This window comes from Myiozetetes cayanensis, unplaced genomic scaffold (assembly GCF_022539395.1).
Source record: "Myiozetetes cayanensis isolate MyiCay16 unplaced genomic scaffold, myiCay2020 scf30, whole genome shotgun sequence".
Taxonomy (NCBI): Eukaryota; Metazoa; Chordata; class Aves; order Passeriformes; family Tyrannidae; genus Myiozetetes; species Myiozetetes cayanensis.
Window position 1 is genome coordinate 1,979,484 of NW_026087522.1, and position 102,219 is coordinate 2,081,702.

The 102,219-nt window shown below is 65.6% G+C and overlaps 16 protein-coding genes across 25 annotated transcripts in view; 5 read left to right on the forward strand and 11 right to left on the reverse strand.

The window, feature by feature from the left end:
• The window catches only part of SLC39A14 (solute carrier family 39 member 14), an 8,583-nt gene extending 7,592 nt beyond the window's left edge, over window positions 1-991 (reverse strand). For 2 of the 5 annotated variants that reach the window (XM_050325805.1, XM_050325804.1), the window contains exon 1: window positions 1-334. This exon is cut by the window's left edge. The gene's annotated coding sequence lies outside the window, so the exon portion shown is untranslated. Of the gene's footprint in view, window positions 338-901 lie in introns of those variants that run through there. The other 3 variants (XM_050325803.1, XM_050325802.1, XM_050325806.1) reach the window with 3 other exon arrangements.
• Window positions 992-2,162: 1,171 nt separating this feature from the next.
• On the reverse strand, window positions 2,163-9,074 carry PIWIL2 (piwi like RNA-mediated gene silencing 2). Its single transcript, XM_050325943.1, is given in 19 exon segments — window positions 2,163-3,151; window positions 3,656-3,763; window positions 3,992-4,245; window positions 4,922-5,027; window positions 5,284-5,372; window positions 5,579-5,698; window positions 5,785-5,886; window positions 6,037-6,225; window positions 6,691-6,804; window positions 6,886-7,026; window positions 7,146-7,232; window positions 7,331-7,415; window positions 7,611-7,799; window positions 7,913-8,026; window positions 8,236-8,316; window positions 8,426-8,547; window positions 8,637-8,689; window positions 8,692-8,753; window positions 8,979-9,074. Coding segments are annotated over 19 exon segments (2,241 nt in total). The 5' UTR covers window positions 9,047-9,074; the 3' UTR covers window positions 2,163-2,994.
• A 1,594-nt stretch (window positions 9,075-10,668) lies between these two features.
• Window positions 10,669-13,681, reverse strand: POLR3D (RNA polymerase III subunit D). Of its 2 annotated transcripts, none has more exons than XM_050325826.1 (9): window positions 13,639-13,681; window positions 12,893-13,058; window positions 12,699-12,742; window positions 12,380-12,525; window positions 12,173-12,297; window positions 11,923-12,094; window positions 11,580-11,827; window positions 11,315-11,467; window positions 10,669-11,118 (listed from the first exon to the last, which is right to left on the reverse strand). In XM_050325826.1, the coding sequence occupies exons 1-9, from the start codon at window positions 13,677-13,679 to the stop codon at window positions 10,996-10,998; spliced, it is 1,218 nt and encodes a 405-aa protein (XP_050181783.1). In that variant the 5' UTR covers window positions 13,680-13,681; the 3' UTR covers window positions 10,669-10,995. The 2 variants fall into 2 exon arrangements, with proteins under 2 accessions (XP_050181783.1, XP_050181782.1); XM_050325825.1 differs by having other exon boundaries at window positions 12,173-12,300; window positions 13,639-13,679.
• A 771-nt stretch (window positions 13,682-14,452) lies between these two features.
• PHYHIP (phytanoyl-CoA 2-hydroxylase interacting protein) lies at window positions 14,453-19,434 on the forward strand. 2 transcript variants are annotated; one of them, XM_050325823.1, is made up of 5 exons: window positions 14,453-14,711; window positions 15,830-16,013; window positions 16,745-16,919; window positions 17,791-17,908; window positions 18,031-19,434. In XM_050325823.1, exons 2-5 carry the CDS (start codon window positions 15,849-15,851, stop codon window positions 18,563-18,565), a joined length of 993 nt encoding a protein of 330 aa, XP_050181780.1. In that variant the 5' UTR covers window positions 14,453-14,711; window positions 15,830-15,848; the 3' UTR covers window positions 18,566-19,434. The 2 variants fall into 2 exon arrangements, with proteins under 2 accessions (XP_050181780.1, XP_050181781.1); XM_050325824.1 differs by having other exon boundaries at window positions 14,560-14,711; window positions 15,813-16,013.
• Window positions 19,435-20,495: 1,061 nt separating this feature from the next.
• On the reverse strand, window positions 20,496-39,542 carry BMP1 (bone morphogenetic protein 1). Its single transcript, XM_050325790.1, has 20 exons — window positions 39,281-39,542; window positions 31,266-31,379; window positions 31,035-31,175; window positions 30,820-30,937; window positions 30,045-30,223; window positions 29,817-29,922; window positions 29,454-29,578; window positions 27,691-27,806; window positions 27,402-27,504; window positions 26,759-26,875; window positions 26,536-26,681; window positions 26,129-26,324; window positions 25,923-26,048; window positions 25,648-25,808; window positions 25,349-25,529; window positions 22,101-22,226; window positions 21,896-22,023; window positions 21,598-21,811; window positions 21,267-21,517; window positions 20,496-21,007 (listed from the first exon to the last, which is right to left on the reverse strand). Exons 1-20 carry the CDS (start codon window positions 39,420-39,422, stop codon window positions 20,873-20,875), a joined length of 2,925 nt encoding a protein of 974 aa, XP_050181747.1. The 5' UTR covers window positions 39,423-39,542; the 3' UTR covers window positions 20,496-20,872.
• On the reverse strand, window positions 23,337-25,350 carry LOC126645409 (uncharacterized). Its single transcript, XM_050325791.1, has 2 exons — window positions 24,370-25,350; window positions 23,337-24,230 (listed from the first exon to the last, which is right to left on the reverse strand). The coding sequence occupies exons 1-2, from the start codon at window positions 24,763-24,765 to the stop codon at window positions 24,012-24,014; spliced, it is 615 nt and encodes a 204-aa protein (XP_050181748.1). The 5' UTR covers window positions 24,766-25,350; the 3' UTR covers window positions 23,337-24,011.
• A 3,587-nt stretch (window positions 39,543-43,129) lies between the features above and the next one.
• On the reverse strand, window positions 43,130-44,361 carry LOC126645316 (pulmonary surfactant-associated protein C-like). Its single transcript, XM_050325599.1, has 5 exons — window positions 44,320-44,361; window positions 43,730-44,047; window positions 43,525-43,635; window positions 43,331-43,441; window positions 43,130-43,225 (listed from the first exon to the last, which is right to left on the reverse strand). Exons 1-5 carry the CDS (start codon window positions 44,359-44,361, stop codon window positions 43,130-43,132), a joined length of 678 nt encoding a protein of 225 aa, XP_050181556.1.
• A 1,521-nt stretch (window positions 44,362-45,882) lies between these two features.
• On the reverse strand, window positions 45,883-47,333 carry SFTPC (surfactant protein C). Its single transcript, XM_050325787.1, has 5 exons — window positions 46,970-47,333; window positions 46,731-46,877; window positions 46,501-46,641; window positions 46,313-46,423; window positions 45,883-46,175 (listed from the first exon to the last, which is right to left on the reverse strand). The coding sequence occupies exons 1-5, from the start codon at window positions 47,231-47,233 to the stop codon at window positions 46,074-46,076; spliced, it is 765 nt and encodes a 254-aa protein (XP_050181744.1). The 5' UTR covers window positions 47,234-47,333; the 3' UTR covers window positions 45,883-46,073.
• Window positions 47,334-47,723: 390 nt separating this feature from the next.
• LGI3 (leucine rich repeat LGI family member 3) lies at window positions 47,724-51,666 on the forward strand. Its single transcript, XM_050325939.1, is given in 9 exon segments — window positions 47,724-48,153; window positions 48,826-48,897; window positions 48,985-49,056; window positions 49,154-49,177; window positions 49,179-49,223; window positions 49,308-49,379; window positions 49,551-49,720; window positions 49,794-49,958; window positions 50,056-51,666. Coding segments are annotated over 9 exon segments (1,653 nt in total). The 5' UTR covers window positions 47,724-47,938; the 3' UTR covers window positions 50,874-51,666.
• Window positions 51,667-53,092: 1,426 nt separating this feature from the next.
• On the forward strand, window positions 53,093-56,175 carry REEP4 (receptor accessory protein 4). 2 transcript variants are annotated; one of them, XM_050325757.1, is made up of 8 exons: window positions 53,093-53,208; window positions 54,383-54,455; window positions 54,657-54,733; window positions 54,872-54,992; window positions 55,296-55,409; window positions 55,568-55,694; window positions 55,788-55,951; window positions 56,030-56,175. In XM_050325757.1, the coding sequence occupies exons 1-8, from the start codon at window positions 53,177-53,179 to the stop codon at window positions 56,093-56,095; spliced, it is 774 nt and encodes a 257-aa protein (XP_050181714.1). In that variant the 5' UTR covers window positions 53,093-53,176; the 3' UTR covers window positions 56,096-56,175. The 2 variants fall into 2 exon arrangements, with proteins under 2 accessions (XP_050181714.1, XP_050181713.1); XM_050325756.1 differs by having other exon boundaries at window positions 55,568-55,951.
• Window positions 56,176-64,207: 8,032 nt separating this feature from the next.
• On the forward strand, window positions 64,208-72,773 carry HR (HR lysine demethylase and nuclear receptor corepressor). Its single transcript, XM_050325600.1, is given in 20 exon segments — window positions 64,208-64,585; window positions 65,735-66,595; window positions 67,088-67,913; window positions 68,502-68,667; window positions 69,074-69,297; window positions 69,375-69,524; window positions 69,619-69,705; window positions 69,795-69,913; window positions 69,980-70,118; window positions 70,275-70,438; window positions 70,529-70,597; window positions 70,600-70,746; window positions 70,832-71,003; window positions 71,118-71,193; window positions 71,317-71,447; window positions 71,542-71,640; window positions 71,724-71,949; window positions 72,033-72,246; window positions 72,350-72,475; window positions 72,559-72,773. Coding segments are annotated over 19 exon segments (4,008 nt in total). The 5' UTR covers window positions 64,208-64,585; window positions 65,735-65,785; the 3' UTR covers window positions 72,622-72,773.
• Window positions 72,774-73,448: 675 nt separating this feature from the next.
• NUDT18 (nudix hydrolase 18) lies at window positions 73,449-76,899 on the forward strand. Its single transcript, XM_050325765.1, has 4 exons — window positions 73,449-73,483; window positions 75,151-75,318; window positions 75,396-75,609; window positions 76,117-76,899. The coding sequence occupies exons 2-4, from the start codon at window positions 75,163-75,165 to the stop codon at window positions 76,707-76,709; spliced, it is 963 nt and encodes a 320-aa protein (XP_050181722.1). The 5' UTR covers window positions 73,449-73,483; window positions 75,151-75,162; the 3' UTR covers window positions 76,710-76,899.
• Window positions 76,900-76,985: 86 nt separating this feature from the next.
• FHIP2B (FHF complex subunit HOOK interacting protein 2B) lies at window positions 76,986-82,613 on the reverse strand. The gene is given in 18 exon segments (XM_050325761.1): window positions 76,986-77,618; window positions 77,710-77,810; window positions 77,899-78,039; window positions 78,170-78,270; window positions 78,273-78,312; window positions 78,403-78,493; window positions 78,574-78,693; window positions 78,793-78,962; window positions 79,051-79,240; window positions 79,353-79,429; window positions 79,726-79,834; window positions 79,928-80,124; window positions 80,210-80,380; window positions 80,536-80,658; window positions 80,762-80,866; window positions 81,325-81,494; window positions 82,333-82,411; window positions 82,519-82,613. Coding segments are annotated over 18 exon segments (2,136 nt in total). The 5' UTR covers window positions 82,564-82,613; the 3' UTR covers window positions 76,986-77,512.
• Window positions 82,614-83,399: 786 nt separating this feature from the next.
• Window positions 83,400-86,518, reverse strand: LOC126645318 (actin filament-associated protein 1-like 2). Its single transcript, XM_050325601.1, has 12 exons — window positions 86,511-86,518; window positions 86,220-86,424; window positions 85,939-86,118; window positions 85,665-85,748; window positions 85,410-85,509; window positions 85,112-85,332; window positions 84,904-85,034; window positions 84,495-84,811; window positions 84,118-84,267; window positions 83,842-84,002; window positions 83,654-83,764; window positions 83,400-83,559 (listed from the first exon to the last, which is right to left on the reverse strand). Exons 1-12 carry the CDS (start codon window positions 86,516-86,518, stop codon window positions 83,533-83,535), a joined length of 1,695 nt encoding a protein of 564 aa, XP_050181558.1. The 3' UTR covers window positions 83,400-83,532.
• Window positions 86,519-89,382: 2,864 nt separating this feature from the next.
• On the reverse strand, window positions 89,383-91,343 carry LOC126645392 (dematin-like). Its single transcript, XM_050325767.1, has 3 exons — window positions 91,176-91,343; window positions 90,978-91,058; window positions 89,383-90,898 (listed from the first exon to the last, which is right to left on the reverse strand). The coding sequence occupies exons 1-3, from the start codon at window positions 91,215-91,217 to the stop codon at window positions 90,785-90,787; spliced, it is 237 nt and encodes a 78-aa protein (XP_050181724.1). The 5' UTR covers window positions 91,218-91,343; the 3' UTR covers window positions 89,383-90,784.
• Window positions 91,344-91,406: 63 nt separating this feature from the next.
• DMTN (dematin actin binding protein) lies at window positions 91,407-100,411 on the reverse strand. Of its 3 annotated transcripts, none has more exons than XM_050325764.1 (14): window positions 100,299-100,411; window positions 94,557-94,620; window positions 94,241-94,297; window positions 93,687-93,758; window positions 93,360-93,515; window positions 93,175-93,219; window positions 92,967-93,075; window positions 92,782-92,838; window positions 92,540-92,692; window positions 92,346-92,455; window positions 92,153-92,258; window positions 91,923-91,984; window positions 91,770-91,818; window positions 91,407-91,483 (listed from the first exon to the last, which is right to left on the reverse strand). In XM_050325764.1, the coding sequence occupies exons 3-14, from the start codon at window positions 94,256-94,258 to the stop codon at window positions 91,422-91,424; spliced, it is 999 nt and encodes a 332-aa protein (XP_050181721.1). In that variant the 5' UTR covers window positions 94,259-94,297; window positions 94,557-94,620; window positions 100,299-100,411; the 3' UTR covers window positions 91,407-91,421. The 3 variants fall into 3 exon arrangements, with proteins under 3 accessions (XP_050181721.1, XP_050181719.1, XP_050181720.1); XM_050325762.1 differs by having other exon boundaries at window positions 93,687-93,761; XM_050325763.1 differs by lacking the exon at window positions 100,299-100,411 and adding an exon at window positions 98,320-98,410 and having other exon boundaries at window positions 93,687-93,761.
• Between the last annotated feature and the right edge of the window lie 1,808 nt (window positions 100,412-102,219).

Sequence of the window (102,219 nt, forward strand, 5' to 3'; positions counted from 1 at the left end):
CGCTGGCAAAGCCGTGACCCCGGCGACGTCAGCCCCGCGCCAGCTCTTCCCGAAATCCCGCTCGCCGGCGCAAGGCTGGAAGGGGAAGGGGGGCACCGGGGGCTCCCAAAAAACCGCACGGGCACGAATCCCGCTCCCGCTCCCGGCGGGGCCGAGCTCCTTCCGGAGCAAACGCCGCTCCACGTGTCCCGCGGGCAGCAGGGTTTCCAGGAGGGTTTCCATGCCCTGGGGCACGTCCCGGGGCCACGTTTCCCGGTTAGCGGACCCCACTCTGCCCCTCTGGAGCCTCCGGGCAGTGTCTCGTCCCTTCCTCTCCCCGTGACCTCTCCCCGCAGGCCCCCGGGCGGGCAGGCGGGCAGCAAACAGGGAAATATCCCGGCCATCCCACCCTACACGGACCCCCGGTCCAGCCCAGAGCCCCCCGTGCTGGAGTTGCTGCTGCTGCCCCCCAATCCCTGCCCCATCCCACCCCAGTCCCCATGCCCGGCCCTTCTGCCCCCCTGCCTGGCCCCAGAGCTTGCACTGGTGGTGCCAGATCCCACAGCAGCGTCCTGCGTCCCAAAACTGGGTCCTGCGTCCCAATAACAGCGTCCTGCGCCCCAGAGCCCACCTCCACCTGCCCCAGACCCCGCCGGCAGCCTCAAAGCGACCCCCCACGCTGCCTCGAGGCCTCAGGCCCGCTCCTACACCCCAAACCCGTTCTCCCGCATCCTTCCCCGCATCCTTCCCCGCATCCTGCAGGGATCCTGCTCTCCCCCCATCCCCATCGCCATCCGGGGCTCGGGGCCGGCCCCAGCGCGCTCCCCCGCGGGGCCGCGTCCCCCGCAGCCGGCCCCTCGTCCCGTGGCGTCGTTCCCCGGCCCATCCCGGCGCGGTCCACCCCGGCCCATCCCGGTTCTACCTCCGCTCCCGATCCCGATCCTGATCCCGATCCCGATCCCGGTCCCGCCGCCGCTCGCGCGGAGCCGCGCAGGGCGCACGCTCGGCGCGCGGGCACGGGGAGCGCCCCCATTGGCTGGCGGACACAAGGGACACGCCCCCTGAGGGCATGGCCACGCCCCCCCGCGGGGTTTGGGGAGCGGGACCCCCGAAACAACCCAAAAAAACACCCAAAAAACACCCAAAAACACCCCAAAACACACCCAAAAACACCACCAAAAAACACCCAAAAAACGCCCCAAAAAAGACCCAAAACCGCCCCAAAACCCACCCAAAAAACACACCCGGGACACCCCAAAAAACACCCCAAAACACACCTGGCACCCCCTAAACACCCAAACCCCAAAACCACCCAAACACCTGGGACCCCCAAAAAACACCCCAAAACACACCTGGCACCCCCCAAAACCCACCCAAAAACACACCTGGGACCCCCTCCAAAAACACATCTGGGGGCACAGGGACCCCCCCCAGAACCCTCTTAAAACGACACTTGGGGGCAACGGGGCCCCCCCCAAACCCACCCAAAACCAACACAAAACCCCACCCCGGGGGGCACAGGGCACCACATGGAACCCCCAAAATGTCCCTTGAGTGGCACAGGGCATCTCAAGGACCCTCCCCCCAACATCCCTCAGAGGCACGGGGGGGGCTCTGTAACCCTGGGGGTCATAGAACATCCCTCAGACTCCTCCCAAACACCCTTTGGGGGCACAGGACATCCCTCAGCCCCTTCCCCAGGGGACACAGCAGCGAACAGCCCCCACCCTGGGGGACAGGGCACTCCAGGGACCCCCTTGGAAGCGCTGGGGGGATTTGGGGGGGACAAATCCTGCCAGCCTGGCAGCCAGGGCTGGTCCTGGCTCCTCTCCCTGTGCCAGGGAGCAGGGACAAGGCAGTGCTGGGATATAAAAACTGCGTGATGGGAGGCCAGGAAGAGCAGGGACATCCCCCCATCCTACACCCCCACTTTGTCCCAGCACCCCCAGCCCTCCCCCGAGCCAAGTTTTGCTCCCAAATCCCAACCCAGGCCGCACCAGGGCTGCCAAAGTCCGCCAGGACCGGCAAATAAACAGGGATAAAGGGATCAATGATTAACCAGGGTGACAGCACTGCTGTGACCCCCCCCCCTTCTGTGTCCCCTCTCCATCCTGGGATCCCCTGGGAATGAGGGGGAATGACCCACCCCTGTCACCCACCCACCCACTCCAAGAAGGAGCAGCTGCCAGCAACAGTTTTATTGCAAAGAATCAAAAACCGGTTACAGCAAAGACAAAAATATTAAGGAATTCCAACTTTTATGGCATTTAAAAGGCAGGGGAGAGGCTGGGAGGAGGGTCCTGCTGGACCCCCATCCCTGCAGGGGATGCAGAAGGTGGGCTTTGAGGCAAAATCCATGTATTTTGGGGTGTTTTAGGGTGTTTTTTTTGTAGTCTCGCAGCCCTTCCACAGCCCCAGCCTCAAAGGTCCCAAACATCTGACTAAGGCAAAAAAAAACCCACCTGAAAAAGGTGGGAACTCGAAAACTTTCCTCTTGGAATAATGACCCGAATCCACAGTGGATTCTCCTTGAGAAACCAGTGACTCCTCAAGGACAGGAGAACCAGCCAAACCAGGGCTGGTTTGTTCAACAGCACCTTGGAAGGAAAAAAAAAGCACAAAACCACCCAGGAAAACTCGAAATCTCCGTGGGAACTCAAAAACCAGGGGGAGAAAACAAAAATCCCCCAAACCTTTGGGATTTACATCAGCACCTGCACAGGGATGAGCCGTGGGAGCAGCAGCACCTTTGGGGGCTCGTTAACTCAACCCCCTTTAACTGGGAGGACTGGAAAACTTGGTGGGGGGATATTCCTTTGGGTTCATCCCCGTGGAGATAAACCCAGCCCAGGGACGCTTCCCATCCCCCTTTAAACCAGCACTACAACCCTTTAAACCAATAAATAACGGGAATAAATTAGCAACAGAACAGGGGGATCGGGGAGGATTCCCCCAGGAGGGCGGCTGGGGAGCGGAATTCCGGGTGCAATCCCGGTTTTCCTGCGCCCAGCGGCCCTAGAGGAAGAAGAGCTGCTCGCTGAGGTGGGCGCTGGGCTCGTGGTGCAGCACCTGGCCCACCAGGAATGCCAGCTTGTGGGCGTATTTGCAGGGAGCTGGCACACGGATGGTGCCCGGCCAGTTCCAGTACAGGTGGCACAGCTTGAAGGTCAACCTGGGGACAGGGAAGGGGGGGAAAAGAGGGGGATTTGGTGATTCCCAGGGGCATGGATTCACTCCCAGAGGCTAAACCCGCTCCCACACAGGGGGTTTTCTTCCTGCTGGAAGGAGGCAAAGGTTGGGCCACCCCGGGGTGACACAGTGTGCCCTCTGTCACCTCTCTGCCATCGGGTATGATGGGAGGGGATCCGCCTCCTCTCCCTCATCCACCTCCTCCCAGTTCACCCAGTTCATCCAGCAGGTTCAGCCCAGTTGCCTGCACAGCCCCCTGCTGCACCCCCTGCCCGCTCCAGGGGGCTGATTGACCCAAAAAACCCCCACGAGTTTGGGGGGTCCTCACACTGAAACCAAACTGATCTTCCCTCTGCAGGATTTTGAGGGCCTGTAGGATATGGGGGGTCCAAACCCCCTCCCTTACCTCTGCAGATTTGGGGGGGAGCTCTGGGACCCCTGCCCTTCCCTCTGGAGGATTTTTGGGGGGTCTGGGCCCCCCCCTTACCTCTGGATGTGCTCGTGGCTCAGGTTGGCCGTGTTCCACATGCAGATGTAGCGCGTGGGAATGCTGCAGCCCTGCCGGGAGCTGTGGGACAGCAGGAAGAAATCCTCCCTGGTTTTGGAGGGGAGGAAAGGGCTTTTTACACCCCTATTTCTTTTTTTTTTTTTTTTTTTTGCTGAACCCCAGACCTGTGGGGTTTTTTTTGCACCCTGGGGTGATTTTTACCACCATTTTTTTCACATCCTGGATTTTTTCACACCCCGGGGTGGTTTTCTCTCCCCTCCCAGGGTGTTTTTCCCCCTCTTATTCACCTCCCCCAGCCCCAGAGGTGCCGCTCACCAGCCCGAGGTGGTGATGGTGTGGTCGAGGACGGTGCCGGGCGGGGGGGACGTGAACTCCTCTCCTGTCAGGCTGTAGAAGTTGGTGCTGATTTGCTTCTGCACCACCACGACCACCAGGCTGGGCTGGTAGTTCTCGAAGGTGTTGAAGCTCTTCTGCATCTGGGGCACCTCATATTTGAGCACCGTGTCGAGCTGGGAGTCGGACACCCCGTCCCGATACACCACGATCTTCATGGGCAGCGAGTGGTTCAACTGGGGGTGGGGGGAAACACACAAAAACGGGGAGAGTTTGCTGATTTATCACCCCCAATATACACAGGATTGGTGGGAAAACGTCCCCTGGCCAGGAGATGTTTGCTGATTGTCCAGGGATGGAGATCAGGACCCAACCCACCACCCGCGGAGCCCCTGACGATGCTCGGCATCCCCAAAATGCAGCTCAGAGTGGGTTTTGGGGAGGGCTGGCGGGGCACAGAGATGTGTTTGTGCTGATCACAGAATTCCAGAATGGTCTGGGTGGGAAGGGACCTTAAAATCACCCAGTTCCACGGGCAGGGTCACCTCCCACCATCCCAGGTTGCTCCAATCCAGTCTGGGACACTTCCAGGGATGGGGCAGCCACAGCTTCTCCGGGCAAACCCCAAGTGCTGGGATTTCTCCTGGCCCTCGTCCCAGGCTGTTTTTCTCACGCTGTGGGGACAAGGGCCAGGGCTGAGCCGTTCAGTGCTGACAGAGGTGGAACGTGGCACTTCCCTGTGTGCAAACTCATCCCCGAGGCCGGCTCGCACGTTCCCGAGATAAGGATGAGCCATCCCAGCCCCACATCCAGTCCAAAGGCTGCTGGGGAGCTTTGCCAGCTCCAGACGGGCAGTTTTGGGGTGTTTTCCCCTCGTTCTGAGGGGAATATCAAACTATTTGTTGGCCTCACCTCGTAGAAGCGCTTGAGGGCCTGGGAGAGGCAGAGCCGGAGGCTGTCAGCGATCTCCTGCTGGGGCATCTGGAAAACCACCTTGGAATACCACTTGGTGAGGATGCTGGGGATGGAACGGGAATGAGCACCAGGAAAAACCCCCCCACCCATCATCAGGCGAAGTCCACCGAGGCGTTACACAACCCTGGCTCAGCATTCCCAGCCCTCTTTCCCAGCCGTGGAAGACCTTGCAGGTCGGGAAAAGCATCGTCCTCCCACCCCCCTTCCCACCCAAGGAAGGGGATTTTGGGGTGGAATCCTGGGGGATTCCCAGGGCAGAGCAGGAGGAACACATTCCCTGCTCCTGGGGCTCCACATACTGGTTCATGCTGGCCACGAAGCCGATGACAGAGCGCATGCCTTGGCTGCGGCTGTGGTGGACATCCATGCCAACAACCATCAGCTGTTTCTGGGGAAAAAAAGGGGGGGAAAAACCAGCCAGGTGGGATTTGGGGATAACCCAAGACACCTCCAGGCTTGGACCCCTCCCATGCTCCAAAGAGAGTCCAACCCCCAATTCTGCAGCCGGCAAGGGAAGCCCACGACCACAATAATTTACCCCCTCAGAGCTTCCAAGCTCATCCCAGGCCTTTTCCAGGGGTTTTCCTGCCTTACCAGCGGGATGTCGACCCCCCAGAGCTGCCCGCCCAGCTTGCAGTTGATCTGCAGCAGAACTTTCTGCACCACGCTCCTGATCTTGGCCGGATGGCCCATGAGGGACTGCGCGTTGATGACCTACGGGGCGGAAAAACACAGGGAAAAGCGAGGCTGGAGGCACTCAGAGCTTCCCGGGAATGGCAGTCCCACCCTGCTGGGCCCACCTGGGAGGGCACAGGGTCCTGGACACAGCACAGCTTCTTGATGGCTCTGTACACGTCGTCCCGGTTGCGGGGGGTGATGCACACGAGCAGCTGCACCTTCTCCTGCCCGGAATCATGGAATTGTTGGGGTTGGAAAAGCCCTCCGAGACCACTGAGGCCGCCACCATTGTTCCCACGTGGTTTTTGGACACCTCCAGGGGTGATGTTCCCACCTGTCTGGTGATCCCCTGGGAACGTCCCCCCCTTCCTCACCTGGCTTCCCAAACCGCTCCGGATGCCCTTGACGTAGGACTCGATGCGCTCATCCCGCAGCTCCTGCACCGTGGGCTGTCCCACCTGCATTCCCACGGCTCCACAGGCGCTCCTCATGGCTACCAGCAGGTCCTTGGCCAGCTGCTGCAGCCGCCTGGGATACACCAGGAGCCAGGAATTCATAGAGATCTGGGAAGGGAAGCGAGGACGGGACGTGTTTTGGGGGCAGCCCCCGAGCCCTGTGGCACAATCCCATTTGGGAGAGGGGAAGTGGCCCGAGAGGGACATGGAGCACAGAGGGGAATTTGGGAAAGTGGCCCAAGAGGAACCTGAAGCACACAGGGGAATTCAGGAAACTGGAACCTGGGTGACAGGGGGAATTTGGGAGAGGGAAAGCAGCCCAGGGGAACCTCAGGAGCACACATCATGGAATTCCTGCATCTGAAAGCCTTCCTCCAGCCTGGGAGGAGGCGGGAAAGCAGGCACCACCCACCACATACCTCCAACTCAGTTTGGAAAAGCAGGCAGAAGCTCAAATCCAACATAAACAAGGGAAGGGTTTGAGCTGGAGGCAGCTCAGCCTGAAATGCCAGCGCTCAGGAAAACCCATCCCAGCTCCCGGACAAGGGCAGGCTGTTCCCGTGGTGGGCTCACCGCCGAGATAGACATCTCCTTCGTCACCTCCCTGTGCCAGCTCAGGTCCTCCTCGGGGAAGAAGGAGCGGTGCCGGAGGTTGATCCGCTCCAAGGGCAGGATGTGACCCTGGGTCTGGACAGAGCAGGAATCCAGAGCTGCCCCCATCCCCAGTGGGGAAGGCAGGGGAGCCTGGCACTCCCCTGGGAGTCTTACCCTGCAGATATCCGTGTCCAGGTGCAGCCCCCAGCATTCCAGCTCCCGGGAGGCCTCCGGGCTGTCCCGGATCTGCTGCAGGAGGCTGGTGAGGCGCGTGTAGTGCTTCCTGGGGCTCTGCATCATCTCCCACATCACCTCCTGCAGGGCCAGCCCCCAGCTGCAATGGGGGGGGCTTGGAGCAACCCCCCAGCAGCTCCCCAAACCGGGCACTGCCAGCTGGGCAAAAGCAGGGAGGGTGGGATGGGACAGGCTCTGACCTTCACCGTCCGGCTGTTCTTCTGCAGGTCAGAGAGCCCTGTCAGGAAGCTGAGCTCTGGCACCAGCACCACCATGTCCAGCTGACGCTGCAGAGGGGACAGGCACCGTCAGCATTCCAGGGGCTGGGAGTCCCTGCCCTTCCCAGGAGCCCAGGACAGAGTGTGGATCCCCATGCCCAGCTCACCTTCCCCTCTGCTGTCTGTTTTTCCTTGGGCCTGTGGACAAGCAGCGGCTGGTCCAGATCCCTGATGGTGATCCCATAAGCTTTGCTGGAAAAAAAAAACAAAAACCAGCATAATCATGGAATCCTGGAATGGTTTGGGTTGGAAGGGACCTTAAAAACCACCCATTTCCAACCCCCTACCATGGGCAGGGACACGGCATCGGGCGAGACCTTCCTGCTCCTGCAAGCCCTGTGCCGGGCATCGAGGCCTTCCCAATCCCAGGGGACGATCCCTCCTTACCTGTAGTACTCCACGAAGGTGATTTGCTCCCCACTGGCCAGGGTGAAAGTGTCCCTGGGGGTCCTGTCCCAGTCGATGTCGTCGACGCGGTAGGTGCGGTTGTTGTAGCGGGTGATGACCACGCTGCCCACCAGCTCCTTGGTGCACTCGTCCTGGAACATCTTCTGGCTCTGGGAGTGGATTTTCTGCCTGGGGAAGGAGGAGCACACGGCCCCTGGAATGCTGCCTGCCCGTGCCATCCCAAAAATAAGACACCCTCCCCGTCCCTGAAGCCTCCCGGGATTCTTTCCCGGTGCTCTTACATCACACTCAGGACAGACTCGTTGCGGATGATTTTGTGGATGGAATCCACCATGAGGAAGAGCCCGCCGTCCTTCTTCCGGATGCTGACGGCATATCCCGGCCAAATTTGGAGGCTGTGTCCACAGGGAAAGATGCCCAACAGCGCCTGGGTTAACCCGGAGCCACCCCAGGTGCCAAGGAACACCCAAAACACACAGGGATTTGTTTCCCGGCTCCCAGCTTCGGAAAACAGCCACTCCCAGGTCAGGCCAGCCAGAGCTGACCTGGGAAAACTTCCCAATTTCCAGGCTGCCGGGGAAACAGGGATGTCCCTGGCACCCACCCGTGTTTATGCAAGGTGGTGGCGTGGGCAGGCTCAAAGAAATGTCTCCCAACCAGGCTCATGTCTAAGATTTTCATCACCCTAAGGGAGGAAAAGCAGGGAAAGTAGGACTGGATCAGGCCTGGCAGGCAGGAGGAGGAGGAGGAGGACAAGGAGGAGGAGGAGGGGGAGGATCTCCTTGGTCTCTCACCGCCGGAAAACCACGTTGTAAAAGGGGATGCAGAGATCCGAGCTGGCCTCCAGGACCTTGGTCATCTGGATGGTGATGGAAACCTCCTCCCCGTCGCCCTTCCTCTGAGCCTTCACACTGACCTGTGGGGCAAGAGGGGAGGGAGTTCTCCCACCCAAAACAAGGGTTGGAGGCCTGGGGGGCAGGGGGGTTAAGACAAGAACCCCCTTACCTTGGAAATCTGGATGGGCAGGAAGAGGATGGAGCCATCGAAGGCCAGCACGTCCCCGTGACGGTGTGCTGCTCCTTCAGCATGGCAAAGCGTGCGCTCCTGCACTCCACCTCGGGGCTGGGGACACACAGGGCCTTCTCTCCCTCCCCTGTCCCCACCCCACACCCTGCTCAGCCCCCCTCAGAACCTCCACCAAGAGGGGAAAACCCGGAGATCTTTGCTTTGCTGTGCCGGCCGCCCCATCTCGCGGCACTCGGGTCACGGAGGGCTCTGCCTGGGGACACCCCCTTGTCGAGGGGCTGTGGGGGGCTGTGGGGGACCCCCACTGACACCCCCCAATACCTGAAGGTCACGTGGTACTGGTAGACAGCTTCGTTCTGGCAGTGGATCTTCACCAAGTTCAGCCCCATGGGGACAGCGGTTCCCTTCGCCGCCGGGGGGCCCTGGGAGGGATGTGGGGTCAGCGGCAGCCCAGTAGCACCTGTACCCCCCCAAAACGCGGGGCTGGGGCCACCACTCACGGCTGGGGGCTCCTAGGAGGGCGCAGGGGGCTGAGCAGGCTCGGGGTGGGCACGGCAGCGGCTCCTCCGGGGCGGGTGGGCAGCGCGTCCCCTCGGCCTTGCCACAGGATCCTGTGACAGGAGTAAGCCCTGACACTCTGGGGACACACTGGGGACACGCTGGGGGTGTCCAGGTGTCCCCCGAGATCCCCCCCTACTCCTGCCCTGCACCAGCCTGAGCCGGGGTGGGGGGTGGCTCAAAAGACACCGGTTTTGGGGACAAAACACAGAGGTGGCCCTGGCAATGTGGACCCGAGGGAGTGGGGCGGGAAGGGGGTGACCACACCAGGGGTGTCACTGCTAGAGGGTCCCCCTGCCCCTGTCACCAGCGTGGGTGATGGAGCCGCTGGAAGGGCTCAGGGAAAGGGTAGGAGGGGAAGACAGAAGAGGACAGAGGGGATCGGGAAGATGGAGGGGAACGAAGGGATGGAGGTAAGCGGAGTCCAGGACAAGGTGGGCGTTGAGGTTCTAGGGGGTTGGGGTGCCGGGGCGGGGACTCACTGCCCACGCGTGGGGAGCGCCACCAGCGCTGCCCCCTTCTCCTTGTCCTCCTCCTCCTCCTGCGCAGGGCCGGGCTGCGCCAGAGCCTTCCCATCGCCAGCGCCGCCGCGACCTGCGGGACGAGCGGCCACGGTGGGCTTGGAGGGGCAGCCCCTAAACCTCCCCCGCTCCGCACCTCCCTCACGCCCCTGCTCCCTACCCAGGGGCCGCTCGCGTGGCCGCTCGCCCAAGCCCAGCCCGCGGAACAGCGCGGTCAGCGGCGACGGCGCGGCGGGCGCGGAGGGGCGCTGGGCGAGGGCCGCGACGCCGCGGAGCCCCCGCGCCCGGCCGGGGAAGGCGGCGGGGGCCGGGCAGGGCCCGGGGGTCGGGCAGGGCCCGGGGCCGCGGGACGGGGGCGGGGGGCCATGGCCGCGTCCGCTCCTGCGGCCGCCCTGTCCGGGCGCGCCCCGCACGCGCGCCGCGCCGCGCCACGCCCCTCCGGAGCGGACGCGACGCTGATTGGGCAGCGTTGAGGGCGGGGCAGAGCGAGGGGGCGGGGTCATGTGCGGGTGGGCGGGGCGGAAGGGGAGGGCGGGGCCAGAGAGGCGGAGGGGCGGGCAGGATGGGAAAATTTGGAATGGGGGTAAAATGGGATGGGGTGGGATGGGATAATATGGAATTGGGAAGGGTAAAATGGGATGGGGTGGGATAATATGGAATTGGGGGGGCAAAATGGGATGGGGTGGGATGGGATAATATGGAATTGGAGGGGTAAAATGGGATGGGATAATATGGATTTGGGGAGGTAAAATGGGATGGGACAGAGGAGATGGGATGGGATGTAAAATGGATGGGGCAGGATAAGAGGGAACTGGGGGAGTAAAATGGGATGGGGATGTGGGGGTTAGGATGGGACAGGGTGGGAGCAGGAGAGTCCCACCCCCCCTGCCAAGCAGACGTCCAGAACAAACCCGAGCAGCTCCACACAGGGGGAAAAGACATTTTATTCCATGTTTTATTCCATGTTTTATTCCATGTTCCTCCCCCCTGACGTGTGTCCCGCCCCCACCAGTGCATCCACAGCCACCAGGGAGCTGAGGTGGGGGGACACCCCACAGTCCCACACACCCAAAAATCCCCCTTTGGCACAGGGAGGGGGAAAGCAGCAGCTTTGGGGGGGACACCCCGGACCCCCCGCGGGGCTGGGAGGGGGTCAGAGCTGCACAAGACCCCTCCCCACACCCCAAAGGCACATCTAGGGGGGGCTGAGGGCGCGCAGGGACTGTCCCCACGGGCTGGGGAGGCTGGGAATCCCTCGGCTACCGGTGCCTGTGCTCCAGGAGAGCCTCGAAATCCGGGGAACACACCAGCTTGTGCCTCACGTGGCCCAGGACGATCATCTCGCCCGTCCGGTTGTCCCCGATGCCGACGGACACCAGCTCCTGTTCCAGAGGGGAGAGACACCCCTGAGCGGCCCAATCCCATGGGAATCCCCTGGGATAAGGGTGGAGGGGGTCTCTGCTGAAGGGGGAAGAGCCTGGAGGAGCCCCCAGAGGGGACCAGCAGGACCCAGCACTGTCACAGGGACAGGCAGCACAACGCCCCTCCAGGGGGGTTATCTTGGGGTGCCCCCCATACCTGCAGGAAGGAGCAGGGGGTGCCCATGGTCACGTCCAGGGTCACCTTGCCCAGCACCAGCTGCACCTTCCCCGACTTTCGGATGAGCAGCTTCCCCACCTGCCCCTCGGGGAGGTCGGCCAGGGTGCACGTGTTCTCCGCCTGCTTCGCCTCCTGCCACGGCCCCCACGGGAAAGGACAGCGTGGGACACGGGGGAACGGCACCACAGGATGGGGGGGGCCTGAAATCACCCCCTACCCCACCCCTCCCTCTCCGAGCCCCCACCTGGCTCTTCTCCTGCTTCACCACCACCACCTGCCCGTCCTCGTTGTGCAGCTCGGATTTGATGGGTTTGGAGTCGTGGGTGGGGGGCTGCCCGGGCAGGGTGTCGGGCAGCTGCAGGAACAGCAGCTCCTCCTCGGCCTGCAGGCTCAGCCTCTGCAGCAGCTCCGCCACCGGCACGTCCCGGGGGAACCCGGGCGGGCCCTTGGGCTGGGACAGCTTGGGCTCGTCCTCACATGGCTCCTCTTTCACTGCACAGTGGGTGGGTGGGTGGTGGGCACACAGGGGAACAAGAAGGGGCTCCCCCAGCCCGTCCCCACTGTGTGTCCCCCCAGCCCCAGCCCACCTTTCACCGCTGGCGGGTCCAGCTCCATCCTCTCCTCCCTGGATCCCGGCAGCCACGGCTGGGAGTCCTCCTGCTCCGCCCCCTCCTCCTTGAAGAGCCACCCCGAGTGGGCCAGCGGGAGCTGCACTGGCTTGTTCCTGATGTCGTTCCTGAGCCCCGGGTCATCGAGGAACTGCGGGGACAGCAGTGGGGACGCTCAGTGCCAGCCTGGGGGCACCAGGGCCACCCCCCCACCCGAGAGCCCACGCACGTCATCCTTCTGCAGCATCCGCAGGATCTGCTTCGTCTCCTCGTCCGTCTCCCTCTTCTCCTTCTTGATGTTGATGATGTGGGAAGGGCCGAAGTCGGGCACGTCCACGGTCTTGTCCCAGGAGCCTGCTGGGAGAGGGGAGCAGCCCTGGGTGACCCCCTGGCACGCCCTCAAACCCCCCAAAAGAGCGGGGGCAGCCCCCCTTACCCTTCTTCTTCATCATCTCAGCGGGTCCCTGCTCGAAGATGGAGTGGGACTGGATGACCTCGGGCCGGCCCCGGCCCCGGCCGTGCCCGTCGCGCTGCCGGTCCCGCTCCTTCTTCTCCTTCTTGACAGAAACATCCTCCCGGGGCCTGTGGAGCAGGCAGGGGGCAGGTCACCCCCACCCCTGCCACCACGCCCCTCCCAGGGCACGGTTTTTCCCACAGTCTCTCATCAGGGAGACGCTCCAGACCCCAAACCACCCTTGTGCCCCCCAAATCCAACCCCACTTCCCCCCAAAAAAAACGCTTCCCACGCTACTCACTCCTCCTTGATCTTCCTGCTGATTATGTTGGGGGTGAAGGTTTTCTGCAGGCGAGAGAGCAGAGGGAGGGACAAGTCACACAAAACAGGCCCCCCCTGCACCCCAACCCCCCCACTCTGAGGGTCCCCAAACCCCCAACCAGGGAAGGGCACAAAGTGACCCAGATTTGGGGAGGTTTGGGGGATGGGACTCACCTTTTTGACACCCCCCAGGGTGAGGTCCCGGGAGCGGATGGAGGGCAGGCGGCCCGGGGTGAGGGGGGGGGCAGCGGGACGTCTGCCCAGCACCCCCCGGGCCCCCGGGACCCCCGGGTGGAGGCTGCCGGGGGAGCCGGAGCTGCCAGAGCTCCCCTCGGCCATCCTGTGGGGAAGGGGCACGGTCAGACCACCCTCCTGCACCCCTTTCAAGAGGGTTTGGGGGTCCTGCACCCCTCAACGGGGCTCAATCATATCCCCGCATCCCAACAATGCACCCCCCACTCCCCCCAGGACCCCCTTCCCAAAAGGCTCAGCCCCCCCCATACACCCTCAGACAGGGCCCACTTGTAGCCCCCTCCCCAAGGGTCTCAGACTCCCAAAATCCACTCGCACCCCCTCCCCAGGGTCTCAGCCCCCAAAATCCACTGGCAGCCCCTCCCGGGGGTCTCAGCTCCACCTCCCGCACCCCCAGGACTCCCTTGCTTGCCTTCCCCAGCACTCTCAGACACCCGTGACCCCCTGCACCCCCTCCCCAAAGCTCTCAGCCCCCACCCGCTCCCCCAGGACCCCTTTTTCCCTCCCCTGTGGTCTCAGTCCCCCATTACCCGCTATTACCCCCTCGATACACCCCCAACCAGGACCCCTCGCCCCGCTCTCCTCAGGGGTCTCATCCCTCCTCTCCCACCCCCCAGGACCCCCTCGACCCCCAAAACCGCCCCCCCTCCGGCCACGCCGCCCCTCACCCTGCCCGGGCAGCCACGGGCTCGCCGCCCCCACCGCGCATGCGCGGGGCGCAAAGCTCCCTTCCCCGGGGCGACGCCGCTGTCGCCATGTTCGTTAAGGGCAGCGGGACTTGCCCGTGAGGCGCCATCTTTGTGGTTGGCACTGCCCGGCCCCTCGGGACGCCGGCGGCGCCATCTTTGTGGCGGGCAGCGCCCGCTTCTCGGCACCGGGCACGGGGGGATGTGGGGTTTTTTTTGGGTGGGGGGGGTCACTCAACTGGTCATTTAACACTCCCACGGCTTCCTGGGAGGACTCCCTCAGAGTCCTCTACAGCCCTCCAGCCGCCTGCCACCCCTTCGGGGTGGGAGGGTCACGCGTGGGCACCCCCCCCTCTGAGAAATTCGGAGGGACAGTGAGTTTTTTGGGGCGCCCGCCCCCACTCCGAAAGAGAACGTGTCTCCCAAAAAGCGTGCTTGCTAAGTGCAAAACACCAAGTGCCCCCCCACCTCCACTCAGGCTTTGCACCCCCTTTCCCACGGTGGGGTCCTGAGCGGGTTCCAACCTCCCCAAGCGCCTCATCCATCACATTTTTGGGGATGGATTGCGGAGCGGGGGTGCAGCACAACCGGGACACTCTGCCCCCCAGCCCCAAAAGCAGGAGGGTACAGGCAGAACCTGCCCACCACCCACCCCCAGTGTGCACCCACATCCCGCTCTGCCTCCATCACCTGACGCCGCACGCGTCCCTCCATCCCATTGGCAGAACCGGGAGGTTTTTCCTTCCTCCCCCTTTTTTCTCCCAGCTCCTTGGATATCTATTTTTCCCTTTTTTTTTTTTTTTTTTTCTCCCCTCTTCTCTCCCTCCTCTGGAGGGTGTTTGCTATTTCCGAGCTGGCTGGGAGGATCCCAGTCGCATCAGCCGCAGGCAGCGACGCGGCAGCGCCGGGTACCACCGCGATCCCACCGGCATCCTCCGTCCTTCCCGCCTGGATCAGCCCCGCCGGGGCTCCCTGTCCTGCCGCCTCTACCCTCCTCCCACCCTGCCGCTCCACCGGCATCCCACCGCGTCCCGGCAGCCCCCCGGCACGGCCAGGTAAGGCCCTCACCGGCACCGGGACACCCGGAGCAGCCGCCGAATCCCGGTGGCGTCGGGACAACATCCCAGTGGCACCGCCGAGGGATGCCCGGGGGTAGCACAGGGATATGGGGGGAGGTGGGGTGTGGGGACATGGAGGGCTCGCTGAGGGCTTTTTGAGGGGCGCGGGGTGCTGGGGACACGGGGACGCGGTGACACGATCCGGCTGGAGCAATCCCGGTGCGGAATTTCCTGCGCCACCGGCGGGCACGGGAGTGGGGCAGCGAGGTGGCACCTTGTCCCCAGCGCGGTGACCTTCTGCCGTGCCCGAGGGTTTTTTTGGGGGGGGGAGAAGAATTTGTTGGGTGGCACCCTGCTTGGGGTGGCTGGGGGGTGCTGAGTGGGGCTGGGGGTGACCCCCGGCTCTGCGCAGATTGGGGGGGGGACACACTGGGTGGTCGTGGGTGGCCGTGGGTGGCCGAGTGACAGGGACACTCACGGATGAGCCCGGCGTGGGTGTCCGTGGGCACGCGGGGAGCGTGGGGAGGGGGGCTCCGGGTACATCGGGCACGGCTGCCCCCGCACAAATCCGGGGGTACCGGGGCGCAAGATGGGGGGCACCCACCCCACCTCACCCCCCCGATCCCCCCGGAGCATCACCCCCCTTCCCGCGTCACGGGTGTCACCGCGTGTCCCCCCACCCCCAGAGCGGCTCCCCGGGGGGGGCGCAGCGAAGAGGGGGAAACTGAGGCACGGGCCAGGGCGAAAAGGCGGATCCAGCTTTTCCAGTGCCCGCGCGTCCAACCCTCCCCTCTCTCCCAGCACTCCCTCGGCTCCCCTTGTTTTTCTTTCCCCACCCCGGGTGTTGAGCAAACCCCGAAACACCCGCTGGCGTCGCGCCGGGGCCCCGCGGCACCCGGGGGAGCGGCCGGGGCCCCCGCACCCGACCGGGCTTGTTCCCCGGCGTCCCGCTGCCTGCTCCTGCCTGCGCGCTGCCTATTCCTGGCTGCCGGCCGCTTTTCCACCCCCCCGGTGCCATCTGCTCCGCCGCGGGGGGAGCGGCCCCGGCAGCTGCCGACGTGGGCAGCTCGGGGGGCTGCTCGGCAACCCCCCCAAAAGCCGCGCCGTGCCCGCAGGAGCTCAGCCCCTCCGGCCATGGAGCTGCTCTCCACCCCCAAGAACATCGAGATCAACAACATCACCTGCGACTCCTTCCGCATCTCCTGGGCCATGGAGAAGGGGGACCTGGAGAGGGTCACCCACTACTTCATCGACCTCAACAAGAAGGAGAACAAGAATTCCAACAAGTTCAAGCACCGGGTGAGCCCGCGGGAGGGGGTGGTGGGAGGGGGATGTGGGACCCCCTGTCCAGGGTGAGGAGATGGGGTTGGCGAGAGGAAACTGGCTTTTAACCCACTCCCACGCTGATTTGGGTCATTCCCCACTCTGGACAAACTGGTGGAGGGCAGTGGGATGGGGATCAGGGGGCGGCGGACCCCCCCTCAAGGCCCCGCGGGGGAGCAGAGCCACAAACCTCTCCCACTCTCCCTCCCCGTGCTGCGAGTCACTAATTCGGGGCCGTTTTTAGCAGCGCCGTTGCCACGGTGATGCTATTTAATGTTTAACATTATTTTTTTTTTTCTCTCCTCCCCAATAATCAGGGGTGGGGGGGTGGGATATTTCTCCCCCCCTCTATCTCCCGACTTCAGCATCCGCCGTTGCCACAGAAACGGCTCTGCACTGCGGAGCTGCTCCGTGGCCTATTGACACCGCGAGATGCCACCGGGAGCTGGGGGTCCCCGAGCCCCCCGCCCTCCGTGGGGACCCTGCGCCCCCATCGCTGTCTGGGGACGGGGAGAGGGGGACAGAGCTGGGAGGGGGCAACAGGAGAAGTGTCCCCACCGTGTTTTGGGTGCCCCGAGGTGGATGTTTTTTGGGGGGTTCGGTACTTGGCACCACCCCCTGAGCGCGAGGCGGGGTTGGGGGGATTTTGGGGTGGTGGGATTGCTCTCCCGCCTGACCCTCGCCCCCCACCCCCACCCCGGGCACAGGATGTCCCCACCAAGCTGGTGGCCAAGGCGGTGCCGCTGCCCATGACGGTGCGGGGGCACTGGTTCCTGAGCCCCCGCACCGAGTACAGCGTGGCCGTGCAAACGGCCGTCAAACAGAGCGACGGCGAGTACCTGGTGTCCGGCTGGAGCGAAACTGTGGAGTTCTGCACCGGGGGTGAGCGGGACACGGGAGGCCCGGGGCCGGGAGGGGAGGATGGGGATCATCCCGGGAGCCAGGAGGAGAACAGGGACAGTGCTGGGAGCTGGGAGCTGGGAGGAGGAGGAGGAGGAGGACACAGGCAATGCCCGGAGCTGGGAGGAGGATGGGGGCCACCTGGGAGCCAGGAGGATGAGGGCGATCCCAGGAGCCGGGAGGGAAGATGGGGGCGATCCCAGAAGCCAGGAGGGAGGATGGGGGCGATCCCAGGAGCCGGGAGGGAAGATGGGGGCGATCCCAGAAGCCAGGAGGGAGGATGGGAGCGATCCCAGGAGCCGGGAGCTGGGAGGAGAATGGTGGCAATTCTGGGAGCCGGGAGACAGGAGGGAGGACAGAGGAGGCTCAGAATCGGGAAGATGGGGAGGACAGGGACGACGCTGGGAGCTGGGAGAAGTAAGGGGGCAGTGCTGGGAGCCAGGAGGGAGGAGGGGATTAATCCCTGGAGTTGGGAGCCAGGACAGAGGATGGAGGCCTTCCCAGGAACTGGGAGGTGGGAGGAGAACGAGGTCAACGCTGGGGGTCAGGAGCTGAGAGGGAGGACAGGGACGATCCTGGGTGCTGGGAGCAGAATGGGGTCAATACTGAGAGCCTGGAGCTAGGGAAGAGGATGGGGTTGATGCTGGGAGCTGGGAGGCAGGAGGAGGACGGGGGCAATGCCGGGATGCAGGAGCCCGGAGGAGGACGGGGGCGATGCCGGGAGCTGGCACAAGCCGGGCCGGTTGGAGCGGCAGCTGATGAGTGGGAGGCGGGAGGTGCGGGGAGCTGCGGGCAGGGAAGGGCTGCCGGAGGGGGATGGAGACGCCCTGATGTCCCCATCCCTGCCCCCCAGACTATGCCAAGGAGCACCTGGCCCAGCTGCAGGAGAAGGCAGAGCTGATCGCCGGCCGCATGCTGCGCTTCTCCGTCTTCTACCGCAACCAGCACAAGGAGTATTTCCAGCACGTCAGGTACCCCCAGCCCCCATTCCCCACTCCCCCCACCACTCCCAGGGCGTACCCCCTGACCCTGCCTGTGCCTGTCTGTGTGTCCCTCCTCCTCCTCCTCCTCCTCCTGCTGCTCCTCGCGCCAGGATGCACTGCGGGAACGTGATGAAGCCGTCGCTGAAGGACAACAGCGGGAGCCACGGCTCCCCCACCAGCGGGATGCTGCACGGCATCTTCTTCAGCTGCAACACCGAGTTCAACACCGGGCAGCCCCCCCAGGACTCGCCCTACGGCCGGTACCGCTTCCAAATCCCGGCCCAGCGCCTCTTCAACCCCAACACCAACCTCTACTTCGCGGACTTCTACTGCATGTACACCGCCTACCACTACGTCGTGCTGGTCCTGGCGCCCAAGGGCTCCTCCGGGGATCTCTTCTGCCGGGAGCGCCTCCCCCAGCTGGACATTTCCTCCAACAAGTTCCTGACGTGCTGCGTGGAGGAGGGCGAGCTGGTGTACCGCCACGCCCAGGACAGCATCCTGGAGGTCATTTACACGGAGCCCGTGGACCTCGCCCTGGGCGTGCTGGGGGAGATCAGCGGCCACCAGCTCATGAGCCTGTCCACCGCCAACGCCAAAAAGGACCCCAGCTGCAAGACGTGCAACATCAGCGTGGGGCGCTAAGGGCGGGAGGAGGAGGAGGAGGAGGAGGGCACGGCCGGGCAGAGGGACGGGCGCCCGCCCCTGGGGGCTTCTCCCACGGACACTGGTGGGCGGAGGGCGCGGGTGGGCGCGGGGGAGCCGCGTGGGGCCCCCCCGAGGAAGGAGCCGGCGGGATGCTCGCCCGGCAGGGAGGCAGAGCCCACCAGGCCGCTCTGCGCCCCGAGGGAAGAAGCCTTCATCTCCTGGACTGGCCGACCGGCATCATCCTCGCTGGCGTGAGCCCCGCGCTCTGCCCTTCTCCGCGCAGCCGCTGCGGGACCCCCTTCCCCTCCGGTGTCCCCTGCATCCCCCCCACCACCACCCCAGGTTTGTGCAGCTCCCAGAGAGCCCCGGTCCTGCCAACCGGGACTGGGGCTCCCTGGCCGCCCCAGGGGGGTTCAGTGGAGAGGCTGGAAGCACCCCTGTTTTTTTTGGACTGCTCCCGGGGACAGCGGGGTGCTCAGACAGGGACCCCTCCGCTCTCGGGGGGCCGCAGCGGTGCGGGGGACCCCTTGTGCTGTCCCTCTCTGCTCTGCCGCCCTGTGCTGCCCAAAGCGTGGCCCCGGAGGCAGCCGGAGGAGCTGGGGAATAGGGGAGTGGAGCTGAGCCCCCCCAACCCCATGTCTCTCCCACCCCAACCCCGCCGCCCCCGCATGAGCCGTCGGCAGCATGGCGCTTGCGTGCGGCCCCCGGGCGCCCACCCTCCCCTTCCCCGGGGTGCCCACCCACCCTCCCCACTTACTCCCATCTCTGTGTACCCCCTGCACGCTGTAGAACAACAACTCCCCCCCGTCCCCCGAGCATCCCTGTGCTGTGCTGGAGGTGTTTCAATAAACTCTGTGCGGTCGCCACCGGCCGTGTCACGCTCCTCTGTCCCCCACCGGCACCCTGGGGAGCGGCTCTGGACCCCCCTCCCCTGAAATTCCAGCTCAGGGAAAGGAGGGATGGGACTGGGAGGGGACAAGGTGCTGAGGTGGTCACGGGTAACCCTCCCGCCCTCACCAGCTCACAGGAAGGTTTGGGATGGAAGGAGATCATCCAGTCCAACCCCCCCTGTCCCGAGCAGGTGGGGACACATCCAGGCACGTGTGGAATGTCTCCGGAGAGGGAGACTCCACACCCTCCTTGGGCAGCTCTGCCACCCTCAAGGGAAAGAAGTTATTCCTCACGCTGTGGTTTAGTCTGTGGCCTTGTCCCGTCGCTGGGCACCACTGGGAAGAGTCTGGCACCATCCTCTGGCATCCCTTGGAGATATTTGTGGTTAAGTTTATGGGCCTTCACACCTTACCCAGTCACTGAAAAGCTGAAACGCTCCCTCGGTTCATTACCCTCTTTCCACCATCGGGACTGAAAACCCCTCTGGATGCAAAACCCCAGTGCCCATCGCCATTCCACCTGGAAACAACCACTCCAGAGCATCCCAGCCCTACCCTGACACCCTCACACACACGTTCTGCACCGGCAGAGAGCTTGGGATGGAGGGGAGGCACGAGGGAGCACGCGGTGGGCGCGGGGGCCGCGGCACAGCCCACCCGCCATCTGCCACCGGCACCGGGACGCGCCGGAGCGCGCGGTGGGCACGGCACGCGGTGGGCACGGCACGTGGCACCCACCCACCCACACTGGGGTGCTGCTGGGGGGTGAGATAAGTGGTGTGTGTGTATGTGGGGAGCACCCTCCTGCAGAATGCTGGGGGAGTGGGGGGCTCTGACAGACCCCATGTCCCGTCACGGGTCCCACCATCCCTGGGACATGGTCCGGCTGCTCCGTCAGGGTTGCTGGCTCTGCTCCATCAGATCCCTGAGGATGGAGGTCCGTGCAGGGTGCTAGGGGCTCTCCCCCTGCTATTCCAGCCCCGTTTTGGATGCCGTTTTTTCCCGGGGCGGAAGCAAAGAGGCCGGGGCTGCCCCGCTCCAAGTACAAGGGTATTTATTTCATGGGTACAAGAGAGAGACAGCACCTTGTGTGTGTTTTGGGCTCTTCCCGGTTACTGGTTTGTACATTCAGAGCTTCGGCCGGGGCAGGGAAGGGCAGCGGGTCCCGCTCAGCCCCCCCCAGCACCGGGGTGGGTGGTTTCCAGCAGGCTCCCCCCTCGTGCCCCCCATGCCGTGGGCGCCCGAGCCCCGGCGCCCCGTGCGAGCGTGTCTTGAGTGCTGAGGTTGGCTGTGTGCTCCTCCTCCGTGCAGTCTGTGCGGGGCAGCAGCGCTCCCCGCCTTCCTCCCTGCCCTCATCCTCCTCCTCCTCCTCCTCTTCCCCTGCCCGCGGGGGTGGGGCCGGGACCCCCGGCCCTCATTTCCTCGTGTGCAGCGTGTCCTGGAACTTGGTGCTGGTGTAGCGAAGGTGGAAACCCTTCTTGTTGATGGTGTCGTCCGAGTGGAAGCGGATCATCACCGAGTCTCCGGCCGAGTAGATCTCCTCGGGGGGCTGCAGGGGAGAGGGAGGGAATGCTCAGATCCATGGGCGTTCCCGGGATGTGTGTGCACGGTGGGAGGGAGGGGGGGATTTTTTCCAACAGGGAGGGTGCAAACCGTCTCACCACCACGAATTCCACAGGGATTTCTCCCTGCTGCTCTGGCTCGGGCTCACCCATCACCCTGCACCCTCACACCGCTCTAACCTTCCCTAACCCCAACCCTAACATTGTTCCAACCCCACACCCCATCCCAATTCCTCCCCAGCTCACCCCGGACCCGCAGAAGCGGCCGAGGCGCGGGGCCGTCCCGTCGTAGCCGTCAAAGAGCTCCATGTAGTCGTATCCGCAGTCGGCTTCCTCCTCGATCTCGAAGGTCTGGAAGATGAGCTCCACGCCGAACCCCTCCTCTGCCATGATCACCCACTCGCAGTCCGAGCCCCCCGGGTAGTTGTTGTCCCCGAATTGTGCGTGGGAATACAAGTCCTTGGTCTTCACCTCGGCGCGGACCTGGCCCCCGCACACTGGGGGACAACACGGCGTTTAGGGGCGTCCATGCTCTCCCCGCACCCCACGGCCCCATTTCCCAGCCCCGCGGTGCTACCTGTGGTGTGGGTGGCCTCGAACCCCTTCTTCTGGACGGAGTTGTCGGAGACAAACTTGAGGAACATCTTGTTGCCCGAGGAGACGATGGGCTCGGGCTCTTTGGCCCCGCAGAAGCGGCCGAGCGCCGGGGCCTTGGCGTCCTTCCCGTCATAGATCTCCAGGTGGTCGTAGGCACATTCCTGCTGCGCCTCCACATCCAGCTCCGAGAAGGTCTGCGGAGGAGACGGATGGAGTTGTTGACCCTCGGTGGGGCTCGGTGGAGGGCACCCCAGCGCTCCCCACCCCGCAGTCCCTACCAGCTTGATGCGGTGCCCCGGCGTGGTGCTGATGGCCCAGGTACACTCCTTCTTGCTGGGGTACTTGTCGGGCCAGTTGGGGCTGGTGATGGTCCCGGAGATGGACGTCACCTTGTGGTCACAGCCGGCTGCCGGGACAAGGGAGAGGGTCACGGATGCACGGAATGGGGGTGTCCCACAGGGCTGGGATGCGGGATGGGCCCACCTTCCTTGCAGTCGTGCTTGTTGTCGTGCAGCACGAAGCCGCTGCGGCACTGGCACTCGTAGCTGCCGAAGGAGTTGAGGCACTCGTGCTGGCAGCCCCCGTTGTTCTTCGAGCACTCGTCCTTGTCTGGGAGAGAGCAGAGGGATCACTGAGCGGGGTGGGAAAACCCTGGAGTGGGGTATTCCAGCCCGGCACGGCATCCCAGCCCCACCAGCCCCACGCCCTCCGCGGAGCACCCAGCCAAGCAAGCGCCCACGGCCAGCAGCAAGCAGAGCTCCAGCGTCCCGCTTCCAAATCCAGCCCCATCCAGGGGCGGGATGGGTCCTCCTCTCCCGTGGGCTCACCCATTGGTGCCACCATTACCTGCTGCCGGGACGGACGGGGTTGGGGAGGGGAGGCAGAAAAACACACAGTGACAACCAAAGGTGCACAAGAAAAGACCAGGACGCGGGAGGTCCCTCTTTACTCATCGATAGGAAATGTCACAGACACGGTAAAAATCGGGTTGGGTGGGGGGAGAAGGAAAAAAAAAAAAACAAGGTCAGCTGGTAAACGACAAAAAACAAAGGGATATGGGGTGCTTGGAACAACAAAAAAAAAAAAAAAAATTAAAAAATTTAAAAAAAATTTAAAAATAAGGTCAACAACCAGTTCTGTCAAGCAAAAGGCTGCCGGGGGGCCGGCGGCACGGCTCGGCTCGGTCCCGCCGTGCTCCCGCACAGCTCCGGGGCCGCGGCGTTCCTGAGAAAGGTGGAGAGGATGGAGCGGCTCAGGAGGGGCCCCGCAGCCGCTTCTGCAGGCGGAACTTCAGGCCGGGCGGGCGAGATTTCGGGGGCTGCAGCTGCTGCTTCTTCTCTGCAAAGAGAGAGGGAGAGAAGGGGGAGCGATGGGGGCGCGGGGGTGGCGGGGGCGGGGGGGCGCATGCGGAGCAGCAGCCGGGGAAGCAGCAGCGAGGGGGACACCCCGGGAGCCCCCTCTGCAGCCTGGGGAGAGCGGCTCTGAGGGGAGGAAGAGGAGGAAGAGGAGGCGCAGGGCTGGCTCCGGGAGGATGAGGGTGGGCTTTGCGTGGGCTCCTGTAGGTATCCAGTCTGGGAATGGCAGTGGACGGGTTAGGGAGCATCCCCTTGCTGGCCGAGCTGACCTCCCATCCCACCACCTTCCCGAGGGGCCTATCGCCGATGTCTCAGCACCCCCGAGCACCCCTCAAGAGATGCTCCACGTCCCATTTTTTTTCCCCCCTCTCCCCCTCCCCGCGAGGTGGTGTTCTGAGGAGTGGGCATTGTTGGAGGGGGAGGAAATCAGCAGCAATCAGCACCAGCCTCCCCAGCATCCCGCTGTGCCGGACAGGAGCATCCCTCCCGGAGCCAGCAGTGAGGGGGGCCCTGCCCCAGCCCCCCCTGCCTCTCAACCGGAGGCCGTAACCTGACAGTCTCCTACGTCTGAGGGAGGAAGCGAGGCGGGAAGGCCCGTTTGGGGATGGGAAGGGGCTTCTGGGCTCAGAGCAGCTCCAGCACCGGGGGAGGGAGGGAGCCTGGGCGGGCGAGACAAGAGCAGAGGAGAGTTGGCAGCGGAAAGAAGCCCACCGGGTCGGTGTCTTTAGCAATCCTTTATTCCAACCGGCTCGCTCGCCGCCACCCGGCATCGGCCGTGCGCTCACCACTGTTCTCCCCAGCGGGCATCCGAAGGGCTCCGGGGCAGCTCCCGCAGCCCCCGCCGGCGCCTCTTCCCCCCGCTGCGGAGACCCCCCTGCGCCGGGGCTCGGCCGAGAGCCGGGGGCACTCACCTGGGTGCCGACACCGTGGCGGATTCCCAGGCAGAATTGTCCCGCATCCTTACACGCGAGCTGATGGAGCCCCGGCCCGCAAGGACGAGGAGGAGGAGGAGGAGGAGGAAGAGGAAGGGGCCATGTCTTCACCGGGGAAAAATAGGTGCCCAGGTGGCCGGGCTGCCCTTGGCACCAAGGAACGGGGCTCGTCCGGAGCTCAGGGACCCTCCACGGCTAAAAAGGCGCCGCATGGGAGATGTTTTGCCCAGGCATGGCCGGGAGCGACCCCGGGGCAGGGACTGAAAGAGGGGCCCCGCTGTGGCCGAGTCCTCCGGGGTGGTCCTGCTGCCGGGAAAGCCCGAGACCTGGGTGCAGAGAGGTGGAGGAGAGGGTTTGGTGTGCTGGGGTTGGGACAGCCCCCACGGGATCACCGCACATCCCGGTGGGATGAGGAGAAGCAGGGAAAAGGGGAGAGGGAAGGAGCTGCGCAGGGGGGACACTCACCCGGCTGCCCCGTGGTCCCGCTCGGCCACCGGGGCTTCCCCGAGGATTCACTTTGTGGAGGGTGCCGGCTCCCGACGGCTGGGCCCCCTGGGCCGCCCTACTTGCCTTGGTTTTAATTAAACAAATAAAGCAAAGACACTCGACCCCTACTCCAGGGAACCCTGCGGGGCTCCGGGGGATGCCGGTCCTGCTGCTCCCGCAGCCAGGTGGCCACACTGCCCCACAAAAACGGCAGGAGGGATCCGAGAGGTGCTGCCAGTCGCTCACGGCCGGGATGGTGTCCAGGGCACTGTGCCACACCGAGGGGACTCTCTCTTGCACGAGGGTCCCGTGGCAGCCCCCAGTCAGGGGTCCAGCCCTGGGCGATGCTCGGCTGCATCCAGCGTTACATTCCATGTGCCCATCCCTACCACCCTGCAACCCATCCAAAGGTGGCACCACCTCCTGGAGGGGTGGCCCAGGAGAGGAGGGCGGACCGTGGAGCGGACAGGGATAGGCAGGTAATGGTTTTTGGAGGAGGGAGTCGCCCCAGAGAGCTGAGATGTGGACGGATGCTGATCCCGGGAAGCAGAGGAAGCCGATGCCGTGCAGCGTAGCAGGGAGCAGCAGCGCAGCAGAGCAGGGTGTCACCGTCCCCCCACCCGAGGGGTGCAGCACCCAGGGTCAAGCACATCCCTGTCCCCAGCTGGCCCCCAGCACCCCCTGGAAATCTGAGGGCCTCCCAAGAGCACTGAACTAGGACCCAACTATTCCTCTCAAAAGAGGGGAAAACCTCCCAGAATGTGCCGCCAGCCAGGCTGGCGGGGGCTGGGAGGGTTCAGACCCCACAGGGGTCACCCCATCACCACTGGGCTGGGACCAGGGGGCTGCACCCCCGGTGTGGGCGAGGGGAGCGTTAGCGGCGGTTTGGGGGGCGTGGGGAGGGCCCGAGGGGTGAGAGAGGGCAGGGGACGCTCGTGCCGGGCCCAGGCAGCTCTACCTGAGAAGAAATGGGCTTTGAAGCCCTTTTTGGAGACAGTGTTGTCGGACTTGAACTCGATCCTCATGTTGTTGTACTGCGAGGTGATCACGTCGGGCTTCTCGGCGCCGCAGAACTTGCCGTGCAGTTTGGAGTCGGCCGTCAGCCCGCTGCGCACCTCCACGAAGTCGTACTTGCACACCTGGGGGGCACAAAGCCGCCTTTGCACACCTTGTGGGGTGGCACGGGGTGTGGAACACGAGGACATGCGTGCCACCCCCTGGGGGGGAGGTTCCCAGCAGCGCCTGCCGCCCACTCACGTCGTTGCCCTCGGTCTCGAAGAAGTCAAACTGGAGGGAGATGCGGTACTGGGTGGGGGCCACCAGCTGCCAGATGCAGTTCTTGTTGGGGGGGTATTCCTTGGGCCACCCCGGGCTGGTGATGGAGCCGTTGAGCTTGGTGAGGAAACCTCCGCAGGCGGCTGCAGGGCGGGAGGCACCCGGCGCCCGTCACCTCCCCAGGCTCCACAGGGTCAGGGACGCTGCGAGGGGGCATCGTTTGGGGGGTAGTCAGGGAGTTGTGGGGGGGCACTCACCCTCGCAGCGGCGCTTGTCAGATGCCAGCTCGTAGCCAGGGTCACAGGCACACTTGTAGCTGCCCAGGGTGTTGACGCAGCGCTGCTCGCAGCCGCCGTTGTTGGGCCGGGAGCACTCGTCCATCTCTGGGCAGGGCAGGGTGGGATGAGCGGGAAGAGGGGGCCGTGACCCCTCCCAGCACCCCCTCAGGGAGCGTCCCCCACACCTTTGAAGAAGTTGACGGCGAAACCCGCCTTGTTGATGGAGCCGTCGGAGACGAATTTCATCCAGAGCTTGTTGGAGGTGCTCTTGATGTCGTCGGGCTTGTCGTAGCCACAGTAGCGGCCGATGAGGCTGCTCGACTCAGTGCTGCCATCCCGGATCTCCAGGTAGTCGTAGGCACAGCTGTCGTGCCGCTCGATCTGGTGGGAAGGGTGTTAGAACCGGGTCTGTCTCAGCCCCCTGCACCCCCCAAACCCTCCCTGCTGCCCACAGGCCGAGAGAAGGCGCAGCACAGGGAAACTGAGGCAGGGAGGCAGCACGGGGGGATGTGGAGTCAGGAAGGGCAGCCCCAGGCCTGTCCCTGGGTTGGGGAGACTTCCCCATCCCAGTCTGGGAGGAAGGCTGACTCACCTCGAAGGACTGGAAGGTCAGTCCCACGTGGAAGCCCTCGGAGACGGTGATTTTCCAGACGCACACCTTGCTGGGCCGGTAGTCATCGGGGTAGTTGGGGGACTGGATGTGCCCGTTGTCCTTCTTCACGTCCCCCCCACAGATGGCTGGAAGGGAGGAACAGCGGCCTGAGCCCCCCCCCAGCCCCTTAACTGACCTCCTGGCCCCCCTTGCTCCCCCCTACCTTCGTAGACAGCGAAGAATCCTTTGCCCACCCAGTTGCTGCTGCTCCGAAACTCGACCCAGAGGCGGCTGTCGGTGGAGATGATGGGCTCGGGCAGCTTGTTCCCGCAGAACCTGCCTGGGGAGGAAGGCGTGCTGGGCTCCTGCTGGCCAGGAACCCCTCCTCTTCCTCGCCACCCCATCCTCTTCCTCCCAGCCATCCCCTCCTGGTGCCCCCTGTGCCCCTTCCCAGCCTAAAGCCAAAGCGCTGCTTCTCTCCCCGCTCCCCTCCAGCTTTGCTGGCGGTTTCGGAACTTAAACTGGTTATTCCAGGGCCAGCTGGGATTTGGGGAACATCCAGCTCTTGGGGATGGGACCGGGATCCTGGAATCTCCCTGGGGAACATCCAGCTGGTAGGGGTGGGACTGGGACACTGGCACCTCCCTGTGCCAGCCAGCTGGGTCACCCAGACTGGTTTCACTGGCGTGGGGCCAAACTGGGAGCTCTGCTCACCCCAATAACCCCTCTGGGGGTTGGTTTCCCCCCCACCCCAGGACTTTGGAACACCAGCCAGGCAAGGATAGAGGCCGAGGGGAGCCCCTGGTCACACTGCTGGAGCGTTCCCGGTGGGCAGGAGGAGCGGGCAGGAGGCCCCGGGTTGTTACCTCGCAGCGTGGCCTTTCTCCAGAACCCGTCTCTCACCTCCACGTAGTCGTACCAGCACAGCCGGCTTCGGTACAGGTCCAGGGTGGTGAAATTCAGGATGATCTGAGGTTGGGAAGGAGCAGGAAGAGCGTGGGGTGAGCCCCCCCCTGCACCCCCTCTGCTGGGAGTCAGTGGGAGCCTCCAGCCCTGCTCTGCCCTCGGCCCACAAAGGGATGCTGGGATCAGGGACACCCCAAAAAAAGGGAGGGAGGAGGGAGAGTAGGGCTGGCAGGAGGTGGGAGCCAGTACCTTCTCTCCAGGGGTGACAGAGATCCTCCAGACGCAGTGCATGTGGGCAGAGTATCCATTGGGGAATTCCGGGGAGGAGAAGTTACCCTGGCTGTCCTGGAGTGTCTCCCCACAGGCTACAGAGGAGAAAACACAGAAGTCAGACCCCCGGGGAAGCCCCCCCAGACCCCGCTGTGCCCTTCTCCCATTCAAATTCCCAGCGCCAGAGTACTCCAAAAAATCCCCACATCACCACCTCGCTGGTGCATCCCCGAAATCTGAGGGGCTTCTGGCGTCGCTCCCACCCCCGTGTTCACCGCCCAGCCGCGGGGCAGGAGCCATCCCGGCCTCCCGCCGTGTCCCTCCCCGCCGCGGGGGCCCCGGCTCCACGCCCGGGCTCCGGGGCAGGTTTTCCGCAGCCGCGGCTGGAGCCGGCCCAGCGCTGCCATCTGGGAGCCACATGATGCCGTGGAAGCGGCACACACGGGGCTTTGCAGGGGCCAAGGCAGCCTCCTCCCCCTCCCGCTCGGGGTGGCGGAGGTGGGGGGGGGGGATACACGAGCTGAAAGGTGAAACGGTGCGAAAAAAGGGCCGTTTGAAACCCTTTCAAACCTTTCTTTCCCCATCCCCCTCCTTTCTTTACCGGTGGAAAACAAAAGAGATCCAGAGAGGCTTTTTGGGGGAGGCTTTCTTCCCCCTTTTTTTTTCTTCCCTTCTTTTCCTTGCTCCAAACTAATCACTTTTCCCGCTCCCCCGCAGCCCCCCGAGGGGGCGGCACGGCCTTGAGGGGGCCCCCCTCTCACAAAGGCGTCCCTCTTCCACGAGGCTGCTAATTAGCGGCTGGAATTAAAAGCGGGAGCGCGTGCGGGAGCCAAAACTCCTTGCAGATGTGTTTGCCAGCACAGCCTCCCGGAGCACGTGCCTGTTGCTGGGGTACTCGTGCCAGCCCCCTCCTCACCGTGCCTTGGGGCAACGCCACCGGTCCTTGATGCCCCTTCGAGGGTGCCAGCACTGTTGTCCTGCCCTGGGAGGGGGGGGCCAGGCTGTCCCATCCCACCAGGATCATCATCCCTGCACAGCACCCGGCTGTGCCTCATCCCGGCGCTGGGGTGGGATGGAGGAGGGTTTGCTCTCAGAGGGTGCTGTGTGCCCAGGGAGTGCTCTCTGGGGAGCGCTCTGCCCTTCAAGGATGCTCTTAGGGGATTTTTTTTAATGGGGGAGGAAGGATGCTCTTGGAGGATACTCCGGGGGAATGCTCTTCTCTTAGAGGATGCTCTTTGAGGGGGATGGTCCGGGGGGAGAAGCTCTTTGGAGGATTTTTTTGGGGAGGTGCTCTTGGGGAATGTTCTTGGAGGATTCTCTTTGGGGGATTTTTTTTTTAGGGGAACACTCTGAGGGGATTTTCTTTGGGGGGTGCTTTTGGAGGATGCTCTTTTGGGGGATGCTCTCAGAGGACAGTCCAGAGAGGATTTTTTGGAGTGTTGCTCTTTGAGGGATCCTCTTGGAGGATACTCTGGGGTGGACGCTCTTTTGAGGATTTTTTTGGGAGGGGGGATGCCCTCGGGGGGATTTTTTTAGGGGAATGCTCTTGGGGGTACCCTTTTCTTGGAGAAGCAGGAGGAGAGGAAGGGCAGCTCTCAAGAGCAGAGCCCCAGGGCTCACCCAGCTCCTGCATCCAAATTCTCCTCACTATTCCCCCCCCAAAAAACAGTGCCACGGACGGCAAAAGGCACCTTGTGAGCTCCTCCCAGCACGGGGAGGACCCCAAAAAGCACCTCCCTCACCTGGGCAGCGGTAGAGCTTGCGGGCCTGGGCGATGTCCCCCTTGCTGAGCCGCGTCCTCTGCCCGATGGCCGGCCGGACGCCGTTCACGTCATACTTGGGCAGGATGGTGTCCAGGAAGATGCCCCTGGGACAGGAGGAGGGTGAGCTGGGCGGGAATTCCCCGGCCCTGCGGCCGCTCCCCGAAGGGAAAAATGCTAAAAACAGCCCGGCTAATTAAAAGCAGCCTGGTTAATTGAAGCCCACGGGCCGGTGAGTCAGAGAGGACGTGAATTAACCCTGTGAGGGGCTGGGGATGCCGTGGCACTGTCCCCAGGACAGGAGGGGACACAAGGCCGAGCCACCCCCCCCCACAGGGCAGGTACCTGGAGAAGGTGTTCCTGGCGTAGTGCATGATGCTGTCGAAGTCGTAGGTCTCCCCCAGCGACTCCACCTCCTCCGGCTCCATCTTCAGGAAGTTGTATTCCTGCCCTGGGAAAACGGGATGGGGACACACTCAGAGGGGGGGACCCCAACTTCGCCAGCACCCCGTGGCAGGGATGATGATGATGATGAGGAGGAGGAGGAGGAGGAGGATGGAGGCTTGTCCCTACCTGGCTGGATGTTCTCCCGGATGATGGAGACGTGGTCATCCCGGTCAGGCCTCGTGTGCTCGTGCCAGAAGCCGATGACGTGGCCCAGCTCGTGCACCACGATGCCGAATTTGTCGCAGTTCTTGCCGATGGAGATGGCCTGGGGGCCCCCTCCCCGGCGGCCCACGTAGGAACAGCACCTGGGGAGGGGAGGGGACACCGGGTGAGTCCTGACCCTCCAGGGAGACCAGCCTGGGGGTGTGGGAATCCCTGCCAGGAGGGTCTGCCTGCTGGGAATCATCCCCGCTGCTGGAACTTCAGCCTTCCTGCCCAGGTGAGGAGCTCGAGCCTCCAACCTCAGCTCTGGCTGGGATCTGGGAGAGCTCAGCTCCTGCCCCCGGGCTGCCTGGCATGGGGTGGCATGGCATGGCAGCCCCAAATCCAGCCGCAAAGCCCAGGGTCCCATCCTACCCGTGCCCTGCAGCTGAGCTGGTCCAGCCCTGCATTCTGGACCCGGGCTCAGGGTTTGCACCCACGCAGGGGCTCCCATTCCAGGGGAAATCCTTCTCCTAACCACCATCTGCTTGGCCGGGGCTGTGCCCTGACGCGTGAAGACGCCGAGCTCGTCCAAACCCCTGTTTCCTTTGGCCCCAGCCCCGCTGCAAGCCCTGGCTGGTGCCTCGCCGCCAACCTCAGCCCCCGGCGGCGGCTCCAACACCTCCTGCACCCCAACCAGACCCAGAACCCACAGGGGCAGGTGGCCCTGGAGCACCCCCAGGGGCCCCCCCGGCTGTACCCGCAGGGCCTGTAGGTGAAGACGATGTAGCTGTCCTCGTCGTTGCGCTCCAGGAAGGTGACGCAGGTGTGCTTCTCCCAGTGCCGCATGGCCTGCCGGAATATGGCTCGCTGGCTGCCTGCGGAGGAGCGGCGGGGGCCGTCAGCCCGGCTGGGGGCGGGGGGAGCTGAGGAGCGTTGGGGGGGGTCAGAGCACCCCCCCCAGCCCGCACTCACCGCTGAAGTTGCCGCTGATGACGTAGGGGATGACCCCGTCCGGCCACACGCGCTCCGGCCGGGACGTGGCTGCCCGGCGGCTCCGCTGCCGGCCCCGGCTGCGCCGAGGGCGGCCCGGCCGGGGGTTGGTGGCGTTGCTGCCTGTGGGGAAGGGGGTTCAGCGTGGGCAGCGCCCCCTTCCCCATGGGTGGGTGGAGGTGGGCGGAGGGGGCTCTGGGGGAGCGGCGGTACCTGAGGAGTTGGAGGGCAGGCGGGTGACGGTGTGACGGGACAGGTCCACCACCCGGTCCACCTGGAAGAGCCGCAGGTCCTCCTCGTCCAGGGCGATGTCGCCCAGGAAGGCGGCTGGGAGGGGAGGAGGAGGAGGAGGAGGTGTGAACCCCGCCACGTCTCTGCCTCTCCCCGCCCTCCCTGCACATGGCAAGCCCTGAAGAGGAAGGCAAGCCCTGCCTCCCCCTCATCATCCTCCTCCCTCTCTCTCAACTGAGCATGCTGCAGGCCAGGCTCCCCCCTCTCCCCTGCAGCTGGAGCCAGCCCAGTGCTCACATCTGGATTGCATAAAGCCCATCCATCACTTTTTAGGGTTTCTATCATTATTTGTGTTGCAAAATCACCTCTTTTCTGCCCCCTTCCCCCCTGCTTTGGTGGGTTTAGGAACCTCCGTCCTGCCCAGCTCCTGCTCCCCCGGCCCGGTGCGAGCTCCAACAGCCCTGGGATGCTCCAACGACCTCTGAGTCATCTGCCAGCGAAGCCATATGGCCCGGGAAGCTCCTGCTGCGCCCAGCGCCTGCAGGAACGGAGCAGGAGCTGAGCAGGAATGAGGCAGGAATGGAGCAGGAACGGAGCCGGCCCTGTGCCAGGGCTGGGAGCCCCCGCTCCAGCACCAGGGTGGGGTGGGGAGCAGAGATGCTCCAGCACCACAGGGCTGAAGGGCATAACCCTGCACAGCCCTTCCTCCTCCTCCTCTTCCTCCTGCCCCCCCACCTCTGTGACTCAACGCCTCAGCTCCCAGCGTCAGCGCCTGGCCGGCCCTGATCCCTCGGGATCCGGCTCCTGCGGAAACGCCGTGGCCGGAGCGCGAGGGCTGGCGGAGGTCACACCGAGGCTCTGGAGGTGGCCATGGTGGGGTGGAGTGGGGTTCCTCACTGGGTTTTGGGGTGCCTGGGCTGAGCAGAGGGCCCGGGCACCCCCTGCCCTCTTCACCCCCTAGGAGGGGTGTTGGTGGGGAGGCGGGGGTGGCTGGAGCAGCTCAGGGCACGAGGGCGAGCGTTGCCAAGGTCTCGCTCCAAGCAATTAGCGAATGGATCCCAAAAGAGCCACTAATTATGAAGACAAGGCGGGACAATTAGGATAACGCTGAGAGGTCCAAAAAAAAACCGGCGCGGGGTGAGAGGAGCAGCCACGGGATCAGAGGAACACCCTGGACCCCATCCCTCAGCGTGGCACCAAGCCCAGACCCCACTCTGCTGGAAGAGCCACGTTTTGGGGCTGTCCCCAGCACTGACCAGGGGATGAATCCCACCAGGGGGGAAGCTCCAGGGCGGAGAGCAGACCTGCGGCAGAGCCGAGGGAAGAGCAAACAAGCCGGGGCCGGCACCTCCCCTGGCAGCGACCTGCAGCTGGCACGGCCAGGCTGCAATTTGAGGGCAGAGCAGAGGCAGGAGCCTGGCCCGGCCTCCCCGCACCCTCCCCGGGGCCAGGAGAGACGTGTCCGAACGGGCAGCGCGCGTGGGGGAGGACCAGGGCCAGGGAGAAGGACGAGCGGCCCGTGCCAAGAGCTGCATGGAAAGACAAGGGAAAGTAAGCTCGCTTACAGCCGAGCAAGCGCCGGCGGAGCCAAGTGATATAGAAACCATATGTGAGGGATTTGGGATACGTGAGAGAGCCGGGCAGGCCAGCCCGGGGACGTGGGGTTGGTTTTCCTGGTGGCTCGAGGCGGCTTGGTTTCCCTAAAAAAGAAACTAAAAAACCCCAGCCCACGGGGGAAGGTGTTTTGCTGCTCCTGGAGGGGCCAGAGAAGCTGTGTGGGGGACGGCGAGGGGGTGGCCCGGCAGCGATCCCTGTACGGACACGTCCGGGACAAGCCCGGAGTGCTGGATTGAGAAACTTCCAGGTTGGTTTGGGCTCTGGTCACGTCCTCCTCCCACTCACTCCCCGTGCACCCACGGCAGGAGGTGACACGTGGGTTGTTTGGGGGGGTTGGGGTGTCTCTGCCCGCCAAATCCCCCCCCAGATGCCTCTGCTTGGCAGAACACAGCTTGGAGCAGGGGGGAAACCTGTCACACCTCCTGCACCCATTCCCTGCATCCAGCACCCTCATCCCGCCGGCTCACGGTGCTCAGGAGACCCCAAACCACAGGACAAAGGTCTCTCCAGCCATTCCCAGAGGGATGCCGGTGTCCCTGAGGCGTTCCCAGCCTGGGAACCCGTGGGTCGTGCTGCGGGGGCTGCTCTCTGCTCGGCCACAGAGGTATCGGGGGCAAGGTCCGAGCTACGGCGGTGCCAGCGGGACAGACGCGATGCCAGCGGGGAGGATGCAGTGCCAGCGGGAGGGACGCAGTGCCAGCAGGACACCAGCTCCAAGGCCAGGCGTGGGGCACAGCGGCCCCGCCAGCACCCCCAGCGAGGAGTGGGATGAGCAGGGAGAGGGGGATCATCCCAGCTCCGTCCAGGCACATCTCTCCAGCTCCCCAGCACACAAGCAGCCGTGTGGGACCTGAGAGGAGGCTCCCACGGAGCTCTTCCCACACCTCCCCCCGCCGCAGCCGGGGGATAGCTCGGCCCTCCGCTGTTGTTTGACTTTTTGTGCTGTGTTTTCTTTCGGGTTCTTGGAACGGTGACGTAACCCCCGGGGCTGAAGCTTTAGACAAACAAGGTTTTTCAGCAGGACCTGGGCCAAGCCCCCTCGGCACCCCATCCCGATCCTACAGGCACCCCCTGGCTCGCTGGCTGTCCCTGGAGGGTCCCCCGTGCCCCCTGGCTGGGATGCAGGAGCTCAGCATCCTTTGTCCCACTGAGCGAGGCAGAGGGGCACCCACGGGCCTGACCTCTCCGGCATCGCTGGGATTTTGGGATGAGCCTGACCTCAGGCTCCACCAAGGTTGGGAATCGTGTATCAGGGAAAAAAAAACTCAGATAAAATGAGGGGTGGGAAAGGGCCGGGGTGCGAACACGATGTTCTGGTGAGCCAGGAAAAGCAAACAGAGCCGTGGGGGAGCCCTGGCAGGGCAGGAGGCAGATAAACAGGACAGGATCATATTCCAGGTCAGTCTGGGGCAAAGGAGGCTCCGGGCATGGCACTGAGCAGGAGGGACCCCCATCCCTGTGCAGGCACTGCCAGGCCTCGAAGGACACCGGGCAGGAGAGACCCTCATCCTTGAGTGGGTCCCACCGACCCTTAAAGAGCAGGATGGGAAGGATGGGAAGCATCCCCTCAGCCCGGCTCTCCCTCCCTGCCTCAGCAGCTCCATCCCAGCCACTCCGAGTCCTCGTGTGCCGCCAATCCACGAGCGTCGCTCCCGGCGCAGGCAGGATTTGGGGTGTGGAAGAGAGCAGGGAGAAAGCTGCTCTGCCCCGGCCGGGATCGGGGTTGAGGACAGCGGTTCCATAGGTGTATCCCGGCCCCCGCCGAGCTGCCGGGCTGTGGAGGCGCGGAGTCACGGGAGCAGCATCCCACTGGCTTGCAGAGCCGTTAAATATGTGAGGAATGCTCATCGCACCGCCCCTCGCCCCCGCACGGCCCAGCTGCGCCGCAAACACCCCGCGGCCGCGGCCAGACCGGCGGGGATCCCGCTCAGCCGGGACTGGGGGGGTCCCGCTGGCCCCTGGGGTCTGCCCTGCCCGCAGAGCCCCGCGGAGGGGTGTGGATGTGAGGGCAGGGGGATGTGGAGCATCCCCAGTTGTGGGGACGGGGAAGCAGCCAGGTCTCCCTCGGCGGCCCTGTGAGACCCCCGGGACAGCGGCGACAGGGTGGAGGTGAAGCAGTGCAGCCCCTCTCCCGGTGCCCCTCGCCGGAGAGAGGGAGCAGCCAGCCTGTAAACGCCGGGGCCAGGAATATTTGCTTTCCCAGAGCACCTTCCGACCGGCACAGCAGGCACAAAGCAGGAATTCAAGCCTTGGAGGCCAAGGCTGGGAGCCAGGCCAGATCACAGCCCCTCTGCAGCCTGTGGGGAAACTGAGGCAGGGGGGGATGGAGCTGGTCAGCACCGAGGGGCACCCCCAAAAGAGCCAGTCCTGCACTCAGCTGCGACCCCCTGCCTCCTGCTTCCTGGCTGGAGCATCCTCATCCCACCTGGGGCACATCCAGCAGCTGAGGGAGGCAGAGATGCTCAAGAACAGCATCCAAGGTGAAGGGATGATCCATACCTACCCCCAGTTCCCCTCTGTGCATCCCTGTGTGGCACAAGGCACATCCCACCTCTGCCAGTGCTTCCCTGCAGCCAAATTCCCTCCCCAGCCCTGGGATTTAGGCTCCAAATCCTCTTCCCTGCTCCAGGGGATGAAATAAGCACTGTGGAGCCTCCAGTAAACACATCCCAGGCCAGCAAAAGGCTTCCAGGGGCAGGAAAGGTCCACCTTGGGGCAGGTTGGGAGTGGGAGGGATGGTTTGATCACTCCAGGGGAGGATTTTCCTTCTGCTCCTCTTCCGTGACAGCAAATGCAGGAGAGAGCCTCCTCCAGGGCTCAGGGTGGAGGATGCCAAACCTAAGGCATGCTGGAGCCCAGGGATGCCAGCAGCCACGTGCAGGGAGCAGGATCTCCCTGTATCCCCTCTCCAAAGCCAGGTCACTGAGGAAAACACATCCCGGGCCAGCAGCACAGGTCCCTGTGAAAGGGAGAGCTGCTGGAATGGAGAATATTTGGGAATTACTTTGCCAAGGGGATGGGGGAAGGTTGGAGGGGAGCCCTGGTGGCAGCAGGAACCGGGGCCCACTGGGGACAAGGATGTGCCTCAGCACCTGGCTTCGGACACGTGGGGTATCCCGGGATCTCAGGGCACTGTGCCTGTCCCTGTGGCCAGCTCTGCCAAAGGACACCGGCTCCCCAGGGCTCCCAGACCCTGGGCATCATCCCCAGGGCTCTGGCTGCAAACATCGCCCTCCTTGTGCTTCCACTGTTCGATCCTGCCCCCACAGCCTCCCCCAGCACCCGTTAACTCTTTCCAAAGGCTGTTCCCGGCTCCGTGGTTGTGCCAATAAACCCTCCCGAGGCTCGGGATCTTCCCATTGCCTTTCCCACGTGCAGGGAGGGGGCGGTTTGCCAAGCAAGGCCCTTCTGGATCAACACCCCTCCTGCAGCCAGGTAATGGGATAGGACCCCCTCTTCCCACAGCTCCATGGGATGCAGTGGGATGCTCTTCTCTCCAGGGATCCTCAGCAAAGCCACGAGCGACCTGGAGGACACATTCCCGCCCCAAAAACCCCCCAGCCTGGCTCAGCCAAGATGAAAACACTTGGGGGCTCCCCCTCCCACCGAGAGCCACCCTCCCTCCTTTCCCTGCATCCCTCCCCACGGCTTTGTTCTCCCCTGGTTCTCTCCCCACCCATCCCGCCGGCCCGCGTGTTCCCGTGTGTTTTTCCATGTGTTTCCCAGCCCCGGATAAAGCCTCAGGAAAACGCCGTCTCCCCCCTCTCCACGACCCGCCGGCGGCGTGAATCAGCAGCCGGAGCGTTTCCCAGGAGCCGGGAAGGGAAGGCAGCGAGGAACGACCCCCCCCACCACCACCGCTCACCAACCCCGGCCTCGCCGTCTGCACCCCCCCCGGGCCCCCCGCCGGAGCGTGCGGGTGATTACACAAAGATAAAGCAGATCCCGGGATCGGCCTGAGATTCCCAAGGTTTCCCGGGCCCCGAACCGCAGGCCTCCCGCCGGCCCCGGCTCCGCGGGTGGATTTTTTTTGCCCTGCATGAATAAGTGACATATAACGGCTGGAAAATATTTTCGGGCAGCTTGACAAGTGTGACTCCAACCAGTAGCCCGGGCTGGCTACGCCTGGAAAGTGTAATCTAGGTGAAATCTTGGGAGGCTGGAGAACTCCAGGCACGGCTGGGAAGCTCATACAGATGGGAAAGGGGGGGCTCGGAGTCCCGTCCCTGCATCCCACAGTTCTGCCAGCTGGGTGATGCTGAGCCCCCCACGGGGGGGTGGGGGAGCAGATCCCCCCTAAAACACCCTCCCTGGGGGGGCTGTGTGAGCCCCCAAAGGGCTCTGCACCCCCACGTCCTCTCCTCATGGAGCAGGGTGATGGAATGACGGCAGAAGGGACATGCCATTCCCCCCCCCAGTTTAGCCAAGCACCCCAAAATGTGGATTTGGAGCTGCACTCGGGGAGAGGGGTGGGCTCCATCCATCCCTGGCTGCTGGGGGCACCCCAGGGGGCCCAGCTGCCGTCACCAAACTGCTCAGCAACCCCCTGGGATGAGCCACACCAAACCCCACGGCCACTCCCACAGCGCGGCCGGGGGTGGTGGGAGCGATTCCAGCTGCCTTTCCCAACCGGAGGCACGACCCGGATCCGACCCGGCGGCCGCTCCCGGGCACCGAGACCTGGATATCCTGCTGACCGGGTGAGGGGAAACCGGGGCCACGGCCGATTCCTCCCTCCCTGGCTGCCCGGGGGGCTGGTCCAAGGGCTGGATCTCCCAGCGGTCCCGTTTTGGCATCCTTGGAAGCGACGCGGCGGCACGGGCGGCTCTTCCCCTTCCGCTGGCACCGGTGCAGACGCGGTGGCATCACCGGGGTGGCTGGCGAGCCACGGGCAGCCGGCGGCCTCAGGACACCTCTGGCATGAGCTGTGCCAAGGAACCCGAATCCCTCTCTTGGTGCTTCCCTCCCTGGAGCCGCGGCGGTGACAAAGCCTCAATGACAGTGCCCGAAGCTCGGGGAGGGTCTCAACACCCCAAAACTAAAACAAACCCGCACGTGGGATGCCATGGGGGGATCAGGGGGATGCCAAGGCCATGCCAGGTGGGGTTTCAGCTCCAGCTCCCACCGCTGGACCTCACCACCCCCAACAGGGGTAAATCCGCGGCTCATGCGATGCGTGGCAGGGCCTGATCCCCTCACCCCCCTCCCTCCTCCAGGCTCCCAGGGAAGAGCTGCCGTAATTAAATTAGTCACATAAGGATCTCATAAAGGCCAGGAGGGGAATGGGGAGGGGGGAACAGCCGGCCCCAGGAGGTGAGCCCGGGGTGGGGGGGGTCCTGGGGCGCACAGGAGCGGGGCGAGGAGGGGCCACTGGGAAAGCCACCACTAATTAGTCCGGTTCGTCAGAGGGTGAAGCCTCGTCTCTCCCGCTCAGCTGGAGGAAGCGGGAGCCGAGGGAAGGCTCCAGCCGGCTCTGCCCGGACGGTTTTGCAAGCCTAGCTGTTTCAGCCCGGGAGGGCAGGAAGGGAAGGATTTTTGGCCAGAAAAAGCCCTCGTGTAGACAGAGTTATATCAACAACCGCCTTCCAGAGCAGACAATGCCAGTACAGAGAAACGTGATCCCCCGCCAGACCCCGGCCCTCGCGCCGAGCTCAGCCCTGCACGGCCCTCCCGTGCCTCAGTTTCCCCCCCCCCCAAAATCCCTCCATCCACTTTATCTCGCTCTGGAACACAAGGATTGTCCTCCCCCCCGCAGGGCCCAGTTTGTTCCCAGACCTTCCAAAATCCAGAGAACGGCCCGGAACCCCCTGTGCCGGCACTGAGGGACCCCAACCCTCGGGAGCACCTCCCGAGCTGAGCCCGGCCCTGGTGCCCCGGGGGGGACGAGCTTTGGCTGCGGGTCGGGAGAAAGGAGGAAAGGCAAAGGGTGCAGAGTATGGGTTCAGGGATGGGGTGGGATGGGGGCTGGGATTGAGCCGGAGATGGGTCCTGGGACGGGCTGGGATGGTGACGGGGGGTTGTGAAATGGGGGCTCCCCGCCGCCTTTGACAGCTGCCAGTAGAGCCACGACGAGGGAGAGAAAGCGGGGCGCCGGGCCAGCCCCCCCTGCTCCTCACCCTAAGTACAACCAGATGCATCTCGGAGCGGGACCGGCCGCTGCTCCCCCCGTTCCTCCCGTCCCGGGTAGCGGGGACCCCCCGGCCCCGAGGCCAGCGCGGGGCAGCGGTGCCAAGTTTCGCCGTGCAAAGCCCCGAAGTGTGTGCGGGGCACACTCACACTCGCGCTCACTCGCGCTCACTTCCACATTCTCTCCCATCAGGCCCCCCCCGCGCTCCCCTTTGTCCGCCCGCCCGCCCCCGCCGCGCATCCCCCGCTCCTACCGGCTTTGCAGGGGTCCTTGTAGTCCAGGGGCTCCTCGTCCTCCTCCTCCTCTTCCTCCAGCACGTAGGAATAGTCCGGGAAGCGCAGGGCCCGGGCCAGGAGCAGGCAGAGGAGCAGCCCGCAGCTCCGCAGCCCGGCCATGGCTCCGGCCGGGTTTTTTTTTTCCTCTCTTCTCTCTTTCCTTCCCTTCTTCGCTCCCTTTTTTTTTTTTTCTTTCCTTCCCTCGCTCTCTCTCTCCCTTTTTTTTTTTTTTTTTTTTAGGGAAATGAGATCTGGCGGGGGCGGGTTCAAGCGCGGAGCTCGGCCCCTGCAGCCCCGGGCGCAGGGCTGGGAGCGGGGCCAGCGCCGGGGGGGCGGCGGGGACGGGCTGTTGTGGGGACCCGGCCCGCAGCCCCCCCTCCTGCCCCTCTGCAGCCCCCGGGACCGCTCCTACCCTCCCCGGGCACGGGGCTGCCCCGTTCCGTCCCGTCCTGCACCCCCCGGGTCCCGTCTCGTATCTCCCGGTATCGACCCTGCGTCTCCCGGTCCCGTCCCGCACCCTTCGGTCTCGTCCCGCATGCCCCGGTCCCGATCCTGCTCTCCCCGTCCCATCCTCCAGCACCGATCCTGCCTCCCCCGGGTCCCATCCCGCGTCCCCCGGTCCCTTTCCTGCCACCCCTCGGTCCCATCCCGTATTCCCGGTACGGATCCAGGCCCCTCCCAGTCCCGTCCCGCACTCCCGGTATCCCGGGGACACGGTATTCCCACGTGCCCCAGCCCCGATCCTTCCCCCTCGGTGCCATCCCGTGGGATAAGGCTGCTGGCTCCTGCCTCCCCTGCTCCCGTTGTCCCTGTGCCACCCTATTCTGTCCCCTGACCCCGGGGTGGCTGTGTCCCCCCTCGGGTGGGTGTGGGTACCCCCATCCTGGGGAGGGAAGCGGGGTCCAGCTCCCCACTCACCACGAGATCTCCAAGTTCCACCTTGTTTTACCCTGTGTCCCAACACCCATGTGTCCCCCACGTCCCATTTCCGTGTCCCCACGTCCCCCAGCCCTTCCCAGTGTTGCTGTGTCCCCCCATCCCGGTGTCCCTGTGTGCCCCCAGCCCATTCCTTCTGCCTCGCCCCCCCTTGTCCCGTGTCATGTCCACTGTCCCTCCTGTGCATCCCAGGAATGCTGCAGTGGGGGTGAGGAGTGAGAGGTTATCCCCCTCCCACCCTCCCCCTGTGCCTGGCTCATCCCGTGGTGCTCCTGAACAAACCCATCCCTCTCCTCCTACAATCCTCCCAGAGCTCACATCATTTTTTCCCAGATTTTAAGTGCTCCTGCGTGCGATGACCCCCGCAGGGACAGGCTGCACGACATCAGCATCCGGGCTCTGCTCCCTCCCCTGCCTGCTAAACCCCCCCAAATCCTCTTTTCCTTTGCTTTCAGGGACTCCCCCATGTCCAGGGCCTGGCTGACTCCCACTGGGAATGACGGGAGTCTCCTTCCCCCCTTATCTCCGGCCGTTATTTTCCTCCCCCGCCAGCAGATCATCCCGGGATGTGTTTTCCTCCTTCTCCCTTATTGCAAAACCCACATCCAGCAAAACTTCCCTCTTGGAGCAAACAAATAAACCCCGGAAAACTGAGCCGGCTCTGTGTGTCCCCCCTCCCACCACCGCTACCCTCGGCCCACACGTCACACGGAGCATCCCAGGGACGGGAATTTGGGGAGCTGGTCTCCCAAGAAAACAAACAAGCCAGTCTCTGAAGTACTTTCTGTCTGCATGCCCTGCTCAGGCTGGGAAGGAGGTCTGCGGGCCGGGTCCCTGGATGATGTCAATCCGTGATGTCAGGATGCAGCCGCCGGTTTTCCACCCGGAGATGTCACCCCTTTCTCACGGAGCGCTCCGGGGAGCCGCGGCTCGTGGGGGAGGCTTTTCCCAGCCTGGGTTTCCCACGCCAAGCACTGGCTCCCGGGATCCAGCTCCTTTGCTGGCGGCCCTGGATGTCACTGGCTACCAGCATTCCAACCTGGAGCCTACCTGGACCAGGCCCTGGGGGAGCTGGGAATGCTGGACCAGCCCACCCGCGTCCCGCCTGGTAGGGATGGGGACACCCTCATCCCAGGGGCAGGAGCCCTGGGTGGATGGGCTGCACCACCTGGCACGGGCACACGGATTCCAGAGCTCCTACCTCAACCTGCCCGCCCTGCAGAGCTTCCTTGGCGTCCTGGCACGGCAGGTGGGCGACGCCGAGGTGTGGCACTGGCACAGCCAGCACCCTCCACGAGGGTGGGGGACACCGAGAGCTCTCACCCCCACTCCCAGCACCTCCTGAGGGCTTGGCTCTGATTTTCCCCCTCTCCCCAGGACCCCCGAGGTCCCACTGTTCCGCAAACCTCCCCGTGCAGGCTCCAGAAATGAGGACACTGGAGTTATTGCACAAGGACCTGGGGGTACTGCCAAGTTCCTGACAGCTCCTTCAGCTGCTCTGCCTCAGGGGGGAGGCTGAGGGGGTTTGGGGGTCAGTGAGGGGTGGGGGGTGGGCACCCCAGAGCTGCGGGAGGCCCTGGATGGGCGCCCCACATCCAGGCCAGCTGCATCTATGCTCTCCCTGCAGGAACAGCTTCCCTGGGTGCCAGCTGTGGGGAGTGGGGACCAGAGCCACGTGTGGGGGGCAGCTGGGTGCTGGTGCCCCCCACCCTGGGGCCAGCAGGAGGCAGCTGTGGGGCTGGTGGCCTCCCATTTCGGGGGATTGTGACTGGGCTGCTCTGTGTTCCCCTTCTTCGCCCCAAATGCTCAGCCCTGGGACCACCATTGATCCCAGTAGCACTGGGCCTGAGTAACATCAGCATCCTGGTCCTAATAACACCTGATCCTAACAGTGCCAGAATCCCATCCTAGTAAAGCGTGATCCTAACAGTACCAGCATCCCGGTCCTAATAAACCCTGATAACTCCTCATCCTAATAACAATAGCATCATTCTGGTCCTAAGGATGCCTGATTCCAGCACCAGCAATCCCAGCCCTAATACTACCTGATCCTAATTGCACCGGTATCCCAGTCCTAATAACGCCTGATCCTATTAATGCCTGATCCCAGGAACACCGGCATCCTGGTCCTAATAACGCCTGCTCCTCCCAGCACCGACATCCCTGTCCTCATCATCCCAGCCCTAACGATCCCGGTCCTCGGGCAGCTTCTGGTGGCCGTGGCCGCCTTCGGCACAGGCTGTCTCCAGGAATAGCTCCCAGACCTGATTCCTGCCCTTCTCCTTTATTCCAGCCTGGCAGAGGACAGACCCATTTTTCAGGCCGGGCTGGCTCTGGCAGCAGGACGGAGCAGCTCAGGTCAGGCAGCCACGCTCACAGAGCATGGGGGGCCCTCCCGTGAGCCCCCAGGGCCAGAAATCCCCCCCTCTCCCCCCAAAATCCCAGCTCAGAGCCCCGAAACGCGTTTCCAAGGCAAAAAGGAAGGCGGGAGCTGGCGGGAGCGAAGAACTGGAACGGGAGAATTGTGTTTTCTTTTAAATGTCATGTTTTTTTAAGCTCGTTTTTGCACTCGGGTTTTGGCGAAGAAGCTGAGAAGAGTTTAAGTGACAAACCAGCTGTCCCCCCACGGCGCGGCGCAGACACCCACCCGCCGCCCCCACCCCCCGGCACCGCGTGTGCATCCCCCCACCCCCACCCTCCTGACCTCCGCTACCCCTGCCCACACGCCCCCGCCCCAAAATCGGGGTGGGCGGGACCGGGTGGGGGCGGGCGTTGTCGTTGATGCTTCCGAAGGGGGTGCTGCAAGGCAAAGCCGGCGCTGTGAGGGTGCTGGTGGGTGGGTGCGGGTCCCCCAGCGCCCCCCACCCACCCATCACGCTCACCCAGCAGGGCTAAGCCCAGTAGACGGGCAGGGCGCTGCAGAGGATGCTCGCTGTGGTGCCCAGGAGGGAGAGATCAGCCAGGGGCAGGGAGATCCTCTGCTCGTTCTGCAGAGCGGGGAGAAGGGCAAAAAAAAGGGAGGCAGATGCTGCACCCCAAATCCTCGTCCCCACACACACACCCCAGCCTGCCCCAGGCAGGTCACCCCTCACCTGCCGGCGCTGGAAGGTCTCGGCCACCGCGTCCAGCCCTGGGATGTTGTCCTTGTCCACACGGGTGACGTAGCAGGCGCGGTGCAGACGGGACCTGTAGCTCACCAGCAGCTGTTGGAAAGTCAGGCCTGGGTCAGCTCCATCCCACCACCCCCATCACCCTGTGTTTCCCCACCCGGGTGCCCCCCACTCACATTCCTGTAGTCATAGACCACGGTGGCCGCGTCCCCATCCCCGCCGTCCAGGTAGAAAGTGGCCGCATCCTCTTCCCAGGCCGGCCCTCCCCACAGGCCCATCCGCAGCACCTGGAGAGGGGTTGAGGGGGGATCTCAGAGCCTGCAGCACCCCCCCTCCCTGTGGGCATCAGCGGGGGGGTCCCTGGTGGGGGTGGCCACTCACGGTGTCGGCGTGGCTCTGGTCGACGCGCAGCCACATGAGCAGGGCGCCGGCGATGATGACCACCAGCAGCACCACCACCACCACCACGATGAGGAGGCACCGGAGGTTGCGGCAGCCCAGCAGCTTGCGGGGCAGGTAGCACAGCAGGCGGGGGACGAAGCACAGGGACTTCTTGAGGCAGCCGGAGCAGCCGGAGCAGCCGGGACACTTGGGGCACTTGCAGCAGCACTTGGGCAGGCAGCAGCACCGGGCACACTTGGCACAGCACATGGTGCAGGGCATGCAGCAGCCTGGGCAGCAGCATCCCTGCTCCGAGTCCTGGGGGGTTTGGGGAAAATGGGGGGAGATGGGATGAGCAGGGTGGAGGTGGGGGAAGCAGGAGAGTTGGGGTTGTGGGGAGCAGCTCGAATCCCGCTGCCCCTGGGCACCCCACTGCCCCTCAGCATCCCGCTGCTCCCACCCCAGAGCCCCTGAGTGCTGGGAATGCAGCATCCCACGGGCTCTTCCCGTCACAGCTGCACCGGTGCCTGGCTGGGATAAACAGGGCAAAGCCCTGTGCTGTGGGGACGTGCCACTCTGCAGAGACTCACCTCTTCTTCCTCAACCACCACCTTCTTCATGTTGCTCTCCATGGCAGCCTCTTCCTCCTCCTCCTCCTCCTCCCAGCCCGGCCTGCCTGCAGGGACCGGGTGCTTTATACCAGGGCACTGGGGTGGGGGCAGGAGCGGCCCCTGTGAAGGGTTTGGTGTCCCCAGGGGGGGCAGTCGAGCTCTGGCATGTGACCCTCTCCACTGGTGTTTGCTGAACGCCCGCTCCGGGCCGGATCCCGCTGGGAACACGCAGGTCAAGAGGCTCCCAGGGCGCTGGGTCGAGGACACTCATCCCCGGGCACGAGGAGCTCTCTGCTGCCCAGGAGCGAGGGGTCAGGGCCAAAGCAAACCCTCCAGGGTGGAGCATCCGGCAGTGGCTGCAGCCAAGGGCAGACCTGGCTCGTGTCCCTTCGCCAGCCCGGCCACCTGGAGCTGCTTGAGGTGGACGAAAGAGCAAACAGGACATTAAAGCTTTCCCGTAATCCGCAGGGGTGGGGTGGGAACGGGATCACAGTAGGGTTGGGACATGTCCCTGGTCCTCATTCTTGGTCCTGAGGGTGCTTGGGCACCGCTGCCCATGGCTTTTGGGGCTGCACTGTGGATTTTTTTATGGTGAGAGGGGTCCCAGCTCTGGCATGTCACCCCAGCTGGTGGGGGACACTGCTGTGCCCTGGCTGTGCCCATCCATGAGGCTCTCCTGCAGCTGGGCTCAGGCTGGGACCTCTCCAACTCCCACCCTGAGACTCCCAAAGCTTGCAGCCAGGTGTGGGGGTTTGTGTGTGGCCTCCCCCAAACCCGTTTCACGCTGCCTCCTTTCCCAGGGGGACATAGGACCATGAGAGACCCTCCAGTGGCTCCTGCCTGTTTGCTCTCGGACACCACGGGGGCCCTTCTGGCCTTCCACAGCCCTGGGCACGCTCTTGGCCTGGATCCTTGCCAGGGCAACACAAGGTCGGGACATTTTGTGGGTCAGCACATGCAGTTTCCCTCCTGTTCCCAGCAAAGCCTCACCCTCCGGGAGCTCTGACCTCCCCCTCGCTGCCTGTGGCAGTGACTGCGGGGACAACACTGAGACTGCACCCCTGGAAAGGCCAAATCAACCTCCCAGGGTCTCTCTTCCCCCTCCCAGCTCCGCTAATCCTCAGTGCAGCACTTGGAGGTGTCCCCCAAAGTGGGGGGCTGAGGGACTGGGGTGGATGGGGATGGGAACTGGGTGGGGATGGAGGGGAGCTGGAGCAACTGGGTTGTGGTGTCTGTGGATAACCCAGGGCTTGGCTCTCACCAGGGGTGTGACACAGACCCTCTGCCCCCATCTGCATGAGCAGGGGACAGGGGCAGGGACTTTTCCAGGAGGGCTGGAAGTGCAGAGGTTGCTCCTGCCATCCCTGGAAACTGGGAGTTCACGGGTGGGGACACTGGGAGCCTGATCTCCAACAGGGGTAGTTGTGCCACTGCCCCTGACCCAAAGGCTTCACCACCCCTGGAAGGACGAGAGCAGCACTTGGAGGAGGGGGCAGAGCCTTCACTTTGCAGACAGAAGCAAATCCCAAAGCAAATCCCACTTTTTTTTTTTATTGTGAGTGCCAGGTGGGAAAGCTGAGTGACAGCGGATGGAGCACCCCCTCAGCGGGGTGGCTGCCCTCAGGATGGGCACAGGGAGGAGGGGAGATGCCCGGCCATCCCAGAGGGCAACAGGGACGGTGACACACTGGTGACATCCCCTTCTCCCCGTCCCATCCCACCGGGAACCGGTGCTACGCCCAGTACACGGGGACGGCGCTGCAGAGGATGTTGATGGTGGTGCCCAGGATGGAGCGGTCGGCCAGGGGCACGGCGTTGTCCCCAGCCTGCTCAGCCTGCAGGACAGAGAACGGGGCAGGGGCTGCCACCCTCGGCAGCCACAGCAAGCCCCCAGCCCCACGCACGCCCCCAGGACGCAGGGGCCGGGATGTGGATGAGCCCAGTGCGGCTCCATCCCCATCCCCATCCTCACCTGCCGGCGCTGGAAGGTGTCGGTGACGGCGTCCAGCCCCGGGAAGTTGTCCCTGGCCACGCGGGTGATGAAGCAGGCGCGGTGCCGCCAGGACCTGTAGCCGACCAGCAGCTGTTGGCAGACAGACCCCTGGTCAGCTCAGCACCACCCCGTGCCCCCCGTGTGTGTCCCCAGTCCCCCCCTCACACCTTGCTGTAGTCGTACACCACCGTGGCCGAGGCGTTGAGCCCGTCCCGCACCCAGAACGTCCCGGTCCTCTCCTTCTTGCTCATGGAGAGGTGCTGGGGGGTCCCTTCGCCATCCAGCCCGTGGATGGTCATTCGCAACACCTGCCGGGTGGAGAGGGGTCAGGGAGCTCCAAACTCCACCCCTGCAAGGCCCTGCTGACCATTCCCAAACCCACCCCTGTTGCCCTCACCGTCTCCGCGTGGGTCTCGGTGATGTGCAGCCCCAGGAGCAGGAAGGCGACCACCACCACCACGAGGACCACCATCATCCCCACCGCCGTCAGGAGGCCCCTGAGCTGGTGGGACACGCAGGGCAGGCGGGGGGACTCCGTGTACCTCTGGAGAGGGGAGCACCCGACTGAGCTGCCAGCGTGGGGCCGGGCACGGCAGTGGGTGCTCAGCCCCAGGACGGGCCATGGGTGCTCCTTACCGGGGGTGCCTCCTCCATCAGCGCCTCCTTGGAGCTGTCATCCATCTCGCCGGGTGCTCCTGTCCCTTTGCCAGCCGCAGCCTGGGGGGATTTATATGGCCACGGGTGGGTGGGGGGCGAGGCTGTGGCCGCCCCAGCTGCCAAGGTGCCACTTGGGCTGTTTGAAGAGCCAGGGAGGGGACACGAAACCTCCGAGGGCCTTTTCCTGGCACTAGCCCGGCCAAGGCAAACAGCGGGGCGGCAGAGCGTGCCCGCCCTCCACATCCCGGCCCGGGCCTGGCAGCGTCCCCAGAGCACCCTCAGCACGTCTCCGGGGGTGCTGCACCCCTGGCCGTGCACGGGCAGCTGCGGGTGCCCCCCCTCCCCGCCCCGGGCGAGGGCAAGGAGCTGGCTGGGCTCATTGTTCCCGCCGGCGCCGTGCCAGGGACAGGACAGATGGACGCCCGGGATGGGAGAGATGGGTGCCTGGGACGGGCGGGCGCCTGGGGCGGGGTGGGTGGGTGCCCAGTGCGCCAGAGCGGGCAGGGAGCTGGCGCGGGCAGCGCTGCAGCGCCGAGCCGGGAGAGCCCCCGCCGTGCCACCCGCCCTGAGGGTACCCCTGTCCCCCACCCCTGTGCACCCCGGGGGCACACAGTGGCCACCCCGCCTGCAGCGTGGAACCCCGTGTTTGCTCGCTGGTGAGGACACACGGACACGCGTGCCCGGGGATGCTGGCGCTGCCACTCAGCCGCATCCCTCCCTCCCTCCCTCCCTCTCTCCCTCCTTCCCTCCCTCCTCCCCGCAGCACAGGAGCATGGTGTGCTGCAGAGCCGCGGGTCAGGCGCCGGCAGCCTCTGCTGACACCATCGCTGCTCCTCCACGCTGACATCTCCGGGGGAAAGAGGAGAGGAAAAGGCTCTTCCACAGCCCCCGGGCACAGCAGGATTGGGAACAGCTCCCGGGATCAAACAGGGATAAGGCCAGGGCGTGATGGAGCTGCAGAGCGGGAGAGGGATGCTGAGGGACCGACTCCCCGCTCTCCTCCTCCTCCTCCTCGCCGCGGCCTGGCTCTGGCTGCCGGCAGAGGGGAGGCGGCCCCCCCGGCCCCCTCCTTGCCCCCCGACCTGCTCCTGCACCCGGGACACGGCTTTTTGCGTGGATTCCAAGGCTGTGCCCAAAAACCTGCCCCCCGAGGTCATCTCACTGTGAGTACCTGGGATGGGGACAGGGACAGGGATGGGGACAGGGAGCGGAACAGCCCCTCTGTGCCACACTGGGGGGGCAAACACGGGCAGGATGGGGTCCGGGCAGTGTGGAGAGGCTGTGGGGGGGGAGTATCAGGCTGGGGACAGCCCGGGACTGCTCCCGGTGTCCTGCGGTGGTGGCACACGCAGCCATCCATCAGTGACAGACAGAGCAGGGCTGCAGCCTGTCCCCAACGTGACCTTGGCGACATGAGCCCCGAGGGGACACGGCTGTGACCTTGGAGACCAGAGCCCCATGGCTGGGGGGGGTCCTCACGGGGGTCCCTGGGGACATGGAGGTTCCCCAGAGCCCGGTACAGGTGTGTGTGGCAGCTACGTGTGCGTGTACATGTGTGTACATGTGTGTGCACATGTGTGTGTGTGTTTACACCCGTGTCTGTGCACGTGGCCTCAGGCCAGGGGCTGCCGCAGGGCGTGGGCAGCGTGGGGTGGGTGCCAGCCCTTCTGTGCCCCCCCCAACAGGCAGAAGGGCTGCTGGGATCCCTCTCCCAGCACCCCTCCCTGCCCAGGGGGGCTGTGGTGGCACTCAGCAGGTGACTGGGAGGGGTCTGGGGGGGGCAGTGCCACCCTGCTGCCCCCGTCCCCTCTCCTGAAGCTCCATCTCTCCGGCAGGACGATGGTGAACGCAGCCTTCACGGAGATCCGGGAGGCAGCCTTTGCCCACATCCCTTCCCTGCAGTTCCTGTACGTCCCCCTGCTCCCCCAGCCGGGCGTCCCTGATGCCCTGGGTGCCCACCCAGCGCTGACACCTCCCCCCCTCTCTCTCGGCAGACTCCTCAACTCCAACAAGTTCACGCTGATCGGGGACAACGCCTTCGCCGGGCTCTCGCACCTGCAGTACCTGTGTGTGGGACGGGGATGGGGACACAGGGCTGGGGACAGCCCCTGGGAGGGCGGGGGGTCCTCGGGGCAGCCGTGCCACCTTCTCCTCCCACCGCAGGTTCATCGAGAACAACGACATCCAGGCTCTCGAAGGGCACCTTCCGCGGGCTCAAGTCCCTGACACACCTGTGAGCACGTGGGGGTCCTACAGGGGACACGGTAGGGGTGGCTTTGCCAGGGATGTGTCTCCGTGACCCTTTCTTGTCTCACAGGTCCTTGGCCAACAACAACCTGCAGACGCTGCCCCGGGACCTCTTCAAGCCGCTGGATATCCTGAGTGACCTGTGAGGCTGCCACGGCACCGGGGACCCCTGGGACACCGGGCTGGGGAGAGGGTGACATCCCGGGGCTTGGGAGGAGGGCCTGGGGCCTGGCAGGGACCCCTGGGGCACGAGGCTGGGGAGAGGGTGACATCCCAGTGGGTGCTGGGGGTGACTCGGTGCCATCCTCGGCAGGGACCTGCGTGGCAACACGCTGGCCTGCGACTGCAAGATCAAGTGGCTGGTGGAGTGGCTGGAGGGCACCAACACCACGGTCCCCGCCGTCTTCTGCAGCAGCCCCGGGCAGTTCGAGGGGCAGCGGATCCGGGACCTGGCGCTCGGTGACTTCCAGTGCATCACCACAGGCAAGGGGCTGCCACCACCCGTCACCCCGCTCCTGGGTGGCCAGGCCCTCACCGCCACCTCTCCCCTCCCCAGATTTCGTGATGCACCAGGTCCTGCCCTTCCAGGCGGTGTCAGCTGAGCCCTTCACCTACGCCAGCGACCTGTACGTGGCCCTGGCACAGCCCGGTGCCAGCAGCTGCTCCGTCCTCAAGTGGGACTACGTGGAGCGCAAGCTCCGTGACTTCGACCGCATCCCTGGTAAGGCAGCAGGGCTGGGGGGGGGGATGATGGGACCCTCATTTTGGGGTGGGATGGGGGAGGGCACAGCCCTGACGTGCCGCGGTCCTGCTGGCAGCTCACTCGGCCGTGCACTGCAAGCCCATCGTGGCGCAGGACCAGCTCTATGTGGTGGTGGCCCAGCTCTTCGGCGGCTCCTACATCTACCGCTGGGACACGGCCGTGGACAAGTTCATCAAGATCCAGGACATCGACAGCCAGAAGGTCCGCAAGCCCAACGACATCGAGGCCTTCCAGATCGAGGGGGACTGGTACTTCGTCATCGCCGACAGCTCCAAGGCGGGCTCCACCAGCCTCTACCGCCTCAACCAGAACGGCTTCTACTCCCACCAAGCGCTGCACGCCTGGCACCGCGACACCGACGTGGAGTACGTGGAGAACGACGGCAAACCCCGGCTGATCATCTCCAGCAGCTCCCAGGCGCCCGTGATCTACCAGTGGAGCCGGGCGCAGAAGCAGTTCGTGGCGCAGGGCGAGGTGGGGGAGATGCTGGACGTGCAGATGGTGAAGCACTTCAGGTCCAAGCGGGACCAGTTCCTCTGCCTCAGCCGCTACATCGGCGACTCCAAGGTGGTGCGCTGGGAAGGGCAGCGCTTCGTGGAGGTGCAGACGCTGCCGTCCCGCGGCTCCATGGTGATGCAGCCCTTCGCCGTGGGGCAGCGGCAGTACCTGGCGCTGGGCAGCGACTTCTCCTTCACCCACGTGTACCTGTGGGAGGAGGAGAAGCAGAAGTTCGCCAAGTTCCAGGAGCTGTCGGTGCAGGCGCCGCGGGCGTTCCGCTACGTGCCGGCCGCCGACGTGCAGCTCCTGCTGGCCCCCAGCTTCAAGGCCAACACGCTGGTGTACCGGCACGTGGTGGTGGACCTCAGCCTCTAGCCGGGGCTTGGAGTTCTGCCCCCGCCCCTGGAGGGACGCCACGTCCTGCCCGAGGACATGCATGTGCCCACCGTGCCCCACCCCACGGTCACAGCCCTCTCCCGGCCCCACTCCCGGCCCCCACGGCGTCACCCACCACCCAGGGCAGCTCCCACACCCACAGTGCCTCAGTTTAACCCCCAGTGCTCCCAGTTTCTCCATGTGCAGGTCCCACAGCCGTCCCGTGGGGTGCAGGGAAGGAGGGTGGGACAGCCCTCGCACCCCCGGGGGGCCAAGGGGGTAGGGGGTGGCAGGGGGGGTCTCTGCCCACTTGGGTGATGAGCTTGGGGGGGGCACAGAATGGGGGATTTGTATGGGAAGGGTGGGGGGCTCCCAGGAATTTGGGGTGTTCCCAGGTTAAGGAGGTGCTTCGGAGAGGATGGGATGGCTGAGGTGCAGGGGTGGGATGGGATGCCATGAGGACAATGGGATGGGATGCCATGAGGACAATGGGATGGGATGCCACGAGGACAATGGGATGCCACGGAGATGCTCCGAGGATGATGGGATGCTCCAAGCTGGATGCACCTGGAATGCCCGGAGGACAATGGGATGCTCTGAGGACAATGGGACCGTGAGGCCAGCAGATTCTCTGAGGTGGATGCCCTGAGGACAATGGGATGCCCCGAGGCAGCAGCAGGGCTGTGTCCCATCCCCCTCCGTGCACATCCAGCAGCTCCCTGTGCCCAGGCAGGGGTACCCGAGGTGTCTGTGCCCACCAAAACACCCCCCAATAAACACACTGTGACCCCCAGCCCTGCCTGTGTCTGCCAACACCTCCCAAGCGTCCTTCCAGACACTCCTGCTCCTTCCAGTCCTGCCCCGCCCAGCATCCCACAGCACCGGGAAGGGCGAATCCCTCATTTTAGGGTGCTCCAGGCCCCTCACGTGGCTTGCCCGGTGTTTTTATTTCCAGCAGATACCTTGGCCCGCGGTGGGGGTGGGAAGCAGGAGGTGTTTCCCCAGGGGAGGGGATTCTCCGCCGGACTGGTTTTCCAGGGGAGCTTTTTCCCTGTCTCCCGGGGGTTGTAAATATGCATGTGAAAAGCCGCCAATTAGGCTCACAAATAAAGATCCTCTCAAACCAGCGGGCGCCCCCGGGGCACAGATGGATTAGGGGAGCAGGATTAGACCTGGGCGGCTGCAGAGCCAGAACCTGGCGGCTCCCGGAGGATTTCCACACTTCCCTGCCTCAGTTTCCCTACCGGGAAAGGGCAGATTTTAAAGCCCAGGGAGCACTGCAGGGGAGTTCTGGCACCTCCACGGTGTCCCTGACTGGGATGGGGGAGCTGGGAAGCCCTGGAACGCTCCGGGGGCTGCAGAGCCAAGGGGAAGGTGGCCCAGAGAGGAGATTCCAGCAGTTCCTGGTTTCCCTGGAGCATCTCGCGGGGCTCTGCAGAGCCCTGGCCCTGGTTCAGCAGCACATTTGATAGAAAGGAAAAAAAAAATCCGCGTAAAAAAATTAATTTTCTTAATATTTTTAAAAATATTATTATATTAATTATTATACTAATATTTAGTATTTAAAAGCCATATTTGGATTTTTTAAAAGCGGGAATATTTAATACACTTTTTATATAATATCTTGCATATTAATACGTTAACGTTTACTATATTAGGAATAACGTATTATTGTCTGTAAAAAAGAAATATATGATATATTCCTTTTAAACATAAGTACATAATATTTTAATTAAATATATATTTATAAATATAAAGGTATTGATGTTTTTAATAAAATATTATTTATTAATATAGAAATATAGAAAGTCAATATCATATATGAATATAGAAATTATTTATAGATAGTTATAATAATTTAAAGTAATTAACATTTATATAAATATTAATGTACATATAAAATATCATATAAACATTAACCCATTATATATTAAAAATACGTTTTAACACTGATATATTGTATATCGTACATTAATATTTCACGTATTAGGGGAATTTTTAAACATAAAAATGCGATCTATTGAAGCTCCGGGAACCACAGCGACATTTTTAAGGGTCGCCGTTGCCCTTTTAAGGCGCGTTGCCCTTTTAAGACGCGTTGCCCTTTTAAGACGCGTTGCCCCTTTAAGAGCGGGCGGTGGGGCCCGCACGGCGGCTGCGCCGGTCGGTGCCTCCAACATTCAACTTTTGGGATTCGTTTCCCCGGGGGGGCGGCTTTGGGGGGATCTTTGGGAGCCCCCAGGGCGGGCACAGCGCCCACCCTCCCGCCCGGCACCATCCGAGGCTCCGGCCCCGCCCGCACCATGGTGTCCTGGATCCTCAGCCGGGTGATCGAGTGAGTGGGGTCCGGGGGGGTGTGATGGGGAGGGGTGCGAGGTGGGGGAGCCCCCGGGGGGCTCTCAAAGGATCCCCGATCCCCTGTCCCCCCGCCGGCTGTTCGGTTAACGGGAGGTCCCCGTGCCGGCCCCGCAGCGGGGACTTAACGGAGCAGCCCCAGGCGGGGATGGGGTGGGGCGGCCCCAGATCGCTTGTAGGGGGATAACCAGCCCCCTGCCGGCACCCCCAGTCCTGAAAATGCGTCCACGAGCTGCTGCCGACCCTCCCTGCCCGTCCCGGGGGGCGATCTCGGCCTGGGGTCCCCCTGCATCAACTATTGGGGGGTTCCCCTGTACTGCCCCGGAGGGGTCCCTGCATCGCCCTGGAGGAGGGGGGCGTGCTCAGAGGGTCCCCGCATTGCCTGGGAGGGGTCTCTGCGTCGCTTTGGAGGGGTTTCTTGCTCAGAGAGGTTCTTTGCATTGCCCGAGAGGAGTCCCCGCATCACCCAAAGGGTCCCTGCAGCATCTGAAGGGGTCCCTGCTGGGGGTCCTCACCTTGCCTGGAGGGGATCCCTGCTCGTAGGGTCTCCACATCACCCAGGAGGGTCCCTGCATCAACTGGGGGGGCCCCTGCATCATCCGGGGGGATCCCCTGCACCACCGGGAGGGTCCCCACATCCAGCCCTGACCCCCCACCCCATCCCCATTCGCCCCCCTGTCTCCCACGCCGCTGGCCAGCTGGGCTGGGTGCCCAGTGGCCCCCCGTGCCCGGGGAGCCCCCCGTGGGGCAGCAGGGAGCCGTGGGTGCCCCCAGCTCCCCCTGCCCACGTACGGGAGGGTGTTGGGGTGCCCGGCACACGAGGTGGGTGTTTTGGGGGCGGCACCCCGGGAGGGGGGCTGGCACCGGCGGGGACCGAGCCCGTGCCCTGCCACCGCCCCGACAGGTCCAGCCAGTCCCCGTGGGCGTGGGAGTGACTCGGTGCTCATGGCCGGCTCCCCACGGCGGCTGCCGGGTGGCTCCGACCCTTTTCCCGACCCTTTTCCCGACCCTTTTCCCGGCGGCTCCGGGATGGGGGCGGTTCTGGGGAGGGTCAAAGCCGGGCTTTGGCGCTGGGGCCGCCGGCTCTGCTGGTCCCTGTTCCTGCTGCTCTACGCGGGCTGGCCGGGCTGCCTCACCCCCCCTCTGCGTTACAGGCTGGTTTTTGGGATGCTCTACCCGGCCTACGCGTCCTACAAGGCTGTGAAGGCCAAAAACATCCGGGAATACGTGAGTAGCCCCTCACCTGGGCTCCAGCCCTGCTTCCCGGGCTCCAGTCCACTTTTCCTTGGCTCCAACCCCTCCTTTCCCTGGGCCCTTCCTGAGCTCCCCTTTTCCCTGAGCTCCAGTCCCCTTCTTTCTCTGGCCTCCAGTCCCCAGTCCCTTTTCCTGGGCTCCAGCCCTCCCTTGACGTGCTCCCTGCTCCCACAGGTCCGATGGATGATGTACTGGATCGTCTTCGCCCTCTTCATGGCCACAGAGACCTTCACTGACCTTCTCATCTCCTGGTGAGCTGGGGACGAGCTGGGAAGGAGCTCATTCCAAACCAGGCTCTGGGTGATCTGATGTGGAGTCCCCAGGGTCTGGGGGGAGCAGGACGTGCCTGTGTCCCCCACCCCACCCCATGGTGTCCCCCTGTGCCCCAGGTTCCCGTTCTACTACGAGGTGAAGATGGCCTTTGTGCTGTGGCTGCTGTCCCCGTACACGCGGGGGGCCAGCCTGCTCTACCGCCGCTTCGTGCACCCCACGCTGGCCCGCAAGGAGAAGGTGAGGCCTCCTGGCCTTTTTGGGGGACCCTCTGTGCCTGTCCTGGGCAGGGTCAGCCCCCCACCCTGAGCTGGGTGGGCTCCCAGCGAGGTGGCAACGCCCTGGGAGCTTGTGATGCCCTGGGAGGTGACAGTGCCCCAGGAGGTGATGATGCCCAGGGAGGTGGTGATTGCCCTGGGAGGTGACAACACCTGGGCAGATGGTGATGCCCAGGGATGTGACAATGCCCAGGGATGTGACAATGCCCCGGGACACGGACCCTGTGCACCCCCAGCACCGCCCACGGTTTGGTTTTCTCGGCAGGACATCGACACCTTCCTGGTGCGGACCCGGGAGCGGAGCTACGAGGCGATGCTGCACTTTGGCAAGAGGGGCCTCAACCTGGCGGCCACCGCCGCCGTCCAGGCGGCCACCAAGGTACCGGCACCGGGCAGGACCCTCCGCCCCAGGAGGATCCCTCCCCGGGATCAAACCCCTTTCTAGCAGGGCATCCAGGGAGGGGGCTATGGTGCAGATTGAGTAGTTTTTTCGCTGTTTGTCTCATGTCCTGCCCTCTGTGCCCCCCCCAAACCCAGAGCCAGGGCGCCCTGGCCGGGCGGCTGCGCAGCTTCAGCATGCAGGACCTGCGCTCCCTGCCCGACGAGGGCCCCGCCAGCTTCCAGGACCCGCTGTACCTGGAGGAGCAGGACAGCCGCCGGCTGGGTGAGCTGGGGAGGGGGGTCCCAGGGCTCAGCAAAGCCCAGGGGGGGGCCGTGGTGGCAGCTGCGGCGTCCCCTTTGTCCCCTCGGTCCCCAGGCTGTGTTGCAGCTTCGTCCAGCCGGCGCTACGAGAGCGAGACGGAGGACGAGGAGCCGTGGTCGGACTCGCAGGTGTCCCCTCAGCCTTCCCCGCGCCGGGATCACAAACCCCTGTCCCGCAGCCAGAGCCTGCGCTCCCTCAGGAAGGCCCCGGGAAAAGAGGTGCCCAACGGGAGGGGGACACGCCGTGGGGTTGGGGCCACGGTGGGGGGGTCCTGACCAGTCTCTACCCCTGCCCAGGGCTCTTCCCGGCTCCTGCGCATCCGGATCAGGAGGAAAACGACTCCCTCAGATCTGGACAGCTAAAAACCCCGGGAAACCTCTGCCAGGAGTCTTTACATGAGTTTGCTGCTGCGGCGTCGGGAAGGAGAGGCGGTTCCTGCATTCCCTGGGTGTGATGGGGGGAGGGTCCTGTATCCCTGGGATGGAGGGGGGTCCTGCATCCTGACACTGTAAATGCCTTCTGTGACCTCTGTGGCGCCTCGTGGAGGGGGCACCACCTCGCTGTGCCCACACACTGCTGCTCCCAGTGCCCCCTCCCAGACCCCCCAGCTTGGCGCTGGCGCCTCTCCCTGTGGGGTCTGTGTGTGTGTGTGTGTCCCCCTTTTCTGCCACCCCATGAACACTACACACGCTCTGGGGTCCCCTCCCATCCTGCCACCGTGCCTTGTTCCCCACATTCCCTTTCTCCCAGCAGCCAGGGCTGGGATGGGATGGGATGTGCCTTGTCCTTCTGAAGCCAAAGACTTTTGGGCCCCCCTCACCTCCAGACACAGACTGACACCCCCACACTTGAACCTGTTTTGGGGGGGGGGAACCTGGTGCTTCACCATTGCCTTGCTGGGCACCACATTCCCAGGCTTTTAACATTCCCCTCTCCCCCCAAAAAATAGGGGGTTTTGTACATGGAAAAATAAATAAATAAATAAATAAATAAATAAATAACTGCTGTTTCAGATTTTTGGAACCAGGAGTTGTCTCTGCTTTAGGCACGTGGGATCCCTCTGGCAGCCCCAGACTCTCCCAGGGAAACTTCCTGAGATTATTTTTCTCTTGGAGGATTGATCCTCCAGGATCAGTCTGAGATTCCTTCCAGGGCATCCTCCCAGGGTCTTTTCATCCATATTTCAGCTTCCAGGATGCCAGGTGGCAGCCCCAGACTCCTCCAGGGAAGCTTCCTGAGATGATTTTTCTCTTTTGGAGGACGATTTATCCTTCGGGATCCACCCGGAGTCTTTTACCACCCACTTGAGGACCCCCAGACCCCCAGGTCAGCCCTCAAACTTCCCAGGAAGGCAGCAGGGGGGTTGCTGGGCTGCTGGGATCCTGCAGTAGCCGCGTCCCCCACGGCGTGGCAGCAGCAACCCTGGCCCTGCTGGGACATCCCTGTCCCTCTGTCCCCGACCTGACATCCATCCCTCCTGGATTGTCCCTACGGCCCTGCCCACCCCCCCTGCCTCCAAACTCTCCCTGCTGGTGTTCCCACATCCCACCCGGGGGGTTCCCAACCCTGCCTGGGTGGGCACAAGTGGGTCGGGCAGGGTGGCACAAGGTGACCCGTGTGGCCTCCCCTGCCCCCCGGGCACCCGCCTGTCCCCCGGTGCCCCGTCCCTGGCACCAATCCCCTCGCTCCCAATCCCTCCTGCCCTCACCCCTCAGGTCAGCCTGTATTTTTAGCCCTTGGCTGCTTTCAGGGGGTCTTCCCAGGGCAGGGAGAGCGTCTGTCCCGGGCTGGAGCCCCTCCAGGGCAGGCTCCGAGGGGCGTCCCGGGGCAGGCAGGGGTGTTGGAGCAGCTTAGGTGGAGGTGGCTGGATTAGCCCCGTAAAACTGCCTGGGAGACGATTACTTAAAGCAGCGGAGAAGGAAGGCTGGGTGGGGACAGCAAGGGCCAGGGGGCTGCCTGTAATCCCCCTAAAGCCGCTTAGGGAGCGCGGTTCCTCCAAGGATACAGCCCAGGGAGGCTGCTGGGGCGACCTGGGGGTCAAGTGGGGGGTGTCTCCCAGGTTGGGGGACCCCAGGGTGTGCTGTCAGGGGCTGGCAGCGGCGTTGGAGCCCGAGCATTCCATCCCCAGGGTGGGGGTGGGATCGGTGATTCCCAGCTCAGCCAAAGTGAGACACACACACACACACACACACACACTGCTCCCAAGGTGTGTTCCTGGGAAGGGAACCAGGAGTTTTGGGCGCCCTGCTCTGGCAGGTCTGGTGTTCCCCGGGGGCTGGAACACAAGGAGGGGACAAGGCGGGGCGGCACAGCCTGTCCCCCATCCCAGGGCCGCGGCAGCCCCCGCGGGTGCCAGCGCCGATCCCAGCTGTGTCAGCGCACGGGCCTGTGCCAGGCTGCAGTCAGCAAAGCCCTAATCCCCTCCCGGCTCGCCTGGCACCGCCCCAGCACGGCAGTTTAAGCGCCTGACCTGAGCTCGCCCGCTGCCACAGTCCCCTCTGGGGAGGGGGTGCCAGGCTGAGCCCCGGTTGGCACCGCTGTGGGGACACCTCTGTCCCACCCCGGGGCAGGGTTGGTGCCCACTGGGGTGGGGTGAAATGGGGCTGGGGTGTCGCAGGAGGTCACGTAATCCGAGGTGGGGGCTCCTGGGCTGCATCCCCAGCAGGTTCAGGGAGGGGATTCTCCCGCTCTGCTCTGCTCTGGTGAGACCCCACCTGCAGCTCTGGGGGTCTCCAACACATCACAAGGTTGTGCAGCTGCTGGAGCGAGTCCAGAGGCCACAGAGATGCTCCAAAGGGCTGGAGCCCTTCTGCTCTGGAGCCAGGCTGGGAGAGCTGGAGAAGAGAAGGATCCAGGGAGACCTGAGAGCTCCTTCCAGGGCCTAAAGGGGCTCCAGGAGAGCTAGAGAGTGACAAGGGAGAGTGCCAGGACAAGGGGGAATGGCTCCCTGCCTGGATCCCTCGGAGCTGGCAGGGCCCGGGTGACCCGGGGCTGCTCCCTCTCCCAGCTGACAGGGACACGGCTGGTGCTCCAGGGAATTGTGATGCCAACCCCGCGCCGTCAGTGCCCCCGGGACAGGCACTGCCCGTTCCCGCAGGGCAGCAGCCTCATGATCCGGTGCTTTGGCACTGCCGAAGGTCAGTGCCCCGGGTGCCATGGCCGGGCACTGCGGGGGTGTCACCTTGGCCCTGCTCCCTCCCCCGGGCAGTGCTGGGTCAGGTTAAGTGGGTTCATTACTCATTAATGGGATTTACCCTCCAGACCTTCCCCGGGGAGCTGCAGGGTGCTTGGGGTGCCACCCCCAGAGCCCCCCTGCACCCCTTAGCATCCCCCCACTCCCCCACTGCTGGTGGGGCTGGGAGCCCCCTGAGCCCCCCCAGACCCACACTGGTGACACCAAGTGACACATCCACGCTCCTCCAGCCACTCCCCCCCACACTGCCCCATTCCCAGCTCGTTTCACCCCACTACAGCCAACTGGGGGTGGGTTCTGCCCTTCTGGGGAGGGTTGTGTGAGATGCTGATGCCATCCTTGGGTTGCCCTCATCACCCTTAAACCAGCTGTTGGAGGGGTCCCTGGCAGAGCAGCACCCTCCCACGGGCTAGGGAGTGCTGGGGAAGGTCTGGACCCCCCGATGCTCTCCGGGGTCCCCCCACCAGCCGTGTCCCAATCCCCCCACCACCACTCTCGGTGCCCACTGCCTGAGTCAGCTGTTCCGGGCGGGAGCCATGTGAGGCCGAGCACACATGGCTCCCCGCGCGGCACCGCGCTGTATTTTTAGCAGACGGTATCAAAAGCATAATTATGTCTGTTGTTTAAACGCAGCCTCTTTTCTGGCAGCCCCGGGAGCTCTCAGCTGCCTCCCGCCGCCGCAGAGGGCAGGGAGGCGGGATGTGGAGCTGCAGGCAGCAGAGGGCTGCCCGCGGGCGGGGGGCGCGGGGGCTCGGGTGGGCGGGGGCTGAGACCCTCCCCGCCGCTGCCGGGCAGGTAGGACCGTCCTCCCTCATTATGGGGGTCAGCCAGCACTTCTTGCACCCCCACATCGTGTCCTCAAGCGCGCACATGCCCCCAGGCTGCCGGTGAACCGCTGATGAGGGTGAGGAGGAGGAGGATGGAGAGGAAGAGGGACGGCGGGTGGGGAAGCGCGGTGGTGGCAGGAAGGGTCGGGGAAAGGGCGTTCGAGGTGACGGGAGTGTGGGAGGACACGGCTGAAGGAACGCTGCTGCATCCCCTCTCTCCTCCCCGCAGCCGCCTGTCCCCCCGGGGACCCGTCTGTCCCCAGCCAGCCCGCGCTGGCACCGAGCAAGATTCCGGCTCCGTGTCCCTGCCGTGACACCGGAGGCTTAGGGCGAGAGGCGGGGGGGGAGGTTTGGGGACCACAGTCCCCCAAGCTCGGGGGGAACCGGACTCCACGCTCAGGGTGGTGCTGGGGACCCTTCTCTGGGCACCGAGGGGAAACTGAGGCACAGCATCCCAAAGCACCGAGGGAAAACTGAGGCACAGCATCACCGGGCACCGAGAGAAACTGAGGCACAGCCTTGCCAGCCTGCCCAGCACTCCTGACTCTCCTTTCCCCACACCGGGAGCGGTGCCACCTCGTCACCTGCCCGTCACCGGCTCCGGGGGCACCAGAGGGGCCCGGGCTGAGGGCAGGAGCCCCCGGAGGCTGCCAGGTACGTGCTGCCAGGAGCGCGGGCAGCTGCCAGCCCTGCCTGTGCGGCACGCAGGTGGCAGCGGGCTGCCCGTGTCCCTGGCTGCCGTCCTAAGCCCTTGGCCCCGGGGTGAGCTTTTAATTACATCAAGGTATTTGAAGCTGGTTCCTGGCGCTGGGTAAACAGGAGTCCCGGGCACGTGGGGGGGACAGAGGGGGGAAACTGAAGGCGAAGGGGTGGCACAAGACGGGCACTGTGCCCCCGCACCCGGGGCTTGCCGGGACGGCTCGTCCCGCCTGTCCTCCCCCGGGGGTTAGGAAGGAAAGGGATGCGGGCAAGGCAGAATCCAGCAGCATCCGCCGCGTCCTGCGTCCCCCCCTGCACCCCCGCGCTGGCACACGGGCATGGGGGGCACCGGCAAAGGTGGGTGGCTGCGACATCATCATCATCACCCCGGGTCCCCTCTGACGGGGAGGAGCTGCTCCATCTCCTGGCTGCATCCCAACCTTCCCCCCGGGGGGAAAAGGGGCGACCTGGGGTGGGGAGGGCGGGGGCTGCCGGGGTGCAGCCCCCCGGCCCGGTGGGGGGGCATGGGGGGAGAGCGGCTCGTCTGTGCCCAGCAGCGAAGAGAGCGGGATTAGCGATGCTTACTCACCTCCCCGGGGAAAAGCGGGAGATTAGGGGCGGGAGACGCGTCCGACCCTGCGGCGGCGGGGCCGTGCGGGGCCGGGGAGGCTGATCCGGCACCGGGACCGGGACCGGGGAGGCTGCCCAGGTCCCGCCGTACCGGCAGCCAGGGCTGGAGGGGAGAGCGGGCTGCCAGAGCAGTTGGGCTGTGGCCCTAATTCCCAGAAAGCTGCTCGTGTGGGAGTGAGTGTCCTCCCGTGCCCTCCGCTCCGCCGCAGCCTCCAGACTCCTGAAGGTTTGACGTGGGTTTGTTTTTTTTTTTTTCCTCCTTTTTTTTTTTTTTTTTTTTTTTTTTTTTTTTTTTTCTTTTTAATTTAAGCGCCGGGTGCAGATTAACAAAAGCTCTCGCGGCCATCGCGTCCGGTGCTGGGCACGGTGTGGGGGGGGGATCGGGGCTGCTTCCTCTGCCTGCGCCCTCAGCTTCCTCACCTGCGCCGCGGTGGAGGCAGGTAGGTAGGTGCGTGCCGGGCTCAGCGCCGGGGCTGGGAGGAGGAGGAAGGAGGAGGAGGAGGAGGAGGAAGAGGAGGAGGAAGGGCTGGGACTCTGTGTGTGCAGAGTGAACTCCGGTCAAGCCGGAGGGAGGGTCCATTTTGCGTAAGGAAAAGGCCAGATTTCAGGTTCTTCCTCAGCCAGGGGTCCCTGCGGGTCTGGGGGGTTCTGGGCCCTTTCCTGGGGGTGGCCGGAGTAGCTCTGGCCCAGGCAGGTGCCATGGGCACCAGGGTAGGGCTGGCAGGATCCTGGGCTGCTGGAGCATCAGCAGAGAGGGGCTGTTGGGTGCCAGGACCCCCATTCATCCCCCTCCCCAGCGCTGGGACATCCTGGGAACTCACAGGGCCATGCATCCCCCCCAGGATCCCATGGGGACAGCGTGGGGACAGCATCCCTCCACCCTGTGTCCTCCCAGTGTGTCCCCTGTGCTCCAGCCTGGAGCAGGGCAGGGATGCCAAGGGTTCTAATTCAGGTGTTTCCGACCTCCCTCGGCATCGCTCCGGCCAGTGCTCAGCTCAGGGGTGTTGACGTCCCTCTGATTTAAGGGAAAAACCAGGGATTTTGGAGCTCTGTGCCAAGCCACCATGGCAGAACCTCCCTGGAGGGCAGGTGGGGGGGTGTTACCTCCCAGCAAAGCCCAGCCTGGACCTCCCCAGATCACCCTGGGGGACCCTCTGTGGGTCGTGCTGGGACAGGCAGGGAGTGGAGGGACCACGGCCAGAGGTTGTGGGTGTGGGAGGCAGGCAGGGATCCTGCTCCTGGGATTGGGGGGGCTGTGGCTGAGCCCCAACAGAGCTGCCCACAGCGTGGTTATCCCGTGGGGGCTGTGCTGGCCCCAAGGAGGCTTCACCAGGGCCTCGGGCTCTCCAGCGCACTGAGGGCATCGAGGCGTGGGGAGGGGACAGTGCCTGGGGATGCTGCCCCAGTGCATGATGGGAAATTCCCTGCTGTCCCTCCAGCATCACTCTCCCTCCCCCCTGGCTCCCTGCTCTTTGCCCCTTGGGGCTCCCCGGTTTCAGGGTGGTGTGTCCCTTCCTCTCCCTGCTTGTCCCCTCCCTCACAACATTCCCAACATCCACGGCACCCCCTGCCAAGACCCACTCGGGATGCTGCAGACCCCTCCCAGAGCCCCTCCTGGCTGCCAGCTCCCCCCCCTCCCAGCCCTTCCGGATCCATCACTCCCGTGGAGCAGAGGGAGGGAATGGGAAGAGTTCATCTTTCAGCACCTTCTCATCGCAGGCAGGCGCGGGCTCTCCCTCGCCCCGAGCCCTGTCTGGGTCCCCTCCCTGTTCCCTGGCACCCAGTGGGTGCAGCGAGCAGCACCCCCAAACCCTCCCCTCCACAGAGAGCAGGGCTCCAGGGGGTCCTGCTGTGGGTTGACCCATGCTGGTGGTGGGATGGGGGCACCCAAATGCCCGCTGGCACGGCCAAATGACCCCGGTGGTGCCCAGTGCCCCAAGCCACGTCCAGCAAGGGTTAACCCTGGCTCCTGGCTCCTGGGGACCACGAGGAAGCTGCTGCTGAGCCAGGAGGCCGCCCCGTGCTCTGCTGAGGGCCCTGGCCTGCCCTCACCCCACCCTGTGTGCACCCAGCCCACCAGCCCCCCGTGCCGAGCCCTGCCCAGCCATTCCAGGGGAGCCGTGAGCAGGGATGCAGTTTATGTAAGGAGTGCATGTCCCTGGGACACACGCACGTTACATAAACCTGCACGGCACTGCTGCCATCAGCACCACCTCAGCGGGAGCCCAGGAGAGGGGGATCCACCTGGGGGAGCCCCCTGGACCTGCTCCCCCCTCTCCAGGGCTGGAGCATCGCTTGGAAGGAGGGGGGTGTAGCAGCTGGTGGGTTTGGGGTCAGGGTGTCTTGGTGCTGGGGGGGGTCCCAGTGCTGGGAATGGTGCAGGGAGCACTCACGGGGTGCCAGTTCTTGCCTGGTGGGCTGCAGGGCATGGCTGGGATGGGTGTGATCCTGGTGGGCTGCAGGGCAGGGGTTTAAGTGGCCCCCCGGGTACTCCCTCCTCATCCCTGGGCAGGACAGCACCACGGGGATGCTGCCACAGCAGCCCAGTGCTCCACAAATCCCCTCTGCACCCCTTGGAGCACATCCTGCTCTTCCCACCTGGCTGCCACCGTGTCTGCAGGGAGGCAGAGGAGCTCTGCCTTCATCCCAGGCCACCAGAGCAGGGATGGACAAGGCTCTGGATGAAGGTGGCAGCACGGCTTGAGGCCAGATCCCTACCATTTGGGCAAAGGCAGAGGGGTCAGAGGTCCCAGGGGCTCCCATCCCATGGAGTGGGCCGCATGCTCCGTGCCGGACACGCCATCCCCACCCCCTCAGAGCCAGGACAGGGGGCGCTTGGCCCATCCCGGTGTTTCTCCCATTCCGGTTCCGCCCGGAGCGGGGCGGCTGGAGCCTTTCAGCGGTGACGGGGCGGCACCGCCGAACAAAGGGCGCTTTCTTCACCCGCACGGGGCAGAGCACACCTGCCCTGCCTTGGCACCGCCGCCAGTGCCCCCGGGGCTGGGCGGCACCGCCGGCACCGCGCCGATTCCCGGTTCCCGGGCGTCAGCAGCCCCAGCATCCCTCCCCCCCGCTCGCCCAGTCGCTGCCGGAGCCGGCGGAGGCTGCAGATCGCTGGGAGCGGAGCCACTGCCACCACCTCGTCCTGCTGTCATGCTCAGGGCTGCCTAGAGCCCGGGGAACGTCCCACTCGTGCTGCTCCCTGGATACCTCTCTCCCTGAATCCCGGTCCAGCGGGACCCCCCAGCTCTTAGGACAATAGGCAGGAGGAGCACGGAGCCCCCCAAGCCAATGGATCAAAAACTCCAGCTCCAGCACTCGGAGAAGAACATCCCCAGGGCTGCCCAGGCAGCTTTCTGCCTCCTCCAGATCCCGGAGCCGGACCCCTTCAGCCTGTGGGTCTAGGTGTTCCCACCCTCCCGGCCTTGCCTCTCCGGGATTTGGTGTCACCGGAGGAGACACCCGCTCGTCCTCGGCCGCGGGGTCCCTGATGGACCCTCCAGGTAGCTGTGGGGTGGAGGGGATGCTCGCCGAGCTGTGGGACCGGCTCCTTGTGCTCCCGATGGGGTGAAGGACAGGGGACAACGTCACCCTGGGGAGACCTCAGGGATGGGCTGTGGTGGGACAGCCTTGGGGCACCGGGGGGAAGGCTGGGAGCAGCGTCCTGGAGAGGAGGGGCTGGATGGGGGAGCCTGGCTGGGTCCTGCGCCTTGGAGGGGCGGGGTGGGTGTCCCCAGGGTGTCCCTGTGCTCCAGGGTGCCCCAGTTTGGACGGGGCACTCCAGGATGCTTCCCCAGCAGTGTGGGAATGGGGACTTTGCCCTCCCTGGGCACAGAGGATGTGACGGGGACAGGCGGCTCTGGGGACACAAACTTCTGTCCCCACCCTGCTCCTGTCCCCACCTTGTTCCTGTCCTCATCCCACTCTTGTCCCCATCCCGGCCATCAGGGCGGCTCCGCCCCACCCTGCGGCGGGACTGGGAGCTGGGTGACCTCGTGCCTGTCCCCCTTGGCTGTCCCGGCTGTCGCAAAGAGAGTGGGACAGGGGGAAGCGATGCCACCGCTGGCGCGGCGAGCCCTGGCTCTCGCACCCCGCGCCTGCGTGTGGCCCGGGTCCCGCAGGAGGGCTAATCCAGCAAAATCTCCGCAGGCATTTCTCCCAGGAGGGGCCCCCTGGGAGCGGGGAGCTCCCCCTTTTCTGGAAGCCCTCCTGGGAAGCGCAGCCCAGCCCTGGCCGGAGGCAAATACCTGCGCGGGGCACGGCCTCCCCACGCTGGGTGCCAGCGGCCGGGCGCGGGGCCAGGCTGGGTGCGGAGGGACGGGTGGGCACGAGGTGCGTCCCGGCCGCCAAAACCGCCGGGATTGGACGCAGGAGGGACCGGATGGGACGGCGAATACACACGCTGCAGACACGTGCCCTCCCTTCCCGGGTCGCGCTTCCCGAGGGATGCCGCCGGGACACACGGGAGTCAGGGATGCCCCCCCTCGCCATGCCGGAGGGATGCCCACCTAACACGGCGCGGGGGAGCTGGGGGCTTGAAAGCAACCCCCCCAGCGACACCCCCAGCCACCGCCGTGCCTCGGTTTGCCCGCGGCGCTGCCCGGGCAGGGCTCGGTGCTGTGTCCCGCTGATGCCCCTCTTCCTGCCCGCAGGGTCCGGCCAGCCCGGGACGGCGTTGAGCACTACATGAGTGTGGGAGCAGCATGGCCAGCGACGCGAGGATGGGGGAGACCCCGCCGCGGTGGAGAAGAGCCCCGGACGCAGCGCAGGACTCCCGGGGGATGGAGAGCAGCGGGATGGTCTTATCCCGAAGCGCTGCCGCCGAGCTGGGACTCCCGGGCTACGCGGAGCCCGGCAAGCTGAGCTACGGGATGGAGAAGGGGTGTCCCTGGAGGGGCTCCGAGGGATGTTTGGGACCCGTCCGGGAGCTCGCTGGGGGTCGGCTGGGTTGTCCCTACCCCCCGGCCCCGCCGTGCCTGCGGGACGCCCTGTGCCGCCCCAAGGACGGGGCCGAGCTGCCCCCGCTGCTGCCCCCCAGGAACGGGCAGCCCAAGGCGGGCTGGGGGGAGCCCTGCAAGGACCACCCTGGGCCGCGGTGGGCTGAGGCCGTGCTGGCCCCCCTGGCCCTCTACAGCCACGCGTACCACCGCTACCCCCTGCCCGTGCCGGGGTTGGACCCTCAGCGCCCCGGCACCGCCGGCAAGCCCCGAACGGCCGCGGGGGACACTGCCGGAGACCCCCCGGCTTTCCGCCACTGCCCCTTCCTCGTGGAGGCCAAGCACAGCCCCTTCCTCCTGTCCTCGCTGCTGCCCACCGGACCCCCGGCCGAGCCCCCGTTTGGCGGCGCGGGGGCGGAGGCGCCGGGGGCGATGGGGGACGGGCGGTTCGCCGGCGTGGACTGGCGCCTGGGCTCCTACGCGCCCGCCTGGGGACAGCCCCTCTACCTGGGGGTCCCGCCGAGGTGCAAGGCGGCCCTGCCCCCCTTCGACGACTGCTCCAGCTCAGGGAACAAGGTAGGACGCCCCGGAGAGCGTGGATGGTCGGGGGTCCCCGGGCGACAGCGGGCTCCAGCCCCCCACACCTCTCTCCAGCTCGTCAGGGGGGTCCCAGCTCCCCACGAGGGACGGGGTGACACGCCCCTGGGGTGATGCTGTGCTCCGCGGTGTCCCCGCGGGTGATGCCACCCCCGGGGCTGAGTCACGGCGGCAGGAGCCGGCGGGGGCGGCGGGAGGCAGCGCTGCCAGCCCTGGGTGCGCCCGTCGCACCCCGTGCCTCTGCGGCTCCCCATTCCTTTCCCACGCTGCCGCGGGGGGCGGGGGATGGACACACAGGCCCCCCCCCCCATCACTGGGAAGCGCCGGGGTTGCCGCCCCGCTCAGCAGCGTGGCGGGGAAACTGAGGTAGGGCCGCGGGATGCTCCCCATCATCCCCCCGGGGTGACAGGCAGTGACAGGGGACCCCCGCCACAGCCGGGGTGACACCAGCCCCCTCTGCTCCCTTGGCAGGACTTTTACCCGAAGAAAGAGCCCGGTTTCCACGCCCCCGCCAAGGACCACGCGGCGCCGCAGTTGCTGGGCAAGAGCCCGGCCGGCCAGGACAGGGACGGGGACGGGGAGCCGGTGGTGCCGGAGCCGCCGGGAGCCCCCTGGAGGGATGGTCGAGCGGGGGGGAGCTCGGCGGTGCCCCCTCCCCAGGCCCGCACGCCTCCCCCCAGCGCCAGCCACCCCCTCTTCCTCCTGCAGCCCGGCGCGGGGGGCTGCGGGGGTCCCTGGGTGAGCGCACGGCCCCACGGTGCAGATTTTTCCATGGAAACAGGGCCAGGACGGCCCTCGGAGCCCAAAGATGAGCGCCTGGGCTACCAAAGCCTCCAGCCCGGCTCGCCACCGGGATCCAGAGAGCCCAACCAGGACGGGCACTACCCCCAGACTCTGGCCAAGCCGGAGCCCCCCCCAGCCTGTCTGTGCCCCACCCCGGGCTGCGATGGATGCCCGGGGGTGGGCTGCAGGGTCCCCAACCCCTTCGAGCCCACCCTGGGCATGCCCGGGGGGCGCTTCCCGTGCCCCCCCAGCAACCACACCAAGCTGAAGAAGACGTGGCTGACGCGGCACTCGGAGCAGTCGCTGCCTCGCCTCAAGGCTGCCCGGCGGGACGGGGGTCCCGAGCCCCCCGGGGAGGGCAAACGCTCGGCCAAGAGGCCCCACGGCACCGCCGAGGGACCCCACGCTGCCAGCGAGGGCGCCGGGGCGGCCAAGAGGGGCACGAAGGCCACCGGGGATGGCCCAGAGAGCAGAGGGGACCCCGAGGAGAGGAGGATGGAGCTGGGAGAGGGAGGTAAGGAAGGAGGGTGCTCGGTGGGGCTGGAGACAGGGTGGTGGCATCACCCAATCCCAAGGGGAACTTTGTCATCCCTGCTCCTGGTACCCACAGCACGAGCTGGGCACACGTGAGGGCTGGGAAAGCCGCTGAGCTGGGGCTTTCCCTGGCATGACTGGAGTCTGGCAGCGATTCCCAGGGCAGGAATGGATGGAAACGCTCCTTTGGGGCAGCGTGGCACCCTCGGGTGGGATGCCTGGGGCGTGGAAGTGCCGTCACTGGGTCAGTGATTCCCCAGGGAGGTGTTGGCATCTCAGCCCTGACCTCTGCAGAGCTCCAGCCCTACTTTCCAGCCCTACTTTCTGGCCCAGTTTCCAGCCCCCGCCACAGCGTGCCAGTCATAGAATCCCATAATCCTGGAGCAGTTTGGGTTGGAAGGGACCTTAAAGACCACCTTGTTCCAACCCCTTGCCATGGTCAGGGATACCTTCCACCAGAGCAGGGTGCCCCCAGCCCCATCCAGCCCGGCCCTGGACACTCCCAGCCCCTCCTGGCTGGCGTGGATGGGGCTCCACGGTGTCCCCAAGCACTCCCCGTGTCCCCCAGAGCCGCTGAGCCGGCAGGAGCCGTGGTGCCTGCAGAGCCTGCCCTGCACTGCGCTGCCCCAGGGCATCCCTCGCTGCTGTGCCTGTGCCCCCCGGGTCACAGGGGACCCCCAGGATGAGGAGGAGGAGCCCCCCGAGAGCACCTGCAGGCTGCTGCACTTCCGCAGGTGAGCCCAGGGCTCCTGGGGAGCTCACAGGGTGGAGCATCCCCTCCCATCATCCCACTTTTTAACGTCTCCTCCTTGGAGCATCCCCTCCTTTCACCCCTCTTCGCAGCCACCTCTCCTGCCACCCCATTTTGGGGCACTCTCCCCGTCATCCCCATCCCTTGAGAGCGTCCTGTCCCTGCCCCATCACCCCACTTCAGAACACTCTCTCCCACCACCCTACTTCAGAGCATCCCCTCTTCACACCATCCCCCCTCACCTCTTCATACTGACCTCTCCCGTCACCCCACTTTAGAGAATCCCCTCCCACCTTTGAGGACCCTCTCCCATCACCCCGATTTTCAGCCTCCTTGTCTCATCACCCCGTTTCTGAGCCCCTCTCCTGCTCCCCTCTCTCTCTGCACAGGTTCGCCCTGGGGGACAACGGGGAGCTGAGCGTCGATGGTCTCTGCACCCTGGGGGAGGCCGAGGGCGAGCTGCTGGAGGAATCCGGCCCTGAACCGGGGGGCAGGAATGTGGGGAGCAGCCTCTGCCTGGCCAAGTACCTCCTGGGGGTCCTGGGGGACCCCTTCTGCGACGCCGTCCGCAGGGACAGGGACACGTGGCCGGGAGCCCCTGGTGGGCCCGAGGGTAAGGGGGCACCGGGATAAGGGGGACACTGGGGGACACTGGGCACACTGGGGAGGCTGAGGCTGTGCTTCCTGCAGGGGGCACGGCCTGGAGGAGGGGGGAAGGAGCCCCCCAGCTCTGCGACGCCTGCCAGCGTGGCTTCTTCAACTCCCACTGGAGCTGCGCCAGATGTGGCTTCCAGCTGTGCCCCGACTGCCACCGCAGCAGGAGGGAGGCTGACGGCCCCGGTACGTGGAAAGGGGTTGGGGGGGGATGAAAAGGGGGTGTCAGCCCTGGGGGTGGGGGCTCGGTGGGGACGAACACACCCTGTCTCTGATGCAGAGGGTCCAGCACAGCCGCCTGAGTGCACCCCCGGGCGAGACCACCCCGTCACAGCCCTGGTCCCCACGCAGTTTGTCCCCACCTGTGGTGAGTGTGTCCCCCAGCCCCGGGACCCCCTCACCCTGCCCCCATGCCCGCTGCTGGGGGGCTGACACCCTTGTCCCTGTTGTCCCCAGTCCTGACCAGGCTCTGGAAGCTTCTGCATGAGGTCAGGGCCAAGTTTGGCATCGAGTCCCACTGTCCCTGTGGGAGAGGGGCTGCGGAGCAGAGCCCGGCCGAGCCCCCGGGCAGGCAGGTACGGGAGGGAATTTGTGGATGGGGGGGGATAATGGGGTGCAGGTGCACCCCAACCCCTGCACAGAGTGTCTGTGGGGGGGTGTGTGGGATGTGGCTCCCCTCTGACACCCACATGGGTGTTCCAGGAGCCGCCGGGGCTGCGGTGCCCACCCTGCCACCTCCCAGCCGCGGCCAAGCCGACCCCTCCCGGCCCATCAAGGAAGGTAGGGCCGGCTGCGACCCCCCCGCCGTGGGCACAGCCCCACCCCGGGGGGGTCAGGGATGCTGCACCCCCTCCCTTTCTCGGGGTGCTGGGCAAGGGGGGTGAGATGCAGAGGGCGGCGTGGGCGACCCTGACCGTGTTCTCCCCCTCTGAGCAGAGAGCCCCGAGGTGGGGCCGCCGTCGCCGGGGCAGCCCCCGGCGCGGGGGGCCGTGCAGACCACCACGCTGTGCGACCTGCTGGCCTCCACCGCCGTGAAGCTGTGCCTGGGGCAGGACGGGGTGCGCATGGCCTTCGCCCCCGTGGTGCCCACCCTGCCCAGTGTGAGTCCCCGGGGGCAACCAGGGCACCCCTTCCCGTGCTATGGGGGGGTCAGGGTGGGCTGAGGGTCTCCCCATTGTCCTGCTCTCCAGGACAACCGCCTGACCAGCATCCTGGACAGCATCATCGCCCATGTGGTGGAGAGGAAGATCCAGGAGAGGCAGGCAGGGGGGGCGAGCTGAGCCCGCCCAGCCCCCCTGAGCCCCCCGCGTCCCACTGCGTGCTGGAACCCAGCGGGCTGCTCTGGCTGCACGACCCCGGCCACGCCAGCAACTACAAACTCTTCCAGGAGCACTGGCGGCAGGGCCAGGTGAGCCCCCCATCCCTTGGGAGGAGTGTGGGGACACCCGGGACCCCCCACCCCCAGCCCTGCTGAGCCCTGGCTGCCCCGGCAGCCCGTGCTGGTTTCAGGGCTGCAGAAGAGGCTGGAGGGGCGGCTCTGGGGGCCGGAGTCGTTCCGCCCAGCCCGGGGGGAGCAGGAGGTGGAGGCGGTGAACCTGCGGGCACCGGCGAGCCGCGTCCGCCTGAGCAGCCGGCGATTCTGGGATGGCTTCACCGCCAGCGCGGGTGAGCAGGGTGAGGAGTTTAGGGGGTGATTTTGGGGTGAGGTGTGAGGGGAGCCGGGCTGTGCCCCCCTCCGTCCCTCCATCCCTGTGCGTGATGCCGGGCTCCCTCCCACAGCATCCCCGGAGCAGGAACAGGGCGCTGGGGACCTGCTGAAGCTGGAGAGTAGCCTTGGGGACATGGAGCTGAGCCGGTAGGTGGGGGCAGAGGGTGGGTCCCCCTCTCCCTGACCTCCCCACGCCACTGCTGGGGGCTGCAGGGCGGCTCTGCCCTCGCCTTGGTGGCCAAATTGTCAAACACCCCCTCCATGCAACAGGGCCACCAACCTGCGTGCCAGCCTGCCCCTGCCCGAGTACTGCGGGGCCAGCGGCCGCCTCAACCTGGCCACCCACCTGCAGGGCCGGCGGGGCCGGCGCTGGCTGCGCCCCCGCGTCTGTGCAGCCTACGGTGAGTCTGCTGCGGGGGCTCTGGGGGGCACCTGGGCTCCTCCCTCACCGCAGGGACCCTCAGCACTCACCCAGCACCCCGCTCCCACTTCCAGGCGTGCGCCCGCGGGACCGGAACGTCGGGACTAAAAACCTGGCGGTGGAAGCGGCCGATTCCATCAACGTGCTGGTTCATGTGGAGGCGGCACCGCGGGGTACGGGGGGGGAGCACTGGGGGTCCCCCCACACCTCCCTCCCTGCCCGGCCTCCCCCCTGATCCCCCCCATCCCACCCACAGAGGCGCTCCCGCACAGTGACACGGGTGACACGGACGACATGGACGCGGCGCTGCGGGAGCGGCTCAAGGACACGGCGGGGGCCCGGCCCGGGGCACTGTGGCACATCTTCCGTGCTGAGGACGCCGTGCGGATCCGGCAATTCCTGCGCGGGGTGAGTCCCGGGGGGGACCAGGGCACCCCCTCCCGTGCTGCCCACGTGGTGCCTTTGGATCATCCCCGACCCTGGTGGGATGAAGGGAGACTCCCGAGATAAGTGCTTGTGGTGCCACTGGAGCATCCCTTGTCCTGTTCCGGCCCCCCTCTCCCAGCTCCACTCACCCCTGGCACCCTACAGGCATCCGAGGAGCCGGGGCAGGAGGAGGGGGAACGGGGGAGCCCCCTGGGTGCTCCCTGGCCCCCCCAGGGCGGTACCTGGACGCGGCGCTGCGGAGGAGGCTGCGGGAGGAGTGCGGGGTGAGCGGCTGGACCCTCCTGCAGTGCCTGGGGGATGCCGTGCTGGTCCCCGCGGGGGCTCCCCACCAGGTAGGAACCCCTGAACCCCCCCTCCCCCTGAGGGGAGGCAGCTGTGCCACCCCCACCCCCTCCCAGTGTGGAAACTGAGGCAGTGACCCCTCCACCGGTGCAGGTGCAGACCCTCACGGGCACCATCAGCGTGGAGCAGCGGTTCCTGTCCCCGGAGAGCTCCGCCCGCCTCCGCCAGCTCGGCCCCGATCCCGATCCCGCCGGGCCCACGTGCCAGCTCCCAGCCCAGGTGGGGGGTCTGGGGTGTGTGTGCAAGGGGGGTCCCGGTGCGGGGTGAGCTGTTCTGACCCCCGCTCTTTGCACTCCCTGCAGCTGGACGGGATGATCTTCTCGGCCGTGCGGGAGGCGCTGGGGGTCCTGCGGGGCTGCAAGTGAGCCCGTGGAACGCTGGAAGGATGCCCTGAGGAGTCTGGGATGGGGGCTGGACACAGGCCTGGAGCCCTGGGGAGTTGGGAGCGGGCGCCTCCAGCTCAGGGCTTCGCTCCAGGATCTCCCAGGAAGGCTCAGGGCGGGAGAAATAAAGTGTGCCGGGGGCACCGGCGCCACCAGTGCTGCCTCGGGGTCTGCCTTCATCCCCCTCCTTCCCATCGGGGTCAGGGATGCTCTGGGGGCACCGCCAGCACTGCCTTGGTGTCTGCTTTCATCCCCCATCCGTTCCATCACAGTCAGGGATGACCCAGTGGCACCACCAGCATTCCCCCTCCATCCCACTGGGGTCAGGCATGATCCAGTGGCATCACCAACACCTGCCCTGGTGTCTCCCACTATCCCATCAGGGTCAGGGATGATCCTATGGCATCACCAGCATTCACCTGGGGGTCTCCCTTTCATCCCCCTCCATCCCATTGGGGTCAGGGGTGATCCTATGGCATCACCAGCATCCCCTCTTCATCCCATTGGGCTCAGGGATGTTCCAGTGGCACCACCAGCATCCCTCCGCCCCGTCCCATCAGGGTCACGTTGGGACATCTCCCCTCGTCCCCCGCCATCCCACTGGAATCAGGGAGGCTGAAACAGCACCGGGCAACCAGCAGGGCGCAGTTAATCAGCACGAGGCTATGGGTAAAATTAATTCTCACGACGCCACGCGCTCCGCGCGGCCCCTTTAAGGCCAAGCCGCGCCCTGAGTGAGTGACAGCCGGGTCAGCCAATGGGAATGGAGGAGCCGCCGCGGCGCCGCCAATGGGCGGCGAGGGGGGTGGGCGGGCCGGCCCCGCGCGGCGGAGCCCCCGGCGCGGTGAGTGCGCGGCGCATGCGCGGGGCGGGGGGGGCTGCGGGGTCCCTGCGCCCTCCCCGCGACCCCGGACCCCCGCGACCCCGGACCGCCCCCGCAGCCCCCAGCCCCGCCCCGACTGCAGCCTGCAGCCCTCACAGCCTGCCCCTATTGCAGCCCGCCCTGAAACATCCCGCGCGTTGCACCCTGCAGCCCCCGGACCCTGATTGCGACCCCCGAAACCGTTCCCTTATTGCAGCTCCCCCAAAATATCCCCCTCGTTGCACCCTGCGGGCCCCCTCGACCCTGACTGCAACCCTCCCTCTTTTGTAGCCTCGCCTGCAGCCCCCCCCCAGAACATTCCCCCTACTTGCATCCTGCAGCTCCCCCCAACCCTTATTGCCGCCCCCCGACCCTGATTGCAACCCCCGAATCCTCCCTCTATTGCAGACCCCCAAAACATCCTCCCCATTGCAGCCTGCAGCCCCCGGCCCTTATTGCACCCCCAGCGCTTATTGCAGCCCCCCCAAAATCCTCCTCATTGCAGCCTGCAGCCCTCAAACCCTTCTCCTATTGCAGCCCCCCAACCATTATTGCAGCCCCCTAAATCTTCCCCCATAGCCCCCAACCCCCGGCCCTAGCACAGCCCCCAGCCCCTCCCGCCCCCACCATTGCACCCTGCAGCCCAGCTCGCCCCCCAGTCCCCCGCTGCCCCCACCCCATTCCCGTTCCCCCAGACTGGGACCAGCCCTTCCCCATCAGTGCCCTGCAGTCCCACCTGCCCTGGGACCCCAGTCCCCTCCCAGTTCCAGCCCCCGGGACCCCCAGCCCAGTGACCTCTTCTACCCCAGCCCAGGCATCCCCCAGTCCAGCAGGCCCTACCCCCCAGTATCCCCCAGTCCAGCCAGCCTTCTCCCCCCAGTATCCTCCAGTCAGGCCAACCCTTTCCTCCCAGTATCTTCCAGTCTAGCCAACCCCTTCCTCCCAGTACCCCCCAGTCAGGCCAACCCTTTCCCCCCAGTATCTTCCAGTCAGGCCAACCCTTTCCTCCCAGTATCTTCCAGTCAGGCCAGCCCTTTCCTCCCAGTATCTTCCAGTCCAGCCAACCCTTCACATCCTTCAGCTTCCCGTGCATCCTGCAGTCCAGCCAGCCCTTCTCCTACCGCAGCCCCCCGGCTCCCCAAATCCTGCAAACTCTTCCCGCCCAGCGCCCTGTGCCCCCTCTCCCAGTCCAGCCAGCCCTTCCCGTCCTGTGCCCCCCCATGCCTCCCCCAGTCCAGCCAGCCCTTCCCCTACCGCAGCCCCCCTCGGCTCCCCAGGCCTAGCGACCCCTTCCCCTTCTACCTGCCCCCCTACGGCCCCCTGGGGGTCCCCCAGTCCAGCAGACCCTTCCCCTTCTGCAGCCCGCCCTGCATCGCCAAGGCCACCGAGCTCTTCCCCTGCTACGTGCCCCCCCAGCCCAGCAGGCCCTTCCCCACCTACACCCCTCCCCATCCCGCAGTCCAGCAGGCCCTTCCCCTCCTCCAGGACCCCCCAGCCCACCCCACAATCGCCAGACCCCCTCCCTCACCAGCCCTTCCAGCCCACGCGCCGCCGGGGCTCTCCGTCCCCCCGCCTGCACGTCTGGGGGGTTCCCTCCCCTCCCCAAAACCCCACCACCCCCTGAGCGCGTGCTCCCCATCCCCATCCAGCCCCCTTTTCCCATGGGGGACGCCCCGACGGCGGAGCTGGACGCGGTGCTGGATGGGGGCGCTTGGGAAGTGGGGGCGACTTTCGAGGGGTCCCCCGCGCCCCCCGCGCCCGTGAGCCTGGGCAGGACCGTCTGCTACGTGGTGCTGGCCGTGCTGTTCAACGAGGAGGTGAGGCAGCCCCCCCTCCCCATCCCCGGTGCCCCCCGGAGCCCAGCAATGCCCAGCGAGCCCCTGGGTGCCCGCAGGGCGCGGTGCTGCTGGTGCAGGAGGCGAAGCCCGAGTGCCGCGGGAGGTGGTACCTGCCCGCGGGCAGGATGGAGCCCGGGGAGGGCGTCGTGGAGGCCCTGCAGAGGGAGGTGAAGGAGGAGTCGGGGCTGGAGTGTGAACCCGTCACGCTGCTGGCGCTGGAGGAGCGCGGCCCCGCCTGGATCCGCTTCGCCTTCCTGGCGTGCCCCGTGGGTGAGTACTGGGGGGCTGCGAGGGCACAGAGTGGGGACCCTGGTGTGACCCCTGCCAGCCCCATCATGGGCATCTGTGTCCCCTGCCACCCCTGTGGTGGGAATTGGCATCCCATACCAGCCCCGTGATGGATGTCCCTGTCCTGGGCCACAGCATTGGTGTCCCCTTCCAACCCCATGATGGGCATCCCTGTCCCTTGCCATCTCCATGATGGACATCCCTGTCCCCTGCCAGCCCTGTACCAGGTCACTGGTGTCCCCTGCCACCTTTGTGCCAGCCTGTGTCCCCCACCAGCCCTGTACCAGGGCATCACCATCCCCTGCCCCCACCAACCACCAGTCCTGGCATCCCCCTGACTCCAGTCTGGCCTATCAGTGTCCCACTACCAGCCCCACAACGGGGGTCTCACTCCCTCCCGCCCCATCCCCATCACTGGGCACTGCCACCCCTCTGCCTGTCCTGCCTCCCCCCACCCACCCCACCCCAGGCCCCTCCCTCTGCCCTCAGGTGGGACCCTGAAGACCCTGGAGGAGGCGGACGCCGAGTCGCTGCAGGCCCGCTGGTGGCCGGGGGACCCCCGCGCGCTGCCCCTGCGCTCCCTGGACATCCTGCCCGTGCTGGACCTGGCCGCCCGCTACCGCCGGAGCCCCCCGCACCCCCCGACCCTGCCCCGCGAGCTGCCCTGCGCCCCGCTCTGCCTGCGCCTGCTGCTGCCCTTCACCAGCGCCGCCGGCGACCTGTGGGTGCTGCTGGGCACCGCCGGGACCCCCCACCTGCCCGTGGTGGCCTGTGGCACGTCCCCCCCCGAGCTGCGGGCGGGGCTGTGCCGGCCCGCGCTGCGCCTGCTGCGGGACTGCCTGCCCTGGGACCCCTGCCCGGGGGTCCTGGGGCTGCTGGGGCTGCAGCACCGGCCTGGGGAACCAGGGGGGTCTGACGGCGTCTGCTTCAACGTGGTGCTGAGCGCCCCGCCCGCCGGCGCCCACGGGGACGTGCCCCCCGAGCCGAGTGACCCCGCGCTGCGCTGGTGGCACGTGGAGGACGAGGGGCTGAGGGGCCGCATCCTGCAGCGGCTCCGGGCCACGGTGCCCATCCGTAGTTAGTGCCAGGGGAAGCCTGGATTTGGGAATGGGGGATGAGGGGGGGGGACATGCATCCAGGGGTCACACTGAAGGTGGGAGCCCTGGGATGCGCTCGTGGATGCTTTGGGGGCAGGACACGGTTGTGGTTTCGGGGTGCTGAGGCCACAGGGAAAATAAACTTGGCTGCTGCTGCTGCTGCTGCTTCCACCCACCTGGCTGTGGTTCAAGGTGGGACACGGGGCGGGAGTGGGGGATTTTGGGGGGTTGTTCGGGAAGGGATGGCAGGGGGACAGCGTGTGGTGCTGAGCTCACAGCTTTATTAGAGCAGAGTCGCATCACCCAATGGGGCAGGTGCTGTGCGGGGGTTCAGGGGGCACTGAACCCCACCAGCACCAACACACACACACACACACACACATGTGTCACACGTGTCACCCCACCCTGTGCCACAGCACCGGGGGGGGGACGAGCAAGTCCTTGCAGCTGAGGGGGAAGGGGGGGGCACTGCCCCACATACCCTGTTATTGCCCCCCCAAAACAATCCCTGGTGGAGGTTTGGGGGGAGCAGGAACCCACCACCCAGGAGGACACGCAGCACCAGTCACCACGCCCCGGCAGGGCCACATCCTGCACGGGGAGGGGGCGTCACCCCCAAGGTGCTGCTGAAGGACTCGGTGGTTCCTCTTCCTCCCGCGAGGTCCTTCCTGGGGTGCCACGGCCGTTCCTGGCTCTTGGCAGTCAGAACAGGGCCACTGGAGGCTACCAGAGCGTGGGTTTGGCCACCCCCAGTGGCCACTGCAGCCCAGGTGAATTGGAGGGGGAGTTCAGGGTGGCCCCTCTGGTGGCCCCTTGACCAGGGCGATGGCAGCCAGCTCCTTGCAGAACTCCTCCAGCACCACCACGCCCTCGAAGAGCACTGTGTGATCCATCCTGGGGGCAGATGAGCAAAGGCAGGGGGTTCCCTGGGGCACGGAACCACCCCCCAAAAGGCACCTCCCCCCAAAGTCCCCCCAGCACTCACTGCTCGCCGGGCACCAGCCCCAGGAGCTGCCGGCGCACCAGGAGCAGCTTGGCCCTGGAGTGGGGCACCCGCTGGAGCCGCTGCATCAGGTCCCCAATCACCTTGGGGGGGGGAAGAAAAGAGTCAGAGCCCATCCCCAGTCACCTGGGGGGTGTCCCCATGTCCCCCCAGCGCGCTGGGTGACGTTACCCTGACGAGGACGGAGAAGAGCGAGCGGCAGCCGGGGGCCAGGCTGAGGTAGGGGTCCAGCAGGTACTCATGGAGGTGGGGGTGGGGGAAGGCGGCCAGGTGGGACAGCACCGAGGTCACCTGCAGGTTCAGGCTGTAGGGCTGGGGTGGAAGGGGGGGAGATGCTCAGGAGCTGGGGCAGGGGTGGGCCCCACCACCCAACATCCCCCTGCGGGGTGCTGAGCCCACCCCCACCGAGCACTCCTGATGCTCTTGGCCACACTTTGCGTACCTGGTCCAGGATCCGGCTCATCCTGTCAAACAGCACCTTGAGGAAGTGACCTTCATAAAATGCCCCTCCAGGGGGGCAGGACTCGAGGGGCCGGGGGCTGAGGGCCACCCCCACGGGGCCACGCTGGCACGGCACGTCTGGACCTGGCAGGGGGGTGACAGCAGGCGGGAGACAGAGTGAGGACCACCAGCAGCGGGATGGGGACCACCCTGGGGAGCCCCCCAGGCACCCACCATGCCCAGGGCATCGTGCACGTAGGTGTCGTAGCCGCCTTCCTCCATGCACGAGGAGGTCTTCGCCTCCTCAGGGACCAGGCAGAGGAAGCTGGAAGAGAGGGGAGAGAGAGGGATGGGGAGGGGGATACAGCACCCCCCAGAGCCAGGGCAGCCCCTCCAGACCCCTACCTGCTCACCACCTCGCTCACTTGCCCCTTCCCTGCCGGAGCTGATCCCTGGGGAGGGTTTGTTGTCCCAAAGCCGGTGTCTGGGAATCCATCGGTGAAATAGGGATCCTCCTCCAGGTCCCTGCAGGGCAATGCAGAGGTGTCAGTGGGGTGGGCACTGAGGGGTTGGCACTCCCCAACACACACACCCCCCCTGCCCCAGCTTCCCCCCTTCTCTCACAGCCCGTCCTCCTCGGGGTCCGCCTCGGGGGGCCCGCGCTCCTCGGGCGCGTGGGGGCTGCGCTGCAGGTACGCCCTGGCCTCCAGGTTCCTCAGCACCAGGTTGTGAGCCACGTGCTCGTGGGGCTTCCTCAGGAGCTCCTCGAAGAGCCGCAGGCTGGCCAGGCTGATCTGGGCAGGGTGGGCGGGGTGAGACCCCTCCCCTGGGGGCCGCCTCCCCTCCCTCATCCCCACCCACCCCGCCACGGGCGGGGCTCACCTCGTCGGACAGGTGGTCGCAGCGGTCGATGAGCTGCGCTCTCAGGGGGTGGGGGGTGTCCCCGGGGGTCTCGGGGTGCCGGTGAGGCCCCAGCAGGAAGAGCACGAGGCGGTGGAGCAGGGCAGGGGCGCGGATCTGCCGCACCATCCCCGCCAGCACGGCCGTGGCGCCGAGGACAGCGAGCTCCGACCTGCCGCGGTGGGGAAGGGGGAAGCTGTGAGGGGGGTCTGGGGAAAAAAGGAGGCCCCCTGTTCCTGGCTCCAAGGGAGGTCCAGGATAGCAGAACAGCCTCAGACACTCACATCTGCAGGAGCTGTGGCTGCAGGATGCCCTGGAAAAACTTCTCCTCCACGGCCTCGGTGATGGCGTCGGCCACGAGCTGGGGGGAGAGGGAGAGGATGAGCTTGGGAACCCCCGAGATGAGAGGGCACAGCCTCAAGCCGAGCCAGGGGAGGTTTAGGCGGGACATCAGGAAGAATTTCTTCACAGAAAGGCTGGTCAGACATTGGAAGGGGCTGCCCAGGAAGGTGGTGGGGTCCCCACCCCGGAGGTGCCCAAGGAAGGACTGGCTGTGGCACTCAGTGCCTTAGGCCAGGTGATGGGATGTCACAGGTTGGACCCGGTGATCTCAGAGGTCTTTTCCGAGCTAACTGACTCAGATTCTTTGACTCTTACCGAGTGGGCTCCCATCACCAGCTCATCCAGGTAGTCCAGCCAGCACAGGAAGGCAGCCAGGCTCTCCTTTCCTGGGAAAACCCCATCGCTGGCAGCATCTCCCTGAGACCTGCACGGGATGGAGGACACGGGGTGGGGTGGGGAGGGGCTGTGACCAAACCCCTGGTGACACCTGAGGTCCCCTTCCCAGCGCCCCCCTCACCTCCAGCTGGGCCTGTCCATGGCGAGGACGTCGGCAGGGTCGGTGCCGGGGGGCACGGCACTGTAGAGCTCACAGAGGTGCCCCGTGAGCAGCTGGCACAGGGCGCTGCTCCTCACCAGGCAGGCGGCAGCCGCGTCCTGGGCCAGCCCCGCCAGCACCAGCAAGTTCTCCCGAGCCTTCAGCGCCACCCGGCTCTTCTGCGAGGAAGAGGAGGAGGAGAGGGGGTTGTCACACGGCCGGCAGTGCCCGCTGTCCCCTCCTGCCACCCCTGTTTGCCCGTACCTTGCTCCTGCACAGCCCCACCAGGGAGGTGACGAGGTTGCTGTCCCTCTGCAGTGGGGAGGGCTGGGCTGGGGGGGAGCTGGCAGTGGTGCCCGGGGGTTGCTCCACACCCTCTTCCCTGGGGCTGTCCGGCAGCTCCTGGGCTCTCCTCCTGTCCAGGATGCTCTTTCCCTGGAGAGGAAGAGAAGCAGCAAAGGAGCCACCACCTTCCTCCTCCTCCTCCTCCTCACCCCAAGCTTTGCAGCGGGGATGGGGCTGCAAAAAGCTCAGTGAGGGGACCCCAAATTGTCCTACCTGCACGGGGTGGGGTTGGGGGGGCTGCTCACCTCCAGGATATACGGCAGCAGGCTGGGATCCTGCTGGATCTTGGAGCAGAGGACGGCAGCGAACTGCACCTCCTCCTTCTCCGTGCCCGAGCCCAGGCGGTCGCTGCTGAGCTGGAGCAGCTTCTGGGGAGGCAGGGAGAGGGATGGGGGAATTCTGGGGGCTCTCCCACCGCCCTCTCCACGGGCACCACTTCCCAGGGTGGGGTTTGGCAGGGGGGGACCTCACCTGTACCGGCCTGTGCACGTTGAGGTAGTGCAGGAGCGGGTGCTGCACCTGCCCCAGCACCCGGCTGAAGAACAGCAGGACCTGCTGCCTCATCCCGGGGGGATACTGGGAATGAGATGTGGGGAGGAATCAGACAGAGCCCAGTCACCTGATTTCCCTGTAACTGCCCCGAATCACCCGCTGGCTTAACCAGGGGGATGCCCCAAAACGATGTAGAAGGACCCACAGGACCCCTCCCCAGCACACCCCACCCGCCCCAGGCTCCCTTTAACAATTAGGGATTTAACTCAGTTCTCTGCACTGAAAAATCTGGGGGATTATTTCCCCTTTTCCCAGCCATGGGGAGTCCAACCCCAGCACCCCAAAACCCCAAATCCTCACAGTCACAGAAGGGTCAGCCCGTTTTCCCCACAAAAAAGCCAAGCCCCACCCCCCCGACCGTCTCACGCTTCACAAAGTCCTGCTTCCAGTAAAAACGCTCAAAAATCAAAATTACTGAGTGGCACCACATCGAGGAGCTGGAAAAGACTGCGGATGCTCCTTCCTGGTGCTGGGACACCCACCTCAGCCTTTCCCAGTGTGCCCAGTGTCTCCAGGAGCTTGTGCTGGAGCAGGTACTCGAGGCACGGCCCCGTCTCCCCCGCCGGGTGCTGCTTCTCCTCGTACACCAGGATGTCCAACATCTGCTTGAGGCGCCAGGGAATGTCCGTCTGCCTGGCCGGGATGCTCTCGTCTGGGGATACAGGGATGGGGGGGCTGCGGCGTGTCCCCCCCGCTCCCGCCCCCGCGCTCCCAGGGCAAAGGGAGCGATGCCCAGCCGGGACGCTCTCCCAGCGGCTCCCCGATCCTTGCCGGCCCGGAATCCCGCTCCTCCGGGGTGGGAATGACGCTAGATGGCAATGTGAGGATGGAGAGCCAGCAGCTGCTCCTTCCGCTCCCGGCCTAGGAAGGTGCCGGACATCCCGCTGCCCGTTCTCCCGGTGGGCGCTGCCAGCCCTGGAGACCCCCCGGCACAGCGGGAAGGGCCAAGATCCCGCTGGGAATTAGGGCTGAAGCCTCTCCAGGCCCTGCTTCAGCGCTCCCGGGGAGCGGCGTGTTCCCGACGGGGACGTGTCCCAGCCTGTCCGGCGCTCCCGGGAGTGTCCGCACCCACCCAAACCCCCCCGTGCTGACCCCGCCGGGGTGCCGGGGGGTTGGGGCCGGGCAGGGCAGGGCTCCTCGCACGGAGAAATCCTACCGGGGACTGGGAACGGGTGTCCCACGCCAAAGCCCCGCATACCAGGTCCGCCACGGGGCACTGGGGTCCCGTCCCAGGGCACGGGGTCCCATCCCGGGGCACAGGGATCTGTCCCAGGACACGGGGTCATGTCCCAGAGCACAGGGACCCCCCTCCCTGGGCACCTTATTCCCAGGCCAGGGACCCTATTTTAGGGCACGGGGACCCTCTCCCGGGACACGAGAACCCTGTTCCCACACCACAGGGACTTGATTCCTACACCTCAGAGACCCCAACCCGGGGCACGGTGACCCCATATCGGGGCACGGCGACCCTGTCCCCGCACGCCCCTCACCTGTGGCCTCCAGGTAGTAGCCGGTGATGCCCTTCCAGTGCTCGGTGAAGGCTTCCAGGAGGTCCACGCTGGGCTCCCGCTGCGCACACCGGGGCCGAGGTCAGAGGCGCACGGAACAACCCCCCCAGTTCCCGGTCCGGGTCCCGGTGCCGTTCCCATTCCCGGTCCCCCCCGTGTCCCCCTCACCGTCTCCACCGCCTGCTGCAGCAGCGCTCCCAGACGGCTCAGCATGGTTGGGACCCCCCGGGACCACCCCCAGGACCGGCCCCGACCCCGACCCCGCTCCCGGCCCCGCCCCGGCCCCTCCCCCGGCGGCTCCGCTCCGGCTCCCGGTGGGATGGGCGGGATTGGGGCGGGATTGGGGACACCGGGAGGGGGCGGGACTGGAGGAGGGTGGGGAGAGGAGGGGTTGGAGAGGTGTCATAGCTCTAGAACTGCCTCGCGGGGCAGCTCGCGGGAGGGATGGACCCAAACACACCTTGCACTGGGATAGGGATGGACAAGGACAGCCCTCCCTGCACTGGGGTGGGAATACCCCTCAGAACACACCTGGATAAGGACAAGCACAAGGACATCCCCCCTTCCCCAGCTCTCCCTTTCACACAGCACAACACACGTTTTACGACATAATTTTTTTAAAACCTTAAAAACCAACCAAACAAACAAACAAAACACCAAAAAACCCCACATTTCTCCAATGAAAACCAAGCCCTGAGGAGCGCAGCTGTTGGAAAACCACCCAGGGCCCAGCCTGGGTCCTGCCAGCTCCAGGGAATGGAGAATTGGATGCCCCTGAACTGTGTGTGCCCCGCCAGCTGCTCGATCCGGGGTGTACCCATACCCATCCCTGTAAATGGGGGTCCTGGGGGGGCTGGGGCGCTGCCAATGCACAATTTGTACCGGACCCACACTGGGGACAGAGCCAGCAGCTCGTGAGGTTGCACCTGGGAACTCTGTACCCCGAAAATGAGGTGCTGGGACGGGTGGGAATGCAGCGGGGAGAGGCTGGAAACCCACGGAGGGAGAGTCTGATATGTATATAGATCTATATATCTGTATATAAAAAATAGATGTGCGTAGTGGTAGCGTTGATACTGGACGGATAAAGATGAGATTCCAGGCTGAATCCAGGCTGGTCCTGCGCGATCCACGCGCAGCTGGGAGACTCCCGCTCCAGCAGGTCCATCTGCAGGCGGGCGGTCACATCGCAGACTTCATCTCCCACTCCTGCAGAGCAGCCCAGAAATGATCAACCCCTTCATCCTCCCTGTGCCATGGGATCACCCTGAGCCCTTCCCACCCCTCCTGGATCCCGGGGTACCTTCCTCTTCTGCCTCACGTTTCCCTTCTGCACGATGACGGGTGATGGGGGTGGCTTCAGGGCGCTCCTGGCCGACGTGGTGCGTTTCAGCAGCGGCCTGAGGAATGATCCCTGGTGGGAAAACAGCACAGAGAGGGTGAGGCCAGCCCTCCAAAGCCTTCAGCGTCCCTGCATCCTGCATCCCCCACCTCGGAGCCGGCCGAGCTGGCGGTGGCAGCGATGTGGCCCTTCAGCGACTTCCCGATGGCCAGGAGGTTCATCTCGGAGCCGGCTTTCAGCCTGCCCTTCACACGGCAGGCCCTCTCCAGCTGTCCCACCTTCTCCTCCAGCTTGGGAAAGGCTCTCTTCCCTGCAAGGACAGCAGGGGCACTGCCGAGCCAGGGCACACCTTGACCCTGCCAGTTGCTCCAACAAGGAGCAGGCAGGCCCTGGCACCGGGGCAGAGCCCCTGTGTGACCCCCTACCAATGAGGATGTCCAGCCCATCCCGAGTCCCCTTCCTCTCGGGCAGTGTCAGGGTGTGCTGGGAGTGGGAAAGATCCCTGCTCTGGAGTTTGGGCTTCTCCTTTGCCTGCTGTGGGCTGGGAGCCCTGGCCCGGAGAGCTGGTGGGGGTGCTGGGGAGGAAAGGAAGAGGAAGGATGCTCAGGAGGAAGAGAAGGGGAAGGATTCTGGGGAGGAAGAGCAGCAAAAAGATGTTGGGGAGGAAGGGAGGGGAAGGATGCATGAGGACAGAGAAATCATGGCACAACACCACGTTCATGGGCACCACAGCCCCCACCCCAGCCCCTGGGATGAGGGGGTGTGGAGGGGACCCCTGGAAGGAGCACCCAGCCCTTCTCACCTGCCTTTGAGGGCCGGGCACTGCCCGGGGCGTTGCTGCTGGTGCAGGTGGGCAGAGCAGACACGGGTCTCCTGCGCTGCCCTTGCACTGCCCGGTCCAAGCTCTGCTGCTGTGGGAGGAAATCCAGGAGAATCCCACGGGCAAGAGGACGGTGGGAACCCGTCCCCCCACCCCGGGGGTGCTGTGAGCAGGTTACCAGCTGCTGCAGCCGCTCTGCGTTGGAGTAGAGGTGCTTGGGGGTCTCAGCTGGTAGGGGCTGCCCAAAGGGGTCGTCCATGTAGGTGTTGGGGGTTGGGACGTGGCGCAGCATCAGCCCGCTGCGAGCAGGAGAGGGGGCCTGTGAATTCCCACACCCCACAGAGGAGCAGGAGGGCTGGGGGTGGCCCTGCCTCATCCAGAAGCTCCTTACCCGGCAGCAGGGCAGTTGCTGGCATCACCAGGCCTGGGGGGTTTGCTGTGGGGTCCGTCACCCGCCGGCTCCCCTCCTCCCCTGGCCCGCAGGGTCTTCAGCCAGGCTTCCCTCTCCTCATCAGACCGGGCCTGGTGTGGGGCAGGGGATCCAAGCTCAGCGTGTGGCCCCACTGGAGGGACACGAGAGCACCGCGGCGGCCCCTCACCTGCAGCAGGGCGAGCTCCCGGCCCCGCTGGGCGATGCGGATGCGGAGGTTTCGGGGGGATCCGGCGGCCGCCCCGCCGGGGGAGACGTCGCAGCCGTCGAGGCGCAGGGCGCAGACGGGGCGCTGGGCAGCGCCGGGCTCCGGGAACATCCGCAGGGCTCCCCGGCGCACGGCGCACCAGAGCTGCTGCCAGCGGCCCCGCAGCCGCACTGCCAGGAACCCTGTGGACCGCCAGCCCCCCGTCAGAGGAGGTGTTTGGGGAGGAGGACCCCCCTCACCCCCTCCCCACGCACCCCACCTCCTTTGGCATCCTCGCCGGGCCGTGGGCTGCAGGCAGGGCTCTGCTCCTCCTCCTCCTCCTCTTCCTCCCTGCCAAGCTGGGGGCCAGCAGGCTGAGACTGGGGGTGCAGAGAGCCCTGACTCTAGGGGTTTAACCACCCCCAACACCCTGATCCCTCCCCAAGCCAACCCTTCCCCAGCAAGGCTGCCAGCACATGGGACTGGGTGTGCTCCTGGCCCTTTCCCATGCCTGGGTCTCCCTGGACAAGCTCACCCTGCTGAGCCTCGAGGAAGGGGATGCTGGGGCGCTGAGGGCTGCCAGCCCTCCAGGGGCATCGCTGCTGACCTCCTCGATCACCTGCCGAGGGAAACGGCAAACGCTGCACCCAGGGCTCCTGCTCCCTGTCTAACAGGGCTCCAACACCCCTGGGATGGGAGCTGGGAGCAGATAGGACCCCCCAGCATCCCCCCAGGGAGCACCCCAGCAGGGCCATGCCCCCGTTTCTCCCTGCCCACCCCACTCCTGCCCGGCTGCGACACCTCCAAACCTTCCTCCAGTCCTCAGCCTGCTGCCGGCTCTGGAAGCCGATGACCAGCACCTCTCCCGCCGTGCCCGTCACCTTCAGGGCGTGCGGCATCTTCTTGCCTCGCTTGTCCTTGTAGGTGACGCGGCAGCCCCGCAGGTCCAGCTCCAGCACCGGCTGCAGGTCGGCGGCACACCTGAAGCACTGAGGGGGCACAGGGTGGGGAGTCAGCAGGGCGTGGAGAGCTGCTCCCATCCATCCATCCACCCGCCCATCCCTCCTCCTCCTCCTCCCCAGCCCCTCACCAGCAGCACGTGCTCCCGGACGATGAAGAGCTGCTTCGCCCACTGTCCCAGCCAGCGCTTCCTCCAGAGGAAGCCGCAGAGCTGGGCCTCGGGGCGCCCGGGGGGCTCGGCCTCGGGGCTGCCGCTCAGCGGCCACCTCAGGTAGTGGGCGCGGTCCGTCACCCCGTCCTCGTCCTCCTCGTACGACTCGTAGTGGCTGCTGTCGCTGTCGGCACCGCCTGAGGGCCGGGGCGGTGTCAGGGGGGGTGGGTGCACCTGGGGGCTGGGGAAGGGGTGTGGGGGGGTCCTTACCGGAACATCGGCTCTGGGGTTCGGCGTCTTCGTAGGGGTCGTCGGCCGGCGGGGAGGGTGAGACACCCACCGCCTTTTCTGGGGGGAGAAGGGGTGCTCCGAAGGTGCTGCCCCCAGCGTGGGCGTCGCGGGGTCCCCGAGGCACCTGGAGCGGGCGGGACCGCGGGGACCTTCCCACCCCTGTGGGAGCGAGGTTTCAATGCAGGGATGGCCACTGGTGCCCCTCTGCCAATCCCTTGTGCTGCCCCCACCCTCCTCCACTGCCCCCCTTACCCCTCCGTGCAGGTTGGGGGCGCTGGCCGGGCGGCCCTCGCAGCCCCTCCCTCCCGCTGCATCCACCGTCCTGGATCCTGCGGGGGAGAAAGCAGGACTGGCAGTGGCTTTGCGGGGCGGCGAGGGGTCGGGCAACCCCAGCAGTGCACCAGGAGGGTGGGTAGGAGCGTGGGACTCACCCGGGCTCGTCCAGCCCTGCGGGGTCCCCGGGGAGGGCGAGAGGCAGCGCATGATCATGTACTCTGCATCCTCTGCTGCGGGGGGAGCGCCCGGTCACAGCCCCGCCCCTGCTCCCTTCCCTGCTGCCCACCGGGCACCGACCGGGGGCTTCCCCCCACCCCCGGCCCCGCACTCACACGGGGGGCTCTGCAGCCGGGACAGGAGGTCGGACACCGACTTTTTCTTGGCCCGAGCCGCGGCACTGAGGCTTTCCCGGTCCAGGATGAGCAGGAAGGACCGCAGGTCCGACAGCAGCTTGTCCAGGTCTGCGGGGGGCAGGGAAGTGCCACCGCAGCCACCAGAGGAGGGCGGGCAGGGGCTCCCCGATGCCACGGGGGTTACGTGTCCCATCCCACTGGTCGTGCCCTGGCTCCAGCACCTGCCCCTGCCCTGCACAATCCCACTATTGACAGGCCCAGGGGCACGGGGGAGGATGAGGAGGGGGGCTGGGGACTCGCAGTGATGAAGGCTCCTCTGTGTGCCCTCACAGAGCCGGTTTGTTCCCGACTGGGCCGGGGGGCTGTGCTGGGCAGCCCAACGAGCTGCTCCTCGGTGTGAGGAGGAGGAAGAAGAGGAGGAGGAGTGGAGGAAGGAGCCCACCGGTCCCATGTGCGTTACAGGGGCCGTGGGTGAAGCCCCCTCGGAGGTGCTGGCACGGGGGAAGCCCCTTCCCTTCCCAGTGTCCCCAGTTTGGGAGCACACACCCTGCCCGGGGGGAGAGGAAACATCTGGCAGCGCAGCGAGGCTGAGCAATGCCGGAGCTGGGCCCAAACATCTGGATTTCCCTGGAAACTGGGGAAGGGAAAGGAAGGGGGGGACCAGCTTCCTGGGGGAAAAAGGCGGGGGGGGAGGTGGGGGAAGAGAGCAGGGGCTGCCTGAAGGGACCCGCGGGCAGCATGGGGGACATGGGGACTGTCCCCCCTGCCCCTTGTGCCTGGCTTTGGCCCTCCCTCCCTCTCTCCTCTCCTCCACCCAGGCCGAATTCCTCGGCAATGACATCTCCGGCCACTCACCCTTTTGCCCTCCCTGCAGCCCCACGCCCCCACTCCGGACTCTCCTCCCTCCGTGGGGCAGGGAATCCGTGCCCAGCGGTGCCCACGGCCAGAGCAGGGCAGGCAGGGGCTGCCCTCACCCGTGGCCTCCTGCCAGCTGCCCGCTGCCGTGCCAAGGGAAAGGCAGCCGGGATGGAAAACATCTGCCTCGGTCTCCAGGGAAGGAGGAAAACGCCTCCCCCCAAAACACGGCGCTGTCTCCCAGCAAAGCCTCCCGCTCCCACGGGACATGTCCCGGCACGGTGGCATCCTCATCCTCGCGGCATCCGCATCCTCATCCTCGCGGGGCGGAGGAGGAGGAGGAGGAGGAGGAGGAGGAGGAAGGCCAGGAGGGGGAGGAAGGAGATGGGCTGCCCAAAGGGATGCCGCGGGGCACGTGATCCCTGGGTGATGCCAGCACCCGCGGGAAGGGGGTTGGAATCGGGGGCTGGCACCTCTGCCCTGCGTCCACGTGGATTTTTTTATCGGTACACTGAGGTGCTGCGGGGTGCAGAGGCGGTGGCAGCGGCTCTGAGGGGGACCCCTGGGGTGGCTCTGGCCCAGCGCGGGATGACTCAGAGGAGGCCCCGAGCTCTCCTGCCCGCGGCGTGACCCGTCATGTGGGGAGGCTCCAGGCCACCGCTCCAGGGCGGGGACGCTCCCCCACGGCCGCTGCACCCCCCAAACTGCTCCTGGGAGGGCACTGGAAGAAGCCCTGGCACCCCCCACCCCGGCCATGGCACCCCAGTGTTGGGGGGCACCCCGTCCCTGCTCCTCTCCCCCCAGCACCCCTCCCGCAGCCCCCCGCACCTTCCACCATCCCAAACTCCCGCTCTCCCCCTTATCCCCCCTCTCCTCCTTCCCTCGCACCCCCTTTTCCCCTTCCGCATCCCCCCGCACACCCCCACGCCCAGCCGCACACGCGTGGGCACCCTCACTCAGCCCCCACACCCTCTACCCTCTTAACCCCCTCCTTTTTAGGCTTGTACCCCTCCCCTCCCTCAGCCTTGCATCGCTTTGTGTCCCCCTCCGTACCTCTCTGCCGGGACATGGTGCGGGAGCGCTCACATCGCGGCGGGATCGGGATTGGGATGGGCACCGGGACTGGGATCGGGATCGGGACCGGCACCGGGGCAGCGCTGGCCCGGCCCAGCTCGGCTCGCACACGCCCTGAGGGCCCCCAGCACAGCCCGGCCGGGGCGGGGGGAAGGCGGGGAAGGGCTCCGCATCCTCCTCGGAGCACCATCGCCATCTGCAGGGACCCGGGCTCGGGGAGAACGGGGGGTCTGGGGTGATTTTGGGTTCGGGAAGGAGGGGTGGGGGAAGCAAAGCAGCGGAGCCGGGCCGGATAAAGCCATTTCACCTTTAATTGTAAGCAAAAAATCACTCTCACGCGGATTCTCCGACACCAGCAAATAAAATAAACTCTAACAAAAACAGAGAAAGTGAATCACTGTAGTCCAGTCCGAAAACAACCCATATTTATATATATATTTATAGATATGTCGTTTGTAGCAGTGAAAGGCAAGTATGGGCCAGTGAATTCCCGATAAATTACATTCTTTACATCCCAACAAGGTCTAGCGGCTGGAAAGTGGCTGGAAACAGAAACCGGGGAGCGTGGTGGGGAGGGGGTTGGTGCGGGGTGGAGGGGAGAGGGGTCCTGCCCAAAACGTGTGCGGGGAGAGGGGAGGGCTGTGAGAAGGGGAGGTGCTGCCTGGTGCCGAGCCCTGCCTGCGCGGCCAGGAGAAGGGGGAATGGGGACAGGGACACTGCCCAGCCCCCCGGTGGCCACGGTGCCCATCGAGCCGTGCCCTGCTCCAATCCATTGCCCCGATTCGTCGTTGCCCAGTTTATCGCCCCCGTGCCCTCCTGCACCCCCCCAAGTGCATCCCCCCCTTCCCCTGCTCTACCACCCCCAGTGCATCCCCTGCCCCCTGGGCACATCTGCCCACGGAAATGCACCGGGAGCTGCCTCAGGATCCCACTGGGACCCCCCCCAACTCATCCCGCGTGCTCCCCCTCACCCCCCTCCCAGCCCTACCCTGCTCCAGCCCGGTGCCAGGTGGGTTTGGCAGTGTCCTTGGGGGCCCTCGCTGCAGCAGCTGGCACGGGAGGGACCCGGGGGGTGTCAAAAGTGAGGGGTGGGGGGCTGGAGTGGAGCAAGGTGGGATGGCAGCCTGTTTTTTTTCCCAGGAGAACATCAGTCTGGCAGTGAGTCGGCCCTCAGGCTCTTCCCAAGTCTCAGGGTGGGGAGGAGCACCCCTGGGGGCACAGGGGCACCCTGGGGGGCACAGGGGCAGCCAGGCTGAGGGGGCTGAAGGCAGCAGACCCCCAGGGAGGAGGGAACCCCCCCCACCCAGTGCCCACCCACCGGAGCCCATGCGCTCCAGGCTGGCCAAAAGCAGAGCCAGGCACTGCCCCTGCCAGCAGTCCCTGGGGGGGGGGCAATTTGGGGGGCAGAAAGGGGGCACAAAACCCAGACAGCCCCCCCCAAACCACCCCTCCTGGCTGAACCGTGCCTGCCCTGGGGCGGGGGCTGCCCCATCACCCCGTGGCGAGGCAGGTTCAATCCCACCCCCCCTGCCCTGGCCTGGTTTCCCACTGGAGGAGCGAGACCAGGTGAGGGGTGGGGCAGCAGATCTGGGGGTGTGGGAAAGGGGTGGGGGTGGGGGACACCCTAAAAACCGGCTGAGAGCCCTAAAGCGGGTACAGGGCGCGACACGGACTGAGCTGGGGGCCGGGCGGGGCTCAGAACAGGAACGCTTTCTTCTTCAGCTCGTTGCGCTTCCAGAGGGCCAGTTTGCTGAACTCCTCCGGGGGCATCTCGAAGACCTTCAGGAAATCCTCGGGGGACAGGTGTCTCTGTGGGGGGCAGAGGGGATGGTGATGGGTGCAGGGACCCCCTCCATACCCCCCCAAAAAACCCTGGCATGGTCCCTACCTCCAGCCTGGTCCTGTCCACGCCGGGCGGCAGCTTCACACGGCCTCGGTTTGTCACCATCAGCATTTCATAGGGGTAGATCTGCAAGGGGGAGGGGGCACACACGGCTGTAAGACCCTCTCATGGCCCTATCCAAGCCCTCCCAGCCCATCCAAGCCCTCCCAGCCCATCCAAGCCTCCCCCCATAGCCCTGCTCACCTTCTGCTCCAACATGCTGGGCAGGGAGTTCCCTCTGTCCATGCGCCCACGCTGGCCGTTCTGGGGGGGCAAAGCCTGGTGTCAGCCTGGCCCCCCCTCCCCAAAGGGCTGCTTTGCCCCACCTGAACTGATGCCAAGGTGATGGGCTCCAACCTGGCATGGCACAGCCCCCCTCCCACCTCCAGGTGCCCCCTCTCCCCCTGGGATCAGTCCCAGAGGTGTCCCCGGTGTGTGCCCCCCATCCCATCATACGTCACCCTCTCGCTGGGTCTCCGTCCTGGCAGCCAGGTGAGTTCTTACCTGCAGGGCTGGGAAACAGAGAGGAGCAGGGCTGAGCCCTCTGTTGAGCCCAGGTTTGCCCCAGCACTCCTAATCCCTTGGAACATCCCCACATCCCCCCCAGACATCCCACATCCCCCAGGACACCCCAACAACTCCAGGACATCTCCACATCCCCCCCAGACATCTACACATCCCCTGGGACACTCCAACACTTCCAAGACATCTCCATATCACTGGGACATCCCCCATCCCCTGGGACCCCCCACTACCCCTCTCCCCAATATCACCCCCGTTCCACGGGCTGATCCTCACCTGGACTGCCCTTCTCGCTCCCTGCCGAGCCGAACTCTGCCGACTGCAGCTGCAGGGGGACAGGGGACAGGGTCAGAGCAGGGCCACCCCCAGAGCCTGTCCAGGGTGGGGCACGACCCCAGAAGTAGGGGGGGGGCATTGCTGCCCACTCACCCGGGTGAGGGTGCTCCTGCCTGAGGCCGGCAGGGAGGAGCTCTTGGAGCTCGTGTGCAGGGCTGGAAGAGAGGAGAGATGGTCAGGGGGGCAGGTAGGGGTGAGGGAGGTGCAGGCAGGGATTGGGAGGTGCAGGTAGGGGTGCAGGAGGTCCAGGCAGGGGTGCAGGCAGCCAGAGCCAGCAGGTGAGGCAGGGAAGGGCTGGGCTGCAGGAGGAACACCCCACGTACACGTGTGGAAGGGCGTCCGGTCCGGCAGCGAGCGGGTTTTTCTCCGGATTGGGAGAGATTTCTCCATCTCCTCCTTCAGGATCAGCTTCCCGAGGTTGGAGGTGACCTGGGGATGAAGGGCATGTGGGTTGGGAGCAACATCAACACGCCCCCAGCCCCTCCTGAGGCTCCACCTGACTGCTCTGCCCCTCACCTTGCTCAGCTCCTGCTTCTGGAGCTCTCGCAGGTTCTTCATCTCCTCCGTCAGGTCCTCGTCCTCCTCCTCCCCTCTCTTGGAGGCCATCCTCCTCCTCCACTCCGTCTCTGCAGGCACAGGGGGGCTGTCAGAGCCCTTCCCATCACCCCACAGGGTCTCTGAGTGGGGTAACCCCCCCCGTTCCCACCTACCCACGACGGCCAGGGACGGGGGGCACGGCCAGTAGTCGGTCTCGATCTTGGCGGGCTGGTTGGGGTCGGGGGGCTGCGCCGCCGGGAACTTGGAGGACTCAATGATCAGGTCCTCTATGAGATGCTTCCCGTGGTGGGCACTGGAATGGTGGTCTGTGGGATGAGGGGTTAGGGGTGAGGCAGTGCCTTTTGGGGCGCCCCATCCCACAGGACAGACCCCCCACACGCACACACACACTCACCTTTCTGCCGGTAGATCGGAGGTTTCTTGTAGATGTTGAGCTCTGTCGTGTCGGTCTCTGGAAGGGGAAAAGGGGGTTGGAGAGTGGGGAACGGGAGCTCGTGGCTGTGCAGGGCCCCCCAGGGTGGGTTTGGCAGCACCAGGAGGGCTCTGTTGGGGGGGGTCCCGGTGCCAGGGGGGCCGTACCGGGTCGGTGGAAGTGCTGGACGCTGCTGCGGGTGGAGGAGCCGCCCTGGCGCGAGGTGGGCAGGGGGGTGCTGGTGGGGGGCCGGCTCTCCAGCCACTCCCGGATGACCTGTGGGCACACAGGGATCAGTGATCAGCCAGTCCACCCCCTCTGGTTCCCCCCAAATCCAGCATCCTCCTTGGAATTCCCCCCCTCCTCGTTACTCACCTCCGGAGACGGAGGGGGAGAGATGGATTTGGGAGACAGGGAGCGCTGCAGGAGGCAAGAAGCATTTTATTCCACTTTATTCCAGCAGCCCCACAGCTGGGATTCCTCCCCTGACCCCTCCTCAACCCCCCCCAAAAAAAAAACCAAACACCCAGGGGACAGAAGGGGCCCAGGGGCATCCTGACCTCCCGGCTCCGGGGCAGCTCCACGTGCTCCATGAGCGAGTAGGTGAAATGGGGTTCGTAGATCATCAGGTCGGGCCGCTCGATGTCCAGGATCGCCTTGTCCTTAGGGATGGCAGCCAGGTCCTTGTACCCCAGGACCTCGTTGTCCATTTTGGCCTGGAAAGGAGGGAAAACGCCTTGGTTCTGAGGGCAGAAAGGGGGTATTTTGGGAACAGGGAGGGCTGACGTTTTCTGTGGCCCTGTTGGGGTGATGGAGGGGGTTTGGGGAGGTGCATCCTGTCCCCATGGATGGAGGGATGCGGTGGGAAGGTGGGAATGGCTTCTTACCACGATGCTGGAGGGCGATCCGGGAACGCTGGACCCTCGGGAAGAACAGACGCTCCCAGGGGAGGTCAGTGGCTGCTGGATGGGAAAGGAGACGTCTGAGGCCAGGAAGGGGCTCAGGGTTGTGTTTGGGAACCCAGGTCATGGCAGGAAGGGCCTGGGGACACCACTGTGCCCATGGACCTCAGTGCAAAAGATTTCTTGGGGATTTCTGGGGTCTCCTTTGCTCCTCTGGGGGCAGGGGACAGTGGCTTAGCCAGGACACGCTGCCACTAGATGGTGCTGCCAGGCTGGGATGGAGGAGGAGGAGGAGGAGGAAGGCAGGGCCCTGCTAGGGGCATCCCATGACTGCCCATGTCCTTGGCCACCAGCCACTGCCTGCATGTCCCCAGCACCCTGTCTGTACCCCCAGCGGCTGCCTGTACCCCCAACCCCTGCTTGGACCCTCAGCACCCTTTCTAAACACCCAGTACCCTTTCTGGACCCCCAGCACCCTTTCTGGACCCCCAGCACCCTGCCCACGACCCCCTGGGACCCACCCACAACCCCTCCCTTACCTTCTGCAGTCTTTCCATTCAGCTGTGGGCAGGAGAGGTTGTGTCAGTCACAGGGTCCTGTGGGGACAGCAGAGGGCTGGGGGCACAGCCAGGGTGGGCACAGAGCACACCCCATGCTGGTCAGGGGCGAGGTGCCCATCTCCCACCACCCTCCTGCCATGGGGCTGAGCCCGGCAGCCCCCTGGACACCAAACCCTAAGGTGGCACGAGGCTGGCACATTCCTCACTGCCAAATATCGCTGAGCTGGCAGCAGGACAGGCTTCCCAGGGGGTGCCACCGTCCCCCAGGCAGGGGGGACAGGCGTGGGGCACTCACCGCTGCCTCTGTGGCTCCACATCCCTCTGGGCGCCGACACCAGGCTGGGGCTCGGAAATTCCCTCTGCAAAGGGAGAGACGGGAGAGGTGACGGTGACTCACAGGAAGGTGGAGCTCCACCTCATCCCCCCCCGCGCTGTCCCTGTGGACCCCGGTGCCCGGCCGTGTGTCCCCTGCCCGTGCCGGCTGCCTGGTGGCTGCTGACAGTGCTGGCAAGCGGGAGCAGCGGGAATGACGCCCTTTTGTCCGGCGGCCTCGAGAAGGCTCCAGCGGGAGCGGGACGGGCGTGCTGTGCTCAGCCCCCCGCAGCCCCCCGGGGCCTCGGCCCTCGCTGTGCTTCACACCCACAATGCCGCACACAAAGGGGAAAATTCCCCATTCTCCTCAAAACTTCTCCTTCGGGAGGGGGAGGGAGTCGGGAAAAGCCTCGTGCGAGCCGGGCAACAACAACAGCAGCAGTGGCAGCACCGGAGCCCTCCGGCCTTGAGCCCCGACCCTGGGCGTGGGCTGGGGGGGCTGTCACCACCTCTGGGGACCCCAACCCTGCTGTCCCCCAGCCCCACGGCTCCCGGGAGGGGGTGAATCACCCCCTGTGGGCTGCGGAGATGGAGAAGGAGCAGGTTTGAGGAACCCAGGAGCATCCTCCCGCTGCCGGCACGAGGGTCCAGCCCAGCACGAGGAGGCCCCACCGGCAGCTCCACCTCCCCTCCCTGAGGACCCCCGCCCCGCCACAAATTACCCCCAGGTTCATCACCGGGGAGGGGTTTTAACCCACTCACACCCCCCACCCCCCACCCCCGAGGGTCTGCAGGGCCGGGGGTCGGTGGGACGGGATCGGCACCGAGCGCGGCACAAGGCGGCATTGTCCGGGCACATCCATGAGCTCACACTTTCCAGCGGCGGGGCCAGGGCAGCCCCCCGGCCTCCGGTCACACCCCCCGGGGGCGTTTGGGACACCGTCGGGGCCGCGGTGGCAGCGAGCAGATGGATGCGATGGCGGAGGAAGCGGCGGAGCGGCGGGAGGGGGGTGCGGGGACGGCTGGATGCGGATGCCGGAGGGGACGGAAAACAACCCCGAGTCGGGAGGAGGATGGGGGGGGGTGCGGAGCGATGCCAAAAACCTGGCGAAGGGTGCCAGGGCTGCACAACCAGCTCGGCCACGGTGTGTGTGTCCGTGTGTCATCCCCCCTCCCCGCGCTAGGGGACGCGGGGACATCTTATCTGGCGCAGGCAGGGAGCCACCGCCCCGATGGCAGCCGCGCTCCCCATGGCAACATCCAATCTCCCCGCAACCCCGCTGGCAGGTGCTCCGCGTGTTCCCGAGATAAGCGTGTTTGGGATTTTCCCGGCCAGGAGGGTGAGAGAGAGAGAGGGGAGAAGTGGCGTGGGGGGAGGACACGCCGTGCCCCCCTCGCGGGGAGATGCTGAGGGTACCCAGCGAGGGAAAGGAGCCGGGCAGGGAGTCACGGGAAGAGCGGTGGAGGAGGGAGGGACGGACAGACAGACAGGACACGTGCGGGAGGGGGCTCACCGGGATGTGGGGGTGCCGGTGTCCCCCACCTCCTCCCGTCCCCGGAGGGGGGGTCCGTGGCGAGGGCTGTGCTGCAGCGGGAAGAGGCCGGTTCCCTCCTCCCCACCCCGAGGAAATCCGGATTTGACTTTTCACAGCCGCCAAAGCCATCAGTGCCCGGCCCTGGGCCAGGGGCCAGGCTGGGAGAACACCCCCAGCTGCCCGCGGGGGAGCGGGCAGGGACCCCCCGGCCTTCCTCCCCTCGTCCTCCTCCTCATCCTCCCTTCCTCGCCCTTGGCGGGGTGCAGGGCAGGAGCTCCGCGGTGTTCCCGCAGCCTCCCCGGCTCCCGGCCAGCGCTGGAAGTGGCGGGGGGGGAACACGCGAGGTCACAAGTTCCCCGAACAGACGGTTCCCGCCAGCCCTGGGAACGGCGTCCGGTGTTTCCCAGCCCAGCCCATCCCCGGCCTCCTCCTGCTCCTCCTCCCGACACAAACCCCAAACAAACACAGCCCAGGAGAGGCCCGGAGCATCCTCCACCGGGGGAAAGCCGAGGCACCGCCACACGTGGGGCCCCACCGGCAACTTGATCGCGACCACGGGAGCACGTGGGTCCCCGACCCGCGGCCGAACGGTGTCCGGTTCCTCCTTTGTCCTGTTTCTCCCTTTTCCATCCCCTCCGGAGCATCTCCCGGCGACGGGACCGACCCCTTGGCTGCTGACAGCCCAGCCCATCGCTTCCGTGCCACTGCACCCCGCTCGGGGACCCTGGTGGCCTTAAAAGCCACCAGCTGGCAGCGCCTGGCCCCGGGGCTTTTTCCATCCCTGGGATGGAAGGGAAGGCGGACACGGGGATGCTCCGAGCCTCCGTTTCCCGGGTTGCAGGAGCAGCAACCCACCCACCCCATCCAGGGGCGGATGGAGGCGAAGAGGAGGCATTTCCACCTCCTCGGTTCCCTCCCCTCCAAGGAATCTGGGCCAACCCACCCGCTCTCCTGCTCCCTCAGCGCTGCCAGGAGGCTCCGAGCCCTCAGACAAGTTTAGAGCGGGGATTCACGACCCCTCACCCCAAAGCTCCTGGTTGGGGGGGGTGGGAGGGGTCCAGCCCCGGCCCCCCTGCCCTGCTGGCCACGCCGCAGCCCCGCTTTGGGCCGCGCCTCACGTGGCACGTAATCTGGGATTAGAGTGGGATTAGCCTGCTCATCCCGCACGCGGAGGGACCCGCTGGGGGTGTGTGCGGAGGCCGCGCCCTGCGGGGCTCCCCGTGGGGGTCCGGTGGCGCCCCCCGGCCCCCAAAGACCACCCCCATTTCTGCCAGTTCTCCAGGAACAGCCCCCAGGGATGCCCAGCATCGAGAACCTCGGGGTTTGTGGGGGGGTCCTGGGCACCCCAACACTGGGCATGGGGCTGTCACAGCGAGGCACCCACCTGGCAGGACACTGGGGATGTGGCCGGGGGGTCCCCGGGCCCGAGGTGGCAGCTGGTGGCCCGAGTTTTTCCCGGGAGAGGCTGGAATTAGCACTGCCTGAGCACCCACCCTGCACGCCCACAGCCTGGGGCTGAACCCCCTTGGTTTCAGGTGGTTCCATTTGTAGCCAAGAACTGGAGGGGGCCGCGTTTTGCACCCCAAATTCCTCCCCTCCAGGTAGCCCGGCCCCTTGGTGCTTTGCCGGGGGTGGTGTTGGATGGGGCCTGGAGGAGCTGGGAATGGGGGGGAGACTCCAAAATCCCATGTCCATGGCAAAACTCCGACCACCACGGCCAGGCAGCATCAAAGCCCTTCACGGGGTGTGGGAGGGGGTGTGGGATGGGGAGTGGCCCCCCCCTCCAACAGCGCTGAGACCTCACAAGCTCACTCTGCAAGTGGGGCTGGGAATGGCAGGGCTGTCCTGACCTCCTCCCCTGGGATACGTGGTGCCCATGGCACTGTCCCCAGAGAAGGAGGGCAGGGGGTGTCCCTGGGAGGGGGGGGATGTGGAGCACTGTGATGCCCCGGGCGAGGGGAGGGGGCTCAGGTGAGGGGTGGGCGATGGAACCCCCCGTCCCCACGTCCCCCCCTCGGGTCACCGCCCTTCCTGTCCCCTCGGCAAGGGCAGGGGGGGCTCCCTTCAGCCCCCCTCCCCCCGGTCCCCCGGGAGAGCCGGGAAAGAGGGAGCGGCGGCACCGAAAAAAAAAAAAAAAACCGAGACGGAAAGCAAAGACCGGCCGCGGCGAACCATCCCCCCCACCCGCGTCCGTGTCCCCCACTCACTCACCTACGCGCGGAGACACCGCATCCCTCCGGCCGCGGGGGGCTGCGGGGGGACGCCCTCGGCTCGCTCTGCTCGCCCGGCCACCCGATCGCGCGTGGGCCACCGGGGCTGCGGCGGCTGCGGCGCATCCGAGAGCGTGACGGCGGGGCGGGCGAGAGGGCGAGCGAACGAGCCTGCCTATCTGCCAGCGCCAGCCCCGCCGCCCGCCGCCCGATAACCGCGGCGGGGTGGGCGGGGGTGGGTGCGTGGGAGGCTGCGTGGAGGGGTGGAGGAGCGCGTGGATGGACGGGCGGATGGATGGATGGATGGATGGATGGGTGGATGGATGGATGGGCGGGTGGATGGGTTGCGTGGGTGCCGCTCGCCTCTCCCCACCTCGCTCGCTGCTGGCTCAGTCCCTTTCCCAACAAGAGGAGAATTAGCCGGCATCATGACGAAGCAGTTATTGGCTCCCGCTCCTCCCGCTTCCCCGGCACAAAGAGGGAGGAAAACAGCGATAACCCGGCCTGCCCCGCTGCCAGGAGCAGCCCGGACCCCCGGCACCCCCCTGCAGCCCCTGCTGCCAACTGGGCACGGCAGTCCCTGCTTCCCCCCCCAGCCCCTCGCCGGGGTTTGGGTACCCCCAGCCCCGATCGGGGGAGCTGAGCACCCCACTGGGCTGCGGCAGGCTGTGGGGGGGTGTTGGGGTGCACCTGGCATCCAACCCGACTCCCAGGCTGGGTTTGGGGGTGCTGCGAGGGCGGCGCCCACCCCCCCGCTGCCCTGGGAGGGGAAATCTTCTCCATCCGCGGGGCCAGCGGAGCCCAGGGAGGGCCGGGAGATGCTGAGCACCTGCCAAAATCAAGCCCTGGGCTCCGGCAGGGAGGGCTGATGCTCCCCCCGCACATCCTGAGCCCCCGTACATCCCGTGAGCACAACCCCTGTCCTTGGGATGAGCCCGCAGGGCTGGGCTGGGGCAGGGCAAGGAGGTTGTGACCATCTCTAATCCCCCTGGAGCCCCTGGGGAACATGGGCCTGGCTGAGGCTCCAGGCACCCGGCACGGGAACGGTGCCACGGCTGGACCCCCCCTCCCCCGGGGGCGGCGGGGCTGCGTTGGTGCCGCAGCGCTGGGATCCAGCGTCTATTCCCGGCTCTGTGTGGGAAGAGCAGCCTGCTGACAGCAGCTCCCTCTCTGGGTCCCATCCCCAGCGCTCTGCTCCTGCCATTCCCCACCTCAGCTCCCGTCCTGGCTCAGGGGAGGGCTGCCGGACCCCCTGGAAGCACCTCTGGGTGGGGGGAAGCACCCTCGGGGGGATGCACACCCAGGGGGATGCACAGCGGGGATGGACACACCTGAGAGGGCGGGAACACACCCAGGGACGCACATCTGGGGGGGATACACACTCAGGGATGCACATCTGGGGGGATACACGCCCAGGGGTGAACACCCGGGGGGATGCACCCCCGGGGGGAGGCACACACGTGTCCCTCGGCGCCAGGGCCAGCCCGGCTCGCCGATCCACGCGCGGCCCGAGATGCCGCCGCACCCCCGCGCTGAGGGGGCTCCGCCGGCCCCAGCCGCCCCCCGGGGCCGTGCCCATGAATAATCGAGGCCGTGGCCGCCTCCACACCCTCCCCTTCACCACCACTAACCCAGTTTCTCAAGCATGAAGACGATCGCAGCGGCTGCTCGGGCGGCCGCCACCTGCGCCCGGGGCCGCCTGAACCCGCCGTGGCACCCGCGGGGGGCTCGGCAACCCCCCCCTCTCCCCAATCCCGCACCCCGGGGTGCCCACAGGGAGGCAGGGAGGGAGGAGTTTGGGAATGCACTTATCCCGCGCGCACCGGATCACGCACCCACCCAAAGCCAAACCCCCCCGCCCGGCCCCGCTGGGTCACCCCTGGTCCCAAAGCGGCGCTCCCAAAGCCAGGCCTAAGGCAGGAGGATGCCGCTGGGGAGGGGGGTAAAGGGGGTGTGGGGGCGCGGGGAGCGCGGCCCTACCTTCAGGGGAGCCCACGGCCCGCCGCGGGCAGCGCTGCCCGTCCGCCGGGAGCCATCCGTGCGCCGAGCATCCCCTCCCCTGCGCCGCACGGCACGTTGCCACAGCGACCGCCTCCCGCCGCAGCCCGCGGGATGGAGCACGGAGGATGTGCAGGAGCATCCTTCGGCCTCAGCCGGCGGTGGAGGGGGAATAGGAGCAGCCTCTGGACTCAGGGAGGGATGGAGGGGGTGCAGGAGCGTCATTTGGGTTCAGTGAGGGATGGAGGGGGTGCAGGAGTCTCCTTCGGCCTTGCTGCCCTGCAGGAGCATTCCCACACTCCCAGGGGGGACACAGCCCCCTGTGCCCCTCTGTGAAGCAGCTGCCTGACCCAAAATTGCCCTATAGCCCCCCCACACCACCACCACCTCCTGGGTTTGCAAGGGCAGTCACCCTACAAGGGCTGTTCTGGGTGCTCCCCACATCCCAGGGGACACCAGCCCCAACCTGGGGACAGACACCTCCAGTCCAGCTCATGGGACCCCTCTGTCACAGCTGGGACCCCGTGGGGCAGGCACAAGGATCGTGGGATTTGGGGGGTAGTGGGGTGGGGGGCTGACACCCCTCACCTCTGCAGCCAGGTGGGTGCTCTGGGGAGTGGTCCTTGTTGGCTGGGCAGCCCCCCCCAGCCCCCTCCAGCATCCTCAGCCCCTCGAGCATCCCACGGGAGAGCAAAGCCCTGGGAAAGGCTGGACACGGCGTGTCAGGGAGAGACACCCTCCAGTGCACTTTCTGCACAGAGGACATTCCCGTCCCCACCTCCACCCCCCGCCCCAGGTCTCACCTCAAAAAACAAGAAAGAAGCAGTGTGAGGTTTTCTTTTTTTTCCTCCTTCCCCAGCCATAATTAAAAAGGACTCACCCTTCCGAGCCCTTTCTATCCCGGGAGGTCGAGAAGAAAGAGAGGGGAGGAAGGGGAAAACCCTGAAAGAAAAGAGAGGAAGGGCTTGGGAAGGAGAAGAGAGAAAAAAAAATTAAAAAAAAAAAAATAAAAGAAAAGGGACGAGGAGGGGGGAAAATTAAAGCGGAGATTACACAAAGGGAACTCCTCTACCTTTGAAGCTTGGGCGAAATTGGGGAGGGGGCGGCGGGGGCAGGGAGGGTCCGGACCCAGTCGGCTCCTTTCTCAAAGCCTTCTCCTTTCAAGAACGTCTCGAATTCCTGCAGGAACAAGGAGCCGGGGCTGTGGGGCCGAAGGAAACGGGAGAGGGCGGGGGGGGGGACACAAAATGAAATCCCCGTGGCCGCTCGGCTAATTCCGGCCGCCACACCTGGGCAGCGGCGCCGGGCGCTTTGTTCGCCCCTAATTGCTGGGTGTTGCATTTCCCTCCTGCTTTAAAGCTTCATTTAACTCAAACTGTTATAATTTTCTCCCCCCACCCCCACATTGTGCTGGCGGGGCTTTGTAGGGGCTGGGGGAGCCCCGGCTCAGGGATTACGGCCCCCCCAGGGTCCGGCTGCCACCGCCCCGGGCATTGTCACAGAGCAAGGCAATTATGGGGAGGGGGCACGGCCCTGGGGGGGGCTGGAGTGGTGGCCCCCAGCAGGGAGAACAGGGGGGACCAAGCTGGGGACCCGCTCTGAGGGGGGTGGTCTTGGGGGGAACAGGGGGCACCAGGCTGAGGGTGATACCCTGGGGGGATAACAGGGGTTACTACAGTGGGTACCACCCAGAAGGTGATGCCAGGCGAGGGGAACAGCAGGGACTATGACAAGAGTGACACTCTGTGGGCACCAGGATGAGGGTGATGCCCTTGGAAGGGGAGAACAGAGGGTACCACTCCAAAAACGATGCCCTTAGTGGGTGCCAGATTTAGGGGAACAACAGTGGGTAGCAGTTTGGGTAACACACCGAAGAAGATGCCCTGGTGACGAAGAGAGGGTC

Bases quoted from the DNA above. Each gene is read 5' to 3' on its own strand.
- POLR3D (XM_050325825.1), bottom strand. From the start codon at position 13,679: ATGCGCGGTGGGGGCGGCGAGCCCGTGGCTGCCCGGGCAGG. The intron at 12,301-12,379 runs GTAAGGGGGGCT...CCCCTCTCCCAG, and splicing joins TGAGATGATGAAGAAGAAGG to CAGGCTCCTGGGACAAGACC. The intron at 11,119-11,314 runs GTATGGGGGGCA...CCTCTGGAACAG, and splicing joins CCCCCTGCTCCTTCCTGCAG to GAGCTGGTGTCCGTCGGCAT.
- PHYHIP (XM_050325823.1), top strand. From the start codon at position 15,849: ATGGAGCTGCTCTCCACCCCCAAGAACATCGAGATCAACAACATCACC. The intron at 16,920-17,790 runs GTGAGCGGGACA...CCTGCCCCCCAG, and splicing joins TGTGGAGTTCTGCACCGGGG to ACTATGCCAAGGAGCACCTG. The intron at 17,909-18,030 runs GTACCCCCAGCC...TCCTCGCGCCAG, and splicing joins GAGTATTTCCAGCACGTCAG to GATGCACTGCGGGAACGTGA.
- LOC126645409 (XM_050325791.1), bottom strand. From the start codon at position 24,765: ATGGAATGTAACGCTGGATGCAGCCGAGCATCGCCCAGGGCTGGACCC. The intron at 24,231-24,369 runs GTGAGTGTCCCC...CTCTGCACCCAG, and splicing joins CGGGACCACGGGGCAGCCGG to GTCTCGGGCTTTCCCGGCAG.
- BMP1 (XM_050325790.1), bottom strand. From the start codon at position 39,422: ATGGCCGGGCTGCGGAGCTGCGGGCTGCTCCTCTGCCTGCTCCTGGCC. The intron at 30,224-30,819 runs GTACAGCCGGGG...TCCCCTCCCCAG, and splicing joins TTCACCTACAGGCCCTGCGG to GTGCTGTTCCTACGTGGGCC. The intron at 27,807-29,453 runs GTGAGGGAGGTG...TCTCCTCTGTAG, and splicing joins CAAGCTCTACCGCTGCCCAG to CCTGTGGGGAGACACTCCAG.
- LOC126645316 (XM_050325599.1), bottom strand. From the start codon at position 44,361: ATGGAGAGCAACATGAAGAAGGTGGTGGTTGAGGAAGAAGAG. The intron at 44,048-44,319 runs GTGAGTCTCTGC...CAAACCCCCCAG, and splicing joins TGGTGGTTGAGGAAGAAGAG to GACTCGGAGCAGGGATGCTG. The intron at 43,226-43,330 runs GTGAGGGGTGAC...CCCGCTCTGCAG, and splicing joins AGACCTTCCAGCGCCGGCAG to AACGAGCAGAGGATCTCCCT.
- SFTPC (XM_050325787.1), bottom strand. From the start codon at position 47,233: ATGTGGAGGGCGGGCACGCTCTGCCGCCCCGCTGTTTGCCTTGGCCGG. The intron at 46,424-46,500 runs GTGTGAGGGGGG...GTCTGCCAACAG, and splicing joins TGGTGTACGACTACAGCAAG to CTGCTGGTCGGCTACAGGTC. The intron at 46,176-46,312 runs GTGAGGATGGGG...TCTGTCCTGCAG, and splicing joins ACACCTTCCAGCGCCGGCAG to GCTGAGCAGGCTGGGGACAA.
- REEP4 (XM_050325756.1), top strand. From the start codon at position 53,177: ATGGTGTCCTGGATCCTCAGCCGGGTGATCGA. The intron at 54,456-54,656 runs GTGAGTAGCCCC...CTGCTCCCACAG, and splicing joins CCAAAAACATCCGGGAATAC to GTCCGATGGATGATGTACTG. The intron at 54,734-54,871 runs GTGAGCTGGGGA...CCTGTGCCCCAG, and splicing joins ACTGACCTTCTCATCTCCTG to GTTCCCGTTCTACTACGAGG.
- NUDT18 (XM_050325765.1), top strand. From the start codon at position 75,163: ATGGGGGACGCCCCGACGGCGGAGCTGGACGCGGTGCTGGATGGGGGC. The intron at 75,319-75,395 runs GTGAGGCAGCCC...GGGTGCCCGCAG, and splicing joins CCGTGCTGTTCAACGAGGAG to GGCGCGGTGCTGCTGGTGCA. The intron at 75,610-76,116 runs GTGAGTACTGGG...CTCTGCCCTCAG, and splicing joins CTTCCTGGCGTGCCCCGTGG to GTGGGACCCTGAAGACCCTG.
- LOC126645318 (XM_050325601.1), bottom strand. The intron at 84,003-84,117 runs GTAGGGGGTCAC...CTGTCCTTGCAG, and splicing joins TGGGCTGGACATCCTCATTG to GGAAGAGAGCCTTTCCCAAG. The intron at 83,560-83,653 runs GTACCCCGGGAT...GCTGCTCTGCAG, and splicing joins ACGTGAGGCAGAAGAGGAAG to GAGTGGGAGATGAAGTCTGC.
- LOC126645392 (XM_050325767.1), bottom strand. From the start codon at position 91,217: ATGGACAGAGGGAACTCCCTGCCCAGCATGTTGGAGCAGAAG. The intron at 91,059-91,175 runs GTGAGCAGGGCT...TCCCCCTTGCAG, and splicing joins CCAGCATGTTGGAGCAGAAG to ATCTACCCCTATGAAATGCT. The intron at 90,899-90,977 runs GTAGGGACCATG...TGCCCCCCACAG, and splicing joins TGGACAGGACCAGGCTGGAG to AGACACCTGTCCCCCGAGGA.
- DMTN (XM_050325762.1), bottom strand. The intron at 92,839-92,966 runs GTACGGCCCCCC...TTCCCCTTCCAG, and splicing joins CCAGCACTTCCACCGACCCG to AGACCGACACGACAGAGCTC. The intron at 92,259-92,345 runs GTGAGGGGCAGA...CTTCATCCCCAG, and splicing joins AGAAGCAGGAGCTGAGCAAG to GTCACCTCCAACCTCGGGAA.